At 38.8% G+C, this 140553-nt stretch overlaps 1 long non-coding RNA gene across 1 annotated transcript; it reads left to right on the top strand.

Moving 5' to 3' along the window:
• Positions 1–32629: 32629 nt before the first annotated feature.
• On the top strand, positions 32630–98056 carry LOC120729773. Its single transcript, XR_005694994.1, has 4 exons — positions 32630–32909; positions 34018–34098; positions 52451–52544; positions 97635–98056. It is a non-coding gene; the product is annotated as an uncharacterized LOC120729773 (long non-coding RNA).
• The last annotated feature ends 42497 nt before the right edge of the window (positions 98057–140553 follow it).

Raw genomic sequence — 140553 nt, forward strand, 5'->3', positions numbered from 1 at the left:
TTCCAAATGCTCACAAACTGATTAGCGCTGCACATCGGTTCAAGACAGCAAAGCAGATACTCTGACACTACTGATGCCTTCACTGTCAGACATTGCAAAGAAGAGTATACTTTGAAGCATTCCTTTTGGGCAAATGCCACTACTAAAATGCCGTTTCTGTCCTATCCACTAGTCAGAATAAATCAAGAACTCAGCACTCAGAACTCCACAAACCAGCTTCAGCAGTTAAACATTCATCTTGGTGAAAACAAAGACTGATATTATTGATAATAAATAAGTACATATGGAATGAGAACGTTCGAGGCATTTGAAACTACAACAATTACTGCATCAAGAAATTTTAGAAGGAATTATTTTTAGTCCATGTCTATTGAGTGACCTTGTGGGCAGGACTGAAAACACAGCTGTTCCTTTCTTTGGACAAAAATGTTATCTGAACTAATAAACTTTGGGCAGCAGTTTACTTTAAGAGAAACATTAAGGGACCAAAAAACTCACAATTGAATTTTCCCACAAAGTCTTGCAGACGTTTTTTGTTTCAATATTGCTGCAAGCTGTGATTCCCACGTGAAAGGCAACAACACGCTGCCTCTTCCTGTCACTCACTGCTTAAGAGAGGGAGCCTGGTACGTTTATGTCATGACCCTATGCTCCAGGCAAGTGTATCCACCCACATCCAACTCCATAGTGTCTGTTATACTGTCTGGACTTGTTCACTCCAACACTTCTACTTTGGGCCACTCAGCAAAGTAAACATAGCTAGCTACGCAATCTGAGGAACTAAGTCAACAGTTCTTCAAATATTTCTTCCAAATAACTTTGGCTTTTCATTACAAATATTCAAATGAGCGGCGTTGTGTGTGTGCGTGTTTTTCTGGCTTTTTTTTATATTAACAGACAAGAAAAACAAGATTTCTTATTTTTAAGTTTAAGGTTTGGCCGCTTTTCCAGATGTGATGAGTTTTGGATGACTTCAGTGTCTGCGGAGGTCAACATTCCCAACAGTTAACACAGCAGCAGATGGCAACTGCATAAGATTTAGTAACACATGTCAACCGAGGCTCCCTTAAGGGAGTTACCCGGCCCATTTATAGCATCAACTTCAATCTCATCTGCAACAACAGAGAGGTGACTACAGCTTGCGCGCCTCATGCAAATACAACATTTCTTTTCTTCCCCTCAACTCTAATGCAGTGTTATTTATAGACTTTTCAGATTTTCAGCTATTTGTTTAGTGTTTGTTGTCTTGGGTTTCTAACCATAGAATATATACATGGAAACATGCTCTAAATCACCATGGTATCATTATAGTAATACATATACATTCGATTCTTTGTCCTTTATAAAAGAGGTTACATCAGTATAGAAAAATAGCATGATATTACTTTTTGGAAAGTGTTCGTGTGATGTGTAACTTTTACATGGTTGGACATTGTTGAAGCTTTACAGTGAATGTACAAAGAAGACAGGTAAGGTGAATAATATAGGTGGCTACCGATCAATTAGATACATTACAGTGCTCTGCTGGGAAGTCTTGGGTCCTGAGGTTAATTTAAAAAAAAAGATTTTCACTTTTTACTTTATTTGTTGTATTTATCACTGGTAAAACTACACATTCTACCAAAAAAACAACAACAAAAAAAAAAAAAAGCTTAAAAAAAAAAACACTTACATAATTTCTACAAAGATGACATGATTTAATCACTCATTTATAATTCTTTCACAACTCTACAAACTATAATAACATGATGTTTTTACATCATAAACACTGCAAAATGGGATTACAAAGTGGTTGCTATGGCACCTAATAATTAGTTCTGTTTATGGCACATGAGCCAAATCCACATACTTCCACAGGTAGTGTTGTGTCACATGGGACTGTTTATTGACGGGCCTTTAAATGTTCAAGTTGTTTCAATTGATCAGCCCTGTAGCTTGCGAGCTGTGACTCAGAGGGTGCAGAAGAGCTGCAGGGCAGGGGAACTTAAGAGCCATTAGGCACAAGTGAGTGCACAATCGTTGATGTGAACTGATTATTGTGGCTGGTCAAGCCTTAAAAAACACTGATCGCGGTGATTATCTTTTCACTGGGAGCACTCAGAGTGCACTGACACTGGCAAAACATTTAAGAAATGTTCAGGATGAAGTGCAGCTGGAGAGTGTTCCTCTCACCAGCTTGGATCAATGTGCCATGGTCTACTAGGGTAAGTGCCTTGCTGTTGACATGAGGTCATCCTCATTTTCCTAAACATATTAACCCATGAGTTGTGATGCCTACTATGGGCTGAGCTCTAAATTTTAAAGTAATCAGTCCTTTTGCAGAGACTATAGTAGTTCAGTCCCTACAGCACATAAAATGTACAATTCCCCACCACCTTCCTGTGTGGCGTTGTTAAGATGTTGAACTCCTATCGCCTAACTTATTGCGAGGCAGGAGATAAAAATATTGAATCAGGAAGGATTTCCACAACTGTCATCCTCACAGTAAGATCCCTTTTAAAGCCTATTTCACCCCAGTCAGAGGCACAATATTGCAAGATGGATCTAAAATGCTATATGTTAAAGCATATAGAGTGTTACTTTTACTACACTTTATCACACTTATCAGTTTATAGGTCTAATGGAAGCCACTGTGAGTTATTTCTGTAATAAAAAAGCCGGTTTTTGTTTGCTGTGCTGTCAGACTTTTTGTTTATCAATACACATAGCAAAATCTGTTTGAGTGACAGTGCATTGCAAAATGCCAAAGTTGGAGAGAGCTTTCAAGTGGAGGGAAATTGAGTATGCAAGACTGACACTGACTGATTTAGCAAATGTCAAGCAGTTATCTTGAGCAACAAGAGCCACAATCATAATCGGAGAGGCTCACTTTCAAGTAGCTGTTGAAAGAGAAGATATTTAAAAAAAAAAAAAAAAAAAAAAAGAAGATGTTTCATCTACTTTCCTGTTCTGCTCGAGTCCATAATTCTGAAGATTTCTGCACTTCTGTTTTCATAATGATAGATATAACCTTGATATTCCAGATTCCTTGAATCACATGACTGAGAAAAATATCTGCACAAACTTTGGATGCCACCTAGAAAAATGTGCACAACAACATTCAGTATATTTGAGCTGTCACCGAGTTGTCAGCGTACAGTGATGCTGACAATTGATTCATGTGCAAATGTCTCTGCTCCCCCGATGGCAGTCAGAGTATATAAAACTCACTTTCCTCTCTGTGAGAATGACAGGATGCAGTGAGTCAAGACAACAAAGCTGTCACAAACAGCTGTCTGCACTGACAATTATCAGATTTATTTATTGACAATGATCGGGCAGAACCACTTCATAAAAAGCATCGTCTGAAGACAGGGACATCCTCTCCTGTTAGACAGGATGGACAACTATGATAATACACCACACACTTACACTGATAGGATGTTGTCAATCACCTCCGCTTTGAAAGGCTATAGACTGATGGCTGAAAAATTCTTTGAGGCACTCGTTCATTACCTTTCACCATCCTCTAAGAGGAAAGAGCTCCCAGTCAAGTCAGTGTGAAGCAGCAGATATTGAACTGGGTCACGGAAAAATAATGTTCAGCTAAGTGAATTCAGCGAAAAATAGGCTCAATAATGAAGATCTACTGTGTTAAGCCCATAATGATCAAAAGGCTAACACATTACCGACCCACACTCACCTCAGTGTCATACCTGCTCTCTGAGGACAACTATACATGCATCTCAAAAAGCACAGAGTGTAGGCCACCACCCTTGAGTGGCTTATGTACTTCTGGTCACAAATGCAGTGCCCTGCGGTTAATTTAATGATCTCTCTATCCAAAACCCCCTCTGAAAGGTGAGAGTAATAACACTTGTAACCCTGCTTGTTTGGTGGAGAGCAGCGAATGCATGTGACTTGGCTGTGGGGGACATGTGTTAATCCGAACAGCCCGACAGCACTCACCTCTATTCAGAGGCAATGGCCCTTCATGTCTCATCATTTCTTTGCTGTGCCCCACTGCTACCCATTACATAAAGAGGCTGCAGTGTTTGTTCACTGCCGTAAGTGTTGGACCTATCTGAGAAAGTTCATTTGTATTAGTGGATGCACACAGCATGCTCTGGCACTCACTCCTTATGGGATGGATGTATACTGAGGGCCACCAGCTGATTTGGGTAACAAGGTTTTTCAAAGAGCAAATATTTGGCTTGAGGTAGCTTCCAAGTGATGCTGAATAAGAAGTATGTGATGAGTTATCCGGTATTAGATTTTGGCTTTGTGTCATCACAGATCCTACAGTACTTGTGCAGATAATGTTAAACACAGCAATATTTCTAGCAATGCCCACAACATTTGAATACGCATTTCATTTCCAGACATTTATAAACCATTTCAAAATGTCTGGGAAATATTACTATACTATACTATACAAACTATGCCATATAATATTTTGTCATTCAAGGTACAACTCCCTGGAAATTTACTCTCATTTGCCATCTGTTCCTTTGAAATGCAGTACAAATACTCCTAAAATTAGAGGTTAAATCATTCAAATTATTACCACTGCTTTCTGTCCATACTAATTCTATTCAAATAATATGGAACAAAGGCAGAGATGTGAGATTTAATTTCATTATTCAAATCAGAAAGCTGCGGTACAGTTGACAAAGCTGTTCTTTCCCATCTTGTGTCACAAGGAGTGATCACTATTAAGAATACCAGGGACACATGCATGCGTAGTATAAATACACAGCCGTCGCTCTTTAAAAGTGAATGCTCATTCAGACAGTCCATCGTGTGTTGCCCAGCTCTATTTGCAGTGAGAAGACTGAGTTTCTTGAGCAAATGTCAGGAGTGCACTGTTCAATAATCAAAAGCATCAGCCACAGATGTAACGCCAGTGCCACGGAAGTCAATTAGCCCTCAGGTGCATCTACAGTATCTACAGTACTCTGTTTTCACTTGTGTCTTAAGGGGAGCGCCAGCTATCAACACAGAGCTGATAAAGAATGCCACAAAAGTTTTGAATGTAGCTGCGTCTCCTACTCAGCAGGAGTGCACGGGCGAGGTCTACACAGCCTGTGAGTATACGGTAATGCTTTGAAGCCCACGTATGAGCAGAAATTATGCCTGTGGTCTGTATATGGGCCATTTTGTGCGTGAATAATCTCGGGTGCTTGGAATGCAAATTTCGCAGTGTTGAAAGTCTAACTGACATTTTTAATGCGTATTCCTAGATCACAAGCAGTTGATCCATCCTTACTGTCAACCGCATATTCATCGTGACACTACTGTTTTAAATTTTTCTGTTCCAGCATTCACAGCCCGAGAGGAAGAGAGCTTTTCTTAAAACTGTTAGCTACCATCTCACAAATGCATTCTGTCAAGGCGGAATTTGTAATTATCATAATCATAACATACGCTATTTTTCTCTGAAAGCCACAACTTTAAAAGAGTCACTGTCAACTAACATACTCACTTCATGGATCGTTTGAGAGTAAGCCTCACAGCAGTGAGTGGGCCCTTTAAATCCCATCAAACTTTATTTAAACTTTTGGGATTCTTGTCTGACATCTGCACTGAAGAGTAAAGAATTGAAGAGTAAACGAGGCAATCCTGTCCATCTAATGCGCTACAGCATGCTACATCTAGTATTAATGGTTTTAACGGTTTTCACTGAAGCTCTAATAATACATAAATACACTGTACATCCATAGAAAACATTTGTTGCCTCAGGCTTTAGTGTATTTCATTTGTCATCTTAACTAATAGTGACACTAAAAAGGATGAATGTGAACACATTTATAGGCTTGCATCACAGGGGTATGTGATAGTGAACTATTGTGCACATAACCAGGACCCTGAAACTGAAGCAGTTAGATGAAATTAGGTCACCATATAGCCTAATTATCATGGACACCTGGGCTCTTCGTCCTATTGTAATGTGCTCAAATGTCTTCTGCAAAAAAGTTCTGCACTTCCTCTTATGCAGCATTCTTTCCCTTTTGACATCATAGAACTTTTTTTTTGCAAAAACATTGCATTTTCAGGGTAGCTTAGTCAGGATGAAGAGTAGCACCAGCAAGTCTGAGGCTATGATTGTCTCCCATAGGCTTTTACTAATAGGCTCTGAAAGTGGAATGCAACAAATAACTGCATATACTGTACATGCATATACATGTAAGACAATATTCGGGCATCTTTTTTTTTTAGCTGATTTTACCTTTATTAAGAGTGTCACAACAGTCCATCCACTGCTTAAGAAAGTTTGTAGTGGCAGAGAAAGAACTTAGTACATCTAACACACTGCACTTCAGTGACTTTCTTCTACAGCTATATGGATTGGTAAACAAATCATTCTCAAATTATGCCGGGATGGCTCATTTTCTTATTGAGTCCCAGGTGCCGTTATTTTAATCATTACCTAATTGTCTGGCTGCTCTATCGACAGCATAGAGGCCTCCCACTCTGATTCTGCTGACACTGGCAGGGCCTCCAAGATCTGGGTTAACCTTTCGATGTCCATTGACGCTACACAGGCTGATGATGATTGATCGAGGTGGCCCTTGCTGTTAGATAATACCTAATCAGCGTTCAGAGTAATTTGTGTAAATGAGACCTCATTATTGATGGTAGGCAACTTTAGGAGCTTTCATGCACGCTGAATCTAAACAGGGATTGGATCAGCAATAAAACTTTGCTCTGTGCCTTCTGCATCTCCTGCTTGAGATTGAGGGCAGGCGGGCTGGTTGAACTGTTGAATGGCAAATAAGTGGGAGAAGATGAGTTGACAGAGTGCACACAGAGAATGACAATAAACTGCATACAGTACTGAAGGCTTACTACAGTGCTTTGATGTATTGAATGGGCTGACTATTCGCACTGTTGCAAACAATAATAGCAATATGGTTATTAGACAAATAATGCCTGTGCTGCCTGCAGTTTTTCTTCACCATTTACATATTCCTCCGACTTAGATTTGTTCCTTCTTATCTTAATTGAGCTATCTGTGGTGAACCAGGGGAAAACTATTTTCCTTTCCATAAGATGACTTACTCTCAGAAACCATTCTGTCAGCACCTTGGCAGAATAAGTCCATGCAGGGTATTAAAATGATAATGGAGCGTGTGGGTGCTTGACAAGCCAGCTATCAGAGCGATTATGAAAAGTAACTATTATATTCAGTTCTTCACAAATTTCATATCTGGTGGAAATGACCGCCAAAAGACAGACAAAAGTCAGCATCTGGCCAGCAGTCTCCATGGATAACGAGCGTACACCAATATAATCGTATACTGTACCAGCAATTAACTCCTGATAAAAACATCTGTCTTATCATCTGGTTGATGTAGCTCTGATTTTATTATTCAGCGATGGTCACGGCAGTATTTGAAAATCAAAGTTAATACTTCTGGTGCTGCTGCTTCTGAGATGTTGATGTTGGAGGATGGATGGTTGCCCCAAGGACATGGCCCCGTCCTGGCCGCTGTAGAGTACGCTGCACCGCGGCAAGGCCCAAGCTCTGACATGACGACACTGGGCCTTGATGATGATTGATCGTGTTGTTTTCTTCATTACTTTAAATCCAATCAGTGCTTGCTGTAATTTGAGTAATGATAGCTCATTATTGGCAATTGCAGAGTTTAAGGGCTTCTTTATTTTGCCCCACCCAGCGGACCCTTTGGGATGGCATTAAAGGATCGATGATTTTCCTCTTTTTGCATACGTCCTGTTTCAACTGTGAAGTTCAAATGAACAGCCTGCGCGACGTACAATGAATGCTCCTTCAACACATTTCAAAAGGAAAAAAAATAAAGGAGCCGATGTTAGTTAAGTAGAGGCTGAAAATATGTGTGACATAAAACTAAATTGTTTGCTGCTAGGAAATGAGAGACACGTGGGGCATCACACTTTAATTTGGTCAATACATTTTTATGAGAGGGAATAGTTTGAACCTATCAGTAGATAACGATGCATATTTTAAATCTCATTTCGGTGTAATTAAGGTAAAAGGAAGCTAACTAAATATGAAAATACAAAATTCCAAAGACTTTATTTCACAAACTCTAATAAGCAACTCATTAAGCATACAACAATTCAATTACGCTGATTACTACAGCAGATGTACTTATTTTTAATAATTTCATTAATTATAAACTTGAAAATCCTGTAAAGGAGTGGTTTAGACTTCTATTCCATCATTGTGCTCAAACCCAAAGCCACTGGCTTACCTTTTTTTCCTGCATTTGAACACGACTGTTTCATTTTTACATTTTAAAATCTTGTTCTTGTTAACTACTGCCAAACAAATGCTGTGATTTAGATAGATATCTGATCAAAAACAACAGTCTGAAAGTCTGACCGTAGAGAAGAGAACATAAATTGCTCACAGAGCTTCATGTTTTGAAGTCCAGCTTAATGCTTATAAGCTTTGACACACATTTTATATTGCTGATGATCTGCTGCTGAGTCTAACCACAGCGATACAAATTTGACTATAAAAGACAAATAATCAGATAATGGCATTGTTGAAAAGGATATGCAAAATACAAAATATGACAGATTAGATTAGATTAGATTAATTAGAATTAGTGTACTGAATTACAAAGTGATGTGACATTAAGCTATGATAGAGACAGACATCTGAATACCAGCCTTCACTGAAACAAAAAGATCCATTTTTAAAGCTGAGTGCTGAAAGTTTTGACATAGTCAATAAAACATATGATAGTAGGTGGTGACAAATTAACATAGATCTCTTGGAACAACTATGTATTTTACTTTTATTTATTTTCATGTATTTCATTTTATTTCATATGATCTTTTTTTGTTTTATTTACTTGGCAGTGATCCTTACATTTAAGGGGAAAAGTGCATCCAAACCATGGCAGCAAAATGCCCCCAGAAAATAACAGAGCTACCAGATCCCCCCCTGTAGGGGGTCAAAGGCTCATGTTTTCCTTTAATTTGTCGCTTGCCTGTATGTCTAAATAAAACTGTTTCTGTGGTAGATTGGTCTTATATATTCTTGGATGAGGAAACCAAGGTGATGTGACCTTTATAATAAGTGCTGTGCGGGTGTTTAACAAAACAATCACAGCACAGAACATTTCCAATTTCACTGTATACCAACAATCAATCATAGGTCCAAAGATGGGACATAGCAATAAAGGCACCTGCGAAACCCTTAATGAGCCTTTTTAGTGCTGCGAGACACAGATGCTGAGAGAGACCCAAGCAAGGGAATTGTAAAGAAAGGTCATGCCACAACTTTACACAGTCCGATCAGAATCAATACAAAATTTGGAGATAGAATATCAGCAATCCTCCAGGAATCAGTGGCAGATAGGGTCATAAATCATGCTAACCCTTTATTATTACTCATGTTCCTCTTAAGGCCGCAGCATGTGCGCATGACAATTTCTCAGCATGTCGCAAAACACATATTAGAATATCAGTATAAAGTGTGTGTACTAAACTATTGCTGGATCCTTTTTTCCTGTGTTGTTCTTTGCTTTGATGCCACCACAATGACCCTACTATCACACACTGTTATGAAATTTGCTGCATAAAAGAATGCTGTGAGACACATAAAAGAAACTACAGCAGTGAAGTCTGTAACAATTCTTGTTTGTAGCTTTGACAATGTTGATCCTGTGAGGCACTAATGCCCTGAATTAGAGCAGATGAATGGGCCACTCTGCTGGTCTTGACAGGGTTTCACTAGCCATCTAGTCTTTCCCTTTTCATCTTACTCCCTTTGGTGGATCTCTGGTCCAAATGTTGTCCCCTTTCTTCTAGTCTCAATTTCTGTTCATCAAAAGAAAGGTGAACATATGTCCAAATCTTGTGGCCTTAGCCACAACATACTGTGTCATTAGAGCTAAAATGGGAGGGTTTTGCTACCAGACACACACACTCACTCACACACACACACAGATACTCACATGTGCACACACGTGTACACACAGACTCAAGTGTGCCATAATTGTGGATAAAAACACAGAAATGTACAGCACATATAGAGTTACAAGCGTTCTCACACACCTGCACGGACAAGAACACATGTCTGGCAGACGCCACACAAACACACGCACGCACACACACACACGTACACACACACACATACAGAGTTATTTGATGTTCCCCCTGTTTGAAGCCAAATTCTTGTTATCAGTGCTAGCTATATACTGTGCTCCATTTCCAAGGTTTCTGAGGAGAGTCCAGGGCTTTCATCTGAGAGTCATCCTCTATACAGAAGCCAACAGTCTTAGAACCAGTGACACACTGACTGATGGTTAACATTTCAAAACCCTCGCCTTATATTAATACATGACAGATACAACTGAAATACCAGGTGAGCCTTTACCACACACAGGCACTCGGACGCAGACAAAGACATAAGAATGTACATGCTCACTCTCACAGAAACAAGAAGACTAATGCAAATCGGACTCCCCCTGCCCTTGATCTTTAGCTATATTTAGCTTTTAGATGTCATTTATCAACGCTTTATTAAGTGTTTCTGCCCCCTACAGCGCACCTCAACTAATAGCACCCCTCTTTTCCCTGCGTTAACACCCACTCCTTGTAGCTGTGTGGAGAACCACTTACAGACAGAGTAGGTAGACATTAGCCATTAAGCTTGGTTGCTGCCATTTCCTGTCTCCTATCAGCAGAAGCTTGGACTTTGAGCACCAAAAGACTTGGTGATAAAACATCTGGGGTGTGGAAGCGAGTATGATTTTTCTTGTAGTTAGGATGACTTTTCAGTTTCCTTCATTTATATAAAGTATAGAAGGACTAACATACTGGCCAACATTATGCGCTACATAGTTTTTGTTTTCTAATAAAAAGACAATTAAGAAATAACAAATACTCCAAATATCTCTTAAATGACTGAAGTAATAAAATATTTTTATATAAACTCACCAGCCACTTCATCACTTTCGCATTGAAGCAACTCAGTGCATTCATGTAAACAGTTTTCAGTTTTTTTGCTGCCCTACTGGGATTTTCCTACATAAGTGTCTCCGGGGTTTACAGTCAGCTGTAATTCTCTGTTTAAAAATGTCATATTGACATCAGGTCAATAGGAGGCAACAGTAATCCAAATAACCACTCATTAAAATTTATTTTTAAAGTTATACAGAAGTGCAGCTTTTAGTACACATGCCAAACCTTGAAGCAGATCGGGTACAGCTGAAGAAGAACACAAAACTGAGGCCGCAGTTCACACGGGTAATAAAATTGGACATTGCCTGAGCTGATGGGTCTTGATTGTTGTTGGTAGAATATTTTAGCACAACAGCAATGCGTCAATGCTGTCCTGTCAGTATTGCAATTCTCAAGGTAAAAAGTGGATCCAACCAGGTACTAGCAAGGTGTACATAACAAAGTAGTCAATGAGTGTATATCCAACTGCATAACATATATTAAATTATCCAACATATTTTCCTGTGATTACTTCTGAATTTATAGGACACGTAGAACAACATAATTCTTTTTTTAATTAAAAAGCAATTTATCCTTCATTACATTTAAATATGCCAAATATACTGGATTCAAGTAAATTCCAGTAAATTAAATCTTTGTGATTTTATAGAGAATGTGAAAGAAAAATAATCTGTATGTATGTAGAACAATAATCTGTTCAGTTAAACTCAGTGGTTGGTAATTTGTTGCTAACCTTAAATCCAGATGAGTTAAGTCAAAAGAGGTATTCTGCATCAGCAACTCAAAACCACACAACATTTCTTTTATGATGGAGATTCCTAGACAGAGGCTCAAATAGGATTGAATATTTAATGCAATAGTTTCATGTCAGAAAACTGTGAAACTATTCAGTCATGCAGAAGTCAAAACTGAACTTGATTTCACTTCAGTTTTGCATAAAGTGTATTTCCATCTCATTAATAGCTTTCATAAAGTGTTGTGACCAGACTGCAGCCTTAAATTCACACCACTATCTCTAAGTTATCATAACTTCAGCTTATAGATATCGTCTGACAGTTTTTTGGATCGTGAAGACGCCGGGGCCTTTGAGTCAGATGTACTAAATTAAAAGTATATTAGTGTTATGAAATGTGGGCCACATCTCTACTGCCTCTGAAATAATTAAGTTTATATCATTCAGCTGACAGAAGGATTAGGATCATATTTTACCCCCCCACCCCCCCAGCAAGGAAGAATTTGAGTCAGGTTAAAGAAATGGCAAACAAGCCATTTCAAACCTTGTGCCTGACCTCTGAACTTATGTGTAGGAATGCATAAATCAAAGGCTGTAGTAGCACCAACCTCAACTCTTTTGCCTCCTCTCTGCATTGGGCTGCGCTCGGCAACAACAGTTATTATTATTATCTAGACTTCAACACAAATTCTTTCAATATGTGCATGAAAATGGTGAGTGAAAGACAGAGAGATAAAGAGGAAGAGAGGGAGGACAGAAGTGGGGGTTGAGGGTGTACTTAACTCTACTGTTCTAAAAATGTTCACTTCCTTTTTGAACACATATTTGATTTACTATTTGGCATGATTTCAATGCACTTTTACCCTCCATTTTCAACAGAGGAGGAGTTAGCTGACACTCTCAATTCAGAACTCCACCAAAAGCCGAGGGGATCCCTGGAGAATCACTCATTCATTCAGCATTCCCATCAGCCCATTAGACTGGCCATCAGCCAACATAACTGCTTCCTGTTTCTCTAAGACACCTTTTTTCATCCCTACTTTAATTCAGTTGTTTTTGAAAGTTCCAACAGGAAGACGTAATAGATTACTTTAGCCCGAGGATTCGTACATTTAACAAACTGAAACTGAACAAAATACCAGAAGAGTGGTGCATTCATTCCCGCATCTCATTGCCTACTCAAAAGCACGGAGATTGGATTGCGATTTGAATCTATGGCACGAACTACACTGGAGTTCTTGCCGAAGTGCCTCAATACGCAGTGTAAGTGAAAAAGCCAAGGGTCAGGATTTGTAATTGCATTTCACAGATAAAACTATTCCTCTGGCTCTCTCTTTGAAAACCAGATCAGTGACTGAAAGTAAGTACCCTGTTGTATCCTACACAGAATTCTTATTTGAATATTAGTAAAATGCTGCACAATTGACAGAAAACAGGCTTAATCACAATCATTTACTCAGATTTGTAACCTCACTGTGAATGAGTTTCACATTAATTTTAGTTTACTGTACTGCTCTCCTTTACAATATTACTCCTGTATTTCCTATATGTGGAAATCAATGGAAGATTGCCATTCCACATGTACATGTAAAAGTGAAGTGTAGAAGGTAAAAATGTAGACACAGGATAGTGTTTTTATACATGTAGGGCATAAATTATGTCCGATCGTGCAAGCTTGATGCCACCGTTGAACAGCTAGTCAATGGAGAGGGCAGGGAGAAGCAATGGAGCGATGTAATGTGTAATCTTACTACTCAATGGGCTGTGCCCAGCAATGGGCCTCTGAATGCTGGAAGTGTCAGAGAGATAAATAGCAGAGTGTCCCCCTCGAAAAACATGATTAATACCCCGCCTGGTGACGCTGCTGAAGATGAAGTGGGAGCAGCTGGCTCAGGCAGCGTAGGCACGCAGGGAAAGGTGGGAGGGGGGACGGGAGCGAACGCAGCGGAGCAGAGAGGGCAAAGAGTAGGACACACTGGCAACCAGGGGAAAGGAAGGCAAGGCAAGGGCAATCTGGGCCACCATAGGCACTGGGACCTCTTCCTCTCCTTATTTCAAAATGTACACAGCTTTAGTCTTCTTTTTTCACGACGTTTTATCGCTTAACATAAAACAAAACAAAAAACTTTCTGTTCTTGCTCGTTCATCGTTTCCATGTTTAAATATAAAAATCTTACAGGAAATCTGGGATATTAGGAAATTAATCTCAGTTCAGTTATAAAGCCCAACACTTCATGACATATATAACAAAGTATCCCACTAACACATGACACTCAACTATTTCCATGAATGTTATTAGGAGTGTGCGCAGGGGTGAGGGCTGAATGTGATTATACTACAGCTCACACTGTACAACTTTAATGCAAATTTCAACCTCCCTCCCCTAAAAAAAGGGGGGGGAAAAGCACATTTAGTATTGTTTAGCATCACACATGAGTTCTAAAACAACTCCTGTGCCAGCATACACCTCCTGATTGCTCCTAAACAAAGTTTTTTGTCAGGAAGTGAAGAGTCCAGTTACTGTTGAGTACAGTGTCCCCTGCTGAGTGGGACCTGCTTTAGTGGTAACAGTGGAAACTCTCAAAACACGGTACAGAACACATGGAGTTGTTAGGTCCGTTCTGTTGTGTAAGTAAACATGTCGAGGGGTGGGCTACTTTTTCATGGTTCAGGGGCCCCAACCCTCCCCTCACACAATTAACATTTCCAGTGTAATGAGATGATTGATATGCTGGAAGTGTGTGCTTTAAGGAGATATTAATCATTCCCTCTGGTAATTTTAATCATGCGTTCCATCATCCCCAGCTGCTGAGGATCACCTTCCTAGCAAACAAAGGGCGGCCACGCCACTTGCATAGTCATTCTGTTCTAGTTTAACTTTATTTTATGCTGGTTCCTCCCATCTGTTCGCACAAGCCTCCACAGCCCACGTTGCACGTTGACAAGCTGGGGAAGCAGTGTGTGGGTGGGTGATTGTATGAGTGTGTGTGTGTGTGTGTGTGTGTGTGTGTGTGTGTGTGTGTGTGTGTGTGTGTGTGTGTGTGTACATGTATGTGTGTAAACTTTAGAAACACAGGCATCTTTGAAATGGTAAATCTAATCCTCCAGGTCCGTGACTAGTTGGTACACCGCCACCAGCCACCTCCACTAACACATACAGTAATGCATACAAACAGCGGGCACACATACACACAGACTCTTACAGACACAATCCGTGTGACACACATACACACAGAAACATATACACAATCACATATACCACATGGTGTGGGCAATATGTCAGAGCAAAGCATAATTTGGCATTTGAACTAGTCACTATTATTGGAAGTCTGAAGAAATGCTGCAGGGAAGATTTATTTAGATGACAAACAACTTGGAAACTCTTTTTTTTTTTTCCCTCGACTGCATGAAAGTCAAAGAGACTTATATATTCCCTAAACACTGATTAGTTCATGTTGAGTGCCTCCATTGTGCTGTACTGTACATCTGAATTGTTGTTCCGTGTTTTTACCGAAGGCTATACAAAATTTGGAAGGGTATTCTACAATCAAAGGCATTTCTCTGATGGTTTTTATTCAGGTGCTGTGCTGCCACAGTCAAGGCCACAGGAGAGCAAGTGGTCACCCTGCAATGCTTTATAAGACATACAGAACAAATGTAGTTATACAAAAGCAAAAAAAAGAAAGAAAGAAAATGTAAAAAATTACAGTCTTAGTGGGAAAATACAGAGCCGACGTATTTCTGTGAGGTGAAACATAAACTGTGAAGAGAGTGGGTAATAGTTAAAACTGTGATACTTAATTATAGCAAATCTTAAGGAATAAGAGAATTGCCACTGAAAATTTAATGCAGATTCACTCAGAGATATTTTAATATTTTTGACTTCATAATTACACTAACCAGTCTCTGTTTTGCTATCTGAAATGATAAAAACAGAGCTCTGGCTCTAAGAGACTGTAGGAAAAAAAATATGTGCGCTCAAACCTGCCACAGCTCAAAACAACCGCTTGACAAGTGTCCTAAATACACGCTTAATCATGTACAAAATTAATGACATCCAGCTGACAGATATTCCATCATTAATGCAGAAGTTTTTGAAAGTTATTGAAGGGAGCTGTGCACAGATTAGCATTGCTTGCATGCAGTCAGGGGCCAATGCAAAGTAGATAGGTTAATCCCCAGGACGAGTTGATAGGACACATCTCTAAACGCACTGAGCCTCGCTGCGTCTAAAGCCCATTAATTGCACCCAATACGAAACAAGTAATTTAATTTTACATCAAGTCCAGCCTCATCTGTTATCTGTGGCACACTTCTGTAGAGTACATAAAGGTAATAGGGGTTTTCAGGGGCTATTCCCCACTTATTATCTAATAATGATGAATGAATACGCCGGGAAGTGACAGCTGTTTGGATGTTTTGTTGGTGGAAAGGCATCTATTTGTAACTTTCCCGAAAATCTTTTCTGGTTCACTTTGAGGACAAGAAGCAACTTCAGCGCTCTGTCTTTTTTAAATGAAAACAGGTAAAAATTTGGGCGTTTAATGTAAGGCTAAAGAGCCAAATATGAAAAGAATGCTAAACAAAGGGATCCGTCTTTTATGACTCTGTCAGGTCTGGTATTGTGAAAATAATGTGACCGTTCTCGCAAAAGTTTTACCAAAGTCTTTCTTAAAAATATCTTTATCTACACTATTTAAATGCTGAAAGAAGTTTGAGCTTAGCACAGACTGTCTGTGTAACTTTTTTTTGGCAAAAAATGAAAATAAAAAAAATAATGAAATGTGTTTATTTTTTTTTCTGGTAAAATCTATAAACAAGCTAAGAGAGAGTGAGTATGTCAAAGATCAATACTTGAGATTTCTAGGGCCAAAATGAATACGAAGCAGATTGTGTAAGAAACCTTTAACCTGGCAGGTGTGTTTTCATAGGCTACACAGCACCAGTATTATTACCAGGGCAATGCTTTATTTAAAACAAGTTTTTCAGCACAGAGCATAAGTAGAATAACTTCCATTCAAAAGCATTCCGTATTTTATTATGACTTCATGCTTATCACCAGTCTAAATGGTGTTGATAGAGTGAAGTACCTGAGAGGAACTGTTATGTGAAAGGTGCTTGTAAAGAAAACATGACGACTGCTGGCTGGCCCTCTTTATTTCCACCTTGCTTTTACCCTGGCATTCCTGCTCCACTGCATGACTAAGAGACAATTAATCCTAATAATCAGGGCCTTAGCCATCATTCCTCATTCTGGCAGGCCTCTTTTTCCATAGGGGCACAGAGGGAGTGCCTGAGCCACGGCTCTCTGCTGCACAGATGAACCTCGTGCAGATGTTGAATGAGCAGCGTGGTTAATAGCTTAGCCTTCTTATGGCCTTCACACATGTACAAAAATGGAAAACTGAAGGTGGCATTTTATCATGTCATGTCTACAACTCAATGAGCGACTGACTGGACTTGACGTATATTTTTGCTTTAGTATTCTAAGCAGTGTCATACTTGCTACAAAAGAAAAAACAACAACTTAGAAACAGGCAGACATGAATGTGGGCATCTGATAAAGCTTGTTGTAAACATGGCTTCACTGGCAATTTTAGCCCCAGTATTCAAAGGTTTAGTTATTCGTGGGAAAAATCTGCAAAAATGCATAAACAATAAGTTATTCTTCATATACACATATTAATTGGTTTTATTCTATATTTTATCAACATCAACTTAAGTTTTATTGTGATTTGATATTTCCTTCTGCGGGTCATGGATGTTAAGATTTGCACTGTCCCAATGTTGACTTCCAGGTTCAGTTTGCATCCAGATTTTGTTAAGTGTTTAGTAGAATCTGTTCTTCCCTTTGTGGTTTTTCTGAGCCACTGAATACTTTGAATACTTTGTGAGTCTAGCCCAAGGGTTCAATTGAAATGTTCAATCTATCCACAGCCCATGTTTCCAAAACCACATTTTTCCAAATATTGCTGACTTGAGTCTGGCTGAAAATGAGGTTGAAGGTAATTTTTTCTTCTAATAACTCTTTAAGGCAAACCCTATTTGTGCACCATTGCTACACAGTGCTACAGTGTAATAGAGGAGATTGTTTTTTTCTGTCTGTTATGTGGATTTGCAGTTTTATGTAAAAGTTTTCTTCTCTTTCAGAACATGTCTTTACTTCCCCCTAGATACCCTTATTGGTAATGGAAACTACGAGTAGAAGAATCGGCTTTGTAAGAGTCATTCAGGTTAATTTACAGCTCCTCTGTCAGACGATTACAAGAGCCTGTGGTTGTGAAAGTTTGAAGTTTAATTTTTTATATTGTAATAATAATTTTTATCAGTACTGTATAAACTACTTTTCAATAAAAGAAAAAATATTAATCTATATGCAACGTAAGCCAAGTGGTACACCAGCTTATATAGTACATACCTTTCCACTGAGGAAACTGTATGTGCACATGCCCAGGTGTTCGCGTGCTTTTGTCAACAGTGGCAGAGCACAGCAAGAACTTTTGTGCTCCACAACAGAGAGGCAGTGATGCAATGTTTGACTTAACTGTACGGGGACCTAATCTTCTCAAATTACAGCCAAATTGACTGGTGAGTGCCAAAGTCCCAGTGTGCGGAAGCGAAGGGAGTGCCATGACCGCGGCAGACAGGAGGCCCAGGCAAACAGGCAGGTGCTAAGGGGCTGCTTCAGATGCAGAAGAAGAAGATCCCCTTCACAACACAGCAATTACGCTCGCCTCAAATTCACTAAGCTGGAGCACAGTGTGTTCTAACAGCATCTCAGCAGCACGCACAGCATCCCACACAACAAGCTCATTAGGCCAGCACATCCTCCCTCTGATTCAAGGTGGAGGAATTAATGCAAGAGCACCTGGACTCTGAGAGCCATCCATCCAGCTACATACAGCTGGCCACACTCAGGTTATGCATTATCTTCTTTAAAAATGTGCAATGTGGCCTCCACTTTTATTTTTAAGCTACACCTCTCTTTTTCCAGAGTGCTATGTGAGAGGAAGGCATATTAATCACACTCAAAGCCACTAATGCTAACAATCAGTCAACACAGTTGGCCAGGCTCTCCATCTCTTGTGACAGGATGGTTTGTCCTGAGACCTGCTGATTTGTCCTGCTATGTCTGCCTCTAGGACAAAATCCACAAAACCTTTTCCTCCAGCAATACCCCTAGATCATATAATACTCTAAACCGGTTAAAAGCTGAAAATATTATAATATATTTAATGTACAAAGGAATTCTAACTGAAATAAAACACATCTAAGTAATAGAAATACCCTTTTAGTGGTTAAAATATTCATTAAAGTCCAAAAAAACAGCTTATTACAAGAGTAGATGCAATTTGGGGGAACTAATTTGTGTGTGGAGTGATTTTTGACAACATGGATACAACATATGTCAAATAGCCAAGTTTTGAGAAACAAACAGCTGTCTAGTTCAACTGAGAGGAAACTTCCTACTGAGCAAGATGATCTCTCCCTGAGTGTCATCCACCAGCAGCATGAGGCAGAACCAGCATGTTTGGATTCCTACTGTACAACAAGAATATGGCTCTCTTGTCAACTTCAAGCTGACAAGTGTAACACTGACACAAATTAATACAAAAACGAACTACACAAATAGCTCCAATTTACAGAAAAGAACAATTAAGTTAAGCAGGAGTTCCACTGAATGTGTTGAGCGTGCGTACCTGACGTGCACATGCGGTTGAATGTGTGTGTGTGTGTGCGTGCATAGTTGTTTATATAAATCTTGGAGTGTATGTTCTGTTTGTTTTGGGCTTTTTTTTCCTCAAAAAGCAATGCTAATTATTGGGCTTCAGGTAGCGTAAAATGTACAGCTGTGGTGACTGTCAGTGCTCGGTGGACTATTGAGCTGCTGTACGACATGACAGTGGGTGGTGTCTCTCGCTTTCATCCGAATTGCCCGGTGCTGTTGTTGTCTTTTGCCAATGTCAATCAGCAAGTTTCTCTTGAAGCACGAGGCGAAGAAGACTTTATCTGCACATACGCTTTATCTCTGTGATTATCTGGAAAACTTGTTGACCCCATTCTACCAATGTGTGTCCCAAAAATCAGAATATGCCTTTAATGTGTCAAATATGGTTTTGTAGTTTGCTGAGGTATGACTGAACCTTAATGTTTGCATTTTATATAACCTCATATTCACGGGTAATAGCCAGATGGTAGCAACAGTCCGTGCATAACACTTTTAAGTGGGGTCTGCCAGCAACAGCTGCATACTATGTTCCACTGCTCTAGATAACTACATATCATAATTTCTTAATAAAAATCTTTCATTACTCTCATACCAATGTTGAGCCAGATTGCTGGCACTTGCAAACAAACTTTAAGGACCAGCTTGATGTCAACTTTGATTACTTCTTTTCTGATGAAATACAGATGTTTGAGTCTCCACTCAAGCAGATTAAAATGTAACATTTGGAGTCATGTTCTGTCAAGGTAGAGTTAACATACACTGAGAGCTTTCATTAGAAAGATATTTCTAGATCTATTTTGTATTATTAAATTGCTGCCTTAAAAATAAGCAAACACAAGTTTATCCAGAGCACAACAATTCTGACTCCCAGGGATGTAAATTATAACTTACTATACAAAACTTTTACAATATAGTTCATCATAACCGCAACATACAGTAGAATGTGGTGAGTATTGTTACTGAACGAATGTTAATTGCATTTGTACTCATTATTTCCATTCAGTACATATCTTTAAATAGTCCCACCACCAGTTGGGATAGATCTATTCAGCAAGTTGGATGAGTTGTACTGTCACGGACTGTAATGGCCAGCTTGATTTGATTTATGTTTATGTAACATAATCAGACCCACTAGTTGGTCTAGATAAGCTACAAAATAGTGGACCAGTATTTAGATTTGAGAGGTAGGTGCCAAAATGTGTGTGATTACCAGGAAATAGCTGGAGGGTTTGACAGTGATTGTAACACTCACTATATTTTGCAATACCGGAGCACAATAAATAACTTAAAACATGGCATTAACTGCATGCTGAAATAAAACATTGCCATCAGTGGCATATGGTGTAAACCTTAAACCGCAGTAGAAATTAATGGTGACTCCAAACAACAAATAAAAACAAAAAATGCTACTACAGAGTGGGTATCAGTAGGATTTATGCAAAAAATAATAATGTGATAGCGTAAAGTATTTAGTCAAACCTTAGAGCAGTTGTTTCTTTGTGGCTGCACCCAATGGTATTAGTCAACAACAGTTTGTGATCTATGTTAGTCCTACCACAGCGGATAACTTCTCCAACAGAAGAGAAGGAATAGGTGGATTCCTTCTCAGGTAGATGGAAGGTCGGGTTCACCACCTCCTAGGCAAAGGAGGAAATCCGGGGCCCAACTCCAGGGAGATTCAAAAGGTATCCAAAGACAAAAATCCAGCCTGCATAACAATAACACCCTTATTGTATACAGTCATGGCATTACAATCTGTGACCATATTTCAATGAGAGCCACATTTTTGTTTGCCTCTAAATTTCCTTCACAAATTTCTTATATGGCTGTAAGTACACATAACTTCTCATACACACCGAAAAAAATGTATTTAACTGTAACATCGGCTGTCATGCCAACACTATAGTTAGCTACATTAGCTTAGCTAAACTCTAACTCGATAATCACTTACCAAGAAGTTCAACTTTATCAAGCGTGTTGGCTGTCGCCTCGGCCACTTCTGCTTTTATTTTTAAACACTTTCAGAGATACAACAGCTTTGTTTTCACTTTGTGAACTTGCTTCTCAGTTCTCTGGTGTTCCATGTCGTGCGTCCTCATGCTAGGAGAGGGCAGGTCAAGTTTCCTTCCCTCCAATCAGACCCCGGTAGGCCGTGTAAACCAAGAAATTGAAAACTTTTAAAATTGAACTTAAAGAATAAATAAATTTACCAAATAACTTATAATTTATATCCAAATGTGTAATACACGCATTAATGAAAACAAAACACATAAAATATGGTACTCTGTTTCTACAGGGCTACATTTAGGGGGAGGGGCCCATATGGATTATCACATGACTCTCCAAGCTGTATCCAAAATAGATTAACAGATCATCTCATTGTTTATTGCTTTAACTTTATGCTGTAAATGCCATGAAATATGGATGTAGCCTCAATGACATCACCCATCAGTTTACGGAACAAACCAACCTTAAATATTTTTGCAACACTCAACTCAATCAAATAACAATGTACACCCATAGAGTATTGACTAAGTCCCTTCTTTATTGCCTGTTTTACAGGATGTAAATGGACAGAGCTTTTGTATTCTGTCTGAGCACTCAACCTCTTTATACAACATCAGAGAACAATGTGGGGTTAGTGTCTCACCCAAGGATATTTGTCATGCAGATTTAATCAGCTAGGAATTGAACTACAGTTTACGACCAGTCTTCCGATTAGTAGGGGACCTGCTCTACTGCCTGAGCTACAGCTACCTGAGCTAGCAGTCCAGGTTAACTTACAAAATTATTGAATAAGGCTAAAAATTGCCAGGACACAACTTCAATAAGAGTAGGGTAATTTTCCAAGGTATCTTCTGTATGCATTCTGTGGTTTAGCCATGGTGGAAGTCAAAGATATTTGTCTCTCTAACCAATTTCTGTTATTTGGACAAATGCCCATGGGAATAAAGATCTCCTGAGTCCTCCACTGTCTCCGTAAAGAATGAGGTCAACTGAGACATGCCTTCCCCCGGTGCTCTTTTTCATCCCTAGATGTTTTAAAATGCTCTACATGTGGGAAATCTTTGGCTGAATTACTGAGGTCTAAAGAGCCCTGTAACCAACTTAGCTGCACTGAGGGACAGTTACATAAAGGGAATTGCATGCCTGGTTTATAGGAATTATGAATAGACAAAAAGGCACTAGTCAGGTGTCAAAATAGACAAAATCTGCATTATAAATACTTTTGTTTCTAACTAATAGTTGGCAAATTTTAAAGCGTGACCACAATTGTAAACATTTAGTTGTTATTCAAACCATGATAATGAAGTCCCTCTAACTTTAACAAATTAAACCCAAATCACAACCTGGATTTTGTCCATCCATCTATTCCCTTCTCCTTATCCAATTCAGGGTTGCAGGGAGCTGTCCTAGGTGGGGTACACCCAGGACAGGTCGCTAGTCTGTTGCAGGGCTAACACACTGAGACAGACAACCATTTGCACTCACATTCACACCTATGGGCATCTCAATTAACCTCACCCCACTAACTGTATGTCTTTGGACTATAGGAGGAAGCCAGAGTACCTGGAGAGAACCCATGCAAACACAGGGAGAACATGCAAACTCCACACAGAAATACTGGTGATGGAATTGAACTCAGGACCTTCTTGCTATTTGTGACTACTTTGAAAAGCTCAGACAGATCATGTGTCCTGCCAACAAGTCTGTGAAAATACTTCCTGTGTGGTGTCCAGGAGGGCAATTTCTGTGTATTTCGTCATTTAATTTGGATGCTTTGCATGAGATATTAGCAGCAAGGACGAGGTGTGATGGGGCTTTGGCGTCCAAAACACTATTTGTTACTGTTTTAAATGAGCCAGCCCTCAGTCAGGCGTTTTGCGGAGAGTAACCTTTGTAACTTTCTAACTCAGCAATCACAGCCCTCTAATGAGCCACCACTCCACCCATTGCTGAATACATAGTGGATAAAAAGTCGAACAGGGTTGAAAAGGTTCATCTGACAGTGAGAGCCTGACAATTTTAATATGGTGTGATGCAAAGATGAGTAAGTCTATAGAGCCCCATTAGTGGTTTCAGCCAATTAGCGGTTTCAGCCAATAATCATAAAACTATAGTTAATAATGGATCAATGGATGCTGGTTGATGTTATTTTGGAGCACTGCAACACACTCATCCATTACATAATGTCTGTGAGCACGGAGCTATACTGTACAGTGAAGGTTTTCTTTCTTTGGTGTTGGGGTTTAAAGATCATTTAAGGATTTTTTTTCTACTGTAAGTCAGGTCTCATTAATTAATGGATGATGCAAGTATGTCCAACACAATTATTATTTTCTGCAAAATCCACAGTTCATTCTAAGTCACACTCACAGAGTCAAAGTGCATAACGGGGCGAAATTAATAAAAAATAAGCTTAAAAAGAGAGTAGATGTAAAACATAGCATATGTAGCCAAGCAGGGCTGAAACTCACTTGGATGACTTTGTTGCCCCAGGGAGAGCAAACACTAAAATGCTCTTTGACCATGAAATAGCCCTGCCCGGTAATGGTGGTTAATGGCTGTACGGTGCAGATACGCTGGGTCTAGGCAGGAGGGAGACCTAACGGGGGCATCCTGACTGCTCCAGTAGGCCCTGGTAAAGGAAAAGGGTTTTGCTTAAAATTACAAAAATTCACTGTGATGGATTCTGGTCTCTATATGCAGCTGGTAATTTAGCTGGGGTTGCATTATTATTTTATTTTTTCAAAAAGGAGAAGAAGAAGCCATAAATTTGGTCCAAATGTGAGAAACACTTCTTGATACATAATGCAGTTTTTCATATCAAGCCTGTATTACTCAATATTTTTCAGATATTAAATAATTACAAAGTAAAACACAACATTATTTTCTAAACAACATTTAAGGAGTAAAATTTAAGGTTTTAAAGACTTTAAACAACTAAATACTGCCTCATATTGCTTATTTCAACTTCCCTGGAGTTGAAGTAAAAATGACAGTTGTACATATGGACTTTCTGTGTATCAGATTAAGCTTGATTGACTTGACCTTTTCAGATTATACCCTGTTTTTTACCTTTTGTCCTTTGACTCTATGACTGTTGAACTGCAGTTAATGTAAGTCATTCCTTGTGTTCAGCAACGCAATGACTTAAAATGCTTCTGACTGATATATTGCCCTCATCACCTCAAGGTTTCACCAATGTGCCCTCCAGCTGAAATTCTGAAAGAGCACACTCCAAGGCAAGACTTCTGAAAAGCAGTGGCCAGATGAAGTTACTCTTATAAAACCATATGGCTTTATGGCATTTGACAGTAAAAAAGGTAACACGCGTATTGTAGCCTAAAAGTGTGTCACTCTATAGGTCATTACAAAACAAAAGACATTATACCACCAGCTTTAAGTTTGGTAGTTTCAAATACAGATGTTTTAAAATACATCAGTTTGAAACACTTAGTATGTGCTCTTTCAGTACTGAAATGGACCCTGATATATCACAAGTGTTATTGATTTGGTAAGCTTGTTTTATTAACAGCTTCTGTTTGCAACATTACTTTTCATTTTCTAGCTGTTTGTCTAACCACAAATTAGACTGTCCTTTTTATTTTGTGCCTGGAGTCCACTATCCTGTGGAAAATATGTATTTAGCAATTATTAGGTGGTAAAAGGCTTCAGTATGTTCAACATCTGAAGGGTGTACTAGATAGCTGGGTTTTCTGTGTCTTAGCTGTTTTGACAAAACCTAAAACCCAGAAATTTAAAGTCAGAGATATTGGGCATCAAAACAGTGATTATCAACTTTCTACTGTTAACCTATGGCTTCTTCCTCAAACTCTGTGTATACTCCTATTAAACCATTCATTTGACTCATCTTCCACACAACATGGACTGAATGGGTGCTGCTTTCTTCAGTCAAACTCAGTGAAATGCTTAAACTTGTGAACTTTAAACTCGTGACGTTTAAATGTGATATTCAAGAAGAACATTCGAACCTGATATGGTCCTGTAATGAAAAAGTTGTGGAAATCACACCGACTTTTATCTAAATCAAAGTAAAATGAACTCTACTTATTAAATAATCTCTATCAAATATGCTACAACAGGCTACTTAGTTTTTTATGTTATACAGTGCCAGTAGTGTACATTCTCTACCGCTTCATCTACCAATTGGAAGGTTGGTGGTTAAATCCCTGGCTGTTCCAACCTGTATGCAAAAGTATCCTTGGGCAAGATACTGAACCTGGATGTGTTTATCAGAGTTTGAAAATTAGATAGAAAACTTAGAAGCAGCCAAAAAAAGTGCTTGTATGAATGAGACATGTTGTATGGAGCGCTTTGAGCCCTCAAGTAGAGTAGAATACCAGACCATTTACCATAAACAGATTTGACAGTAAAGTATTTTATCAAGATTTGTGGATGTTCTGTAGATTCTGTACATTCATCACCAGATGAATGTATGCAAACTTGTACCAACAAATGGTATGTCTGGTGTCTTCACCAGACATACCATTTGTTGGTAACTTAACTGCTAGTGTATCAGTGTACACAGGTTTGCAATTAAAAAACATACTCCCTCAGTTAAGATTATATTTTGCCATTCGATCAAACTGTCAGTATAAAAGAATTTGTGAAAATATTCCATTTGCTACGTTCTCTTAACACAACCTGCTCCAGAGCAAAGGCATTTACTTTGAAGTGATTGATGGTTTAGTAAGGTATGATTAGCTTAAAACCAGAACTGTTTAGTGTCTCAGTATAACAAAGTGGCTTTCTTTAAACCTTGATCACTACAATTATAAGAAAAGATAAGACAAGACTTTATTGATCCCACGGCGGGGAAATTTGTGCGATAGACAAGAGCAATACACATTCTCAGGGAATACAGTTTATATATACAACCTGCTGAGCTGTACATTTGTAATAACACGTAATGAAGCGATGCGGGATAGTTATAGTAGCACCGACTATGCCAGAGATTAGAAAATTCATTAGCTTATTGCATTTAGCAGTCAGATTGATAATATTGTACACTAATTGTGCGGTGATATGTTCATGTCAAGTTGAAAGCACACCCCTTTGTTTATGAGTTAGGCTACCATATTGTTTCAGGCATATAAAAGGAAACAGTGGCTCAACAACACCCCACTAGCCTATTGCGTCTTTATAGCTCAACCCTCATGACACAAAACGAACTTAGCTGCCCTACAAAGAGAGTCTGGCACTCTGTGCTGAGTCGTGCTGTACCAAATAATGCAAAGGCTCCTATACACTGAGTACACATTATTCTGTCCAAATGGATTGGCTGTTAAACCAAAACAATGACTGTTAAGTACTGGGGAAAAGTAGCACTGGATGATAACATAGTCCTGGTTTAGAACTGTGAATGGCCTAAACAAATGGTGTAACATTGTTGATAATTTACTGGTTAGACATGCTGTGAGGACCCAATAAAACTATGAATTTATAAATGTCATGATTAACCAAACAGTTAAACAATCTTATACTTGGGTAATCTTATGGAAAGTAATGATACTTATTGCCATCAAGTAAAGAATAGATTCACAATTCTTCAAAATTACTCATAATCCTCTTTGCTATTATGTAATAAAAAAGATATTTAAACAACAGACAAAGGTTTGGTTAGATTAATGAACCTTTTACCAGCTCTAATTGCTTGTCTTGATTTTCAGTATTTGCTTCATTACTGTGTTAAAAACTGCGGGATTATATTGTCTATAATATCGGATTTGTGAAATCAGTGCCTTTGTTTTCAACACACAGACGTACACTTACATACGTCTTAAATCCCTGAGTTTTGCAGCACTGTAAAGGAAATCCAGTTTTAATCAGATTTGACAGTGAGTCACGATAAGTAACAGAGTCATCAGCTGAGGCGAGTGAGGGAAAACGAAGACAACTGAGGGTTAAGCTGCAAGCCTCTTCATACAAACCTTGTCCGAGAAATCTTTAGTGGACACAGTGACAAGTGAAATATGGGGTCAACTATCAGTCATTCATCAATGAACCCATCCTGTCATGATTTGAATTTTGAGTACTAGCCAGTATTAACCTTCATAACCCCAAGTCGCATTGGACAGCTTGGCAATGCCTCTGACTGACAGGCACAGTATCAAAGTAACTGTTTGGTGTCAGTATAATAAATGCTTTCAGTCACATAAAGCTATGGATGAAATGGTACCAGCATGATGATATTAGCTCGAAGAGCACTTCATAAAAGTCTTTTCCTTATTACTGGGGCTTTGGCTACTGTAGCTTTACAACACCAACATAAAAAAATAACTTTTATTAAGGATATTCAATCCATACATGCATACAATTTCCTTAGCGTTAGGTATATAGGGGTGTGGTGGACCCTGGACAGGTTGCCAGGAAGGATATTCTGAAAAAGTAAAAAAATGTTACAAAGTTTTGCCTCATAGGCTGTATTTCCTTTGTGTTCTCACAGATAAGTCAAGCTGCTGAAAGCTATGCTGAAGCTCAAGACTATTTAATGTAATCCATTTGGACAGAATCATGTGTACTCAGTGTATTGGGGTTTCCTCTGTGACCTCTGCTGACCTTTGAGTTCACTGACCTTAAGTAAGTCTGAGATAAAGTTACATCTAGTGGGAGCTGGGTATCCTCTTACTGCCATCGCCTTGTGGGAAATGACTGTGGTTGACACAAGGAACCATGACATCTAACACTATATACTGCAAGATACATGATCATCAGGCTCCAAATGTAAATGATAGTTTTATCGTGTTTTTCATCTTTGTACAATAATAACTTCAGATAAGTTTTTCCCTGCTGAAGTTGAAAATGGCTGATCTCCTTTCCTGCATTTAGCTGGACATTATTCTCTGTTGGTAAATTACTCCCTTTGGAGAGCGAAATTAACCTAGATTTCCATATCAAAGAATTATGAATTATGCCATTTTCCCTGCCCTCCCATTTTGCTGAAAAGAGAAAGTGGAGGGAGTATGCAGAAGTGGCCTGCAGTGATATGCGGGCCATACAGAGTTCCTTTCTTACAGGAGCAACACTGTAACAGAGAGAATCAGCAGCTTTCAACTGAAGCGAAGAATGAGATCACTGGGCTTTTTGTGCAAGGTCAACTTCGAAGCAAGACACATCGTGTTTAAAATTCAGTCGTATCCTCACCAAGCACTTGAAACACACTGTGCCAGCCAGGGAACCTGCTTGCCATTATGCAAAGAGGCGGCAGGCTTAAAGTAAATACGTAATCTTAATGAATGCTGAGATCTGTGGAGGTGGGAGTGAGGGGAGCCCAAGTCAAGTAGAGAAGGGTCAGAAACACAGGGTGAATAATCCTGTGTCAACAAGACACAACTAGCTCTCTCCATCCCAATGTGTAGCCATGTTTACAGTGAGCAGAATTCAAACGTTTTCTGACATCTGACATTGTTGTTCAACAATAAACCAAAGTGAGTGACTGCAGGACAAAATCTCAGAATTTACTTTTTCATCCCAAAAAGATGTTGCTGAACACCAGGCATTATTTGGAGTGTAAAAAGGGGAAAAACATAATTTGAATTACTGATTGAGATAAGACATGTCTATGAAAAATCAACAGATGCTAATGGATACTAATAAGGGGAAGTAATAATTTTTCTATCTGTTAACAATGTGGTATTTTACTGTTAATATTTGACTATAAAATGTTAACAATATGTTTATTTGGGTCATTAAAGAGCCTTCTTACATTTGCTTATTTGTCTTGTACATCGTGACCTTTGTCACTGGCCCCAACTTATCTCAGATGCATGGATTTAAAAGAGGAAGACAGCCATTAGATGACATGTCACACAATATAGGGGTCTTCTTCTGGCCCCGTGCCTGCTGGCTGTGTCCTTTGCTTTGCCCACTTTGCTCTGCGAGACTGCCAGGACATTGAGCCTGACACATCAGAACTGCTGCTCTCTTGGTGCCCTCTTTCATTCGCACTATCACAGAGTCAAAGCCTGCAGAGACGAAGCTGTCCAGAGACTGAGCCCTGCTGGGTTTGACTGGGCCAAGATCCGATCAAGCCTCGAGGAGAGGGTCATCCTCTTCCCTGACTTCTACTTGCTATGATCTCTGAACCAATTCTAAAAAGGCCTCTGACTTGATTTGAGCAGACAGTCCCCCTTGAAAGCTGCCTTTGGTTTGGCTTCTGTAGCCTGGAACGGGAAGAGCAGGGTCAGGCTACACACAGGCAGGAGAAGGCTCAAGCAAAAGCAGTGTGAGGGGGAAAAAAAAGAGCTGATAGCCATGCTCCAGGTGCAGATGGCACACTGTTTTATGTGTGGCCCCAGCGGATTATGTCAGCGAAGCTACTGGAGGCATATAACATGCAGAGATCACACAAAAACATTGTCAACCAAAATTCAAAGATTCATTAACAAAGGTCATTTCCATGACAGCAAATACCTAATAGACAGCCAAGACTTTTGAAGCCACAATGAGGATATTATAAACAGGCTGAATGAAAAAAACCTTGAAGCGAGGATCGAAATTATAATTTTGCAGTCCTACTGGTTTGAAAAAATCATTATACCGCTGTTCAGAAATTTGTTAACAGCAGTTGCAATGGTAACATAACATCCTTTATAACATCACACCAACATATTGAATTTATGATACATTTAAACAAAAAGAAATAATTAAAATGGCAGTGAGACTATTTTACATAAAGTACAAATTATTAGCTAGTAGTGGTACTATTTCTACATATTGGGTTGATATGATAGAGGCCGACACTGCCCCTAAGGAGCTGGGGTTGCAGCAACCCTTAAAACCAATAACGGTCAGAGGTCAGGATAGGGGAAGCAAAGATCCAAGTCCCATCCTATTGTGTGACATGTTTCCTTCGCCTGCTCGCCCCAAAGGCGTAGTGTCAGGGTTAACACTTCAAACACTCAATATCTTCCCAAAACACAAAGGACACAACTGCTTGCCATTCACATCATTTCTTCCAGGAACAGAGATATGGATCCTTCCCAAAGGTCACTGGCAGCTGAAGTTTTAATGATTAAGCAAAGCTTTGTTGTCTGACTTTTTTCCTGTAGCAAATCTACTTTTAGGTGCAAATTGAGTAGTTTGTTCACTATTATGGTATAAAATTGAAGCATATTTTATATGTCAACTTTAAATTTGAATAGATGTCATTTGTGGCCGACCACAATTTTATAATTTGAAGGTAGATGATAAAATCAAATGTCAAAGGGGAATATATGTGTATGTATGTATATATATATTTATATATGTTACCAGATAAAAGAACACATCTCCACAGAAACAGCTTTTTTTTTGTTACCATAATGCCCTAATGCATATCTATATACATAGTATTATTGGTGCTTGCCAAGTAGAATAATCCAGGAATGACTCAAACAGTAATAATGTATAAATGTGCAGAGGGCAAATTGAGTGGGTGACTATAACACACCTACATATGTTCTTGAGTTCTTTTTTACTAGTAAGTGTTACAGCTTTCTCGGGAACTTTCCTCATTCTGCCACTCCTAACTCATGAATATTCTGCCGGCAAACATTTCAGAGCGCTATGCCGCTATCTAACTCTCGTGAATCAGTCAAAGAGAGAGACAACTGTCCACAGAAGAGTCTGTTACACATTCATGAAATCATGCACCAGAACACAGATTAATCTCACAAGAGCGAGATAGGATTTAAAGAAGGCAGAGGTGATTCAGGTATCAATCTGGTTAGCTTTTATTTATTTATTTATTTTTTTTAGCCTGCTGCTGTTTACTCTGGATGTAACTCAAAGGAAGCTCCTCTTTCCCTAGAATGTGTTTCTGCTCCTGAGGTGGTGATAAAACACCTTATTCTAAGGGTTGGTGAATACTCACTGTCCCTGGTGAAGGTGCTGATACCGATAGCTGCAAGCCCAAAACTAAAGGAAACTCCATATATACAGTTTACTTGCATCCCCCCCTCCTAATTTTCGGTACAACCAAGTGGATAGGAAAAATAAAGAAATTTAAAAAAAATCTCACAAGTGTGGTGGATAAATATATAATTGTTTGTTCAAGTGTGTTTTGCACAGTATGAGACCTTCCGATTGCTGCACCAAGTAGAATGCACTGCAGGCAGTCTCTTGAGGGAAGGTCTCATTTTCTGCCTCCTGCCGTGAAATATTCAGTCCGGCCTGAAATAATATGGGACTCGTTTCAAGGCTTAGCACTTTTCAAATATGCTGGCAATAATGGACAGGGCATCAAATGAAGCACAGCCTCTCACAGAAAGGGGAAAGAAGGTTTTGAATCCACAGCCAGGGTTTCACATAACACCATAGACAGCTGAAGTGCTCTCTACATATACAGTGTAGTGATTAATTTTTTTTGGGAGGGGGGGGGGGTGAGCCTATAATTTCTAGTCAAACAGGAAATTTGGTCATTTTGTAGCAGTATTATTTGGTTTTCGAATATAAACACTGTAAATGTATATTGCAGTTTTATTTTTAAATGCCAGCCCAGCTTCAAATTATATTTCCATATTTCTCTTCTGCTTTTTGCATATCATCAAGGAATCTGAATTTCATTCGGCCTTAAAAAGAAAAGGGAGCAAAATCAAGGGTGCGCCATAAATGCACAGAAATGGAGCGCGGAAGAATGTTATAGGAGGGGGCTCTTTAGTGAAAGGATTCAAGAATTTAACAATCCCACATCCTCTCAGCTTGTCCTTCATCTCTAATAATCAAGCTTGGCCACAGAATATCCCTCTGGATGGGAAAAAAACATGTTCCCTGTCCGCCTCTCACTCATCTTTAGACTGCCAGTCTTGGGTCTTTTCTCTTGAAGTCTTCTGTCACATTTATGACTTCAAACACTAAGCACAGCCTTTTTTTAAACTCACTGCCATGTCTTTAAAGCTGGATATCTTTTTTGCACTACATTAGCATGAGATGAAGGGGACTGTGTCTGATGCAAAGGGAGCCCTGAGAAGGCTAGACCACAGACACTGTGAACTGTTATTTGTTACCATACATCACACACCAAAGGCCACCTAAACAAGCTATACCTAGTTTCAGCTCAGGTGAAGGCTAAAGTGTAGGTCCATAGTATTCCCAATACTCTTGTGCAATGTAAGACAGAAAGCAACGCTTGCATTTGTTATGCATAGCTTATGTGGCTGTATGTAGGTCCAGCTATTACTTATCATTACTTGTCTTCAATAGAAGTATTAAAGAAGGTTTTGCTATCTATCTATCTATGTATGGTTTAAAAACTCGAGAAACACTTTGTATCGTTCACGCACAGCAGACTGCAGTGACTGAGACCCCACGGTGAAGCAGGAGCTCTTGAAACCGGAGCGTCCACTGAGTGGCGCCGCAGCCCGCAACTTGCACAGCACAGGCAGGCAGCCTGCTCTTCCCCCCCGCTACACGCTGCGGGCTAATCCGCTCACTCACTCCGTGTTGGGTTACAGTGACAAGGGCCCTGTCTGAACCACGACTTTTAGAAAGATAATATTACAGGTAGGTGCAAGCCACGGACCGTGTCACTATCGATAGACAAATTAAGCATTGAAAAACAAGACCATGACCCAGAAATTCTCGCTTTAATCGGGTCACCGTGCTCGTTTTCATCACTGAGTGATAATGGCACCTCTCACTGTCCTTACCATTTGAAGTCCCCTAACCGCAACCTGTAGCTTTTGGGGCAGAGAAAATTGTCCAGCTGGACGCCTTGTATTGGTGCCTTTGTGTGTGTTTTGAGCCATTCCTGCCTGCTGATAGCTTTATTTTTTTTATTATTTTTTTCTCATCAAGTTGAAGGTCGGTCCCTCCTATCTAATAAGCTACAGTAAGGAGAACAGCTATAATTAAGGATGTAGCCTCTAATGTAACTTGAATGAAAATAGATGCGTTTAAAGAAATTCGAATAAACTCGTTGTCGGCTAATGTAACCAGCTTGTTTGCAGGCAATTTCACTATATAAACCCATAGTTACTGCTGTTGAGGTGCAGGGATATTCGACTTATTTGAGTCAAATTTAAAGTTGCGCTGAAACAAATGGTTAAATTTTTCCGCTTTCGTCTTCATGTTTTTTTTTTTGTTGTTGTTTTTTTTTTACATTGGAAAGCACTTGGAAAAAGTCAGGTGCTGAAATCCTGGGATGCAAGCTGAAATCTTCCTCTGAAATAGGCCGAACAGAAAGTCTAGCTCCTACAGGGTTTTGTTCAGGGTTTCACGGAGAAAGCCCAATGCAAAGTGGGCCTACAGCCAACTGGGATGAATTCTAGGGTGGAACCTAAACAGATGGGAAATGGTATAAAGGTGAATACCAGGTCAATCTGAGCTTCACTGATAATGCTGTGGGCACTGCTCGTAGCAGTGTTTTAAAAGTTGACTTAAGAAAACAGATTGTATGGTCAGAATAAACTCTTAAGACCATATTGGAGCATTTTTTTCCAGGCTTCTTTTGTCTAGATTGCCACAGGCGGAAGCAGCAGACACCAAATGGTCAAAAAATTGTTATCATTATGTTTGTCTGGAAAATCAGCAGAATGGGGGTGTTGATTTCCAGCGGGTGGGTTTTCCTTTGTCCCTTTTTTGTTCTAACCCAGATTTTCATATTTAACAGGCACACAGCTGATCCATCCTTCAGCACAAAACAGAGACAGTGAAGGTTAAAGCACTCTGCATGCATGGGACCATACTGCAGGTAATTAATATGTCAGCTCATTGAGGAGCTTCGTCAATACATCTATCACTATATGAACTTCTGACTGGAGTAGCTCATATGGCATGCCGCATAGAGCACAGACTGGGAGTACATTTGTCCATTAGTAAACACTTCATAGAGTGTGTTGTGACTGGGGAGGCAGCGCGGCTCCTCTCTGTCCAGTTGCAGTCATTTTCGCCTGTCACCTCCTCATCGCTGTAAAAACACTTGCTGTGGCTTGGTAGATTAACAGAGAGCCCCCTAATGGAGTAATTACACTGAGCCAAACATCTATTTTTCACCTGTGCTCTGCCATTATTCTCTGTCCCCTATCCACTCCATTGGAAGTCACTTACTCTCCTTACAATGAGTTATCATTGACTGCCATTTAGACGTTCTGGAGCAATTTGTCTTACTGAGGCCACGCGCTAGCCTCATTGCAAAGAACAATCATTCTCCCTCCAATATATAAAACATTCATGGGAAAAAAGGAAGAGAAAATGCCCCACAAACAGATAGTAGAGAGTGGCTAATAGATACTATAAAGGTGACAGACAAGGAAAATAATGTAGGCGATTACTGGAGCAGCACCACCAGTACAAAAGCTTCAGGGACTCTACCACTGGAAAAAAAATCCTTTACGAGACAAATGTGTTAAATCGGTAGTATGCCAGATATTGGTGGTGGTAATTGTTCTGGTGCGAACAAAGTATAAGTCCTAAACTAAATTCAATGTCTGAACATTTACCATTATAATGTTATTTTTCACTTACTGCCATATTTAGTTTGTGTTCTGCAATGGGGTTATGAATGTAATATTTACAGTAACATTATGAAATTTCCTTTTTTGTTTGTGTATCTTTGACTGACTGGCTGTTATTAACTTTAAGGAAGTAGATGTTGTCCCATTAGCTTTTCTTTTTTCTTATGCAGTATTATAAAAACAAACCTTTTTTCCTCTGTAGGTCACTGTCTCCTACACAATAAGAGTGTGATTACAGTCCAAAAATAGTGAATAATGTAGAAAATGTTAAGCTCAGTATGGAAGCCAGAGTAACTATAGTTGCTATAGCATAAACTGCTCATGGATAATGCACCTCTGAGTCAGATTGACACAGCTCTTACAAAGACAAGCATTTATTTTAGACACTGGGCTTCACTGTTGGGCACAATCCAACTCACATCCCACTCAGCTTCACTAGAAAGGGTTAATGGTGTTCTTAACTCGGTGTTTTGTTAGATTAGTCTCTCCCACTGCTTAACACAATGACAAATAACCATTATTCTTTTTCTTGCACTGATAATCAGGACAACTTAAACATTTCTTACTAGCAGAAGTGAAACCATTAATCCTCGGTGATACTGCTGATAAGTGGTGACTTTGGAGTAATGGCCCTGTCACCTTAAAAAAAGAGAGAAAATTTGAACAATTAAAACAAGATGCCTATTACATTTTGTGCATCCCATCTATTTGTGTCATCAGGAGGCATCAGCCAGTGCTAATAGATTAAATAATAAAATGAAATTTTGTTCATTATTATAAAGGAAGATATCTTTCATGCTGAAAAATAATGTTTTAATGCAGTAATTGGCTTTTTCAGGGTGGAATAAATAGAAAATATAGCAGTAAGTTTGTCTTTTTCTATTGGCTATATTGGCTATATTGTTTGTGTCAGCTTAAAAAATAAAGCAATGAAGATTCCTGTTGAGAAAGTGTTAACCTTTCCTGACTTAAATCCGGGATGTAAAGTTATATGATATTCATCATAATCTTCAAAACTATTTACCTTTGTTTGAGTTTCATGCATATTATTAATAAATAAAATGTGTGTTTTCTTTATATCATGGCCATTATTAGTCAATTAATCACTAAATGTTATTTTCAAGTTATAATGCCCAAAACTGATTAGTTTAGCTTCACTATTATGATAGTTATACTGTTTTTTTTTGTCTTATACTAAATTAAACCTCTGGTTTGCATTGTGTGCTAGGAAAAAACAAAATTTGTTGCTTAATTTTGTGCTCTACAACGTTTTAGACCCAAGCATTTGATGAAATCGTTTGATAGCGACATAATCAAAGAAGCAAATTATTTAAGGTAAGTTGGAAAATTAATGAAAACCCAATTTATAGCATTGTTATATGACGTTACATACCAAACAGTGATTTGATCCACAGCTAGGGTAGACAACAATGAGGGAAAGATTCATTTGTAGACTCTAATCTTTTTTTTAATCTTTGCCTGCAGTACTCTGGGTGTAACAAGCCATAACTGCCCCTTTCTCAGATGTGCAACATATGTTGTGGTTTATATTGCAGTTGTATGTTCCTAAGTTGGAGTAGTATAAGGTCTATCTGAAAGTACTAGACACTACATCATTCACTATGGACCTTTTGAAAACATTCGTAATGGACTGTGAAACACAGTGATAACTGTTTAAATATGAGCTAACCACCAGTGCCATAAGGAAATATTCAAAGACCTACATAGGCTAATTGAAATTCTCACAATGCAATTATCTTCTCCATCATATATTCCATTTGCCAATATGGTTTTCTCCCAGACTAATCTGTTGTTGTTGTTGATACCCAGAGGTGTTGTACTGAAGGATGCTAATAATCACATAAAATTAAGTTTTCTTTTTTTATTAAGTGCAGTTTGACATTATACGCATTTCTTTTTTCATTTAACAACTTTAGATATCTTACATATAATAAATATTCCCTTCATGACATTCTTTTCCTTAAATTAAGAAAAAAGACATCAATTTCACTGTACATTTGTTCATACTATATTGTTAGCCTCATTGACAGTTTCGTGATAACCGACACAGTCACATTCTCTTGGGTGTAATTGATTTAATATTAGAATAATATGAAAACATGCCTGCTTAATTGCTCAGGGCTGTTCAAGATGGGAAAATCTGTTCAAGTTTGAGTTTCAGTCATTTTTATTCTTGTTTATTTCATTAAGTACACTGGCATTCACTGAGAGTCAAAGTAGAACTAATTAGCCAGTTGAATATTTGTGAGTTAGCCCATACCACCCTTAAAACAGATGGGGAAGAAAAATCTGCTTACCACCTGATTAATCTTTATGTGTAATTAGTTTTATATATAAATTTGAAAGAAATCTTGTCTAAAATCATATCTAAAAGTGATGATTGATAATAAAAGTGAAATATAAAACATCTAAACAAATATACTAGGTTCAACAGCATCCCTTGCATCTATCCTGTTTGAAAATATAGCAGCTTTGGAAGCCATTATATAACATAATTTGAGAATCTACCTACCGTTACATACAAAAATTGTATTTTCATAGTTCTTAAAGTCTTTTTATTATATAATAATATTCGTGACATATCCAGCATACTTTGTACCTTCTTATTCAACAAGCCAAACTCATGATTCTTTGCTACCAGCACAGTTCCATGCACTCGATACTTAGTATTTCTATAGCGGTAGCTATGTTTTGATCAAAGGGGTTCAGGGGCCTGAGTTTGAAATCCCCCAAAGCCCATTTTGGCTACTCTTTGTTTAGCCCATTGGCACTCTGACCCCATGCTTCTCAGACTTTGAACTCAAAGCTTGGAAAAGCCGTATCGCTTCTTTAAACACATTATCAGTGGGCTAGGTTTTAAGAATATCACTAATCATCTTAAGGTTTTAGTGCAGTGTAGCAGTATAGTTAAGAGACGGGATCCATTTACTGGCATGGGCACTGTAAGGAATTTTCAATGAAATCTATGATAACGTAATGGCAGCAAGTGGTTTGTAAGTTTATGTATTCAGATTAAAGTAGCAGTGTGGGTGCAATTTTGTGGAAAATACAGCATATGAATATCATGGGGCATGACTGTATCTGCTTAGCATCTTCCAAGTAGCATCTTAACACATGGTGCCCAGCATTTTTTTCTTCTTAATTTCACTTACTTTCCTCTGAAATGGATCCAGTAGCCTTCAAAGTACAACACTAGAACTTTGCCCTTATCCAAATCACATAAAATGTTTTTTCGTGCATATTTCCCATTTCATCTTCCGTCTCCAAAACTAAAAAATTCAGTGCACTGAAACCAGATTCACTAATGCAAAAACAGTCATTAAGACAAAATGTAACATTTAGCATACTTTGTGTATCAGGTTAATACCTCTTCCTACACATTAGAGAATCTGGCTTGGATTTTAATGCCAGGCCAAGTTTAAAGTTTAATATTTTTTGTATAACTGTCAAGAATTTGACATGGACCTTTTGAAAGGGTATCCTTCACATATTTAGATAATATACTTCAAGCTAATTGACTTATTTTTTTAATCTAATATGTGAATTTAGAGTTTTCTTTTTGCCTCTGGATGTAGAGTATAACATTTTCCTCTCAGTAGTCTAATTTTTTTTGGACTAAAAATGTATTTTTCTACTTCTATTAACTGTTCAATAACTTTTAAAAAAATGACAATGGGGAGATTTGATTTGCTTTTTAAAACAATTTACAAATCAACTTTAATTTTGCATTTCTCTGGTCATTTTTCCAGTGTGTCATCTACTCATAATAACAGTTTCTAGTTTCTATATTCAAATTTTTTTTAATTTCCTTTTGACCTAAAGTGGGACCATACTGTGCTTTTTCAAAAGTGCTAGTGACATGTTTCAATTCTAGTTAGCAACCGAGTGTTTCTTCTATTACCAGTTGTCCTAGGTTAATGCAAAGCCATGTTTTGACCCTATCCTGTTTGCCATGTTAATTATTTCTTTCTGCAGTTGTGGGTATTCTGTGAGTCTTGATTGAAAAGTCAGCAGCTTGACTATCTCGGCATGGATTTAACAATTAGGAGAGCATCATTCTGAAGACAACTGTGTATGCTAACACAGGCTTGTCACTAAACAGTATATATGGAAAGTGTGTAAAGTGCAAATAGCCCCCTAAGATGGTGTCTTCAAACTGGATGTTATTGTCATAGCCAGCAGGCATGAGTTGCTGCATAAAGTCAAACAACCATACTTTGTTCGTGTTAAGAAGTCAGTGAAGTCGTAATAAGAAGTCACAAGAAAACAGTGAGAAAATGAAAATAAACATCACTTCATTCGTTACCTCAGTAAACAGTTTTCGGAGGTGTTTTCAATATATGTGAATATTTGAATTATGCTTCCATTCCCACTCGTCATACCTGGCCAAAGGACCAACCAAAATGACCTGAAGTTTTAGGGGTTTTTTTTGCAATTTGTATCATCAGACAAGCAACCCACTGCACTCATGGTGTCACAGCGTCACTAATCTAACACAAATGTAAATAATGAACAGCACACAAAACTGAACTGTACAGATGGTGGAAAAAACATGAAGAATTTAGCATGACAGACTAGACATAACAGTGTAAAACCCAGCTCAATCCCGAAATGTCCCTGACAAGCCCACATGGGAAACAACAATATAAACTCTACACTTCCTGCAACCCTTCCTAGTAATTAAAAGCCTATTTGAGTTAAAATGTTTTGTCTTAATTCACAGTTATAATGAAGCAAAGTAAAAACAGAATTATTGTTTGCTGTGTAGTTGTATCTAACACGACTGGTTAGGGGTATGTGACTATATCATGTTAAAGAAATGTCATGTGGTTTGAAAAAAAGGCAGATTAAAACAAAACTAGATATACTAATTTTGAGATACTCTCTTAAGCTTTTAAATTTCATATCACAGGCTTGATTATCCTACATTTATATCCACTCACATTATTTTTTCACTGAAACAGATGATGGTCTTTGTGACCTTAAAAAAATGTGTACATGAACGTACGATTACATGCAAGTCTCTCTTGGCCCTTTCACTCGACTCACACCTCTTGAGTCTCAACAGTCCCTATGATTAAGATTTGGCACCTTGAATTACATTGTCTTCATCTAGAAATATTTCAACTGCATTTCTGCCGCTCTAAAGGGAGCTGAAGATAAAGGAGAAGAAGGTAAAAACACATCCTGTTGTGTGAATCCTAGAGAAGGCCTTGAACCCTGCCATTCATCCCTTTCACTTCATCAGCTGAGTCTAATTGCCAGAGAGGACAGGATACCCAGGACCCAATTGTTCTTTATCCTCTTTGGAGCCTCTGAGGCATGAAAAGCGAAAGGCCTGCTTTTGATCTTTTTTTTTGTTAGTTTTTTTCTGTCATCCCCTACTATCCTTTCCCTTAGAATGAGACACTCCTTTCACACTGTGCCCCCTTCTTCATCCACGCAAAATAATTATCAAGCTCTGCTTCATCAAATAATGGTGGATATTGGAGGTCATGATTGGGAGGGCCAGAGGTCTGCAGGGTGGCCCTAGGATGTGGTGAAGCGTCCATCTAATCTTAGAGGCAGGATCCTTAACTGTGGCTACCTTTATATACCTTGACCCTCGGTTTTCGTTTGTCTGTCCTAATGAGACCCTCTCATGCAGCCAGTGCTATAGAGGTCTTGCAATGGCAGGGTTGGGAGGCCAAAGTACAATGAGACGTAGGGCTAGGCTGAGACAAGGGCACATCTGTGCTATCTTATTAAGCCTTGGAAAAGAGCTCATGCGTTTCAACGGCCCATGCGCTCTGAGAGCAGATCTATTGACACCTACTTGTCCTTTGCGGTTAACACGTTTCTGTGACGAAGGAGGCACACCCAAGTTTTTGTTAGAAGCAGTTGCTGGCGTAGCATTTAGTATGGCAAATTATTTAAAATGCTTTGGACGACCATATGTAGAGATGAAAGATGAAAAAAGCAATTTAGCAATAATAAGACAACCCCTCGATCTAGAGAAATGACAAGGATGTAAGAGCCAAATTTTGCAAAAAGAAATAGTTTTCATAGCTGAAAATTGTGGATGCCAAAATATGTCTGAATACACAATTTTGCTTGTTTGTTTGTTAAATCAGAAGCATATTTGAAATATTTGTATTTGTTACTTAAGGACTAGTTGCTATCCATGTCTTAAGCATTTGTTGAAATTTTGCAGAAATTTGACAGAATAAAATGCTTACTAAAAGTCTAGCTGAAAAAAAAAATCATATCTTGACGTACTTTGTGAAAAAAACAATAACAAAAAATAAATAAATAACGGGACATAGGATAACAACCCTAACGATCTGTCTACATTGCAAAAGGGACAGCAGGATATACTATAAGTAGACAAATGACAAACAAAAACACAAGTAGGCAAACAAAAACCTTTAAGCAATCATGTTAAGCATGCCTAACATCTGAGCACTGTGTGAGAACAAAGCAGGGCTCCTGTCAGTGCATCGATCCACTCCTGAAGGCACACATCCATAGCTCTCTGATTGCTCCCTGCCTCTTGCGTCTATCTCTCTCCCCCGCGCCTCTAACTCTCTGCTCTGGCTCCTTTCTGAGAGTGGGCTTATTGATCTAGCCTACTTCGTTGGAGTTAACTCACTGATAAAGCCTGACCAAGGGCTTCCAATGGCCTAAAAGAGTTTGGAGAGCTGGCGAGAAAGGTCATCGGAAAGAAAAGTCTTTATATTAACAAAAATATTTTGTCCTCATGTTCATTCAAGTTGGTTTATTAACTGTACAGACTCAGGTTTTTCCAGTTGTACTGAATTATTGTCTTCCTATGTTGACGGGGCTTTTAATTGTTGGCAGCTGAAAGAGTATAGTTATTCATCCTAAGCCATTAACCCTTATCAGATTTGATGAACCTTTCGTATTATAGCCCTTATGGAAGAGTTAGGGTTACTAATTTGAAAAGTGTTATAATGCCAAGTAGACTGGTTAGAATCTTAAAATTTTGCATGATTTTGGGATGTTAAACTTGATAAATTCATTTATTTTTAAAACATGTTTTAGTTGAGTAGGTAGTAGGAAATCAAATCAATATACAGTATGTATAGAAACCATAATTATTTGGTTCACCTGCTTACTATTTACATTTTATCCATGACTGTACTGATGAGATTGCATTATGTATGCATCTAATCAAGTGGTTAAATCTACCTTCTGAATGCACTGTACTGACTCTTGCAATGGTTTTGGCATCGTTGTGCAAGGCATTTGTCATTCTCTCGTTCCTGATAACTCACACACATCATACAACAGGACTTTTGCAGTGAATATATTGAGCAGAATTCACACTGTAGTAAATCAGTAGCTTCAGTGATTCATTCATTCATTTGTAAGTGCAGCTGAAGTAGTCTGGCACAATGCACTGAGTTACACTCCTTATTTAAAAAAAGAACTTGGATCTGTAAAGGACTGTGTTTGCTATAATAAAGTAGAGGAATGCTATTGTAATTCAGCTTTGGTCAGTGAACTGACCAGGCTGGTAAAAATAGCATTTGCAGATGAGTTATTGAGGCTTTTCATTTTAATCAGTGGTTTATTCTACTATAAGCCACCTAGGGTATGATTCACTAGACATGAGGAAATAATTCATGATAAAATAAAGATTTAGAAATATTCTTACAACTATTTTTAAGTGTATTGCAGTCCTCAAAATAATAAAAAATGTCTACAATTTTCTCCAGAAAGCTTACACAATGATCTCAAAAATCAGTGTTTCTTAAAAAATGTGACTCATGTTTTGTGTGTCAGTATGTGTAATCGTGTCTCCAGAGTGTGATTACATTGTATGTCAGTTTGTGTATATTTTTGCAAGTGTGTTGTGCTGTCATGTTTGTGGCATTCCATGTGGGAGGGTCTGTTGATAAGTAAGCCATCTGTAGTGTTCTGCCGAACGACATGTTGTAAAGCGCGATTTGAGAGTGTGGAGAGACTTGACTTGACAAATCTTGGCACATAATGAGACAGAAGGGAGTAAAGGCAGAAGTCTGTCCAGAGATAAACAATTAGATTTGTCCCTGAGGTAAAGGCCATGCAATGCAAGGACTCTCAGACTAACAAAATCAATATGGCTTCCAGTAAGAACACTCAGGGGGTAGAGTGATGAAGAGGTTATCATTCATTTCTCAGATTAGGACACACATACAGAATGAAGAACAGTCTCGCTTTAAAAATCAATATGATCACTGGCATGAAAGCTGCTTGTCAGTGATGGATAGATTTGAAAGTATGCATCTGCTATTCAACTGTCTGTCAGATATAGTCGGTGTAATGAGACGTGATAACATAGATCAACAGGGATACTGAACTGAGCTAGTCAAGCCAGTTTTCGTCAGCAGCCAATTGTGAGAGGCTCTTAAAGGAGACAGCACTGGGGAATGATATTTTCACACCCCCATATAAAACCACAATGGAGCATGAGCCATAGACGGAATGGGCAGTCCCTTCACATTGCATTCCCTCTTAGGCCCTGCCCAGACTTGCAGGTCTAATCTAACATCTCACCACTGTTCCCAGCAGGGCTCACAAGGGTAGCACTGCCAGGGCAAGAAGGGTTGGACTGTTAGAGGAAGGGTGTCCCATGTTGCGCATGGACTGGCTTTAAAAACGACAACAAAAAGAGACAATGAATGGTTTTGGGGTGGGAGTGGGGGCAACCGCAACTTGTGTGCAACTGCTGTTAGACAGCGAAGTCTCCTCAGAGACGCTGAGTCGCTGACCATAAAGGTGTGAGTCTGCGCCGCGGCCAGCCTGTCACCTCATCTCCATGGAAACAGTGACGTGGTACCCCAGTGGGCTTGTTTCTGCTGTGGCCTGGAGGAGCAAGATCACTTGGGGATGTAGTCTGGCCATCACCTGGGCTTCGGGGGGGCGGGAGGCATAGCTTTGATGACCTTCAACAACCTGCCAGTCTGTCATCGCGGTCTGGGGAATAACATGAAAAAAAAAATCAGCTAGGGATTTGTGTAAAGACATTGTTCACTGGGCCATTTTAGCTTTGGATGAGGTTCTTTGTTCCAATGGGAATCAAAGCTAGTGAAGTATACTTTTCACACCATTTCTTTCCCCTGTATTACCTTTACCTTAAGATTTTATATAAGATTTTTATATGTGAAAATTTAATAAACTTAAATTTGGCGATTTATGATTAAACATTTTGATTGAAAATTCAATTTGTTATTTTTAAACTGCAATATTAAACAAATTCCAATAGAATGCACGTCTGGACACAGTACAACCCAACAGTTTAGTCTGGAACATTTTTATTATACGGAATCTACACCATATCATCATCAAAATACTAGGGCACTCTCAAAATGTAATAAATAAATCAGTTTTTCTTAGTGGAGATGGAGCTTTAACTTCATTATTGATTAAACATGCCGATCTTATTATTGATGAATTAACTCTTTAAAAAGTGAATTCTAGAATCTGTTGAAATTGTTGATTATTGGTTTTCTTAGACCAGAAAACTCAATAATATACTAATTTCAATGAAAATTTATAACAAGAGAAACCCCACACACATTGTCCACATTCACAATTGAAAAGCTGGATTTTGTAACTTTAGGCATTATTTATTTAAAAATGAATGATATGATAAACCAGTTTTTATATGTGTTGCACAATTTATATATAATTGTCTTTTAAATTGATCATTGCTTTTTAACTTTTGCCACTCTATTTAAGAAAGATATTTTGGTTCCTTTTTGTGGTTTATAGAATAAAACATCACAAAAGAGGAATGCATAATAGAGAAACTTGCTATCTTCTTCTGTTTCAGGGATGTGCACACTAGAGTAGTAAAAAATTCAGCATGATTAGATACATAATCAGGAACATCAGAGTAATTTCAGTGTAGTGTTATAGACTATTGTTGGTATCACTGTGATAAATTATTGCCAAATGGAATCTCAAATCTTCTTCATTTGAGTGTAAAGCAGCGCCATCCAAACCATTCCCTGGAGACACTTGTGTTGTATTATCTGACAAACCAGTACAGGAGATTCTGTGGAAAAATCTGTGCTTTCTTCCTTTCAGCCAAAAAGAAAGAGGGTTTTGAATGGAGTGGTGATTCTTTATGCAGAGCTGAGACGCGACACCTACCAGACGGTGAGAGATGGCAAGCCCTAATAATACAGAGCTGTACAATGGTTCTGACAGGCGAGCAATAAAGCAATCAGGGTCCCAGGCATTCCAAATCTCTTTACCGCCCACCCTCTAACAGACTGAGAGATGGGCGGCTGACCTGTGAGCTGTCAATCATGGGGGATACCTGCTGGAGCCTGATCAGGGAGAACTGAGGGCACCAGTCCATCAGATCTGTTTTCACACTCCAGACACTAACATTGCAAGCATAACCACAGACACAAAAAAGCTGCACCGCCTCGCTCTTAATTAGGAGATGTGTGTGTGCGTGTGTTGTTTGGGGGTGGACTTGTTTGGTTTAAATGGGTATGGGAGTGTCTTAGATATAGGGGGGATAGTAAGTGGAATCCCAGTGAGACAGAAAATAACCTTTTCCCTTGATTTAGGAATCAGGCATTGATCTGTCATGCTGTTTTGTACAAGTAAGAGCTCTCTCAGCATTGCTTCTCTGTGTGTATATGCAGTGTGTGTATGCGTGTGTGTGATCGGGGGGTGGGGGGGCTTGTTCATTAGCTATCTGTAGCCCATTCCAGCAAATAGATCACCATAATTCTGTGGTTAGTTAATGGCTTTCTGGTGTTTCCTCTAGAGTCTTCCTGTCTGAGGGCTGACTGCTAAAACTCCTCCACTGTTTTTTTTCTCTTTTTTTCCAAGTGGGGAGTCTTGTGTTCTGCTGCCTAACTCAGAAAATTGGCTTCAGCCAGTGGCCAAGTCTGCGAGCAGTCTGGCCACATGGATTCACATTAGAGAAGTAAAAGCAACATCACAAAAAACATGCTGATCTGACATACTGTCTCACTGACTGGAATCATATTGGATCTCCACATTGAAAACCTGTCAGTAAAAGGATATTTTCTCACAATAAGTAGCTATATTTCATTGTTCTCTTTCTCCCTGGAAGACTTTGAATTTTAAATTTAACAAATTTAACAAGTTCAACATTAAATACATAAAAGTGAGACGTTATATGAATTTTGTTTTTATTTATAGTTTTTGTTTATTGTCTTTCCTTGGATGGAACTAAGTGCAATACTTTTTTCAGATTCACTGAAACTCCATCAGGCATTAGTATAAAATGGTCTGTAAGTACTTTTTCAAACTATTTGGAACAATGTTTAATCATAAAATGGGTCGATGACAGCATTAACATGAAATGTTATTTATTTGGAGGAGAAACCAGAGCTCCCAAAGAAAACCCACAAAAACTTTCCAAATCCACACATCTCAGCATCTGGGCTGTCATCAAGTATTAATAAATCTGTAAATTCTTTGACAGGTCACAATTGCATCTTGATTGATTTGTTTTTTTGTAAACTTTTTCCCTAGAAGAGCATTTTTGGACTTTTGTGTCCTGCACTTGTGTAGTGTGGGTTTGACTTTGAAGAGCAATGCCAAATTCTATATTTCAAGCAATGGCTTGCCTTTTTCTTTTGATGTTTGCCAAAAAATCTTAAATCAAATGAAATTGATTTAATTTGAATGTAAGTCACAGAAAATCATCATCTAATTTAATGGCTCACTTCGTTATTAGTTTGTTTTGGGTAGGTTTGTTATAGCTGCCCATATAGACTGATAGCATATTGATCCCATTGTCTTCATTGATTTTGGTTATAGGTCCAATTCTTTATTGATTCTCTTATTTATTCTTGGTCAGTTTTCTGTTTGAAAAATACAAACCTACACATGTTTTCATTGTCAGCATGACTATTGTATTACCTGAAGTCTGATTACTGAGAAGAAACAGAAAAACAAAACAAAACATATAATTCATTTAGATTTCCAAACGTTTCAGTGCTGTTTGAAGAACCTGCTGGTATTTATTAAGAAATGTATACATAATTTGTTACTGCTTTTTAGCTAAAACTGGATCTTGAGTCCCATCTATTCTTATCCCCACCCAAGGACTGGTGATTGCTAAGAAAGGCATTATGTTTTTGGGCTCTGTCCATCCCGTTTGTGTGACTGCAATATCCCAGGAATGCTTGGGATAATAAAATGAGGAAATCTCTTTAAATTTGGCCACAAGTGTCCAAGGGCTCAAGGATGAACTGATTAGAATTTAATCATAAATTGTCTACTAGAAAAAAAAGAGTGATGAATGGAAATAATGAGACATTCTATCCAAAAGACCAGAGGCCATCCAAAAAAGAGACCACTCACAGTAAGTCTGTAACATCTTTCACATTTGGGTGGTTATTTAATTTATAACAATAGTACTAGGTGTCTACCTTGAAGCTTTATTGATTGTGGATATCTTGTAAATTATAAAACATATGTATGTATTTTATGGCAGCACGGTGGCACGGTGGTTAGCACTGTTGCCGCACAGCAAGAAGATCCTGAGTTCAATTCCACCATCAGGCCGGGGTCTTTCTGTGTGGAGTTTGCGTGGGTTCTCTCCGGGTACTCTGGCTTCCTCCCCACCGTCCAAAGACATGCAGCTTGTGGGGATAGGTTAATTGGATAATTCAAATTGCCACTAGGTGTGAATGTGCGAGTGAATGTGAGTGTGAATGGTTGTCTGTCCCTATGTGTTAGCCCTGCGACAGACTGGCGACCTGTCCAGGTTGTACCCTGCCTTTCGCCCTATGACAGCTGGGATAGGCTCCAGCGCCCCCCGCGACCCTGAAAAGGATAAGCGGAAGCGAATGGATGGATGGATGTTGTATTTTAGAATTTTGTGTTTCTTTATAAAGAACAACAACTTCATGTGCAGCTTTGTTGGCCAGGCAAACACATAAATGGAAGGTTTTTTGTTTTACTTAACAAATAGACACACTGCTATATACAGACACACATATACATTACATATGCATATGCATATGCAGTATGTATACAGAAACACAATATAGAAGCATACAACTCCAAGCAAATAATTGTTTGCTCTGCACATACTTAATTGTTTCCTCTTTTGACTTTCCTTTACTTCATATGAACTATACTCGGCTGTTTCTGCCAGCAAGTCTACATAAAGCAACTGTGCATTACACGTTCAAAGAAAAATATCATAAATCACATTTTTAATTGTCCATGTTAAAGTAAATGGGCCTAGGTCTAGTATTTAGAAGGCTATAATAAAATACTGCATAGAGTAAGTGTTGTGTTATACGTTGCCAAAATAAGGAGTGCAATGTCAGTCTTGTTTTAATTCTACAAACTCAATAATTACTACTGATTTAATTTCACATCAAATCATTTTCTGACTGAAGATTTCAAGGTTGCTGATGTCAGCATCACCACATCCAGCATCACCACAGCTGGCTGTGACAGCTGTGATGCCACTGAGATACCCTATATTATACGTTTACATCACTGCCACACAAAATCCACTGAGGTCAGAAAAGCCAAATTTGTATAAGTAAGGAGTTGCTGGTTAAGTTCATCAGACGTTCTGCTGTTGAGCACCAAGATGGCTGTAATAGCAATTGTCGTCTGATTTTTGCTTGTTGACAGATTGCCTTTTGATTGGTCTTTAGCTAACTTTGGGTATGAAGTTGCTTTGAGATACAAAGCTGATTTCCTAGTTATGAGTGCAATATATGTGGTTAAGCTGAGATCCTGTGGGACTTTCAGATACAGTAGGACGAAATGGTAGTGGCTAACCAACTGGACATAGTGGTGGTAGACAAATAGAAGAAGATGGCCGTAGTGATAGATGTAGCAATTCTGTATGACAGCAACATCAGGAAGAAGGAAGACGAGATGCTTGAGAAGTACCAAGGGCTCAAAGAAGCGCTCAAAAATATGTGGAGGGTGAAGGTAACAGTGGTCCAAGTGATAATCAGAGTGGATCCCAGGAACAACATTGGAGATCTCTGTCCAGAAGAGTGCAGTCCTAGGAACAGCTAAAATACTTTGCAGAACCCTGAAGCTCCCAGGCCTCTGGTAGAGGACCTGAGCTTGGAGGATAGACCGCCTGCAGGGGCGAGAGTGTGTATATATATATATATATATATATATATATATATATATATATGTAAATATACATATTTACTGGTGTCTCTATATTTCTGTTACAATACATGCAGGCAGTTTGTGCTATGGTAACTGTACTTCAAGACTTGCTTTCAGTGTTATTCATATGTCCAGTAGGTTGTGTAAGCTGTTGTGTAACCCTTGGTACCTTGAGAGCCTGGACCTTCCTTGGAGCATGTCATTGGGAAAAAAATGAGTGAAAAAATGTTGATTCTAGTCACTTACTGTACCTTTGTCCAGAGCAAAGGTACAGCAGTGTGCAAAAGACTCAAGACACCTCTCATTTCTTTAAGTGGTCTTAAACAATTTGTCTCCCGGCTTTCTGGGGCTTTCTTTCAAAGTTTTCCTTTGTACATTGGCTGCTTTTTCTCTATTTTTTAGGCTAGGCATGTAGTGTAACAATTTTCGGGATGAATGTTTTTCAGTCACTTAACACTGGCCTATGACTCATCGAACCATGAAAAAGCACCTCACTCAAAGGATGAATATGTTTGGTCTCTGCACACAACAGGCAACTTAGCAAAGAGCCAGTTTCAAACTACTAGTAGTGTATCTTTAGTTACTTTGATTACTTAAAAAGATTTGTTCAATCTATGAAAAATGCCAATGGTAACACATTTTGACAGGCATAAAATATTTTTGCCCAACAAGTGGTTCCTCCAAAATTGGCAGATACTCCACTGTGTTCAGTGTGTAAATAGAAAACTGGCAAAAACTAGAAACTCTGGACAAAAGAAGAGGTGGCAGGACTAAAGACTGCCTATAGCAGGTGAACAGTACCTGAAAGTGATATATGGAAAAAGTACAATCACCTTTTCTTCCCAACTTTGTCATACAGTTACAACTTTTATATGTATAAATAAGAAAAAAAAAACCCTGACACACGACCTGAGAGATACGTCTTGGCCATTACCTAATCCATGTACAGTTTGCCGAAGCCTTGTCAGACAGGGTCTTAGTGAAACGATGACTGTCAAGAAGATATTTTTAAGTAAGTAAAACAGGGAGAAGTGTGCCAAATAACACAAGACATAGACAGAAAATGGGTAGCAAGAGGTCTTGGAGAGTGATGAAACTAAATTTCTCTTGGCCTCCTTTGTAAAACTTTTTTATGAAAACACAGTTGAGGCACTGTCATGGTTTGGGGCTGCATTTCAGCCAATGGTGTTGGGGATCTTGTCAAAACCGATTGATTAATGAACACATAAAAGTATCGTGTGATTTTGATCCCCCATGTAACACCATCTGGAAAGGGTTGATTTGCAGCAACTTTATTTTTCAGCTTAACAATGATCTCAAACATTCTGCCAGTGCAGTAAAAACATATCTGGATAGGAAAAAGAAACACAAAGAAACAATATCAGTTATGGATTGGCCGCCTTTAAGACTACTGAAAGGAATGACAAGAAAGCTTACCTAAAGAGGCAACACTGAAAACTCTGTCAGGCTCTACTTACCTTCTTAACTCATTAATCTTGCTTACACGCTTCTGTTCCTCTGCAGAGAGCTGTTGTTTAATACAAACAGTGCAGTAGCTGAAGTTAGCAAAACGCTAACGTCAGCTACTGCACTGAAAAGATGATAGATATCCATTTTTGGGAAACTGAGGGTAACAAACATATGCTGAAGCAATGAAAGCATTGAGGAAGACAAATGCATTACATGTTTATCACTTTTGTGCATGTCACATTGTTGCTATGAAATGCATTGGTGCATATAAATACCAGATCATATTAACATTATATCCTATGTGAACAGTTGACCTAAAAACTTCTGCCTGCATTGTATCTCAGTTGTTTTTGACAGTGGATGATTAGTTGCAGAAGTCTGTACTTAAAATGTCCCAAAGGTTTGCTTTCAGTTCTCCTTCACCTCCTTCTGTCTGGGAAACTACATGACTTCTAAAGTCTGATGTCCAAGTTTACCATGCAAAGAAAGGCTGGTCTTTTTCCTTCCAGTTTTCTGATGTCATCCTGTTCTGAGAACCTGTATTTGATCTTCTGCAGCTGGCAGACCAGCTGATATGCATTTTATATGCCAGTGAAAAGAGACTTTACTGGACCATTTACCATCTGACATCACTCTGAAGTCTGGTTGAGGTACATCTGTCCATTGAAAGCAATGTTTAAAAGCACAGCAAGTTTTTCACATTTTTAAGTCATGCTATATAACTAAACATATATATCTGCATATAATGATTTTACCTGATCTCCAGACTTTCTTTAGTTTACTGCCAATTTATATGGTTATTTTTAAAAACACAGTGATTACTACTTTATTGCTAAGTGATTCTGCATATTTTTCTAGGGTTTCACAAAATGTTCTTTGTTAAATTTTGGAATGCATTCCAATATGCAGAGGGGTTTAACAATTAATGATAACTTTGTAATGAATTATAATTGTACCCAAGTCAACTACTCTGATTAAAGGCTCTAGTGAGCCAACATGGACAAAACAGAGAAAAAAAGAAACAAAACCAAACCAGTAAATATCTGGGAATGAGTAAAAGAAAGTAGTTTATGAACTGGTCCTGGCCGTTCTCTTGATATAGGCTGTTGTCATCATTTTTCCATTTCTCAAGTTCAGCGTGAACACACAGCAAAACAAAAAAACTTGAATGCCTTTCCCAACAACATCTTCTCTTTATTGGCAGCTGATACATGAACAAGAGGTTGTCTTGGCTGGAAAAAAAAAAGGAAGTGCTGAGGCGTTGCTGGACCTCCAGACCTTTTTGACCAGTGGTGTGTCATCCCTCACTTTGTCATGTTTAAGTAAAACCAATGCCCATTTAAAGCAGCATCCATCAGTGTTAGTTGAGAACAATGACAGATTGCCTTTCTGCTACAATCAAAGCATCTGGATCTTTTCTCTACTCCCCCTCTTTTATTTATGGTAAACAGCCTGAATAACAGCTGGGCAATGGGATTTTACAAGTTAATCAATTGTTTGTTTGGAGCCACTGCGATGCCCCATATCCAACCATCTGCGAGTTAATGTTAATTTACCATGCTAATTTTTCCAGAGGCAACTGCATATCTATTGATTACTTCTTAAAAGATTTGTCTACACTTAGCATTATGAAATAGTTAATTTAGAAAATTGCACTTTTTAAGTATCTATATTGCAAGTGTGAGTATGTTTAATTTTGTTTCTAAGATATCGATTTTTAAGCCATAAGCGCAACTAAAAACACAGGAAAAAGAATCCATCTGGTGCTGATAAACTTATACAAATGGTCCAGAACAACCACAGAAGTACAAAAGCATCCCATCCACATTTTAAACAGTGCTGGGATGTCCTGAGGGTCATGTTAAGTTTCACTCACTGGTGGTGCATGCAGGTATGCACTGTTTATCCTGGACACTGTGAATCCTGTTGAAGTGAAGCTGTCTTTGTCTCTCCTCCCAGGTATTTATGCCTTTGGCAGGGTCTTGGTCTTTTGTTTCGCCCTGCTCCTCCTCAGCTCCACAAGGCGGCCCATGTGAACACAGGCCCCTCAAAGGTCAGTCATGAGTATCCCCTAACATGTAGCTAGCAATTCACATAATTGGTCTTGTACAAAGTAGGCATATTAACACAATTAATAAAAAATAAGTTTATATGCTTTATAATAATTTATTTAAGTTTTTCAATATTGTATTTTTAAAAATATTTTGAAATACAAAAAAGAAAAAGCACAGATAGCGTGAACATGTTTAGGAACCTGTTTATTTAGTGTAAAGCATTTGGTGCTACAGAAATAAAATTTGCTTACTTATTTAGCTTTTTACTCAGCAGAACAACATCAGCGCAACAGAAGAAGAATGTAGAAACACAAGCATCCAGTTCCTTCCATGTGCAACCATTGCTAAGAAATATTATTTAGGATAGCAGACAATAATGATCGCAAACACAGTCATACTGTAGAAAACTCATACATAAACAATTGAAAAGCAAAACCTTAACTTAAATTTAACAGTATTATTTTATTTGACCATGTTGTCTTGGCAGCCTTGAGCCAATGTTCGGATAGGGCACCATTTACAACTGTGCTGTGAGCACTTGTATTCACCTTTCCTGTTTTCCGGCTGCAGCACAGAATCCACACGCTACTTTATTTATAATCCAGCCAACCTCAATGTGTAACTCTTGCCCCATACTCTTGCTCGCATCACACAGTGAGGTCACTTCCCTCTGCACCTCCAACACTGCTCTTGCATTCCAACATGGCTCTAGGACAGCAGCCCAGCAAAGCTCTATACTCCTCAAATCACAAAGAGGCCCAGATCAGAGCAATGCTGGATGTGAGCCAGAATCCAGGCCCTCACAGCCCAGGCAGCTGGGGGCAGCCTATAATAAGTGGGAGACAATGAGAACTAGCACACCTCCCACGCTTTGCATGTGCATGTCGACTTGGAATTGAAATTAAATGGTTTCATAGGTTTTCCATAGGCCACCCTAATTCCGAAAAGATATAAAAACCCCTAGTGGGTTTAGCAGATGTATAGTTTAACACTATTATTATAAGCATTATTTATAGCACAATTTAAGAAAATATGCGCTATTCATTTCTCTATACTGAGTTTTAAAAGGGCAAAATTAAGGGCATTGATTAAAAACAATACACATAAAGACAAAAAAAGTTTATTTTAACTCTGATTTTTTCAAATTCCAAGGGCATTTTAGTATTTTACAAACCCTTTCTAAAAAAACTCCATTCAAATGCATCAGACTTGCTTTACTGTAAAACCTGGCAGCTGAATATTTTCTATTCTCCAGCATTTATATGTGTGTGTGTGTTTTTTTCCACATGGGAAACTAGACATATTAAAGGTATTCTGTTTTAATGAATAATAATGAACAGTTCACTGTGATGTAGATGCTGGTGGTGCTTTAATGGTCCCTTGTAGCCTCTTAAGCCTTTGGTGATAAATCTTACGCAGGCTCACTCGTATAACTAAAACCCAAACCTCATTCAACTTCACATCCATCAGTGTTTGGCTCAAAGCGATGACAAAGCACTTTCAATTACACCAGTAACTGACTCTGGAAACAGTTCATAGCAGGGTCCAACCTCGAAGACTAGGGGGAAAACACAAGGGGGAGGGCAGAATGGCTGGTAGGGCATCCGTTTGACTCGCTCCCAAATAATAAAAAGGGTTGTGTGACTTGGGGACACAAGGGATGCCGCCAGCATTGGGAACCCAAGGACAATTCACCTATTTTGTGTGCTGTCACCCCTGTAGTCTGATTTATGGTTGGGACATCCTTCCTATGACCCATTCTTCCATCAGCTTGGTGCTATAAGGATACTCTGGTGATTAAAGGCTGAAGTATCAAAGCGTCCTCAGTCAGGGCCCTTGTCTAGTACCAGAGGGGCCTTGCGCTGCTGAATGGGGAGCGTGGCGATTGGGAGGGAGAGCGTTGCAGCAGCAGAGGAGTGCCATTCTTAACCCAGAGCACCAGAGGATAGAAGAGCCTTTTGAGAATCCATCAACTGTAAATGCTTCATTCCATAATGTTGGTGTTTTCTTTTCCATTTTTCCATCCCAATTTGTAATTATATTATGTCGAGTGTGTGCTCTCTAAAAGTTAACATGGCACTGTTTAATTGGAGTGATTTTACTCATAATTGCATGATCCTCTCTACCACTTTTGGCTTCCACTTTGTTTGAATAAGCAGGCTAATTTCAGAATCCATCCTCAAAATTAATCAGTATAGCATACTTAATATTGAAGTTCACAAATGAAATAATTGAGAAAATGTAAATCTGCTTTGAATAATGGGAGCCTTAATCATCAACAAAAACAGTATCCTAAACAATGACAGCACCACCCCGGGATAAGGCATCAACAGATAAGTGATGCTAATTTCTCTCTTTCTCTCTTTAAAATGCCTTTATTACATAAATAAAAACAGAGTCTGATTCTCCAGAGTGCCTGATCTTTTTAAAGCACCTCTGACTCCAACCCCCCTGATGAAAGGCCCACACTAACATCAGGAGTCCAGAGCCTTTACTCTCTAACTTCAGGCAATTATGACACAGAGGAGATCTTTGCCTTCTGCACTCCAAAAGAAGAAGAAAAAAGGCATCCCTTTTTTCTAAGCTTAGTTGTAAAAATAAGCTTGCTCTCCTCAATTGCAGTCACCCCGTGCCCTTTGCAATAGCAGCAAGGATGTATCGGAACAAGCCATGGGGCAAAACAAATCACTTGTGATTTACAGAATTATAAAGATTTTAATAGCTGCAATGTTTCTCTCTCAGATTGGTCTTTATTTCCAGGAGTCAAAGTTTCCTGGGTGCCGCAGGCTTTTGAAAAGCAGTAATTGGCCAACAGAGAGACTTAGGATCTCCCTGAGTGATTGAGGGTATTTGTTGCTATGAACTTGAGGCTATCACTCTAAAGATCACAAGTTCAGGTTCTTAGAGACTGCAGCTTGTCAAGCGCAATTCATTTTGCAGCTGTGGAAGTCAGGATACTTTTCCACGCAGTTTTGTTTAAAGTTTTAACCTTTCTCTGGAACTTGATAGTGGTTCTTTTGCTGATTAGTAATGTTTGCAAATAATTCAGAATAAAAATATGGTCCTCGGGTTTGTGACCTAAAGACTTTTTTTGAATTAAAGCAGAGTAGCTATTATAAGGAGAAAAATGAGTATAATCCTGTTGTGTACGAAAAGAGCATCCTGAAGGAACAAAAGACAGATTTTTGAAGTATAATTAAAAATCATTTTTAATTTTATTTTTTATTACGCTGTAAATGAAGCAGCCCACCAGTTTTACCATAATTACACACTACATACAGTTGAATTTAAAAGCCATGCATATCTACATACATAACTAAACAAGTAAACTAATGCTGTCACATAAAATAAATACAGAATCAGGCAAAATTGACAACTATTAAAAATTCAACAATTTAGAAAATATATCATAATATATTTAAAAAATACTGTTTTCATCATATAGAGATTACGTAGAAATTTACACACTTTTTAAATCAGTTAATCTAATTCATTGGAGAAATGTATTTGTTACTCTTTTTAGATAAACCGATAAATGATACCTCGCACATCTGCAGAACAATCCCTTAATGTTGTGCTGTTAGGAAAACAAGTCTGGCAGTAGCTTAGCTATATTAAGGAAAACCACCAGGGAGGCATAATCGAGTTTGACTCTCTACCGGTGGTCTCCTTGTTAGTGTTGCGAGTGTCAGAACTGACAGTGCAGGTAGCTCAAATGCCACTTAAGGTTTTAGCTTCAGTGGCTTTTGGAAAGAAATGACCGTGACCTGTGTAGCTTGAGCCCACATCCCACACCCTTTCTGCCTGACAGCCGCTCAATGGCAAGTGTCTGCCAGCATGCCGAGGGGAACGCTGCCAAGCAGCCGGAGATAGAGATGATTACCACATCCCTCTCTCCCTCTCAGCCTGTTCACTGAAAACTGATACCTACTAACAAACTGCTGTCAACATGTTAGCGAGGCAGAGAGAGTGAGAGCAGTAGTATGTGAAGACAGAGAAAAAAAAAGGGGAGAAAAAGAGATGTGTGGGAGAGTCAATGTGAGGAGTCCAAACAAGTTAGGATTAATGACATTGAAACAAGTTTTTTTTTCACTCTTTCAGAGCTAACACTGTTGTGGCAGACTTGAAGAATGCAATCAACACCATAAAGAAAAGTTGGGTTCGGTAGGCATTTACCTACAGGGTGATGATCAAATGATGAATGTCAGACAGTGTAGTTGTAAGGTCACAATTTGTCAGGCTGCTGTGCTCGTCATACAAATGCAGTTATAAATTCAAAGTTAGGAGAAATTATTTCTCATGTAAAACTTTTACCCTTTTTTTTGCTACTCTAACAATTATAATTTCTACACAATGAATACTACATTGTCATCGAGTTTCTGTGGTGTTGTGCAGATATGCAAAACGCTTCAGACCTTTAGTCCAGTCACTTAAAACTTCGTCTTTCCCGCTGAGTGGAGAATAAATGCAGTTCTTCCAAGGAGGAGTTGAAAATGTCATTGTTTTTGAATAAATCCCCCACTGCGCCACTTTGGAGTCTCACATTTAAGTGAAATAAAGGAAAAATCACAGCTGACATATATTTTTCTAATTGTTGCAGAAGGGTTGGGGGGCAGAAGCAGCATGGAGTAGCTTGAATCATTGGTAATTATAATATTGCTTGCTAATTACAAAAGATTTTGATTGTCTGATTTTGAGCAGAAGGCCTATTTTAGCCACTGTCTTAATACACATTTGTTTTTGAAGATTGGAAATGACAATTATGATAATGTGCGTCGCAGCATGAAATACTTTTGTCAAAGACTGGAAAGCAGGACATGTTAAGTCCACATATTTCTTACAGAGATTCTGTGAAAATGCTATATAAAGACATTTCAGCAGTCTATTCTTTTGATATCATTTAAAAATCAAGGTATTTTATTCTAGGCATGTTTTTAGGACACTATAGATTTGTTGGAGACTAGTGTGACAGGTTCCTTAAAAAAACAAAAGGCACTTTTTGATATGGCATCCAAAGTGTTTCAAGTTTTCTGCTCTTAAAAAACATGTAGATTGCATCGGAAAGCCATGATCGTGCAGTTCAACTTTATTTTCCAGCTTGGCCCTGCAGAAATGTCTGATATTCGTATTTTTTAAATTCAGCTATTATGTTTGATGAGAAAAATAGAGGACAAGAAAGAAAAAAAAACTGTCTGCATTAATTCACTCTGGAACTTTGTTGAGCAACAAGATAAGTATTTCTCTAAAAATCAATTTTCGAGAAGAGACGATGGAAACAAACCTAAGTGCTAGTTTGAACCAACCCCATAAGGCTTCCAGGGAAACCACCAAGCCTAAGAAGCACTTTATTAGCCAGCGGGGGGTGGGGTTGGGGGGGTCAGGAGGACCAGCCCTATCATTGATTGAGGTTGGAGGATGCATCCACAGCTGCACTTTCTCTAAATTTCTAAGAGTAAATATGCACCTTTTGAAGTGGGGGGTGCCTAGGAGCACTCCTCTGCACAGATTGTGTGGGTTTCTGTGGGGAGCTGTAGTTACGGGAAAGATCAATGGACAGGGCATTAGGGGGAAGAGTACACTACACTGTCCAACCCTCAAGCCTGCAGAACAACTCAGCAGCGCCTACATGGTCAGAATTATTGAGCTCAAGGCAGTTTAATTCTGTACAGTGTTTTGTGAGGCTGAACGTTTTCATATTGTTTGTATTGTTTTGCTTCCACTTTTTTTTGTGTGTGGTTGCAATGTTGAGAAAATCCTTCGAGTCTGGAGAATGAAATGGTCTTTGAATACTTTCACAGTGGCCCTGCATGCTCATGCTTGTAAGGTCGTTTGGATTCATGCTGTATGCGTAGTTGTACATTTTTTTTCAGTGTTAGTTTTACAGACATTGTAATTTCTTCGTTTTGTGTAAGTAGAGATACTCCTCATCAATCCTACAACTTTTACAGCAAAAATTGCGCAATATTTTTGACTGGAATAGTATTGTGTGTGTATAATTACTAACTGGAAAATGCCTTGGCCCATTTTGTGAAAGCATGGAAAAACCCATATCCTGCGCATTGTGTGGGTGAATATGTGTACTTGTGGCAGGCTTTAAGTGCATTAGACTTGTGCTGATTACACAGCTTCCATATTGTGGTTTGTAAAGACTTTGGAAAAGCCTTTTGGGGTAACCACACTTCCAGATGAGGCTAATCTGTTTGTGGTTGGTACAGAGTGATAAGTGAGCAAAGTTTGTTTTTAAGCCTTTTTCTCCCCCACTTATAACTCAGAATAAGCCTCAAACTCAAAATTAAAATATTAAAGCCGAACTAAGTAAACATTCACATTTAAGTCCGTGCAATTAAAACGTCTTTTCAATTGTTATTTCATTCTCATTTAATTTTAATGCTCTTCCCTAGGTGAGAATGAGAGTACCAACATATAATTTCCTCATAGTGTCAAAAGTGTTTGCGCTCCCAGATGTCGCCAAGATTTGGCTCAACCAGGCTCGGAGATGTAGCCAGAGAGAGTTCGCTTTTACAACCCCTGTCACAGTCCACAAAACACTGTGTCACTCAAGCACAGCCTGTGTGGCAACTCTGGCATTAATGGAGACGTTGACATCTTCCGACAGAGTGTTTATCTAATACTAATGCTAAGCAACCAGAGCCAGTCACCCCCACACGGAGCCATCCAACCCTACTGCAGTTCTCAGCGTCTGGCAATCACACTAGTTTTCCCATTCATCCCTCAAGACTCTTTGAATTCATAACAATGATGTTGCTGCTCCTCTGTGTCATGTTTTCTTTTTCTTTTTTTTCTTTTTTATCTTTAGCCAGATATCTTACCATCACCCACTAGGCAGCCTGACTGCATCACGGGTGCTTAAAGCAAATATCTGATATTACAGAAAACATTACCTGTGAATGCTGGCTTGAATCTCCAGCTCAGGGCCTCCAACTAAAGTTGTTTACATATTTCTGCTGCGGTGTTATTCTCGGCCGTTTTTCTCTTCACCAACCCCCTCACACATGCAGACTCTCACAAAGGCAGATTCAAAGTCGTGTTAGCAATAAACATAAAATCTGCAAATTGTATCGACACTTCACGAAGGCGTATTTAAGGAATATATTTTTACTTGGAATTCATTCATACACTTCATTATATACTGTAGTGCATGCTGCATATCGTAAGTTCTGTTAAAAACAAGGAAAACTAAAGTTCTTAAGAAAATGTGAGCTGAAATAGTACATAACAGCAAGCAGTAGGTGTTTCGAGACACACGTACTGTGCAGTATACACTGCACAAAAGGCCACACAAATTCCTATATGTTACTATATGTATCTGAGTCTGATGATGGGTTCATGAAGTGTATGGAGCTATCTTTAGAGGATTGATTTCCCATACTGCCACGCAGTTGGCTGCATTTATATTCCATGCCTGTGGCTCCGTGACCCCTGGTTCTCCTTTGATGTGGCAGGGAGAAGCATAAACCAGGATGAGGCAGAGAGAAAGAAGGCTGAGGGATAGCAATAGGTGAAGCAGTGTACAATAGGAGGGAGGGATAGAGATTTTTCTTGAGGTGCAGGTTTCTTGGAGGGCTGGGAGGAAGGAAGGAGGGAGTGTAAAAAGACCGGTATGAGTTTGCAGAGAGCCATGCGAACCAATGAAGCCATCATCTGACAGATCTGTGAGAGTTTGCACTAAGGGCAGGTTGGTGGTGGGTGGGCAGAAAGGAAGCTGGGCTGAGGGAATGGGATCGGTGAATGGTAGGGGGTTGGGAGAGGGCATGACAGTGGCGTGAGCTGATAGAGACGTCAGCGCTGCTTCAGTAATCTCAAGACGGCTGGCCGCAGCGAGGGGCCATCGAGGGGCCCACGAGAGCAGAGTCATGATAGAGTAGACCACCCCGACAACACTAGCAGGGGGCCCGGCAGTATGGACAAATCAAAGCAGGAAGAAGTAATTTTTGAGAAATTACAGAAATCTCCATGGAAATTAGCATGAAACACTTTCTAATCTCTTGCTTTTCACCATGGACGATAGGGGTCAGTGCCTCAAGTTCTCCAGCCCTTGCTTTCTCTTTTTCCCTCGCCCCATCCCTAATTTCATTATTCCCTCTTGATTTTTTTTTCTCTCTCTCCTGCTTTTTATGTATACTCATTTTACAGCCTGACACTCAGAAATAGCCCCTCCCTCCGCTCATATTCTTCAACCATTCATTTGCTTGAACCCTTTTCATTGACCACAATTAAACGTTTAGATTTCAAAAGCAAATCAAGGGAGAGCCAAGCCATGCCCTCAGAGTGACACAGGATCAAGCTGTTGGGCGCTTTGGAGTCTCAGATGGGGTGAATCCCCCAAGATGTGTCCTCTGCACCCTTCCTTTCGTTCTTGTGGTGTCTGTCAGAGCTCAGAACACTGTTCAAATGAATGGGCGGAGTGAGGCACCCTTGGTTGTGACCATGTGGTTATTGGTAATCAACAGCATTTACAGCAATACAATGAGTCCCTAAGCCATAATTCTTCTCATCACAATTGCGCTCGATTTCAGTAATACAAGACAAAACGCACGTTAAGAAAATGGCTGCGGAGCCGTATTGTAGACGTGCATACCCGATTTTCAAATTGTTCTGCAGTTTGTTTGGGTCTTTTCATACTTTTGCTGGCGTTAAATTAGTTTTGGTTTGATTTGCATTGAGCCTTTGCATTACAAATTGGTGCGTGTGAGTTTTCACAAGAGCATAGCAACACCTTATTTTCATGTTTGAATACAATGCAAAGAAGACCGCAGTGTAACTGACTTAGGAGAATATATTAATTATTATATTGTAATTATTATTGTTTAGGAACATGTATTATTATGCTTATTTCTATTTTCTTGTTAAATATTGGAGCACAGAGTGTCATGACTATGGTCACGTCCATGATTTATTCTTTGTTGTTGTGCTTTGTAAATTGTTCTGTGTTCATTTCAAGGACAGAATATAACATTTACTTAGGGAACATAAAATGGGAAAATCCTATTTTGATAGGACAAAAAAATATTAAGAAGGCGATATAGCCACATCTATGTCATTTGAAAGGTGAAAGAGTTTTTCGATTAATTGCTGGATGATAAATTTGAAAGATTTTGCTTTTGGCAAAAATAATTAGTTTGTTTAAGAGCAATTCAAGGCATATCTAAAAGAGATAAAAGAGACTAGTGCAGAGAAGGGAAAAAGTGCCATCTTCCTTTACTGTTATATGAAAATATAGAAGCAATTATGCAAATAATTGCATTCACTTACCATAATTACTATTTTTTAATTCAATTAAGTAATTTTATGCACTTTTCTTGGGAATTCTTGTTTTTATGAAAAATAAATTCTTTTGGTTCATAGTCATGTTTAATAATTCCATCTTGTCACTGTCATCCTGACATGTTGGTAAACGATTTCCCCAATCTCACAATATGAAATTACTTCCACACATCTCCCCTTTATTAAATAAAGATGTGGGGCAAATTGACAAATAAGTACATCAGGCAAAATAGAAATAATGAGCATTAGGGCTCAAAGTAAAATAAAGGCATTTGATTTGCATTACACTGTACGCTGATTCATGAGGAGTAGCTGCAGTGTAACTTTGGTGAAGACTTAATTAGAGTGCTTGCTGAGTTGGACATTGCAATGACAAGTGGTAGAAATGTGTGTAAGATATAGAAACCTTTCTAACCTCTAGTTAAACCTTCGCTACTGCTCTAACAGTTTGCCCTCTAATTAAGTTCCAAGTTGGACTGCCTAGTTATTTCTTTAGAACTAGTCACAATTTTGCTAATTGCAATTGTAGAAAATGACAGTATTCTCCAAAATCATAATGTATGCTATTGTCCAACATATGTCACAAAGTAGCTGCAAAAATGATCCGCTATGGAAAAAGAGAAAAAAACCTTTTCTAAAAGTTTCTAAAATTAGTTTTAATAACAGACTCAGCTGTAGATAAAATATCGATCAGTTCTGAATCATATTTGTTTGCACAATCAGATGTTAAAATGTTTTGAGCCTTATATGTAATAGTATAAACTTATTTAATAATTAAATGTTGTAGTTGAAATTTTATGTGAAATTACTGCTATTTTTTTCCTGAGATCTTATAAAAAGAAAAAGAAGATATAAAGCATTTAACCCGGAAAGTACAAACATTTGGCAGGGCCTGAGACACCTGCTCTTAGTTGCGGTTCTAGCGTTAATAGATAGATGGCACTGCATGCAAGGTAGAGCAAAGGGCCAGAGACTTCTCTCAACCACCTTTCAGGGTCTCATTATCCGTCCGAAAATTAACCTGTCAATTTATCAATCAACGCCATCTTGAGTTTTCTGCCTCCTGTTTGGCGACTAGCATTACAACGACGCTGACACACTGATAACCAGGAGCTATGCGTTTGTTAGTGTAGTGAATGAGTGCATTATCACTTAAATGACTGCTATGAATCACAATTGCTGCCTGGCTGTTGATAAGAGGTAAATACACAAGCAATTTGATTTTAAACTATATATCTGTTTATGTATTCTTTTATGTGTCAAGAAAATAATGTCAGGGCCAGATGGACAGTATGTCTGCTTTGTTGCACACTGCTATCTCTAAAAGTCTCACACAATCAATCTAAGGCGAGGTTGTACTGTTGACACTGAATTTTCCAGTTTACAACCGTTGCCACCATGCTGAAAAGGCAGATGTTTACACTAAATGACAAGCTTAAATTTAATTTGCAGGAATTGCAGAAAGGAATACCAAATTAAATTTAAATTTAGAGAATCCTAATTGATCTGTGATATCAATATAATAATAATAATATTAATAATAATAATAACAGTTAAAAAAAATTCAATAATCCTAAAAGATCTTAGAATTTATTAGTCATCTTGGACACTTCTGTTTTATTTAATATTAGGAGTAAAACACTGTTAGATATTGTATTTGTATTTACATATATTTTACAGTACCGCAAGCTATTATTTACATCGTTATTATGCATCAAAATTGTAATTTAACAATATTTCAAGGGCATTGTACACATAGCCTAATTCTTCTCTATTGACTTTGGAGTGAATGTTACATCTGCTCTTAGAAATATCTAAAAGGAAAGCGGATTGAAATATGTGTTTGCACGCTCAGCATGCTACACAGTTATAATAAGAACTGGGACATGTCTTTATCTCTGAATGGGTTTTAATGTGATAAGCTAAACTAGACCCTCAAAAATCCCTACCAAGTGCAACTGCGGGTGGGGGACCTCAGTTGCTTCGCTTCATTCTTCTTCTTCGCTGCTCTCAGGTCATTAGCCGCTACATGACTGGATCGCCCGAAAATGGAAGGACATGAACAGAACCAGACAGGGGTTGTGAATAGCGGGAGGGACGTTTCTTTTTCCAATTGTTGTTATTTGCAAATGGCCTTATTGTGCAGAGGTGTTAGAGAGGTGGGGGCGCTAGTGAGGAAAAACAGAGGAGAGTATTTTAAAATGCTGACAAAAAGACGACAGAAAAAAGAACACAACATCTGGTAATTTGTTTCAGCAAGCTTAGCCTAATGATGTAAGCAGATTACTTTCCAAGAGAGTGGAAAAAGGGGCATAGAGGGTTTTTTTTCCCCCTTTTTTTCTCGTGCCCCTTAATAGGTCTGCCCCATTAAAGGCTGAGGCAGAAGCCACCCCTATACCATCCAGTTTGTTCACATTGGTGACTCTATATATGCTATTTGCTGCCATTTGATAAATCACATACGCAAGAAGTGGATTTTGACCAGATCAGAAAATTGCTTGGCACCCAGTAGGAGCTCGGGTTTGTTTTGAAGTCTTTTTTTTATTGCCTTGAAAGGGGAAACTCCCTGACTATTGGAGGTGGGATGTAAGCCACGCGATGCTGTGGGTGCTCTGGGCCTGATTTGCTCCTTCTCCACAGAGAGCAGAGATCAGTGGTATGCCCAGATTGAAAGGGAGGGCAGGAACCTGGCGTGATGAAGGACACTGGCTTCCAGTCAATGTGTGGAGGAGACTGGAGGATGAAACACACCATTAAGACCAATTTAGAGTGTTGCTCTAAATTTCAGCAGGACTGATCGATCCTGACAGGAGGGCATCGTACTGCCTGCCAGATCACTTAAACCACTGCCCCTTGTCTCACGTTGCTTAATGTCATGTCATTGGCTATCATTCCCAGTCGAACACTGAGCTTCTGGATTTCGTTTCAATTACTACTTGTAGGATTACCTTTTATTTTTACACATCAGTAATCAATGAGGATTTTGATAATGTCATAATGCAATTTCAGCATTGCATTCTGCTCTCTTTTTTTCCTCTATTCTTAATCCGAAGTGAATTCCTCTGAGACTAGCTGTCCTGTTGGTTTATTGATTTTCCTACCTTGCTCTGTGAGCATTGGACAGATACTCGAGAGCCGTGTAAGAAAAGAGACTATACCTTACTTAAGGGTTTAGCCATCACGCAACGCAGGCAGTTTGCATGATAATAACAATAGCCGAAAATGAAGCAGAGTACTTTTTTCAATGCAGATCAGAGTGCTTCACAGAATCAAATAAGACATATAACCTAAAATGACACACACACAGAGAAATTCTACATTTTAGTAGCAAGAGAAGAATAAAACCTTGAAATGTTAACTACAAATGACATGACGTAAATATAATGAAATATAAATTAAGAACGAAAAAGCAGCACAATAAATAAATGGCATTTATTAAGCCTTCATTAATAACACTAGTGCTTTTTGCAGTGTATAAAGAAATATTTTCTCCTCTATAGGAGCTCTGTATTGTTGTTATTATTGCAGTGCAACTATCTGTCAGTGCTGTGCTGACATTTTATATGCCATCTATTTATTAGTCGGGCTGTTCATTGAGGCAGCTCAGGTTAAGTATCTTGCTCAGTGTCTGACTGGAGATATTGAACCTGTAGCCCTCTTGTCCCAAGTTCAGTTCCCTAACCACAACCAGTTTGCCCCTTTGAAGGATGAGGTCTCAGGAAGAGTGGTGCTATGTATACCACACAGACAGTGATCTATTCTGTGTCTGATATCATGTTGCTCCATGTCACTGACTGATGTTACCTCCATCCCCCCACCCCACCCCACCCTTGATGATTAGATCCATGACTGTGCCTACTGTCCTCTTATAAAATCAGCCTGTTTCTTTTAACCCACAAGATGCCAAATCCTTTGTCAGAGGGAAAAGGGTGAGCAAGTGAATGAGCGAGGAGAAAGGGGGAAACGTGAAGTTATTTTAAAGGATGTTATTGCTTCAGTCTTTCCGTCCTTGACAAATGTTCTTCATCTGAGCTGGTGACATGTCCCACTGTATAAGTGGGTTATGAGCTAGAATGTAAGTTATGTAAGTCACAATGCTTTGAGACATCTGCTAAGCACATTCATATGTAATGAAACATAATGTAATAAAAATAATGGCAGGAGCATAGAAGATTTATTTCCCATTATAGGCATCCTTGCTATGCTTTATTGCAAGCTTCCAAGAGACAACACAGGGATTTCTTTTATGGAAAGCTGGTCTGCACACACTCACTGTAAAACTTCAAAAAAAAAAACACCATCATGTCTTTTTTTGACATGGCCTAAAGTTTGCATCTGCACATGCAATACAGTGATAATGTCCACATGGCAACATAGACAACACAACATTCACAACATACTTCATACCGTGTACATTATAACATACCATAATAGACCCATTTCTGTAATATACTCACATATCTATATTATTGCTAATATATATTGTAATATATCTATATCACTAAAGCACTTCTGGATGGATGCAAACTGCATTTCGTTGCCCTGTACCTGTGCATGTGCAATGACAATAAAGTTGAATTCTATTCTAATTCTATTCTATTCTAGAGCATCACAAATGTTGGATATTGAACCTTATAACAGCTATAAGAAGTAAGTAACACAAGTCAAATATCATTTTAACAAAACTGCACAAATATTCAGATACTGAGCCTGAATTTCAGTTTGGTCCATGATGAGGGAGGTGAACTAGTAGCTCAGTGTACCTTTAATGATTTGCCTGGTGCGGATCTTCGGGGGCTGTCTATGCCACCAGCTGAGGCGTTAATACAAATATAGCAGATAATTTGTGAGCTAACCTGTTTTTAAGTGGCTTTCTCCAAAAGTGTGACTGGCAGGTGGGGAAACATGGAAGAAGTAATTAGATATTTGCTGGTGCTGAACCATCCTGAGAATTCAGAATTTTCAGATGATACAACTTTCATGTCAAAAGATTTTGACAGTGGAGTAGTTTTATTGTCGTTCATTCATTTATTGAGCATCTTTTCATCGATCGGTCTGTTACAGTTGTTATTTTTTAAATAAAATACAAGTCATTCTACACAAAGAAGATCTTGTTAAATAATCTCATTAACTTTAGCTGTTTTCTTCTAAAAAAGAAATAGTAGGGCAATTGATAAAGTCTTAGCTCCACCTTCGCCGCCTCTCCATTTTGTAATCACAGGCAGTTTGGCAGCACAACGTAATTAGTTTGCACGCCAGATTTCCCATGAGCCCGAACCCAGCTAAAAGCCAATCCCTTCCTCATCAGCAGCCCAGAGACTAAACACCTACTTTATCTGGTTCCCCCAAGGCTGTCCATCCATGGGGAGTCAGGGTGCCCTCAAAAACATTTCCACTGAGGGCTCCAATGCCTCAGGCTGATATGGGTGAAACTTCAGATGGCAGATGGCACAGGGAAGGAAGAAGACTATATTTTTAAGTTAGAACTGCCAAACAAAAGTGGAACATCATATATCCTAGAGCTTTGTGTCCCAGGGCTGGGATTAAAGCATGAAATATATGTTTAGAGAAGCCACAAATGTCTTCGTTTCAACTGGAACTTTAAATGATCAAAGTGCCTGATGTGTAGAGGCATGCTGCAGGGTGTTTTATTTATTTATTTATTTTACATTTTCACCAGTTGACAGTAAGAGAACGTTTCACAGTTGGGTCAAATGTCATTATTGATTAACAGGTGAGCTAAAGTTGGAGCTATTGGTTGTATGTGCAGTGCTTTATATTATATGTACGTCAGTATCACAGCATAATGTCTGCATAGTCTAACAGTCTTTGTAACTGAGTTTGGAAGGACGGACTCATGAAGGCCAGTCTTTTTTCTTCTTCTTCTAGTTTACTCTTTTCATTGTAAGTATTTGTAGATATGCATACATCTGAATTACCTCTGCCAGTCAACAAGAAGTGATCGGGTAGTTTTTAATACCACTAGGCCCATCTGGGAGAAGGACCCTTTTCATTCGACATACTTGGCTGCCTGTCGCCTCACCATAATGGGCACACTGAACGAGCTCTGAAGCAATAGCCAATTAAATGCCTTGAAGGGGATGCCTCGAGGCCCTGCATGAAAGGCTTCAGGTGTGAAATGCTTGTTTTTCAAGAGTGCTGCAAATGTTGGCTGCTTTCAAGTTTGCTATTGCCCTGCTGGCTTCCCCTTCCAGCCCACCCCAGCAGCCCTTCTCATGTGGAGGAGGGTAGAGGGTAGAGGTGATGGGCAAGAGAAGACCACTTAAGTACAATTTTCTATTCAGCGTTCCAAACCTGTGCACTCTCATGTTTTTCACCGCTGCCTCGTAACAGCGAACAGAGTTTCAGGTGATGCAGACAATAGCTTTTTAGCGCACAATGGAGAGAAGAGGAGAAGCTGAAGGGCAGACGGGGGGGGAGATATGGATGAGACAGAAAGTCTGCGCATGAATCCAAACTAAAGGCGACAGTGGTTGGGTGATGGCGGGGTTGGATGGGAGGGGGCTTAAAAGGAGATGGATTGTTTGCTAATTGTGGTCATTTCTGACCAGAACACGATGGTTCAATGACTACTTTAATGCGTTATTGAATACAACAGAAACTTGAAATGTAATTGCGAGAGAAGCTTCTGTTTTAGAAATTTGTTTTCAGCTCTTCCACTGGAGGGAAGAATGTTCATTCACAGCTCAAGTGTAAGAATAGACTGCCTTGTCTCCGTGCAATAAACTGTTGTTAGCGCCATCATTTACATCTGAAGTGTTACAATCAGCATGAATTGAAGTATTTACCCAAACAGTTATATTTCTAGTGTCAGTTCTCCCAACACAGAAAAAAAAACCCCATCTTAGATCATTTAGGAGGCACATTAAAGGATGCCCAAAGGCACTAAGAGGGAATAAATCCAGGGGATATTAATCTTATTAGGATCATACATCACCATGGTGTCAGGTGAGGAGACAAATGAATGGGCGCCTGTTTATCTAAGCTAAGCTATGTGGTTTACCTAGCCATTGCTCAGGACACATATTGCCACTAATAAATTGGTTGAGTCTGAACAGAATGATTGTAAGGAAGTTAAGGGACTGGCTTGTCTGAGCTCTTGCCACTATAGGCAGCCATTCTCACATCCCCCTTTTTATCTGTCCAGATTGGGAGTGCCCTTTCGATAAGATGAAGAGAGGAGAAATCAAAATAAATGGAGTCCATTAAAAACCTAATGCATCAACTGCTTGATGAAGTGATTAATACACAGGCTGGGATCGTGATTGATTAAAGCATTTAATCAAACAGTTAAAAAAGCGCAATTGGCAGTAGTGCATAAATGTTTTGGATTGCTTGAATGTATAAAGCGCTGCATAACATTTTTTTTTTCCTCTCGAAAATTGCAAAGATCTGTAACATTTAAATGAGTTATTTTGGAGGGTAAAAAGAAGCATTTCTACATAAATCACAAATCCGAGCACAAGCATGCTCGGATTTGTGGGAAATGTGGCCTGCTCAAATTGTGACACAATTCTCCCCCATTAAAAAAAGAGCAGTGATTGACTTAAGTGGTAACATGAACTCATTAAAGATCTTTTAAATATCCCCGAGTACACTTGCGGGAGGCTTCCACTTAGTAATCGATGACTAAAATCACTTGCAAATTCTAAGCTGGTGGATGAGTGGGCAGTGACAGGCTGGTAGCAACATTTGTGAGACTTAAATGTCATTCAAATTCACTAATGCAAAGGGAAATACATAGAGCAGATTGACACATCAAGCTCTGTAAAGTTCAAGCTTGATGTATAGCACATCGAGACAGGAAATTACAGATGTTGTAATTATCAGCAATGAGTGACCTCATGTGCTAAATGGTGTTGGGTTAAAGTACTTCTTCTGTGCTTTTAAGATGTGTACCACAAGGAAAGATTGGCATGTATCTGCAAATGGCATGCTTTTATTAAAATTAAATGGCGAAAATTGTGAGAAAGTAATGTTAAGAATAATTTCCAGTCAGAATAAATGTAGCTTTTCATTCACCTTTATGAGAAAGAGAGTTGAGAAGAGGGCACGTTTATTCTGCTAATTGTTTTCTTGCTTGGAAATAATCAGTCACGTTTATTGTGTATAAAAATGCACTGTTGCTGACCAAAGGTAGCACTGTGCTCCAAATTCAAACAGAGATAAATGCAACTGTTGTATAACACTTTGCTTATTTATAGACCTCAAACCTGCATGTACTAAGCTTCATATGGCTTGCTGATGTTCATGGAGCTTTTTCTGTAATGGCCTACAGCAATGTGAAAGAGGTAAACCACCAGAATTGACTATAAGATGTATGGCGAGGCTATATTATAGAGATATCCTTGAATCAAATAGCGCTTCTAAATTATGCAGCCAGTTTTCTGGATTTGAACCTAACTGAAAGTGTTTTATAAAAACATAGGAATAAAAAAATGACTCATGGAAAGGTACTGAAAGGAACTAAATACTGTACTTTTTTACTACACTAGATTTATGTTATAACTGTAGGTCCAGGGTACTTTCTGGATTTTCTAAATCCAAAATGCCAGATCCATACTGTGCTGTATAAAGTAGTTAACCCTTTCATGCATGAATTATGACAACTTCAATCCAGATTTTTTTCTAAAGTATTTTTATTCATCTTTAGGCATGAAAAAAAAATTGAACTTAATTTTTTAAACTTTACTCTACTTTTCAAAGAGTTTTTTACATGTCCCTGCCGGCAGGGTATGGAGTGACACTTCAGTGCCCAATGTAGTGGTTTATGCGCAAGTATACCATCAACACTGACACAAATACATGAAAACAGCCTTTGAATAGCTATCCACTGTAGTGACCACTACGTGTGAAAGGGTTAAAATACCTTCATGTCAACCATCCCATCAGAAATATTAAGCAGATATGATCTTTCATTAAACAAAACCCCAAAACAAAGGAACAAACAATGTTTCTATAGTGTGCACCTTTTCCTAACTGTCAAGTACCCATTTGAGTGCAATATCTTTTAGTTTTGTCATATTGCTGTTAACAAAGTGGACCTGAATATTTCAAGGTTTCTTAGCTCTGTTCTGTTTAACCAGACATTTCTGTGTGTGACAGTGCCCCTTCTGCCAGTGGGCATTTTGAAATCCGTCGGCTTCTAAAGGACCACCATCTTTGATCCTGCGTTCCCTTGTCCCTATAAAGACATTTCCAAAGACACACATCCCAGAAACAGAAATGCAAATAACAAACATACATTACAATGTTCTGTGCTGTTTTTTCTACGTCTGTCTTTATCGTTTATCCTGAAGTGGATGGACACATCATCGATAGAGTTGTTTAACTAATAAAGACTAATTTGTATTTCTAGAGTAATAATCGTGTGACACTCAGTCGAAATTACCAGATTCAGTGCATGCTATTTAATCTGAAGTCTCCTAGAAATGAATAGAAGTCATATGAATGACACATGAATGACTTGTTAATTATGCAAATAGAGTGCTGCAGGAACCTGGTAAGTTGCAGGAACTCTGTCATCTAAAAGGGTATGGTGAGCGTGATAATGTAGCGGCTTGGCACGGCTCTCTTGATGTAATGACAGGTCAATTTGACTGGCTTTATGCTTTGCTCCCTGCCTCTTTTCTGTAGACGTGGTTAGGTTTCCCTGCCGCTTCCCCCACCCCCTTTTCTCGTGTCCCTTGGACTTTGATTTCTCCTTTGTTCCGCTGGCTCCTCTACTGACACTTCCCAAGAATAAGAGATGCCACACAACCATGACCCTTTCACACCGCACCGATGACCTCTGTCTCTTCCATGCATGACCCCTCACCTAGAAGCTGACAACTTGATTAATTGAAGAATGTTATGATTTATGAGTATCTTCACAGCATGATTAACAAGACAACAGGTGGCAAAACTAAACAGCTAGCAAGAACATTTCTTAAAGGCGAGAAAACAATGGAGGATTATATTTAGAAACTATGTTTTGTCCAACAGTGACTGTCAATTTGGTGAAGCCATATATCATTTTGACTTTTTTGTCTACCACTGCAGTTAGGATATTTTCACAGAAAGGTTTCTTTTGTGTCCGTCTTGTCAGCCCAGTCAGACGCGTGAAGATATGTCATATCCTCACAATGTGGTAAATTAAAGTGCTTATTCAGTGCTCTGACTATCAGCCCAGCACATGTTTGATCCAAAGGAAAGTCAAAAACAGAAACCTGAAAATTCACAATCGAATACATACTAGGTTGTTTTGTTGTCTTTAAAACAATGACCTCATGGACATACATAGATATCAGTATTGCATCTCTTAATGGCTCCTACACCACAAGATTACAGATGACATTGTGCTAATGCTTGACTCTGCACAGCAAAAAGTGTCATTTACAGAGCAGCATGTAAGCGAGAACAGTGTCATTCGTGACACAGGGCCAAGTCCAATTGTCTACCCAAAGCTTTGCGAGTTAACTCAGCTGACAGCTTCCTAGATAAATCTGTCTTGTAGTCGAGACACTTAACTGCGTAATGGAAGTTGGTGGTCCAACTCAGGTGACAAAAGGGATAGGGGTGTTGAAGAGGTCATATGAGACCTTCTCATTGACTAAGTCAGTCACAGAGAAGGACTATAGAGTAGGATAGCAGTCTCTTGACATAGTGTCACCAGCAGACTGTCCAGCTGAGCAAAAGCTCATGGTAAGATATGGCCTTTTGTGTTGACATGGATTTCTTCTGACCTTAGCTTCAGGCTGTGACAACTGATGGATGATTGATGGTACTGTTTCAGCTGTGTTGGGAGAAAAGCAAGGAACCTCTTAGAAAGCATTACTTTGACCCAGTATGACCTGGCTTTAACTTAACTTGGACAACAAAAGACAGTCAGCGGCATCTTTTACACTTTTGTCCCCAACGAAATTTCTGCTCCTGATAATTGTTAAGAAACTTCTTTGTTCCCATTAGGATCAAAGACAACTGTGAAAAAAAGTGTGGCTTTTACACTTCTATGTGCGGTTTTCTCATTTTAGTCTTCTAATATATTCTGTCAAAACCATCACAAGCTGTGAAAGCATATAGTAAGGCTCGGATAAATTTTCGCACTATAATGGCAGAACGACTGAGCAACAGCCTGCGCAACTCTGTGTAAAAAAATGTTGGGGTGTTGTGTTTACAGAGAGTTGCCATCACTGAAAAATTAATTATCTGAGAGTCATCAAAGGTTAATTTTGGTCAGACACCTTTCGATCCAGAGGAGCTGATCCCAGCAGTGCTGGTCATTGCACTCGTGCCTAGCTGAGGTGACACATGCACTGACCTGTGACATGGGCAGTGACAGCAGAGTAAACTGGGCTGCGCTCCCCTGCCTCACTGTACTTGGAGAGCTTAGAGGGCTCCCAGCTGAGAGGAGCAGGTTAAAGCACAGTGCTACCCTCGTGTCATCAGCCCAGCCCGTGATCAGTAGTTTCGTCCTCGACTCTCCGGTCCTGCCACCCACCTCTGTTGTCTCCTAGAGATAGTACTGCCCACCGCTGGTTGCCCCATATGTTTGGGCTGCACACAAGGTGGTTTCTCGGATACTGTGGTTGCTAATTATAAATTTAATTTGCATTTTAATTAGAATGGTGGAAAATTAAAGCCTGCCAGCTGGAGAATTACAAAATGCTTTTCCCTCCCTCCTTTTTTTTTCTCTCCCAGTTTAGACTGAGCATGACTCTGTCCTGTACTCATTTGTATGAGCACATTAGTGGCACCAGTACCTTCCTAGTGTGGGACATGCAAGTGATTTTGTATACTAACTTTCTATATGTGTGGTGAAAACAGGCATATTGTTTAAAAAATAATTCATGTCTTCTTTGACACCTCACATAATAAAGTTAGGCATAATAAAATCACAGATTCATTTATTAATTCTAAGAACTTATTGAATATCTTCGTCTCTGGCAGTTTGATTGATAAAAGAAATGCTTCTCATGGTGCTCAGTTGATACACTTTCCACTTGTTGGAGAAGTAAGTGATCTGCATGTGTGGGCTGGTAATATCATTCAGTTTCGGTCATTATTTTCCAATCTCCATAATTCGTCCCTTTCCCCGTGTTGTTCCCCCATGGTCATACTCATTCCCTCTCCCTCCTCCCACGGGCGTCCTTGCGCAATAATTGTCATTAATTGATTGACAGCTCTGATAGACCCAACTAACCCCAGTTCTGCTCTCATGTCTATGTTTTAAATGAGAGCTTGTACATCCAGTGACCTTGTCTGCCCATCAGCTCTCAGCAAATGTGAAGCCAATCCAGAGGGTGTCTCACCTTAGCAAACTAGACCATCCTGAATGATTGTAATTGGTTTCTCAATCCATCTTTGATTCTTCTGCATTGTGCATTGGTAAAAGTTTTATTGAAACTCTCATCATATTGCCAGCTATACTGCCCCCTCCTTTAATTTATGACAGATTTGCCCATTTTGTAAATTCTCTTGTGGAAAGGCTTTTTACATATTTCCGTTTGTTATTTATTGTGATATTTAGCTTTGCAAAACAAAGGCTAGCATTTTCGATGAACATTAACAGTTTTCCTAGAGAGAGCTCCACCTTTTTTATGACAGCTGAGCCTCTGTTAATATAGGCTTTATAATTTCGTTCTCTACAATAATCCATGCATGTACTATATCCTAGGCACATGTAATGTCTGACATTCTTCCAGGTTGTTTTGGTTTGGGAGGCTGCCAGCTCCAGTTTTGCACCTCTTTGCAGGCCCAGTTTGATGTGGTGTGAATAACATTCAGACATACACACACGCCCTCATTAGCATTCATTCGGGGAAGCAATGCAGGACACCCTCTCTGCTCTGAGGGTGGCATTTGGCAAGGGCCAAATACACCTGGCAAAAAGTCTCCATCTTTTCCTAGCCCATCATGCTCATTACATTTATTTTTTCCATCACGCACACAAAAACAGTCTTTGTTTTACCCAAAACACATTATACAAAAACTGCACACTTGTAATAATCACAAATTATTTTTTGTACCAAAATAAGAAATCACTGCAAGTCAGTACTGTCAAATTACATTTAAATGCAGTAGACAATACGTTCTAAAATATATTTATAATGTGAAATAATGCAGATCTTTTTTTGTTGTTGTAAAGCTGCCTTAGACTAATGATTACAATTTTAAAAACAAAGCAGTCCAGTTCACATCCATGCCCTAGAGGGAGCTTCAGTAGCTATGTGAAAAAGGCCTGGCAAGACGATCCACCACATCCTCCAGATCTAAACGTGTGTTACTCTGTTTAACAATCCCACCATCTCTTTATGTAAGACACATCCAGTGTGCTGCTTGATCTTTAATATTATTGTTCTAGATGCCATTGATGGCAAAGCTCAATCCAAGCTTTAATCTTGGCATCACTGTATAAGGTGATAGAAACTATTTCTTTGTTTTGCCCTGGTTAGCCCACAGAAATAAAGTTTGTGGAAAGTCGGTCAACATTTGAAAGACTGCATGACAATCTTTTTTTTTTTCCTATTCCCAACTCATCTGTTCAATAATATTCCTTTAGCTGAAAAATATCTTGGCAACTGGCTTTTGAAGACTCCTTTTAGCTTTATCTTTGTGAATTGTCAAATATTTGAGTGTATGAAGTGGTGTGATGAGGTGCAGAGACAGATATTTGAAGGGATTTTAACTCATTTGAGCAATTACATGCTTAACTGGCCCAAGATAATCTGTCATCCAAAGCTTCTGTCTCGGGCTCTCCCTCTCTTTTCCGATCCTCCACTCTCTCATACCCTCCTACGTGGCACAAGAGAAGCTCAGAATAGTAGGATTTAGAGCACAAAAGCTTACCCTGAATGGAATGAAGGCCTTGGAGAAATTAATTGCTTCTAACAAACAGCATGACTGCTAGCATGTTTTGTGTCCCATTCTTATCAGCCTCAGAGGTAGAGGGGTGGGCGATAGGTCTGGAAAGGATGAACCTAAAAATGAGGGAGGAAGCTTACAGGAGTATGCGCTTAGTGTTTGCTTACTTTACTTACTTTTATTTAATGCTGTCCATGAGCTAAGGGAACAAGCATCGGTGTGGTTTATTTAGACTTTATAATGGTCTCAACTGCTGCATCTGAATATAGCCCTTAATTTTTTAATGAAGGAAAAAATAGAAATTTTGACATTTGAAACTTTAGGAAAGCATCTTAATAAATCTACAGCAAATTCAGCTGTCAGTATAGGGACATGAAATGGAAAGAAAAAAAATGCTAAGGTGGTGTTTATATGTTCATGCTTTTATGAAACTCGATATTTTGGCCAGAGAGAGCAATTTTCCCAAAGGGTTTCAATTCATTATACAAGAGACAAATGTTTGGCTTAATGATGTGTGCATAATCCCATAAGGACGTTTATTTCACTTTAAATCTTAAACTAAAGTTTATATCAATATTACTGTATTTCAAAAAACACACATAACCTGCCTGTAAACCGTGTTTTCCCCTCCATTAATAGAAAAATAGCTGAAACAGTTAATTAACTGTATGAACCTGGAGAACATTCAAGGAAGCATTAGAAAGGGCGGGTATGGGGATTTACTCATGTGAGGGTGTGTGGCATATTTGCCCCAGTTCTGTTCTGTGCTTGCTCCCACTCCCACATGTCACCATTCTGTCTACCACCACCAGTGTGGCATCCATCATCCACCACAGACGCCGCAGCACCCCACAAAAGGAAGCTGTAGCATGCACAAAGACATTAGCATTTTTGCATCTCATTACGGTTATAATTGCATGCCAGTGTAAGCAGCTCGCTCTCCATTATCTTGCGTAATTTTATCAGTGACGTTTGAAATGTGTGTTTAAATGTCAATTATTGACTACAAAAAAGGAGTGACCTTTGTGGAGTCATTGCTTTTTCTCTCTCCTCTATCGCCTGTTAAGCCTTCTCTCTCTCTCTCTCTCTCTCTTGCTCCCCCTGCTCTCCGTGGTGTCACCTATTTCTTACATCTTACTCCTGTCCTTGTTTTGCAGGTGACATGTTAACTTAGCCAACAGTAGGTTGTCACATTGGGCAACAACAGTTGGTTGACATGCGTGATGTTAATATACTCCCTGTCAGGAACTTTTCTGATGATCTCATTAAAACCGCTGTATAATAAAGAAGGCATTTACAACACTGACAAAACACATAATGAGAAAACAGTTATGAACTCATAACACCAATTTTACTTAGCATACTGTATATATGATGGTATCTCAGTAACACAGTGGATCCACACACAATGACATTCTATTATCCAGTCACTGATAATTAAAGTAACCAGCTAAAATAATGGATCTTTAATAACAATTATATAGTTGTCTAATAGTTTGGCATTATGTTTATTATCAATAAAATGTACTTACTTTTTCTCTGTTACAATATCAGAATACAGAATATAATATTGAATCTAAAAGCAGCTAACCCACAAGAGATGCTATAGGATATATTAAACAGATATACATATAATATTATTTTAAAATGTAGTGCTACTCTTGAAAAGAAAAAATTAATAGCACTTGAAAGAAGAGATAATGTGTAAAAAACCTTTTAGTGTTTAAAAACCTGTTAAATTATGGTCATATAGAGAATCCCTTCCCCGTAAAAGCTCGTGAAACTAATACCTTTATTATTTATTGGATGGCCTGTCCTGTCATATGTAGCCTTCAGCCTTCAGTTTATTTTCTCAAATTATTATACTTTATAAAATACTTGCTAAAAATCGCCACACTTGATGTTTTGATGACATACTATCAACTTAGGTTCCACTTTTCAGTTCCTCTGTCTCTTAATTTCTTGTCCAACAACATCATCAAGAAAATAATTATTTATATATTTCTGAATAATAAAGGCCATGATTGTTTAAAGTATTGTTTTCTTTGCATAGCTAATGATGCAAAAATACAGTGGTTCTCTTTCATCTGAAATGTCTTGTATTTCTCCAAAAGCCTTTAAGTGTCACTGGTGTTTAGTTTCCTCCTGTTTAGAACCCTCTTTAATCTCTTCATTATATGAAAGGTCAGGCCTTGTTTTTCACCTTAAAACTGAATAATAAATGAATAGAAGATCCAGCACTCTTCATTATCTAAGACTTCTTATTTGAATTATTTCTGATAAATTAGGATTGATTTTCTTTTGCCGTACAATAACTGCGCCGCACAGTATTGTTATTGCATTGTAGTATAACATATGGAAAAGAAATATGAACTGCATAGTGTTTCAGCAGAATGAGCAGGCATGTAATTAGCTGACAACCAGAGGAACCACAATCTTTAAGAGTTTATCAAACTACTTGCACTTCTAATTAAAGAAAGCACAACCCACCAGGATACAGTTTCATTTGATCTGATCTGGAGCAGAAAATCTTCCTATTAGCATCCTCCTCCCCATGAATATGACAGTAATTGCAGTCTCACTCTGTTCCTGTTGTCCTTCTCTAGTTGAACACATTTAGCAAATTTACCTCGTACTGTAGGTTATTATTGTGCCATACAGTCTGGGGAATCAAATAAATCACTTAGGTTATCTTATTAATTAAGTCAAAATAAATGTGCTAGAGCTAATTTATTCCATCCAAATACCATGGGATCTCCCACTGCAACTAATGGCATAGTCTGACATTTCATAGTCTTAACAAATAACCTGGAGTAATTCATTTAGATTTTTCCAATTAGAGATTATTTCGTTGTGGTTGTAAGACAGTATACATACGTATAAATTTGCATTGTAAGTTATGCACTTAGTTTTGTTGCATTTTCTTTTGAAGTCCTGCTAGTGCTGTATTAATTAGGAACTGTCTTACCTTAAACTTACTATAAAATAGTTTTTCCTGAAAATTGCATCAAAACATCAGGCACAAGCGTAGTCTAACAGTCTAACAGTTATCTCATAACCTTATATCGCTCATTTGCATTGCTCACGCAGAGACCTGTCATTTTCTCCAGTTAGTAATTTATCAAGCACTTCCCAAAAATAATACAAAGCAAGCAAAGAGACAGTGTAACTGTATGAACCTTGCACATTTCTCCTGCCCTCACCCGCCTCTCCGGCCCTCAGTGGAATAACACTTGATCCATAGCTCTTGAGTCTTTGTCCACGCCTCCCTTTTATGGCCTGTGGGCTTGTGAAGACCCCAAGTCAGCCATGCTTATCTGACCCTAACCTTGGCGTATGGTGACCTTGACCTGCACCTCACCCCTTCCTCGTCCTCAGGGCTACATCTGTTCCTTTCCCTAGGACACCCAAGTAGTTAGTGATATTGAAACATCACCTTGGGGCTCCATTTGTTTTCTCTGGAGAGGTCAGTGAAAGGTTGTCATTAGGACTGAACTTGATCCTCTGCTTCCCCTTAAATTGGTCCATCCATGCGAGAAGTGAGCACACTGTAAATAATGAGCATATAACGCAGAACATGAAATGGAATCGCAAAACTGACACCCTATACTTTTCCTTTTTATATTAAAGAGATCCACTTGGGCACAGTGATATGTGCCATAGTCACAAAGCACTTCTATAAACCCAGAGACACATCTAGCACAAACATCTAGCATGTAAGGCAGACAGTGTTTCATAGTGGAACAAGTGATCTCACCCAACATTTTTTTTATACCCATAGCTAAAAGAATGCACGGCAGTTATTCTTCTTGTCTCTTTTTCTCAGCAACCACTTGCAGGAGCCTCAACTGTCAGCCTTACGTTTGTCTTGGCTGTAATCATTTCAACTCACTGGCTTGTCCCAGAATGATATGTTGATTGCGATGCCCTTTATTATTTTGCTTAGTGTTTCAGCATTTCTGTGAATTGGCTGACCTTTGTGGGAATCTTCCTGTTATTCTCTCCAGACGAAACAGTCATCCCTGCCACGCTATACCATGGGATACAAAGTTCATATTAATATTAATGAAGACACACCTGACAGTGTCAGGTTCTAATGGATACTTTACTTTAAAGGCGCCAAACATCACTCAATGCATGATTTTATTTTTTCGAGGAATCATTTTTGATAAATCACAAGAGAGACTGAAAGGGTTTATTCTTTCCTGTTATCCAGACCAAATTCACGCAAGACAAGATAAAGGGAAGATGTGTTTGGGAAATTAGGGGGGGGGAAAGAAGCCCTCACAATGGTATCATGTTCGCTAAGTACGTGAAAATGTATTTTCTACCTCTATCAGTCTCATGGTATCATATCACACAGAAGTCAAGGGGGAGGCTAAAGGTTACCTCTCTGAAACATGGCATTGATCCTAACACCTGACAGCATCTCTCTTTGTTTCTCGTTCTGTTTTGTTCTTTGTAATTATAACAGTGCCATTTACTGCTTTCAGTGCTCTTATTTTCAGTGTGATACAAAGAAAAATCACAAGAAAAACAAGAGGCAAGAAATGCTACATTATTGTTAGATGTACTGTATACCCAACGTGTTATCAAAGACAGTAGTTTAGGACAAATTATTCAATTTTCTTATTCTCTCTATTACATCGACCCAGACGTAAGGCTGAAACCAAAGGTGTTGTAGAGCTCTGCATATCATAAATCAGACCTAACTGACATTTTTTTTAAAGAGAATGAATATCCACCCACTCTCTGTGGAAGGGCCATGGTATTTGTATGGCCAATGTGACCTTTCTCTATACCCTCTCAGATTAGGTGTACGACAGAAAATTGCGCTCTTGCTGCAGTCCATAAATCATACCAGGCTATTTTTTTCTTTAAAGAGGTATGTAAATACCAGTGTACTAGCTAGGTAAACAACACTAACCCTGATACAAATGGCTTGAAAATTGAAGAAAAGCACCTTATTTTTCAGCTGAAATTGCTTTTGAAACCCAGTTCTGGCACATGGGATGAAGGAGCCATGAAATGATTTGTGCTGGGGGAATAGAAATGGGCTGATGATAACCACACTCGACACAGTTCCTGTGTTGGGGAGTTCTAGCAATGATCAAAGATATCATTGTTGCACATTATTTCCCCCCATGCAGACCCCAAATGCATCTGTATCTGAAGTGACATCCACCCACATGCACTCAGAGTGTATTTAGTTTTAGGGGACAAAGGCCCTCCGCTACAGTACAGCAAGGGTCGAGCTTAACCAGTCGGTCCTGCTGCTGGTCTGACGAGCCTCAAGAGAACTTTTATTAAAAAGTGGTGAGTGTGGTAATATTAATGTCGTGCATTTGTAGCATTTAAACAGTGAGACATGAAATTCTGTTACAAATTCACTCACTAATCAAAAGAGTTTATTTCAGTCCACAATCACAATAGCGAAAGCATAAGGTGTACAACAGAAGCATTATGTCCTGGGGTTTATTTACAACCTCTTTGTCAGATAGCAATGTAAGTGGGAACTAATTTAGTGTTTATGCACAGCAAATCTAGCTTTGCAGCATTTGCAGCAGCTATGGATACTCATTATAACACCTTTGAGTTTGTTTCAATGAGTAGCAGGACTTAGCATCAAATGTAGACAAAACAATTTTTATTTTGTCACTTAGCATAAATCTGTGTCTTTGCCTTAAAAGCCCAAAAAAACATGGTCACTACAGGATGCTGGCAGACTTGTCTCACTATAGTTACCCTTTCTTTTAAACCTAAGTATCTTTTCATGCCTCTTTTGGCAGCTCATCAACACCCGGAGTCCTGTGAGTCTCAAGGAGAGCTGCAGGGCACAACCCATAACAGCAACGGTGACAGCCAATTCCCAACATCTGGTACAAGGTGGTGTTATCCATAGCATCGCCGTGATCGTGGTTTCGCTGTGGTGAACGCTGCTTGGCAGCTTGTGGCATCAGACTGCTGAAGAATTACCCCCATCGTGTTCTAAGCAGGAACGGGCGAACGGGCACACTGTTTCATTTCAGCACAGTGGACCATTGATGCCTGCAGTAGATCCCCTGTTATCTAATCAAACAGCACTGGTCAGTTATGATGCCAACTCCTAAATCCACAGCCGTCTGTAAAGCCGTGGGGGAAGATTAACCGCTACAGCGCCAATGTCCTACATTCAAAGACTTCCTCTTAAGATCTTTTTTTCCTAGAAAGTACAGTTACCCATACAAGAAAACACAGACAGAGACACACAGATATACAGCCTAAAGTAAGAGTCCTTCATGGTGTAATGGGGCTATCACAAAGACCACACAGCTTGCGTTTTGGAAGAAGACTTGATGCTTTCAAATGCTCTTTGTGACCACTGAAATATCTCAAAGAGGCTTGAGCCTGTAACATTTTAGAGGATTGCAGGATGTGTTATTTTACCATGTAGGTGTTTCATTGTTCGAGTAAAAGGTAAAGAAAAACAAAGACATACAGTCTAAGACATTATACTCTCTGTCTTGTGGTCTACAGAAGCCCTAATAAGAACATGCGTTCTACGGTTACCCTGCTGCGTGGCTGCACGTCATTATAACCCAAAAAGCAGAAGCGCTCGCATAGCAAGCAAAGAGCTCTGGGCACTTTTTTAATATTTATATCACAGTCTGGTGTGGCAGTAATGATATTAGGGAGCTGACGGAATTCTCCACCCAGCTGGACATGTTAATTGAGAAGCCAGGATTTAAAGGCAAAGTTCACATTTGTGCAGATGGTGGGACAATGCAAGATGGCAGACCCAGGTCAGAGTCATTTCCAAGCTATACCTTAATGGCAGCATTTTTTTCTTTCTTTTTTCCCCTCATATTTGACACATTCTAGTCCCACAGGTCCATAGCAGTCTTTGGGGCTGGTCCCTGTACTACGGTGCCCTTGACGGAGAACTATATTTTATAGTTGATTTATTCACAAAATATTCTGTCAGCGTTAGTGTGTGCGCATGTGTAGTATGAATATCTAATTGTGTTAGTTTGCTGAGCATAAAAAATATAGATTTGTAATGAAATTGAATGTTAATACTGTTAATGAAAATCTTTAGAAAATATTTAATGTTTTTATACTTGTTTATGTACAAATTATACATATAGCTTCCCTTGATAAAGTATATTATAAAAGAAAATAAGTGTTTAAAATGAAACAAAAATAGGGAGAAAAGTGCCTGAAAGTTGTAAATCTGTATATATCACATGAACATGATGTCATTTACTGGTGCTGCTCCAAGTTTATGTCCTTATAAATTATATGCAATATCGTTTGGTGATAATCTGGCCTTAAATCAATAGTGTTTTCATGAGTTTGAACAATAATGCTACATTTAAAACAGATTATCAAGGCTAATTAATATTTTAAGTGATATTAACCAGTATAAACAGTAAACTGATTACACTGCGTACAGACATCGGTGGAAGCTACACTGCAGGGAAGGCTAACAGATGGGATTATCTTTAGTGAGATTTATACTGTCGCAACACGCATCTACATCAAATTAGAGTGCCCAGAATGAGTTCTTCCCCCACTCTGACCATACACCGGAAAGCAGGTGTCTGCTTAATAATTTGGTCAAAGATCAGTGAGTTAAAGGTTGAGGCCAGGGGCAGAGAGGACCAGGGTCATCCTGGTGGTAGGGTGGTGGTGAGACATGATCTCCTCAAGTCTGGAACAGCCAAACCCCAAGGTCATCCATTAGTGCTCTAGCCCATTGGTACTGGTAGACCCACAATAAATTTACTGTGCACCCTTAACCCTTTTAATACTCACCGCGACCCAGATGAGGAGATCAGCTCCCTTAGGGAGGGGCGCATTACATTATTAGCACTGTGTATCCATCGACAGCTATTATATTCTAACAGTGTATTATGGGTGACTTCATACTGTAAATACTTCAACACAAAAATACCAGGCAATAATGTGCACCAGCGTCATTCCTTTAACAATTTTGTTTAGTTGTACTTCAGTGTATTTCAATCAGTTAGTTTGCCTGAAGTCTCCTTATGAGTTGCATTAATATTAGGGTGGGTGAGATTGCATCTTTAATTTAAATTACTGCAAGTTATTTTAATATCTAAAATCCCTCCGCTGGCCATCTGTGATCATTTCTAACATGCAGATGATAGTGCCGGTGTCTGGCCAAATTTTCAAAGAACATCTGAGTTATGACTGATCATTATCTGAGCTTTCAAACAATGAACAACTTATCTACCTTTCACGCGATGCGTTTTTCTATTCTTACACAAAAAAGGTGAGGCTGCAAGGAAGAACAAGAATGAAATGTCAACAGTGTCAACCACTCCCTTTAAATAGGAGTCTCCTATGATCCCTTACTACCATGCTCGGTCAAACCTTTCCAGGTGTCAAGACTGGGCGTCAGAAAAAGAAATTAAAGTGACACAGTGTTGACAGGAAGAAAAGACATTCCAGTTTTCGCCCCTCTCAGGACAATGAGGGAGCCATCACCTCAACTCAGACACAGGCACTAATGAATCAAGCAACACCTTAACTTCTCCAGTGTAGGAGACTTTTGGCTGGGGGCAACCATATAGTGTCATTGATAATGGGATCCTGTATTGGACTGCTGTTGATTTGATGTCTACAGCAACCTCTTCCATGGCCTGCCATTTTGACATGGTTTAATTTTGCCCCTTGCTCATAAAGACATCCTGTTGGAAGGTGTTGCACAAGTGTTAGGTCTTTATCTTTCATGGTTATGTCTCTTCTCCCCGAGCATTAAGACCTAGCAGGGTTTTATTTAAGCCAAGACAGCTAAACCAAATTTATTTTACCCACGTGGAATGTTTTAATGTAGGAATGGGGGTAGTGGGAGAACTTCTTTGATTACTCCAAACAGCATGACTGTAACAGTATGCAAAATCACATATTATATATAAATTATTCAGGACATTGGAGAAAACAAAAGATACAGTTTTTCCAGTACACAGTCATTTAAACTGAGCTGCTGTTCATTCCTGCTAATATTGTTTTAAATTTACTGGAAAGTTTGAATGCCTTTAAAGAGGAATTTTAATTATATCAGAGACTTTTGTGCTCTGGCTTCATCCTAGGTACATACTGTAAACTGCAATTAATATATTATTATTGTCCTGCTGCAGTTTTAATATGTGCAAAATGCAGTTTGCCGTCTTACTGCTAAGATAAACGAGGTCTTATCTGAAAAAAGACTTAAATGTCACATATGTTCCTCAAACAATATGTCTAAATATCATTTAGCAATAATGTTGCCTTTACATATATCTTTTTACTTTACCTTAGACCATCTAAAATGATCTTGGGCCCACAGAAGACAACACTGGTTATTGATTACATTCTTTAATGTCTTTTTTTCTTCTTCTTACCTTGTGGATGCAAAGACTGGCAGTGACTTTTGGAAATGTTTCCACACAGAGCTTTCCAGTAATAAATCGTATGTGTTTTTAATGCAATACCAACCGAGGCCCTCAGGATCACTGCCATTTAATATTGACTTTCAGTCTTGTCCCTTGTGTGCAGAGATTTCTCTGCATTTTGTGCATTGAGTGTCTTGTACATGGTGCAACTATGCCCACACACCTTTTCACAAAATGGTAAACCTCTTTCCCACGTTTACTTCTGAAAGACCCAGTCTTCTCTTGTATTCTCCTTTTAGATACAAATCTGGTACTGACCTGTTGCCACTTAACCTAATTAGCTATAAGATATTCTACCAGGTGTGTTATTTTAATTTCTATTTACTTTTCTTTTGTCTTTTGATGCCGCTGTACCATTTTCATTTAAATGTGCTGTTGGCATCAAATTTAAGCGTATATTTTTCCAACCAGTAATTTTCTCTGCTTCACCGTTTCACAGTAAACTTTGCCTTTCTTCTTTTTCAGTTAAATATCAGCTTGATGGTTTATAAATCATAGCACTTAACTTTCCTTTAGAAACAGGTATTTTATGATGTTACATAAAGAAATATTTTGTGCACTTCAGGCACAATCTCCCAGGTAGATTTATCATGCCTGAGCAACATTACAGTATGATGGAAGTGTCTTTGATAAACTACTCAAATAAATTAAAAAGAAATCTTAATGAGTTTCTCACTCTGAGTAGATTTTCTGTACGCCCTCCCCCTCTTATATGTCTTTACTTTTCTGTCGTAAGCTGTCTTCCATTTTCCTCCCCCAGCAGTCGCACACCATACACCCCCAGCTATCCCCCACGTACAAGGTTGGTGGCTGCTTTGTGTGACCTCTGCTCACACTGTTCCATCTCCACATCACGCAGCCAGCCTTTCACAGCGACAATTCAGCAGCAACAATCGCACACTCATCCCTCAAAAAAAAAAGACCTCTTGCTCCCTTTGCCAACCAATTAAGAGCCATCTGGGCTCGAATGCTGCAAGAAAGCTATTACAATATCATAACTGTTTTTATTTGCCAAGTTATGTTTTTGATGTGGAGATTCCACAATATTTAAAAACAAAGTCACTCCTTTTGACAATAGCTTTGTCTTCTTGAAAATGAAGAATTGTTAAACAAAGAAAATGCACTTATCAGTATTTTTGTTTCGTGAATTTGCACAGAGCCAGTGGAGGGCACAACACAGTTTAAAAAACATGACAGAGCCAGCAGTGCTTTTGATGCTGCCACGCAAGTGTGTGATTCCTGATGAACTTGAGGTCAGAGATTCCCAGTGGCTGCGTAAGGCAGGGAATGGAGAGCAGCAGGGTTCAAGCCTTGGGTCACTGGAGCTTCAGAAGTGGCCAGCTAGCTTTGTCCCAGGAGAGATGATGGTGACGGATTCAGTGGTGTTTTCTCAAGGTCCACTGAACCCTATAGCAAGGACTCTAACTTAGAGCCTGCAGGAAGAGGGAGCACTCCTCTCATCTCCAGTTCACAGAACTCCAAAAGAGGGCCAGTCTGGATGGGCTCCAGGTTGCCTCGAGATACACAAAATCCAGCCATAACCTCACGGTGGCACTGCCAAACCTCATTTCATTCTTTTCCTAATAATAAGGCAGAGTACACATAAGGCCCCTGACATGCACCGCAATGGTTCATTTCACCATTTTAGGGAAGTGTTGAACCACTGTGTTGTCAACTAGGCTTTATAAGGAAAGGGGATATGAATAGAGACTCCACCCTGTCTTTTTTCTTTTTTTTCCTTTCAATCTAACCACGTTAAAAGGCTTACTTACCCCTAATCAAAATGGCAGGCCCACGGGCATGGTATGTCCCAGCTGTGGCCCTGGCGCAGTATTTCTCTTCTCCCCGTACAATGTTTTGGGCAGCACATCCAAGCACTCTTGCTGTGCTTGTACTTAACTGAGGTCAAAGTTGCCATTATCTGAGTCTTGTTGTCACTAAGGCCTCCACTGATGATAGGACTCAATTTCAAACCTGCAGCTTTTAGCACACCCGAAGAGTTAACCTCTGTGAAGACCAGGCAATCGACCACCTACAAATCTAGCCCAGGGCTGGGACTGCTTAAAGGAGCATGCTTTATGACATTCTGCCACATGTGCGCTGTTTGTCCCAACCTGGCCCTCTGACTTTTGCCTTTTTTTTTTTTCCTTTGGGAGGTGATTATTAAAGTCTGCACGTACATACCTTGTTGCCTCATTCAAACTCAGTAGTGAGAACACTTTGCACACTATGTTTGTGTTTTTGTTTTTGTCTGTAGTATTTTCCGTCATATCACGATAGCTTGCACAACGTTCAGCCATATTGGAAAATTGACACCGACAGAGGTTTTTCTTTTCTTTTTCCACAGATTGAGGAAAAAACACAACAGGGGATGAGTGTTTGTGGAGGTTTAGGTTTTATTTCTAAAGCTAAGCCTCGTCATCTCCATTTTAGCGACACTTCCTCATTCATGTCAGCCCCATGGTGTTGCTCAGTCAGGAATTATTTTTCAGGATATACTAAATTTTGAAAAGCCATCTCTTCCCCCTGTGCCTCTCCTGTTCGCTCATTCTTTTGCGCTCCCTCTCTGTTTTTCTCTGTGTCTTGAAAACACAGACAGACACACTCACACAGAGGCACACACATTGCAACATGCATACAACCAGACATGCACAACCACTCTTAAAACTGGTTCTCCCCCCATAGCAATTTTGTCAGAAGTTGACAATGTCTTGATTTAGTTGTCTGGCTGTTCCGGCCAGTTTTCCCTGCTGCGCTAATGTGAACAGGACATCCCGCTGGGCACCAAAGAATACCACTTCACGGCAGCCGCATAGCTGGCAGCTTTTATTTATGGCGCTACCGAAATGAATGGGTATTAGTGTCCAAACATTTCACCATGCTCCTGCAGCCACACACAAAAGCCACTGATTTCCAGCAAATCTGCACTTATTTTATTCAAGAAAACCAAAGCTAGGGAGAGGGAGAGAGGGAGACAGACAGATAGAAATGGAGGGAGAGAGAAAACATTTATAATGACTCAAAAGACCTCAAAAGAAGAATGGGAATTGCGTTTGAAAAGGATTTACGAGACAGAAATCGAAAAGAAAAAAAATGGCCACCCTATTTCGCTGCATTTTTGTCAAGAGTCGAAAATGGAAAATATCTATATCCATAAAATGGCTCAACTTTAAGTGCTTATATTCACAAAAAAAACCCTGCGCTTCCTCCACAATCACTCACTTTTCAGTTGCTGTGTTTTGCCTGGTATTACAAAGCATTGTGTTTTATAGGACTGCACTAAGAATGAAAAAGTAATTTTATCATTGCTAAAATTGTCAATTTAAAGTGTTTCCACAAATCGCTCCTGCTGCCATTTTTGCAATCCAGGGTGCCTACTGTCTTGTTAACCTGTGAATTTTAAGTGGATGGTTCCCATTAGATACCAGTAGCACTGCTGACTCCTCTTGGCTTTTCTGTAGGGAGCAGGCTGAGGCAGAATGCTCTGTTGGCCTGGTGATGCACTTTGCCTGGTCTCTGTGTCCAGGACCTCATCAGCACAGAGTCTGCCTGTCCTTGTGTCCCTGCCACTCACCTCCCTGCTCTTCATCTGTCATTCCTGCCCTTCTGCAAACACACTGCACTGACATTTTGAAAAACTCTGGCATTCACCCTCAATATGGATTCTTGTTGATTATAGCTTTCTGCCTGTGAAGATTGCACGTATTATTGACTTTGCAATCCCCATGACTATTTGCACAGCTTTTTCTTCCCCTCTGCATCTCAGAGAAGTCCGGCAATAATATTCCCTCCATTTTTCATAACCTCTTTTCATTATCCTTTCTTTTTACTTTATTTTTTTTCCAGTTTTTCCATATATTTCACTAATCCCCTCTGGCCATGACCCTTTCTTTATGCCACCAGAGATCAGAGTTTCTGCAAAGCTTCGGTCACTGATGTCATTAAGATTGGGATCTGATACACTAGATGTCCATTGGTTAAATGCCCCTGGCCTGAACTCCCCATTGTCCCTTAATTCCAAGCGGCAGCTCTATTTCACTTGCCACATAATAGCCCATAGGTTAAAGTTCTACTGCTTTTGCTTTGAATTTACATCTTTCACAGGCTCCACTCTCCTGTTCCGAGCTGGCATTTTCTTTTCCTTCTTTCATTTCTAGTGAGCCGCACTGCCTGCAGGCAGCATGGCTGTTTGTACTGTAGCTTTACTGACAATCTCCCACATCCAGGCATCTTTTGGTAGGTCAGAGGAGAACAACTTGACTTAACAGGTCAACGTAAGTGGGCTCCACCCTTCTTCAGAGGGGAAGCCATGGAGCCCTCCATTAGGAGCTGACCTCCACGTTGCACTGGTCTGGCCCCAGCCAGGGTATCACATGGCTCCGCCTGAGACAGGCTGCTCATTAAAGCCTGCTGCCCAGAGTAGGATTAGGCCTTTTCATGGTTTATCCTCTTCTCTGACAACTGACAATAGGCAAGGCTAGCTGCTTCAAATGGATTGCGCATATGAATCATGGAATTATAATTGCTCTTTCATGATGAGAATATTGGGAAAATCTAGCCACATGCACGTTGCAAAGAATTAATTGGGGACTGTTTTCAAGGGCACATAGCTACACTATATGAGCCTAAGAAAATGGGAAGGGTAGTAATGAGGCATTTTCAATACAGCACAGCATCTTTTGCTATGCCTCTGCACGCAGACTGCTGTTTGCACAAACATATCTTCTGCCTGTAACCTTTACCCATCATGATTCTTTTAGTCAAACTTTCACTGCACTTAATACACAATGGAGTGCCCTGTTTACTTGTGTTGTGATGTTTTCAAAGAGCAACCCTATTAACAGTGGTGGCCCGTTCCTCATGACCTAGTGTTAGCTTCCTAGCGGTGTGCAGGTTATGAAGGGCTGCAGTTTGGACACTGAGAAGGAAACTAAGATGACTCTACCTCTTGAGCTGTGTGGGAGGGAAAAGGATGCTGATAGCAAAGGCACAGAGCTGCTATTTGCAACACAGTTATTCTTCCTATTAACAACACAACTCTGTTTTCATTATTCATATTTCATGCGGTATCATGGCATGAAAGAGAGTTATTTCCTTCATGGTGCACTGCAGGTTATGGCTTGCTCTCAGGTTGGATGGCTCATAACAAGTTGGGTCAGGGATGGTTTTTCTGGATTTATACATCAAAACAGCCAGCAATGATAGAAAAGCAATATTTCCCCTGAGATATAATGCCCGGTCCCCAGGAGTTGTCCAGAACATGTAGGTTAACATCAAACCGAGTGCTAAAAACCTCAATATGAAAAATATAAAGGTAAAAATGTCAGTTTTTAAACATTACCTTTAGTTGTGTAATGGTAAAAACAAATTTCCTAATTAAAAGTGTGAACAACAGCAATGTCATTTACATATGTAGTGAAGCTTTTTCACACTCGTGTGTAATAAACACAATGTGATAAGGACCAGGTATATTTAAAAGGTGTTAATGAACTGCTGCTTTAATACTCTCTTTTCTGTTTGATATTATTACCCAATCAATAACCACCTGTCATCTTAAAATAAATAATAAGCAGTGCAGTGCATCTTTAAATTTGTGTTGCTTTAAGATGAATTGGCATTTGAGTCACTTTTTATTCAATTTCGATTTTACCTTTGAGGAGATGTAAAATATATATTGTTTACGAATTATGATTTTTTAAAAAGTTGGAATAAATTTAATAATAATGAGTGTTTTTTCTATTTTTTAGAATCTGCTTTTAGACGATTATAGTCTTTTAAATGATCATTTGAGTAGTTTTTTAAATTTAATTTTATCTATCTATTTATTTAATTTGTTTGTTTTTTTTGTTGTCAACAGCTACAAATGTTATTAATTTTGTTTTGTGAGCAACACAGAAATTCTTTTGGGGAGCTGTCCAAAACAAAAAGAGGGCAGAGAAAGGAAGAACTGAAACTCTGTGAGCAACACAATTAAACTCTGGTAATGAGGTCAGACATCAGATCCAGTGCAAGTGATATCATTACACAGGCTGAACGGATGGGCTGTTACAGCTGCCATGCTCTTGCTGTGGGATTAGACTCACTGTCCTGAGGGCGGCACTTTTACTGGGCTGACCCCTGCCTGCCACTGGGGCACCAGCCACCCCTTGGGTTCCTGGGGGGCCTTAGCCCCCAGACCTGGTGCCAGTAGGACCAACAGTACTGCAGAGAAGTGAACTGTGCTGCCACATGGGATGACAGGACTTGTACTCTAATAGCAAGCACAGAGACAAGTAGGCACCACCACACAATCCATTCCAAGTTGCCAACTACAAATTACAGAGTTCCTCTATTTCTGTCAGCTCATTTGTAAAAAAGCAGCTAACAATGACAAGGTGACAAAAGGACATTGTATCAGTGGCCAGGGTGCTGCATTGGAACCTGTTGATAGTTAAGATATGGCCCACAAATAAGGCACGACTGAGTGTAGTGTGCCTGGGAAAAAGAAATCCATTCTGGTGAATTTAAATCATGGTTCATAGTTGCAAACAAGATTGAAATAATGAAACATACAGATTGGTAGCAGTCTAATTTTCTTTCTCCATTGTCTAAGGCCTCGTTTGCAAAGTCCCTAGCAGGAGTCGGCTTAATTTGTCTTTTCATATTTGGTCTGCTTGTGTTTTTTGTGCTGTTCTCTTTTTGTCTCACATGATTACTTTGAGGATATCGTTATGACATTCACCAGCAACAATAATTCTTCTGTTCTAATTCATATCAATTAGTAGGGAATGGTAATTCAAACTGACGGCACAGTATATCTTGAAAGGCATGCGAGGATGTTGTGGCGGCAGCATCACTGTGCAGCCAAAAGCCACCCTCCTTTCCCCTTTTTTCCCCTTTCTGTCTTTCAGTCCACAACAAGGGGCTCCAAGCAAAGAGGACAATACGAGTCGGAGCCAGTACTTTGATAATTAGTTATTGATTGAGAACAATGGCACGGCGTACACTGCCGTATTAGCTAGACGCCAGTAGGTCGCGACACCAAGAGCAGCCATCAAGAAACGAGGGCCAAAACATGCCTGACTTCCCTAATAAGATATTCCCTCATGTTTTTCTCTTTCATTTCCTTCCTCTTTTTCCTTCCTCAGGCATGTTAGTGTTCAGGCTACATGGGGTCAAAAGTATTAATGCTTGTGCACAAACGAGCGCCTGATGAAGGAGAATTTAATTAGAGAATACCCACTCAAGCTTTTCATACCACATTGCTCTGTGTGTGTTTTTTTTGTTTACTTATTATTTATTTGTGTGGGGGAATATTTTATTGAATGGAAGGAACAAATATTTTAAAATATCGTGAGTTCTTTTGGCTCTAACATGGTTTTCTTTACTTACAAAAATAGTGGTTGCCAAATGAAACATGCCTACCAACGTTGTGAAGCAGTGTTACATATCAAAGACCACCTATTCGTGAGGCATATGTTTGCGTGAATTACACCTCTTGGCAGTTTTCTATAGGCCCGATCTATGCCAGGGGATAAATCTGAAAAGATGAAATAATAATATTAAACAGTATCTGATATTATTTTATGCATGTGATTGACCCGAGCTCTCTGTATCACACTCTGTTTAACAATGCTGTAGTGTAGAGTGACAACAGATGCGCTTCACCACACATATTGACGGCAGTATTGTCACAGTGGGCGACACATATAAGAGATTGTGTCTTTTCGTGAAAGTTTGGCGTTTAACCAAACTACGCTAACAAGTAAAAACGAATGTCCTCAAATAACTGGTGGGTCGCCATGCTAAAGAGGGATGTGTCAGGCTTGGCGTCAGAGTGAAAGAAGCTCCCCAACTCACTTCACCTGATCTGTGGCCTGTAAAGATGCACCTGGCATTAAACAGACAGGGCAGCGGCGTCAACTGAACAATGGAGGGCTGTCAGGACCGACAGCGGGGCACGGCTCTACCATCACTGCTCTGACAGGGAGGGCCTCAGAGGGTAAACTGCTTTGCTGGAACTAATTAAACAGATGAAGTTATGACATGAATATGCAGATGTTGTTTACATATTACCATATGGTATTATTTCAGGTAATAATGCACAGGAGAGACTTCCCACTCATTAATGTGAAGGGATGGAGTGAAAACACTGTCTATCAAGAGACACTCGGAGCGTGTTCGAGAAATGTGATCAGACTGACACTCGGATGTTGAAATCTATTTCAAGCCACTCAATTAACATTCATGTTGATAGCTATTAGAGTTTGATTAAAATTGTTAACGTACTTGATATCGGACAGGCGATTCCTCGTTGAAAGTGGAAATGATCAGTTTTATTCAAATTCATATGAATGCTGTTCTCGTTTAAAATGCAAAATAAATATCACAACACCGCCAGTGTTTTTTTTTTTTTTTTATCTACATACGCTAACGACACAATATCATATTGGCGCTTGATTTCAGTCCAGTCACTCATGCAGTTAAATTATTCTTCAGAGCTGCAGTGTGTAGATTCAGACACTCAGATGTCAGTTTCCGCACACTTGCCGTAAACCGCGTTTAATTCTCAATGCACAACCTCCAGTTAACTCAACTTCTCCACGCTTTTTTTTTTTTTTGTTAAAAGTAGTAGAACTGTCTTGAGTTTTTCCCAGTTCTGTGTGCAGCCTTACCATTCCCCTGGAGCGGGTGCTGAGAGGTTAAGAGGGAAAGGGCCAATGGAGTCGCGTTTAGTAAGAAGTGTGGGATCACGGGGGCCAGCTGGTGGGGTGATGGGGAACGTAATTGTGCCCGCTGTGTGGCTAGGGTGGGGGGTGAAAGGATGGGGTGAGAAACCCTGGAAAAAAAGGGAGGGGAGGGGACACCTCAATTACCTGTGCTCCTTCTGACCCCTCTCTCCCTCTGTCTCTCTACGGACAGACCCACTGTCTGAGAGGCGGTGCGCATTTCCACAGGCAGATGCACATCCCCCTCCTTTGTTCAACATAGCAATTGCTCCTTTTCGTGAAATGCAGAAACTTAATTGCAACATTTTTTTCCCTCTAATGCATTTCTCCCGTTTTATGTCACTGTCAAAAAAAATCCCTTTTAAAAGAAAATCAAAGCTTTTTTTTCCCTGTTGTGTGTGTTTATGTTTGATCACAGAACTTGGCCAGGAGATATCAGATTAAAGATGTACAACAAAATAAAGCGCAATTTTCCCTGAACTGAGCAGTTCTCGCAAACATATTCAGCAGGTTACATGCAGCTGTCGTAGTTTATTTTGGAGCTCCTGCATTGTCTAATACAGTAAGTGACAGAGACCGGTGTAAAATCAATACTTCACAGGAGTGTGATGTCTTAATAAACTCTCTGTGTTGTTCAGACAGGAAAGCTAGACATGTACGAGAAGGACTACAGCGCAGGCCATTGTGGAGCTGTCAAGTCTAACCCTCAAAAGCAGATGAAGCTGTCAGATTATTAATATATTTATACTGACAGGCCCCAAGTCCACCCCTAAAACCCTCCCCTCTTTCAGTGTCTCTCAAAAAATATGCTCAGCTTCAAAGACACAGGCCACAGGGTTGGATGCAAGGTCAAAGGCCAAATACATTTTGAAAGCAAATTCTCTTCCTTTTGCAACCTGTTTTTATTGCTGTCGCTCCCCTTCTCTGTAGCGACCATTCAGCTGAAACTTAGGCTGAATTGGCAGCAGCTTTCAAAGCGCTTGGCAGCCTGGTGATCCTCAGGAGCTCTCAGCTGACATCTCTCTGGGCTAGTCTATGCTCTGGGGTCAGTGTGAGCCCTGACTCCCAGGACCCACTCACTCAGGCGCTACCATGAGTCAGTCCCGCAGACTGAAATTAAAATGTGAAAAGCTGTGCGACTGAAGGCATTCCTCACCCCCCATGGCATTTTCCTTTCTCTGTGACAGCTCCTCTGAGACTGCTTTTTCTTTCATGTTTCTTTTTTCCCTTTAGATTATTTAACAACATGCGAACAGAGCTGTCAACGAAAGACATGCTTGATCGACAGAGCAAGGGAGCGTCTTAGTCAACATGGGGTTAAATTCGATTTTCTGCATGTTCAGTACGCCAGACTCAAGCCAGTTATTGCTTTGGCTTGATGTTTTTTGATGGATCAATTATCCGTTATAACATGTTGCGATGCCAAACACAACGGCAACTATGACACCTGTCACAATCTTCTATTAGAGTAAGGAAATTGAAATAATTTAATGACAGCTAATTTAGTCTTTGTTTTGAATCTCATTATGGCCGCAGTAATTGTGTTCTAAAAAAAAAAAATGAATGTGAAATATCGCCACATGCTGAAAGCACCTAGACTGCAGCTATTAATTTGATATCTCTCAGTGAAAACTGAAGTGAATAAATTGTGCTTTATCTGATTGAGACAAACATAAGCTTGAGAAGAATAGGAGATCCTGGAGATTTTTATTTCTTCTTTAATATTAGATTCAAATATAGGAAGAAAGCAAGAAAAACATTTTCAATGATTCCTAAATAGAGTATAATTATTTGTAATTTGTATATATATTTATACATATATATGTGTGTCTGTGCATGAACAAAAAACACCTAAAAACTACTATTGTATGCCAAAAATATTTTCCTTTGCAGTCTGAATTCTTGAAATCCTAATGATATTTTACAACATTTTATATTTTAGCTGCACGCTGCCAAATAAATCCAAGACACTGCTTCACTTTGGGACAAAGCACCAAACAGCAGAGTAGAATTGACGAATGCTTTTCAATACCACGTGTGTGAGAAAGCTGTGTGGGAGCGTCTTATCGGTACATGTGTGCATATACTTGAATTTGCAAGTAAAGAGCCTTATTGGGATTACCCACGGTACATTCTATTTGGTATCATAAAGAGAAAGAGGGAGTAGATGTGTGTCTCCTTTTTTTCAGGGATTCGGTAAGCTCTCTGTCAATGGTTTGGAGTTGAATTGCCTTGGATAGCTCCCCTCATTCCATGGAATGATCTCAGACCTAATTTACAGGGCAGCTCAGGATCCAAAGTATACAAGGCTCTCTTCTGCATAGAATGTGTGAAATAGATAGAGCAGCCATCCCTCAGATGTGCTGAAGTAATCTTCAGCCAGAGCTAGTCCAGCAGGCCTCACCCCTAAAGGGATTGATGCAGTGTCAAAACCTTTGGCTCTGGGGTCATCCTCTCTTCTTGCCTCCTCCATCTGACAAAAGCTGAATTTCTATCCCTCACTATTCGTTTCTCTTTTTTCTCCTATTGAATTCATCAGCAAGGGAGGCATGAGATGTGAGATGTGAATGAAACATTTTCATTAGAAGGGAGGAGAATCCTCGGTCAGAGACAAGGCCGGAGCTGATCTAAGCCAATGACATCCCTACCAATTCTTTTTTTTTTTTTTTGTCCTTCTTACTTTCCCTAGCTGTCACTCTCTGCGGTATGTGGCAAGCTGATTGAAATCAGCACTGTGTCAGGGCCGTCATATCGCAGAAAGACATAAAACATGCAGAAACATCAATAAGCAACAGGCCGCTGACAGCTCTCAGGCACCGGTGCCGGCGAGGAGAGATGAGGGGAAGGTTAAGACTCTGGGGGGATGCTGCGCAGTTGAAGTGTCTTCTTCAGGCTTCAGTGAAATCCAGGAAAGACAAGATAAAGTCTATCAGGTTATCGCCTAGTTCAAGTTGCTTCTCGGACAGCAAGGCCACTGGGACACTGGATGTCAGAAGATCTGTGTGTGTGCGTGTGTGCGTCTTCTTTGTGTGTACTGTAAGCATGTGTTTCTGTGGGTCCGTGTATGTGCTCACGCAGGTGTACAGAGCTGGAGGAAAGACGCTGCACTTGTTAGTAGCTTGACTTGAATTTCCACGATCAAAGCTGAGAGAAAGCAATTTTCCACTGCAAGGAAAAGCATTGTGCCATAAATTCAGTGTGAATTATGTGATGTGTTCAAGCTGTCAAATGACTACTTTGAATTATGTTTCCTGCATTTATTACATCTGAAAAATACTTTCCTTTTTAATTTATCAAATAAGAATAAACAAGAAGAAAAAAAATAGGTTGGATAATGTGCTAGTTATAGGCACTAGTGATGGGCAAGAGTTACTTTGGGATTTTCATTGTGTATTTAATTGACTAATACGAGGTAAAGGTGATAGTATTTTAGATTGCAGCCTGACACGGTCTCTTACCACTTCTAATTAGGCAAGTTTTTTAGCCCAGCAAAACTGCTGAATCTCATTTCTCTCCCCCGTTATTGGCCATCATGCTGCCCTAACCCTACATGGCCAGAATTATTATATGGGACCAATAATCACCCTATCAGGATTCTGACTTTGAAGGGGTAAATTTGCCGGTAATTACTATGACACCCAACCTATGGAGGGAGCAGAGTTTTGGATGAAGTTGAAGTTTCCCCCAAAGTTGAAGCTTGTTATTTTCCCATTGATGGGTTAATGTTGTGGACAGGCGCCCATCTGCATATCAAATGTGACTCCTATTATTTTATGTTCCTCTCTGCTAACAGCGCCTCCCAGCACTCCTCCATGTTCTCCTCCATCTGCCTCCTGTCCATTGATCAGCCTTCCAGGGCATCAGTCTGCTTAACATCTGCTACAAGTTCCAGCAGCTCAGGTAACTATCTAGCTGCTCTCCACCGCCTATTGATCTTCACGTCCACCTGCAGGAACATCTGTTTCGGCATGTCGCTTGTCAACACAAGCGGCTACTTTGTTTCACTTCACATCTTGTCCACTTTCACTCACTCTCACGAAGCAGTACTACTCCTAAATGCTTGCTAAATTGCTGTTTACATTGTTGTAATAATAACAGCAACTGAGACACTCTTCATAGCTTGGCAGATAAACAAGTGTCTATATTTAATTCCAAATTAGTTTGCAATTTTATTTTGCTTTAATGACAAATTTACACTAAAGCATTCTTGATTTTTCCTCTATTTTGAAACCTTCTTTTGGAAGAGCTAATAATTTTGGCAGATGTTTTAATCAAACAGACATTCAGTAATAAACCAAAAAAAAAAAACCCACAATATTTTATTTTAATTACATCCTAATTCTTTACACTCAAGAAAATTATCTATAAAATGTTTTAGGAATTGTACTTTCAAAATGTGCCAGTGTTCGCAACTTAAAAAAAAAACAAACAAGAGGAAAACACGTTTCTTTTGTTGCTGTTGTTTTCAATACGATGCTGGACGCGAGACACAAGACAAAGTCAAGGGCCGAGAAGAGCTTGGATCTTTGAATTTGTCCCCTTCACAGGCTTCTAGTGCTCGGAGGAACCACCGTGGCACAGTTTAATTTGCTCTTTTGTAATGATGGGGCGTAGGTTAGTTCATTTCAATTTTTGATTTCGAAAGCTATCAAATACAGCTCAGATGAGAAATCAATTTTCCCAGCTGCCTTGGCTTTGTGGTAAATAGAACCGCCGCTATTGGTGAACACCCAGTCACATGACTGAGTCAGGGATTAGTTCAGTAGGCCTGTGTTGCCACCACCTCAATTACGGGCTGCCTTTTGTCATTTACCTCTATAACATCTCATTCTCAGGCACAACTCATATTTAATTCATGAAAGCCTTCACAAGAGCAGTTGTACTCGGGTAGTTTGTTGCAGAAAATTTGACCACAACTTTGCATGATAGCAGGAGTGATTGTAACGTGGGATAAACAATGACAGTAAACAGTAAAAGCCTCATTCAGGCCTACAAAAAAAAACGTACTATCAAAAGTATAGATTTAAAAAATACATGCAACTTCATCAAACAGCATTATGAGTGTGCTTTAAAAAACGATTTATTGTGAGAAAAGGCAATGATAATTTTAACTGGAAAGATAGCGACCTATTTCATATCATAGACAATGACAATAATCAGTGCCATTATTAGTCATGTCATGTTAGCAACTGTATGAAAAGTGACTCTGGGCGGTTCCACTGACAGTAAGTACTTGCCTGAATAAATCCTGTTCAGTTTTGCTTGAGTGTGGACTGTCTGTAATCCTGATTGATCTACAATAAATACAAGTCTCATACACACACACAACCACACACACACACACACACACACACACACACACACACACACACACACACATATATATATATATATATATATATACATATATATATATATAGTCTGTCTGTTACAGATGTTAAGTGAAGGCCTGTTTGTTCAAGGCTCTCAATTCACAATTTAAACCGATTTACATTCTGACTAAAAATAAATGTCAGGAATTATTATTTTTTTATACATCTGACTAATTACTGACACTAGGAAAGCCTCAAAGCTTTTCCGACTCTGTGTGAGTATATTTTACATCTTTATGACGCGTCAGTTTGGAAATTGAACCCAATCCAGCATTTTCTTTTTCTCAAATGAGCCCTCTTTTCATTTTTGCGCAACACAAATTGACAATTTGTTCAGTAATCAAAGAATCTCCTTTTCATATGGAGTGATTCATGAACACAAAGTAGAGAGGAGGCAATTTCTGGACATATCATGAGATTATATCCATTTGACAGTTATTCTATGTAGTTTCCATGACAACTGTTTGGGTGAGGCCCCCAATAAAACCAACCTCAGCTGTCATCTCTTCACCTAAAAGCTTTGTAATTGCTCTCATTTGCATACTACAATTAAGTGTGTTAGCTCACAGCAAGAACAATCAACCTCCACTAAGGACTGGGGATAGTATAATTATTATATCAGTGGATTTGTATAAAACATTACTGACGAGCCTTTGTTTGACGTCTACATCGTACTGTCAGGCTAGTTTCACCGCTTATTTTCATAAATATACATATTCCACAGATGGTGATGGCTAATGCATACAACTTTAAATGTAATCACTAGTGTCTGTATTTCCTTTTGATCAGATATAACCAATCAAATGGTATTGTATATCTGAGTATAGTGATGATAACAATTATTCCGATGCAACCATATGAGTTATGTATCAGAATTGTGTTGTAGCTTCCTGCGTGTCGGGCAATACAATACAAAGATATTTTTATCCAGTTTTGATGGGAGGCTTTTTGACTCAGTGCTACACTTGACTCGGTAGAAACAGAATGATTTGCAGTTGCGGGACACAGTTTGAACTGCTGATTGAATGGAAAGGTTATGTGCAGTGGGCTCTGAGCATTGTTTCTCTTTCTCTCAGATGCGCAGAGACTGTAATGAAGAGCTCTTGAACTCACAGTCAGAGAAGCTGTGACAGGAGTTCAGGAGGATGCCACTTTGCTTTTGCTGGACATATTACACACATACACACCTGTACGCACACACGTGCTCATCCGCGCGTGCACCCAGGGCAAACAGCTAACACGGAATTAAAAATGAAGCCATCACTCATTTATTTTTATTTTCATGTTTTAAGCATTAACATGAACAATGTCTGGTCTCTCTGTTTATATTGGGAAAATAAAAATCCACCATTAGTATGTCTTTACCTTCTTTTACGCTTTTTATTTATTTTAGAAATTAGATACTTTATCTGTTTTACAACTCTTTGTAAAACTCAAGTTCGTGAGATGTAAACGCTGCCGTATTTCCAGCCTTCAGAGTTTTATTATCGCGTCTGTGATGCTGCAGCACATCTTTCGGGCAGGTACATTTTATTTTTTGCCTTCAGGCCCTGAATTGAAATGGAAGACCAAATGGCACAAATGGCAAGTGCACCATTCCTAGCTCTCTGCAGCCTCCCAACACAAACTGGTCAAGCAGAAATGAGACCTGCATCAATTTTAATTTGTATTTATCCTGCTGATGACCCGCTCCTTTCAGTCTGCCGTCAGAGGCACAAATTACACCCATCATAACTCTGATTTTTACCGGCCCACGGTGTGCTATCAGAAAATTAACATGGTTATATACCACTGGCGGGTTCAAGGTGTCACAACACAATTATACAATCATCCAACCTGACGAGCTCTGACTGGTCGCCGGTGTATGACAACTAAGCTGGAGGGCTACACTGTCTGTCACATCCAGGCGTGCAAGATAAGTTCACTGAAGAGTAGACTGTGCCTCAGTGTTTGCGCTTCTCTATCTAAATCAGTTAAATATCTCAAGGCTGCTGCAGCACAATTTCTTTCTCTTCTTTTTTTCTTTTTTTTTTGGAGGGAGGGAGAGACTCACATCTGAACTGATCTTTGACTTGGCAGGCTTTTATTTGGCCTGGCAAGTTGAGCCTGTGGAATTTGTTGAAACATAAATGAAAGTGAAATGAAGTGGGATGCCTGTGTATTCTTAAAGAATGCAAATTATCAATGAGGCAAATTTCATGAAAAGCCTTGCAACAGTGCAGTCCTATGCAAGCAGCTCACTCTGACTTTCAATCAACCCTAATCCTTGTCTCTCATAAAACTTGGACCAAAAAAATGAGGGGAAGCTCCCCTGCCTGGATCCCCAGTGTGCTCCGTGTCAAGCCATTAGGCTGTGTGAAATGAGGTGCCACTCATGAGTTATAATGCTGCATATCTATAGATGCAATGGTTGAAATATAGCCCTTCAATGCTCAGCTCTCTGTAGGACTTGGGGGAATAATTCTGCTCTGATAGTGGTCGATCCAGCAATATCCCAATTCAAAGTCACAAAGATACGAAGAGGGATGTTGGATGAATTCAAAATAATCCACTTCAGAATAGCTGGGAGATTAATGGAAAAATGTGTGTGTTTCTCATGTGCGTGTCTGCGTGAGAGCAATGAGTGATGAATAAAATATATATTAAAAAAGGGCAGCAAAAAAAAAATTACTTTCATATAGTGTACAATGATGTTACTAATAAGATTATCAGCCTTGGCGGTGGAATGAAATGACATGCACAGGAATAATGAAAGTGACATCAATGTTTTCTCTCCCGTAAGAAAAGAAATGCCCAAACTATTCCTTAAGATCCAACAGAAGTGGATGTGTACTTTCAGAAAATCTATTTGTAGTCTAACGTCCATTGTTCATTGTGTCCATTGTGGAAACATCAATAGAAGACACACATTTCTACAACCAGCTGTTAAAGATCTGCTCCATGAAAGTTAGTGGCTACTGCTATACTTAGAGGCACACAGCAGCACGTAACAAAAGCAAGCTAGCACCAGTCTGCTCTTCAGAAATATTTACCCAGAGGTACTGTAGATGTAACAATGATAAGGAAATAAAGCTAATAAGTGTCACTTTGATGTGACAACAAATTATACATGGCTCTATCAGATCTCATTTCCATTCCACAACACAGAAACAGAGAATACCCTGAAGCATGGCTGTTAATGGGAGGCTGTATCAGCCATCATGGAAAGCTTGCCTCATTACTCACTCCAGCACAACTGTGCCCAGGGTGGTCGATTTCCCCAACGGACACCGGTTCACAGACCAGAGAGGCACTGTGAGGCGTACGACTTGTTTTTCAATGCACAGGGCACAGATGCCGTCATGCTGCAAGTGTGTGAAATTGTAGTATCAGGGAAATTCATTTAAGCTAAACGTAAAACAGAGAATCAAAAAGAAAAGGAATTCAGAATGCGACTTAAAGCTTTAAGTTGTATCTCAAGACTCGTAATTATTTTTGATCAACTTCTAATTGATTCTCTTCAAGGCTTTGGGAAATTACTCTGTGTCGCCATAACCAGCAACCGCTCGTCTTCATTTTCATTATGCGTCTGATTCTGTACGACCTGATTGTTATTCAGAGAGAATTTTCCATTTGGGAGGGCGCCAAATACTCACATAACCTTCTATCCCTTCCAACCTATGCAATGAATATTTTAAAACCTTAATGTATATTGGCAGTCTTAGTCTTTCCTTTGTCCATACATGATATCTTAAGGGCCCTTTTCCTGCTAAGGGAACACTGGCACTCCATTATTTTTTTCCCTCTTCACAGTCGCTACTGCTCACTGGTTTTACTCTCTCTACCCCCGTTTCTATCCTTCCTGACAAAGTCAATAGGGGGCATCCCTCATCTGTCAAAAACAAACATCAGAATATGTCTCCTGCTTCCCCCCCCCCCCCCCCTTTTCTCATTTCCTCTTTTTGTGTAGTGTGGCTGCCTGTTAGACTTACTGTGGATTCTCACTTTGTCAGTCTTTGCAGATTATAATGTCATTAGTGAGGCTGCTTGGTGACTCTAATCAACATATGCACGTAAGAGCAGTCAAAACATATAAGGGAGAAAGTCCTGGAGAAGTAGCTGACCCTCTGGTGACTCTCTCACCCAGAGGGGTGGCAGCAGCACTTGCTGTGTGTGTTTCAGTGCAATCTGTGGAGCAGATGGCTGGAGTCCTGGGCAGAGAGCAGCAGGTCTCAGTCTGCATGTCACCAGGATGACGGGAGCTGGCTCCCTCTGAGCTTTAGTTAATACCTTCCTGTATGACAGACTTGTTAAAGGTTTGGGTGAAACTCAACTGACTCTTTACAAAAGAACAATACTCTCTCTCTTTGTGTCGCTCTCTCTCGCTCTCTCTCTGTGTCACTGTGTTTTGCGCTCTCTCCCCGTGTTGCCTGTTCTGGGTGGTAGTAAATATTTACTGGTAAGTACTGCCCTCAGCCTCTCTCCCTCTCTCCCTCTCTTTGGCAGTGGGAGTGTATTATATTTAGTATATAGTTTATTAATCTTGCTGTGTATTTAGAAAACATTTCTTTTTTAGATAAATCATTAAATAACTTATAGACGCAGACATTTTTTATCACATTACAAATAAATATTTATATAAAACATATCTCCCTATATATACATCGGATTATATATACCATTTGATTATTTCCCACAGACTTACTGTGAGATGTTTCTGCAGAGGCTTTTCGTGCTGAAATCATTAAAGCAAAATAGGCAGTGGGGTAAATAAACATTTGCTTATTTTTGTTCATTTCATTACTCTCTCTCTCTCTCTCGGGCACTTAGACTTTAATCTTGGTTGCTGGCAGGTAGAGCAGGCTAGGCCATGGCTTTTGAGGTGCAAGTGTTGTTGCCTCTCCTCCTCTCTTTCCTTCTCTCCCTCCTCATATTATATAAAGAGTGGCAGCAGGCAGAGTGACAGACTGCCCCAAGAGATGACACCTGTCACTGAGGGGAGTGCTGCTAATCTACAAGCCTCATTTTGTTTGAACTCTTTGTCACCTTGCCGTCAAATCCTCATCTTCTCAGTCACTGCCAGCTTCCCTCCCCTCTGTTTTTCTACTTGCTCTGCTTTGCCCAGTTTCTCCACAATATATAGTGCCTTCGCCATCACACAATACAAATCAATCTTCTCTGGTGAACCATCTCCCCGCTAACGTTTATTTACTAAATGAGTGTTATATATGTTTGCATTTCCGTATGTCATTTCTGCGTGTCGTTATTTCTATGTAAAGACAAAGCGAGTACTTTTTGAGAAAGTTGAACTTAGTGGGGGTTTCTTTACGGAGTGTTTAAAATTGCTTACATCCCGCCAGTGTATGAGAAGATGAGGCGTCCTTGTTCAAATGTTTTTATTTCCTGAACAAAGCCTCATTCATTGATATTGAGATTTGTCTAAGTTAAAGTGATCTGAATAGAAATGCAGTCTGGAGTGGCTCAGTCTCTGTGGAGCAGCACACTCCACCCCCTAGCCAAATATCTATATTGTCCACTTCTACAGACTGTGCTTTGTAATTATAATATAATTCATTATGTCTATGCAGCATGTGTCACAAAGGAGGAGTCCTCCCCAAAATCGTCCTGCGCTGTTCAAGCTGACCGAACACATTCTTGTTCCCATTTTAAAGCCTGCAGCATGGAAATATCCGCTCACACCCCCCTAAACAATAGACTTTCCTTTTTTTTTTTTTTTTGTCTTAATTGAGATATCACCAGGAAATCTGACAGTTAACACCAGCCCCTGTCGCAGAGTGGGAAAAATCTATATATTGACAGAGGATGGTAAATAAAGGACCCATAAAGATAAATAAGTGACAAAGAATGTACTAATCCGTATCATATTTAATGAAATAATAATAAAAATAGTTAATAATAACAAGGCAGAAATTGTGGTAAACATTTATGTTAATGTTGAGTTTTTGCCCTTAATATAATTTATGATGGCACAAAGAAAAGAAAAACACACACACACACACACACACACACACACACACACACACACACACACACACACACACACACACACACACACACACACACAATGTAATCCAAGTTTCAGCAGATGCATCAGCCAACTTCTTTAAATGCTTCCATTAAGTGGAATTATCTTTTCCAGACACATTTTGTATGAATGCATCCAAAAATCCCTATTTCATTTGGATTGCATGGGTTTTAATTTAATCCTTTTCCTTATTAAAAAAATAAGATGCAGCATCTTGAACAATAGTAAGGCCTGTCTGCATCGAACACAATGGCTAAGGTTAAATTGAGGGTTGTGTATACCCTTTGCTGTATTAGAACCATTCATATTCAAATAAAAGCAGACTGAAGTCACTGATTCATACAGCATCGCAATGTGAAATCTCACAGTTGCACTCATAAACCAAAAATGCAATGCAGTTACAATTTCTGATGTTAAAAAAAACATTGCTAGCACATGTTTAATTTTGCAACTGCTTAACTGTTTAAGCATGAACTGCAGCTTGTTTCTTTTTTTGTTTGTATATTTCTTAATCTTACTACTAAAGTATATAATACTACACAGCTATCATAAATTAATTTTTTGCTTACAAAACTGTCATTTTTCTATGTATTTTGATTTTTGTGGGTTTTGGGGAAGTTGTAATGGAAAAAGTCGAGCCTCTTTTTAATTCAGTGTTTCATCATAAATATATGTTTATTTCTGCAACCACTGTGAAATCCCCCTTCCGGGCTACAGATATCTTAAAAATTAATAAGACTTTGTTTACCCATTGCAGACATGCTATAGTTAACAGAACCAGGTAATTTAAGCTCTTGAATTCCATTTTGCCAGTACTTATTTTAGTAATTTTTCATTTGTAATTCCATAGAAATTTAGGAACATTAATCATGATTAACAAATATACAATCCACAACTATTTACTGTGATAACTCGGACGTGTGCTCTGTGTTTAATTAAACCACTGTTCAGTAGCTCAGTAGCTCACACCTGACAGAATAGGTTGCATTATACTACAAAGGACTTTTCAACATGTGGTGGTCACATGCAGTTTATGACCCTATTGGACATCATATATTCACTAGCTGTAATGTCACAGACAACTTTGGGAGGCAAATTGGGAAGTTTATGAAATACTGTTATATCAGAAAATCTGAGAGAATCTAATGGTACGTGGTCTGAAGGATAAACCGATTGCCGAGTTGTGATATTAAATTGCTTTTGTAGTTCGGCGCAGCTTCCTGCTGTGTTCACCTAGAATATAGGATTTGATAAATGATGACAAGTTTCTTATTTCTTTACTTTAAATCAAGGCCAATAGACTAATCATTATAAAACAACATCAACCAGAGTGATTACAAACAGAAAGCGCCTTGATTAGACCAAAGGAATTTTTTTCCAGTATACATTCCTATCGATTACAAAGAGGTTTAGCACATATATGAAGAAAGTGACAGTGATGTGAACCATTTTCTTTTAAAGATTTCTCTCAAGACGTTCATGAGCTATACAAGAAAATAAAAGAAAAAGAAAAACATAGCACAAATGTTTTGCTGAACCAATATTAGCTTAAGAAAAGAGCTAATTTCAATAAGTCTGCTAATTCGTTTAGGCTTAAACAATTTTTTATTTATTTGTCACTACATTGTCAAATATAATACAGCCACCAACTTGCCATTAACAAGTGGCAAAATAGCCAGTCTTTTGTCTTCTACATAAATGATTGCAAAACAGCCTGTGGATACAATAATACTTTCAAATTGAATAAAGTTCTAGTTATGGACACCACAAATGCATTTATTGACCAACTAATCACAAATTAGTGCCTCAGAAACATTTCTGTTTCCTTGCAGTATTGTGTTTGGCAGACAAATCTCACTTCCTGAGTACTTTTATAATTTACTTCTTATTTTTTGTACAGAAATAATTGCACTCGCACACTCTTACCAAATAATATCAGTGCTCAGGTTCTACTGGGTGATGCATTGTCTTTCCCATCCCCCTGTCTTTGTCTGAGCAAAGTCACATGACAGTCATGAAACAAATAATTTCATTGGCTATATTCAGAGCATGCCTACGAAGAGAACAACAGCTTGTCTTGGGAGTCAAGAACTAGGTACAATGTCTTCTGCGATGGGATGGCCAACACAAATGGGCTGGCGCACCTATCCAATTAACACTCTGCCTGCCAATCCCTGTCAGGTCACACGCTGACTCCCATGGCATGCTCTACCTGTCTCTGCTGCTCTCAACACATGCCCAGCTCCAATATAGAATTAACGCCACTTTTCACCTGGTCACGCTGACATGCCATAGATTAGACTGGTGCAGCATGGAGATATGCTAGGCGCTCCAAATGAGGGCACCTGGGGTTAAGATTTCAAATGCAGTGGGGCTATTGTTTTGCCACTTCTTTAATATTAATTAAACTCTGAGGTGAAAATGTTCTTTACCAAAGTACTGCTTAATTCCTCCACAAGTGAGCAACTGATAAGAGATTTTATTTAATGATCACCTGGATGTTACAACTAAGACCTTAACAAAACCAATAAGCAACTGGGACTAAATCCTTCTTTATTAATGGAACAAAATTCTGAAGCAATTATCTAATATTTAAGGCAAAGACTAATTTATTTTATATATTTATTTTGCTACTGCCATAATATCTAAAAACAAAAACTACTTTTACATGTACAGAATGTATAATCATTACATTGCAGTATATCTGCAGAGATATTTACAGCAAATCATAGCAAATGTCTTCGCACGTTTCCACATGTGTATTTATTTATATACTAAATGATATAAATTAAAAAATCAGTTCAGGAGAGTAGGTTTCTTGGACTTGTGCCGTAGTGCACTTTCACATTTCCAGATGAAATTGCATGACAACATTTTCACCATTTGAAGAAAATAGAAATTAAATATAGTTAGAAGCTAAATGATTCAGCCACATCTAATATTTCTAAGGGCAAAACAAAAGTACACAAAGAAGAGTGGACTTCACATAATAGTAAGGGCACTTACAGTCTACTTACTGTTTGTGTCCTGCCAGCTAGTTTTTAAGCTTCTTATCCTTATCTAAGTAGTAACTACACCACAAGATCTTATCATCGCTCTCCCAAAGTAGCCTCTCTTCAAGCAGCATTGCTGTCTACACCCTCTTGCTTTGTCTTGTTCATGTTACTCAGAGTGTCTCCTTATGTTGAGTTGTTCAGAGAGGTTCCTAAATATAGCAGGAAAAGGACTTAGCGGAAAAGATGAAGACTATCTTGTTGAAGAGGAAGTGGTGACATGCGCTCGTTTGAGTCACCCCATCGTTTTAAAGAAATCAGTCCAACTTTTTTTGTTAGGCTTTTATTTTAGTTAACTGTCTAACAAACCTCTTGCAATTTTGAATTTCTCCAAGTGTGCCCTGAGCCAGGCAACCTTAATCTGTTGCCTATTTGGTGGCCAGAGATCCCAGAAAAAACCTGTGCAAGCACAAGGAGCGGGACCCTCTTGCTGTGACTGACCCTCCATTTTGCCATATAATAACAGTTTTTCCACTAGGGAGCAAAATAATTCCAAAACAAGCTGACAGACACACTGACATGGTTGATATTGTGACATACAGCTACCTGAAAAATGTGGAAATACCTGGATCTTGGATTGCAGGATGTTTGACTTTCTTCACCAAAACGCTGCTAACTTTGTGATGTGGGTTCAGTTTTTGTTATTTTTAAAAACTACCATTTCCTTCTAAATAGCAGTTAAGAAGCGCTGTGTTTGACACGTCCAAGCTGTGAAACACGAGTAATAAACTTAACTTACTTCCTTATGTACTTATTTAGACTTCAGTCTAAATCAAATGGCATTGCCTAATGCAGGTTTAAATAGATTATAATAGAAGTATTATGCATCCCAAAACTGTTAGAAACATCGCTGCAGTATTCTCACAGTTAAAAATAAAATGGAATATTTTTTATATAATATTACTACAAAGATTTGAGTCCATATGTACCCTATCTTCTGCTTAATAGGTGAACCAATCTGAATGAAACTTTGCACAAACATCATCACACATACAGCAATTATTAATATCTCTATATTAAAAAACATTAATTATCATTCACGGTTCCTTTGATTTTTAAATATATTATGTTCTTTTCATCATCAAACCTGTTCCAGTAATGTTACATTCTCTATTGCTTTTGTTTTGGGAGTCATGTCAACATACACCATCCATACGTAACTCAATGGTCACCAAAAGCCTGGGAAAAACCACCCAGGCAGGTTTCTTTGTGCTTTCTTTGTGGGTACACAACATTTTTTTTTTTGACACGTTTACTTCTAAATCAAAAACAGAAATAGTTATATGACAAAGATGTGGTTTGCTTTATGCAAGTGATAAGATTTTCTTATTTTAAATTAGACATTAAATAAGTAATGTTAAAAACACTTAATTAAAACTTTGTTTAGATGTTACTTTTTGCTTTGTGAAATGAATAAAAAAACGCAAATCTTAACTTTATTTTGATGTCAGTTACATAATGCATTCAAAAAAGATTATTTAGCCACTAACCCAACCGAAGTAGTAAACCTGTGCTTTAACCTCCTAGGACCTGGCGTCCACATATGTGGACATCACATTTTGGGTTGTCTAGACCAAAATACAAAATTTTGCTCTACAAGTGCATGATATCCATTTATGAGGACATTATACTGCCACTGTTCTATTGACATTTTAAACAAATATCCTCATGTGTGGATATTATTTTTCTCAAGAACAAAAATTAGGTAAAAAAACAACAACAAAAAACTGGTAATTCTTTGTTTTTACATTCATCAGGTGCCAATCAGCCCTAATGTCAAAGATAAATTAAAAATGCATGCCATGGAAGAGTTCGTGTCTTAGGAGGTTAATATAGCATCCCCAGCACTTCTGCCAATATATTGACATTGCTCTGTCAAAAAGGACAACTCTTCAACTTAAATTTCATTCTAGGGAAGAGGGAAGAAGTTGCAGGGGGCAGCTTGGGGTTATAAACCCAGGTACATATTAAATGCTGAGATTTTTTTGCACTGTATTGCTGCATATTATTATTTTTTCATAAAATGACACACTAGATGCTTGCAATGTCTGCATATGGTACATAAAATGTTCTGGATGTACGAACCCATGATATTCTTTTGCAGGGACTTCAGCAGGTATTTAAGGTGAGTGGGAAGTCACTTCCACTGGAGGTCATGTTCTCTAACACACACCTCGGGGGATGTTAAAGTAGACCTTGACAGACCAGGGGAAATATTTACAGTACAAAACCCAAATGAATGATAGCAAATGGGCTTTCTCCTTGCTGTCCTCCTGACCTGACATAACTCCTCAGTGTTGTAGACTGCTAGCACATCCACTGCAAAGGCTGGTGTTTAGGTTAGTAGCTGCCAATAAAGCAAATGCCTTGTTAGTCATCAGTCAGTGAAGAAATGGAAACTACATACACTATATTCTCTTCAAAATCAAGAGCAGAAAGTCCCTTAGCAGGCTTTACAAGATGTGAGATATACAAAAGTAGTGAATTACAGTAGCTTAGTGTAAGTTTGGATATGGAATAGTTTGAAATACAAACTTGTGAATAAATGTGCCAACATTTTATAATATCTGTTTCCTTCAGGAGTTCTATTTACTTACTGAAAACCATTAAAGTATGTCATTTAACACCTCAAATATTTGTCAGTAACAGATCCTTTCAGAGACACAGCTGATTTTGGTGTTGTGAGTTGCCAGATGCTCTGTTTTTGATGTTGTCACCTTTCAGGGATAACTGAACTTTTGTCTGTTTTGTCTTTTCATTAATTATCTTCCAATATGTGTTGAGTGGATGTGGATTGCTTTCGCAAGTTAAAAGCATTTTAATATGTTCATAACTACAGTATGAGTAATTTCCACCAGTGACAAGTTAATTTGTCACCTCATGTTATGTTTGCTTCTTTAAAAATGGTACACGAAGCTTTCAACAGTGTACTGTATCATCAAGCATATTTGTGCTGTTTGTTGAATAAAATACTGTAGGACAACATTTATTCGCATAACCCTATAAACTCCGGCTAAATAATAACTAATTATATATGTAAATCATGCAATGGTCAATCATCATTGACCATTGCATGTTTGTCTTTGTGTTTTCTAAAGTCTTTTTGGTGAGCAGGCAAAAATGGCTGCAGATGATCACTGATGACTGTAGATATTTAATTAGCAAACCTTTGCTAGTCCACTGGCTCCATCTTTCTTTGGCGGTAAAGAAAAGAAAAATGTAAGCACACTCTTTCTGTCAAAGGCTAATAAAACAGGTCAAATGCAGCTTTATGGACACATGAGAGTCAGCCAAGTGGTGGGTTGGTCAGCCCAAAACTTGTATCTATGCGCAGTTATCTTAACAGTTGGTCGATATTTTGAAGCACATTCACGTTCTACTGGAGATTGATTATAATCACCTTCATCATGCTCATACTTTTCATCTAGTTTTCTTGTTTAAAGGAATAAATACATTGGTCAGAAGAATTAAGGGAGCACTTAAATCACACATCAGACCTTGCTAAAGGACCTTGTTAAATAGTGAAGTTCAAAACCTTACTGTCACATATTGTGTAATCTGTCACATGTACTAAGTGTGAACACTACTGACGTCATTTTGTAGGGCTGGAGTGATGCCCTTCTTCAGCGCCGTCCAGCTACCCCAACTGATTTCTTCTCCATACTCCATATACTGTGATGGTCACGTGCTCTGATAATGTTCTTGAGGAGTATAAGAAGTATAAACCAATGTGTTGCTTTATTGGTTCCTGTATTTAGTGCAGTATTAGCACAGCTGTGCCCAAGTTTAGCTCTAGAGCACATTTAGTCTTGTGTGATGGTAAGAGCCTGATTAACACAGTAAATAAATGTTATTTTTACTGACCTCAGTGGTCTCACATCTCACCATATATCAATGACACAGTTTACACTGGATGTGTTATGATACCGTGTTATAGACATTATATTATATGTATTTAATATATATATATGATCCTAATACAAAACTGTTCGTTTAAAGGTAGACTTGCCGCTGTCTAAAAACTATTTGCAACACTATTAAAGCAATATTTCTATATTACAATGGTTACCATAGTTAACATCCATCCATCCATTCTCTTCCCCTTACCAGGGTCGTGTTTGGCCTGGAGCCTATTCCAGCTACCATAATACGAGATGCACGCCCAGGACAGGTCACTAACCATAGTAACAGTGACCATTTTTTCAGTGTCCAGAGACTGGGTTCCTTAAGGAGGAGTTCATTGTGCATACGCAGACATGCATTCGTGTTAACAGTGCTTTGCTAGTGTAGTGTTGTTAGTCAAGTAATGTTTTGTTTTTGGGTTTTTTTGCCTTGGACTGAAGTAATTTGATAAATGTATCTGATACATATGAATAAATCCCAGCTTGTGCATTATTAGTGCATTAGTCCATAAAGTCACATTAACTATAGCAAATAATTACCATGCAATTCTTAGGACTGGCTTCAGCTGGGCCACCAGTTTCCTGCATTTCTGTTTTGAGTGTCTGGCTAGCAGTTGATTACAGTTAGTCTCTCAGGATTTGCATCCACAGTTCTATACATGCATTACATCGCAACAATTCCTCTGGTGGTCCATCCATCCATCCAGCCACAGTTTTCCTCTTTATTGAAAGTTTTGTTACAGTGTCAGCAGGCTAAGCAGGATATTCCAAATATTCAGGTATATATCCAGATATTCTCCTAATAAATACTTTCCACTTCCTTGTGGGGGATCCTGAGACTTTCCCAGGCTAGATGAGATACATAATCTCTCTAATGGGTTTTGGGTATAGCCCAGGATCTCCTCCCAGTTTGGCATGCCCAGAAAACCTCCATGGGTAGGCATCCAGGAGCGATGCTTACCAGATGCCCTAACCACCTCAGCTGCCACTCCTTTTGAAATGGCTTTGAGATTTCTCTGGATGTCTGAGTTCGTCACCCTGTGTGTTGCTGAGCCCAGCCACCCTTCAGAAAAAACTCATTTCGGCGACTTGTATTCAGGGCCTTGATCTCAGGATCACAGGGTTCGAACGCAGATGGCTCAGTGCCTTTCTTCACTACAACAGTTTGAAACCATTCCTTCATTACTACTGATGCCTCACCAGTCTGCCAATTGAACTCACGCTCCACTTTCTCATTACTTGTGCATAAGATCCCAAGATGCTATGACTCCTTCAGTTAGGGCGACTTCTCTCTCAAACAGAGAACCATGGCTTCAGACTTGGACGTGCGATTTCCATCCTAGCTGTTTAACACTTGGCTGCAAACCACTTCATTGCATGCTGAAGTTCATAGCGTCATGAAGATAAGAGAACCACATCATCTGCAAAAAGAAAGGGTTCTATCCTGAGCTTCCCAAAATGGAAATCCTCCTCACCCTCATCACAATGGATTAGAAATAAGGGGCTACTCTAAAGTCCAACATTCATTACAACCTAATGGACTGTGATAATCGACCTGGAATTCCATACTACTAGAGCACACCTCACAGTTCAGACTACTTCAAACTAGTTCAAACTCAGTTTTACCTTCATCCTACTGACTGCAAACTCCAGAGGTACAAATGATTTTGTCCTGCTCTTTGCAGATGACGTGCTTCTTTTGGCTCCATGAGGCAGTGGCTCCTAGATTACACTGAGGTGGTTTGTAGCTGGGTGGAGAATAAGCACATCCAAATCTGAGGCCATGGTTCTCAGCTAGAAAAGGGTGGAGTACTGATGCCTGGTCATGGATAAATACGTTCCTGCCCAAAGTGGTCTTGTTCACAAGTGAGGGTAGAGTGCAACAAGAAATTGACAGGCACATTGGTTTGGATGGTGTAACAGTTTGTTGTGGTGAAGAAAGAGGTGGGCGTAAATTTAAAAGCTGTCAAGTTACAGTTTAATCTATGTGCCTACACTCACCTTTGGTGTGAATACTGACTGAAAGAAGCAACAGAAATGAGTTTTCTCCAAAGGGTCTCTGAGCTCAGCCTTAGAGATAGTGTGGATCTTGGTCCCACAGGATGTGCTAAGACCACAGCCAGTACTGTTCTTCATCGAAAGGTGCCAGCTGAGGTGGTATGGATATCTGAACAGGACGCTTCTTCATTGCCTCCTAAGAGAGGGGTTTTAGTTTTTGATTAAAAAAAAGATCTTTTGATGATTTTACATAACTAATAAATGTATTATTGCTAATAATGCTATTACAACTATAAATGCTACTATTATCTTGCTCTTATAGATGCTTCTTTTAAAGTTTTCATACACTACAAGCATGAAAGCCATTCTGTATAATGTTTGCTTTCTAAATTGGTATTTCTTTCCAAATAAAGAAAATACTCTTTTCTTGATTCAATGAATATATCATTCTAAAGAAGCTGTGATAGAAGATTAAAAAAAGTTTGTCCAAGAAACTGACATTAAACACTATATTTTCCAATTTCTACTTTTTATGACAGGTGCCAAAATGCACTTTGAAACTCATTGAAGAAAAACTATAAATCTGTAGCCAGAAGAGGATCAAAAGTGGTTAAATGCAATGCCAAACTAATACTACAAAAAGAAACACAGCGATTTCAGCAAAAGCATACATACAGGCTTACTGAGTATGTGAGTAGATTCTGTGATCATTACATTCGAAGCTGGATAAATGGGTTAAATTAGATTTTGCAACCACAGACAGCATTCAGTTGAATGGATATTAGTAACTGAATCAGGACACCCTGCAAATGATTCTTGTGCCAGATCCTACTGCCAGGACATTTACTGTGGGGAAACTCACAACATGTTGGTTGCAAAGATCATTTTTACACAACCCACTCACCAGACAGGCCGCTGATATTGGATGATTTCTCGGAAACCCAGATTACGCTCGTGACAACATTTTTGAGCATTTGCTGCCAACATTTTCCACTTGATTATTCCTACAACATCTGCTTATGACAAGTACAGTATGGTTAAGGTTTGGTTAGGTTTAGACAACCGAAGCTACTTGGTTTAGGTTATGGAGAGGAAGTGCTCAAAAAATAACTACATGGATAAGGTTAGTCAGCTGAAACATGCGGTAGTGGTTAACAAATAAAATCTTCAAACAACCCACTAAAATGTCTGCATATTTGATGGAACTAAATCAAATTTGCACTTGGCTATATCTGAAACACAATGTACCATTTTTGAGTAGATTATCCTCATATTACCAGTTGTCATCTTCCTCTTTAAATACTTACAGGTTACTGGTAGTATGCTTTGAGTAGCAGTTTGTCACAACATTGTATCTATTCAACAGCTGTTCCTTCTTTAAAAAAAAAAGTCGCTATAGTAATAAGAAACAATGTTACTAATCACACTATGTTTAATGGCTGTACCAACCAGTTTTTCACAATTATTTAATATCACAAAGTTACAATTAACATATCATAAATGAAATAATGGTCGTTAACACATAAATTAGCAAAGGAATATTATCTCATATATGGCTTTGGCAAATGTTCAAGCTTTATGTTTCTCTTTACTTGTCAACCAGTGTAAATGTTAACCAAGAAATAGGTATGGTGGGTTTTCTTGACCCCCAACACTCCACCCCCGAGCAGTAAGAAAACCCTCAGGTGTACTTTTGTGCAGTTAAGAGTCGAAACAATGTGATACATGACTCCCTGTATGCAGGTGTGAAAATTCAATAGTACTTTAACCATGGATTTTCTCTCTGTCAACTTGAGCAAGGGAAATATCATTAGGCCAGGTTTTCCAGAGATAAATTTAGCTATCATGGGATGTTATAAACCATTAACATCAAGCAAAGACGTATCACTTTCCAGGACTGAGTATTGTATGTGAAAGGCTACACTAACCCCAGTGGATCCCAGTGGATATTAAACTAACAGTTCTGGACTCCGGTGGGCATCTTAGCAAAGAGATCCTCTTTATTATACTGTAAGTCAGTGGCACAAATATGAGCTGGGTGATGTGAAGCTTTTTAGGGAACTCAACCCAGCAGCGTTGTAGGAAGGGGTACAGCTTGTCTACACTGCATGTAATTTGCAGATTCTTTACACTGTATTGTGTATGCTGACAGGTTTGTGATTTGTTTGCACTTCATGGGTGTCTAATTGATTAAGATTAAAAGAGAATGGTTTGTCTGGCTGTCGAAGAAAATTCCTGGCTGATTTGTATTTGCTGTGCCCCTCCTTTTTAAGTGCGAGTAAACCCTCCAACTACACACCTAACATGAGCCAACACAGGCCACATGCTGGTCTGCATGCTGGTTCACATGCACTGCATGACACAGCAGCTGAATAAAGCCATCACTTACTTACTAAACAACTGAGCTAGTGGCATTGCTCTCAGTTCCAGGGAGCTTCGCCAGTCATGCATATATTCACGAACTCGCACTTGCACATATTCTGCTCTTGTTGTTGTTAAGAAAATGCAATTTAATATTAAAAAAGACAGTCTTTACATATATGTTACATTCATCATCCCTGTTTTCAAAAGGGAAATTAAGTGATAATCAGACTTAAATTATTCTTCAAATATGACATAAAATTCAAAAATGACATACTGCAGAGTTCAATAAAAATCAAAGTTATTGTATGTCTTGATATTTTTTTTCATATTTGCAGTGAGGGTTCTGTGATGAAATTATAATTGGAATGGACAAAATCCCTTAAAGTGTCTCTTGTTTTAATTAAATCATAAATTTAAAAGGTAGAATTAAAGTAGGTTCAATAACAAAGAGAAAATATTATGTCAAAGTCAGAGAAGTGGATTTATTTTCACTGCGAACTAGAGCTATACTACAAAGTACAAGAACTGAATCCTGTTCTACTCCACTTTCTTTGATAGTGGACCACCATGTTATAAATAATGTATTAAAGGATTTACAATGCAGAGAAAGAGAGCTGCTTTCAGAAGAATGAAAGTTCCTTTACTATAGCGCCTGAAAAAAGCGTGTTAACTCTTTGCAGCCCAGACCCAATCTGAGTTATAAAAGACTTCATATATTTTCTTTTGTATTGTCCAGGTTAAGAGAGTGTTTGGTTTCCTTTTTACAGTTTGTGGTAGCTTATTTTTTCTGCCAAAAGGTGTTTGAGGCCTACTGGGACCACTTAAAAGTTTATGCAGAGCACTAGCCAAGCTGGACAAAAAAGCCTTGAAGTATGCACACACTGGCCCCTTTCTCAGAACCTCTCAGCTCTGGCTTGGGGGAGTGTTGTTGGTTTATGAGAGGGAAAATAGCCCCAGCCTTCTGCAAAAGTGAAATGGGATTAAGGCCTTTGTCCGGCCCACAATGGTGAGGGGAATTAGCAATAGTTGTAGGCACTTAGAAGAGCTCTCACACAGAAGCTTATCCCAGATTTTGCACAATAATCATTTGAATATCAACAGTGTTTTGCAACTACAGCGCTAATGTATAAACCTCTCTCTTTTAGATATCGAAATCCCCAAAAGGATTTTTACCACTGGCTACATCACAAATATTCACGCTTTTTATTGAGAATCATATTTTTGAGTGCCACTGCGTTTTACGTCGTATTAAACCACAAATTGAAAGTGGTGCGAAAAGCCTAAAGTTTGTGGTATTTATTTATATTATCTTTATATTTGTTGACTTGTAAACAAGTGATGAAACAGCTGAAAAACTATGTCTAATATCAAACAGTGTGATGATAAATGCACGTCTATGTGGGCAGCCAAGCCACTTCTATTTGTAAAAAAAAAGTTCACTCAATGCTGTATTTTGTATAATGATGTTATACAAAGAACAGCATTATAAATAAAATGTTACGGTGAGGATTTTGTATTTAGATGTTTTGCTGAAATTCTGTCAAATTCTATATAAAAGAAAAAAGAAAATATTAGCTTTAAAATGAGAAACTTTCAGGAGAGAAGCAAATTGTTTAAATTTGAATCTTTATGTTCAATCAGAAGTTATACGTAAATTGTGTGTTTTGGGGTTGTTGTTTTTTTACCACATTAGTATGGAAACCGAGAATCCCATGCTCTATCTGACCACAGCGTTAGACAGAGATAACTCTCACAGAGGAGGAAGAATTGAGACCTTCTGCCTCAGTTGAGTCTCACAAGACTGGCTTCAAGAAGTGTGATGGCCTCAGCATTTTTGCCCACACAGTGAAAAACGTATTGTCCAAATCACAAAACATTGAGTGAGATCAGCAGACTTGTCAAGAGGCCCTGGCTTGAATATGAATGATGAGAGAAAAGCAGGGTGGTCCTGGTGCTGTTTTGGTGTTAGGCAGGTGAACATAAGCTCAACTGTCCCTGCCAGCTGTCTGTCCAGAGTTTACCAATTTAAAAAAAGAGAGAAAAAAATAGCTGTTTAGCACTTTCATGTAAATTAGCACCAGTAACGGAGAGAAATCATCTGCAGACACTGGTGTAATTTCCAGAATTTATTTAAATTTCTTGGCATGATTGCATATTTTAAGTGCTAAAATGTCATCTTAACACGTCTTCCTAAAAATCTGATACCTCAGGTATGCTCCAAGCACTCACACTGAAATGAAACGGCTGAAGGTGGCTTTTCAAAGTGAACCCACGCATGAATTTTCTGTCAAAATGAAGAAATTAAGACATAACACCTCCCCTTCTTTCCTGTCCTTAACACATGCACGCTTGCTAGTTCAATTCACTCAAGTGTCTGCATAGTATCTGCATTCAACTGGATACAATGATGCACAAGATGAATAAAGTTATCTCTGCAGCTGAATGGGATGTTGCTTGTGGGAGGGAATGGGGAGGTTCCCTATATGCCTGAGCTGAAAAGAGCTCGGCTTTGAGGGCCAGTGCTGCAGAGGTCAGGGCCCAGCTGCTTTTAGGGGTGAAAGGGACACCGGCAGGCTGGACTGGCGCAAGAGACCTAACAAAACCAGTCGTGTCAAATAAAGACATCTCAGATTGGCCGTTGACAGATCCCTTCCCAAAGTTGCTGAACATGCTTCATTCAAACTTTGCTCTGGTTTGTATCACATTTCACAGTCAGACTCCCATTTCACTTGTTAAGAACCTAACATATACAGTAAAAACCTTTATTTTCGTTTCCTTTGGTTTTGATTTGATTTGGAAATCAACATTTCTACACAGGTAGGATACTTTTAATCATTTCATAGTTCCAGAATTTTATGTTAAAGTAACATTTGCGCCTTACCTTAAACCTATATAAAACATTTAATTCGCTTGAATATTTTATCTCAGATGTAGAGGTGCATTCTTTTCAGATATCAGATGGATATGATGGATTTTTGTATGCTGGAAAACGTGTTGAAGTGTGTTAGTAAAACCACCAAGCACTTTTCTAAAAGTGTTTAGTTGATGAGGTTATTTTAGTTTGAAATTGCAGTGTTGATGGTGCTTCAATTTTAATGTTTTTTTCTCCAAAAAAAAAGAGCGAGAAGACATAAGTTCTTCTCTTTCTCTGAGTTTGCAGATTTTATAGGGTGCAGACATTTGCAGTTTAAATTTGTGGGGGGGTAAGTAGGATAATAATCAGGCCACATTATAAAGAATTGATGGTTCATTTTCTCTGTCAGCAGTACCAGAGCTTTGCCCAAAGATGTGCCGACCTGTGCAGATGGGGTTCAAAGCCAATTTCCATGTTAAAAACTCTGCACGCTCCAGAAATCCCTCACACTGACTCTCATTGATCAGAGCATATGACAAGCCTGTCTCTTAAAACAAGTCTGCTCATGTGAGTAAATGGCAGTTTACAACTGCACAACAAACAGTCTAGCCAGGTTTGAGTGTAGTAATAGTCTTGTTTTCATGCATACCCAGAGGCAGTGACATAAAGACAAAAGATGGCTGTAGAGTGTGCTGTCAAAATGGAAAATATGCCCCATTATATGTCACACAGTAATTACACAAACTGTAAAAAGTAGTCCTATCATTTTTAATTTTTTTTAGTCTTACTCTTCCTTTTATCCAGTCTGTGTCAAGTGTCGTTACAAAGCTTTAATTCTTGCCAGAAAATCAGTTCATCCATTCATCATCAGCTCACATTTAAATTCATTTTCCTTCAGGCTGCTTTTTTTTTTTTTGTTATCCTCCTGTGTGCCGAGTTTACTAAGAGACAGAAAATCTGTGAGAAGAATAAAGAGATCACCGGGATGGTGGAAATTTGTTTGATGAGTTATGAGATGAACAAATTTTAAAAAGGAGAAAAATACATCTGCCAAGTATCATCCTCAGTATCCTGAGGACAGCATTTACCTCACTCTTTATCTTGTTGTCGACTGCAACCCGAATTCTGTGTGTTTGCACACATGCACAGACACAAACTCCATTGTGCAGAAAGGGAGAATTATACTTGTAAGTTGTGCGTGTAATTAGCCCATCCCAGAATTTGCCTTTTTTTTTTTTTTTTGGGGTAAAGCTATCTATCTTAATTGCAATCACATATTCTTCAAGAAGAGAAGCAACTGGAGAACAGTCTCATTTTTTAGACTTTGTTCTTTGTTCACTGTTATCACACGACTCTGTGTAATGGTGTCTGTGCTATAAGCTGCTAGCTTTCTCCTCCGCACTGGATGTATTATATCCATTGAAATGCCCGCTAGCTGCAGAGTATTAAGTATGGTGAAAACACAATCTTGGTGGGGTCTGCGCGACTAACAATAGATAGCGGCATGATGACTTATTAAACACAGCCAAACTGCAGCATGGCTTTTCTCATTACCTTTTCAATTCCCAGCCTATAAAGCCTATGAGTCTGGTGACAAAACTCTTGCCATGTAATTCTCTCCCAGGCTTCTTTCATCAGCCGATTTCGCAGAGAAATATGAAGCTGATTTTATCGCACTCTATAAATTCACAAAAGGCCTTCAAGTTGCCCCCATGGAAGACATACCTCATCTCAGTGATGTGCCACCACTATTGCTGATCCCGAGCATTCGATAACAGTGCCTCTCCTTTTTAATGATTTGACAGACATCAGACATGAGCCCTATAGACACGACATTTTTAATACACTTTTCTTTGCTTGTTTTCACCAGGCTCCTCAGATGAAAAAAAACATATCTATCACATCTCCCCTCTCTCTCTCAATAAGTGATATATATATATGTTAAAATATTAAAACCTCCAGCAGCTTTCAGTACTTTTGTTTTTGTAGATAGATTTTTCCAACCTTGATGCTTGTTTCTTTTCATAAACATATTTATAATTCTTACCTATAATTCTCCAAATGTCTTTGTTCTGGTAAAAATAGTTTCTTTAAAACACAGCACAGATAAATAATAACAATTCACAGCTGTCAAGTCACCTAAAAAATAGCAGAATGACATCTTACGCAAACTACAAATTAGTTGGTGGGGAACCAGACAAAAATAAGCAATAATAAGACACTTACTGTCATATATTGTTAAATTCAGTGTGTTTGAATTTGCCTATGTGTTACCCAGTTGTGTTCACTTTCCTCTCATCTAATTCTCCCATGTGGTTTCTGGCATATTTGCAGTATGCTGGCATACAGCAGGGATTGTTTTCTTTGAAATGTTTTGACTATGGTGTCATTTATTAAAACTTTCATCATGCATGGCTACCTAATCAATTGAAATGCAGCTGCTTTAGCCCCAAGCCTAGGTGTAGCTTAGACCAGCTTTCATCAGCTCAGCCTTTTAAAAATAGAAATCCTGCTATGATGAAAATTTCAGTTTGAAATGGATATTCAGATTCCCCACTGGGCTGTAATCGTATTTAAAGTGAGACTGTTTTACAAGCATTTCCACAAATGTATATAATTAGCACTATGTGTGATTGTCAGAATGTTTAAAAATTAGCAATGTTTGCTGCTTATTATATCTCTATATATAAACATTTGTGAGTCAGTCAGCACTTTTCCGAGTCTGGTTTTCAACAGCAACATCCCTCCTTAGTGCTAATTAGATTTCCTCCATTATAATGTTTGATAATGCCTCAAGGTTTGGTTCCTTCTATCAGAACATTTCTGCAAACATTCCCTCCTGTTAACTCTTTATGGACCTGCATGACTTTTTTTTTCATATTTGCTATCTTCACCTCCATAGGGAAAATATTATCTGCAATAATCATTGTCATCATCATAATTCTCTTCGTGGTCTGTTGGCTCCAAATAAGTAATTTAGTTGTAAAGCAGCTTCATTTATTTTGCCTATTCATTTTTCTTCCTATCATATATCTAAATACAAATCTTCATTTTATAACTGACAGCTTATTACCTCTGAGCACATGCTGATAAATTTAATTCCAATGAGTTAGCTTCCATTTTCGGATCCTATTATCCACTAATATGGCAGCAGCGCGTGGGAGGAGAAAACTTACAGGACAAGAACTCAAAAATAAAATATATGTTCTTATATATAAATAAAAAAATAAATTACTATTTTAATTATTGTTATTATTATTATTATTATTATTGCAGTTGTTTGTAGTACTTGTAGAATTATTAGTGCCAGTGTTGCTGCATAATTACACTGAACATTTATTTGTTCTTTGTCTATTTTTTTGTCGTAACCATAATGCATTTGTTTTGGGGGTTTTTTTTATACAAAAAGTAAAAACAAATAAAAAAATAATTAAAACAAACTATTGAAAACTTTTAAGGCAGTGACAGGTTTCAAATGCAAAAGCTGTAAATTTTAAATTAACTTTTTTGTGTGTTCGTTTTTCTTTTTTTCAGTCAAACTGAAGCAGCTTTGTTATATAAAACGTCCACAAAAGGCTCAGCATTCTGTGTGTGTGTGTCTCTCTGTGTGTGTGAAGTGTGAAGGGAGACTGTTAATGATGAGTGTCCCATTTTTTCCCCCAGTTTATTCATAAATATATGTCCCTTTATGAACATATAGCTTCCAAGAGAGCAGCATTATGCTACAGTTGGGTCCATTTTAGTGAAGTAAGTAAGTAAGTAAACAATTATTATTAGCTTTGATGTTGGCCTGAATAGCACTCAATTAACAATGTGGCTAATGAGCCCATTAAGGATGAAAGTGTTCTCAACAGGTATGAGAGGATACTGCTGTTTTTGGAGTCTCAGTTCTCAGCACTGAATGCAGCATGAATAACGGTGCTCTTTCTCAATCGCTTCAAAGGCCAAACCTCTACTGCCCAGAGAGCAGAGTTAAATAAAGGTTTGCCTGCAATTGAAAAAAAAAACCCCAACATATTAATATTTTAAACATATTCCAGAACAACAAAAATCTATGGATAAATATCAGAACAGCAAGTTAAGCCATGATAATTCTGTGAATAAATAAATTCCCCTCGCATATGTTTAGATTTGGAAAAATAAATGTTCTTTTTCTCCTTACTGCCCGAGAAAGCCCTAAATCAGTTTGTGTATTTTTAAAATTTCAACAAATTTTTGCTGTAATTACATCTTAGTTAAAGTAAACATGAGCTTGCCTATGTCTAATAGTAATTATCCCGCAGTACAAATAAGCCTTGTCTGCTGCAAAGAAAGAAAAGTGAAAGAAAGAGAGAATGTGAGGATTTCTGCAGCCCCAGTGTTTCCTCTGAAGGACTTCCCACTGAAACGCACCGAAAGCCTGATGCGTGGATTATTTCCACATTATTTGCTGCTGGATTCCAAAAAGTTCTTGTTAACTAGCAACAGCAATTCTTTTATACTGACCGCCTTGTTTGACTGTTTGTTTCTCTACAAGAAACAATTTTGCTCTTCTCTCACTTTACCCAACAAAATAAAGATCAACTTAAAAAATTTTTTTTAATAAACTGTTATTATTATCAAAAGTAAAAAAACAAGATGACCTTACAAAAAGTTATTTCCTTGTTCTGTTAACTTTGTAAATTGTTTTATTTGTGTGATCAAGCAATAAATAAATATTTAAAAGAGCTTTTATTTATATGCAGGTGGAAGGAAAAGAATGATTCCTAAAAATAAAAAAATAAAAACACTAAAGAAATAAAGGGCAAAATGGTATTTAAAAACAGTTATTGTCCACCAAAAAATAACAATAAGTAAATATACGATATAGCAGCGTGCTGAATGAATTTATCTATTTGTAAAACCTGCTTGTCTGCAGAACTTTCAGAATGTTATCAGTAGTTTCAGCTCAAGAATACCTTGAGGTGTTTTGAGTGTAAATCCGTCTAAAGCTGCCAGCACTGACATACACAGCATATGCTAAATACAGATAAGAGTATTTTTAATAGATCGGCAAAAAGTCTCCCCACATAGCTCAATGGATGTGCTTTGAATGTAGTTGATAAGTTGGCTTAAGCTGAATGCTGTATCCCAATGCAACATTGTGCTACTGGGTGAGCCCATCACAAACTAGCCTTCCAGTAAAGACCACTTCCAGGGGAGGGATTATAGAAAAGCCTCGAGATCAGCTTCATGTCTTACTAGAGTTTCTGATTATTAATAGTGCGATGTAACAGAAAAAAAAAATAGGCGTTGGCAAGGATCATATGGAGAAAATATCTTTAAGCTGTTTATTTACCTACAATGTCAAAAAGAAGGAATGGTATGTGGGGCATACTTTTTAAAATTTCATTTAAAACTAATTATATATGCTTTAATCTCGCCATCCATTTAAATAATTTAAATATTTTACAATGTGTGTTTATTCTTTATTTTAATTTTGATAAAACAAAAGTAATACCCGTAATAAGCAATTTTAATAGTAAACATGTGGGAAGGTGTAAATTAAATTCATATATATGAATATATATAAGTGAATTGATTTCACTTATTATAACCGCACAGTTGTGTTTTCAGACTGGTGAATTTGTGTATGTCTTCATTTCAGGATGGGTGAACTTAGGTCATGAGCTTTGCCTTCTTGTTATTTAAATGTGACGTTGCTTTATTTTTGGACAATTTGTCTGTTTGAAATGAAATACAAAAAGAAATTGAAGAAACTGAAACTTTTTGACATTTTGAAAATAATAGATAGATAGATAGATAGATAGATAGATAGATAGATAGATAGATAGATAGATAGATAGATAGATAGATAGATAGATAGATAGATAGATAGATAGATAGAGTTTTGACTGGCTTTGTTTCTCTTTAGATCTCCTCAGGTCATCTGATTGTGTGGCAGAAGAAATGAGAGGGGCAGATAAGCCTCTTTTATGTTTCCAAGCCACTTAAAGAGCTGAAGCACCAGCTTCTGTTGCTACTCTGCGAGGGACGAAAACAAGTCATTTGTGTACAACAAAATGGCTTCTTTCTAAAATGTGTTCCCTCAGATCCAGAATATGCTATAAGAGTTACCACTGCTCAGATAGCTTGTCTAAGCTTTAAAATATAAAACTTACATTTCACAGGACACTCACAGCACTTTCGTGAAACATTAACATTTAAAAATGATCAATTTTGGGTGTAACGTTACTATACTTGGTGCCTTTTTGAGTTTTTATCCCATACTTGATTTCAGTTTTATTTTGCGGTATCAGACTGTTTGTATTTTAGTGAAATAATCCTCGGTTAATATTTGTATTTTTTTCTAAATTGTGAAAAGCAGAGGGTTTTTTTTCTTGTCTTGTAATATGGAAATGTCCTCAGTTCCTGCTATATGTCACAAGGGCATCTCTTCTCTGCCTCCTTAATAAGGTAGTTCTGCAGGCCTCTACTGTAATATATTTCACCAATAAAGCAATTCCAAAGCCAGGCTGGCCTTTTGACCACCACTGAGAATGTGGAAAGCAGCAGGCTGCCTTTGCTAACTAGGCTTACTCTCTAATATTAGATACCTGTCCCTTGGCTTTTCAGAGGGGGGCTTAGCAGTTGATATTTTCATTTGGTCCTGCCAAGATGCGACACCCCCGCTTTAATCTTGTGTTTGACGCTAAGCGCTCTGTTCATGAAAAGTCTCAGTGAACTTCAACCTTAGGGTGGTGCTGTCATACAAAAATGATGTGGTGGGGGAGTGAAGCTGGTTGGTCTATCCTTGACCTCTCCCATTGGCCTGCCAAAGTCTTTCCCCTGCCCTTCTTAATCAGGTGGGACCCTTCTCTTTTAGAGTAGAACATAGTATATTCTCTGCATCCAGCTGTGACTTTTATACTAACTGGCACCGATAAAGACATAGAGTATTATTTTTTATTTTTTTTAAAAGGCAAAAGTTTTGTTTGTTAGTAGAAAAAAGCAAATTATCTGAGGTCCAAAAAGAAATCTGTGGATTAGTGAATATACTAAAAATGAATCATAAAATTCAATATTAAAAATATCTCTTTAGTAGTTTATTTTATCATCAGTAATAGACTTGAAACATAGCTTATTAACAAGGATTACTAAATCCGGTGTTGTAGGCTTTAAAAAAAAATCACTGATATGCATGATTAATGGTCTGAAATGTAAACTAAGATCACTCCTTTGTTACTGGTAGCCACTTTTTAGCATTTTATCTAAGCTGGGGAACATCAGTGCACATTTTAAGGTATTAAACATTGCTTGACAATATCAGAAGAAGGACCTGGGAAAAGTAGGGGTTGACTAATGAATTTCTTGTGATGAGTAACTGCCCCTGCTTTCAGCTGCAGATATTGTGCACCACTTCGTGTTAGCATTTATCGCGATGTTGAGGACAAACAAGCCACTTCTCTGCAATCGTTAAGGCGAGTTTCCCTACTGATTGATGTGTGGAATCAATTGCTCCCCATAGCATCCATGTCAGTCTATTACCACACTGCCTGGTAATGATAGGCTGTTCTCTACAAGATTATAGAGCACTGTCACAAAGCAACAAAGACTTGCTTCCCTGTGTCTGACCTGATGTGCTATAATTGAGAATAGCTTTATTTTTACGCTGCAGGTAAACAGAAAAAGTACGTTTACGGAAGGATGTCTTTATTATATTTAAAATACAGGTGCTTTATGTTGTAATGCAATGAATTATTAATATGGACCGAATGACTGAATATAAAGTCTGTTTTTAATGGTGTGAGTCTGAAAAAATGATGTATGCGTTCACATTTTTACCATCAAAATTGTGTTTGAAATGTGTTAAACTCTTCAAGAATAAAGTTTTTGTTTTCTTTTTTGCTGAGAGATTGTTGTTCAAGTTGTGAAAAAGAAATAACTTTAAAAGAAAAGGCGGGGGTGTGGGGGATTACATTAAAAACACATATCTGATCAGAATGCTAACGTATTCAAAGTCACCAAAACAACAGGTGTTTTCCCCCCAAAATGCCCCTCTGTGTAACTGTGCTTTTTTATCATGTGAATACACTGCAGCTCTGTGACTGCCAAGCTGACTGCCATCCAAAGCAGTAAGTGCCAGCAGCATTGCAACTCATTTAGTTTGTGGCCCAGGGATGCATCACACAGCCCTGATCCTGATTACACATGATCAAAGATGAGTTCTTCAACAATTTGATTATGTTTTTGAGCTTGACTAAAATCGACATCCAGTGTTCCTCAGAAATGACTAATTGAAAAGACTTTCGAGTGTTATATTGGTTTAATACAACAATTGCCATTTCCTTCAGGCTGACCTCAATCATTGCAGGAGGACTACAGTATGTGCTGCATTTAATTACCTACAGTGAATTTGATTATCAGAAAATATGGTGCATATCAAGTGATTTCTTCGGCTAAGTAATATTATTCTGTATAGTTAGAGCTGGAAAAAGATGACATGAGAACTTCAGTCAAAACAAAAGGCAGAAGCTAATGAGACTGGTTAGTGATTCAAATTTATGGAGATTTTATTAATTACAGACACCTATCTTTTATCTGTACCATTTGGTGGTGAAGTAATTAAAACCAACAATGACAGTCCCAGCAGTGGAGAAAGCAAACAAGATCAAAGAAAGTGGAGCAGTCAGGAGAAAGTCCCGTCTACCCTGGACTGGGCCTGGCCATGGGCAACGTGGCCTCATTAAAGTCAGACTATGTTGATCATCAATTAACCTGCTTTGTTGGGCTTCTGATTTGAAACTTGCATAACACCACTTTTCCTCGGGCTCTTCAGTGATTAAGGTTTGTGCATAATGTTGGCTGGAGGTGACCAAGATACATCACAAGAGCTGCCCCGTGTCATGGAGGGACAACTTTTGATTTGTTGATTGAAAAGGAAGACTGAATATTAATTGTCTTTGATGCATAATAATTAACACAACATTTAAATAGCCTTCATCTTCATCGCCATTATCTGCTGTTCCTATTATTGCCCAAGTAAATGAAAGTAAACGGGAATTGGAAGAAAATCTAGAAGACTAGAGTGATTTCTTTTCTGCTGGAACATTTTTGCTACTCCAGTAAATTGATGTTTGATGACATTTAGGACATTATTACAAATTGCGATTCTCATCGCCTATGTGAAATGTTTTGAAAGAATTTAAACCTGCAAAAGTTACATTTATGAGAGTTGATTAAATTTGCTTTTTGAGTTTGAACTCTCTTGGACTCTTTCAGACCTCTAATGCTGTATGTTTAGCAAACCCTTAATTTGTTTGGTGTGTTTTAATTAAAAAAAAAAAAAAGTATGCAAAAGTTAACCCATGATCATTTTCATAAGCATTTCCACATGCCAAGCTTTTATTTAAAGCTTTTTTAAAGCTTCTCTTAAATGAGTTTTAGTATGTCAAAAAAAAAGAATGTTGAAAACATCAAATCTTATCTGAAAGCTGTTATACGCCATTTACATATAATTAATTCAGAGCAGCTACTAATCAAGATGTTTTAAGTTGGTTTAATTGACTCAAACTCTAAAGCGAAGATTAACTCAAACTCCTGGAATAGATCACAAAATCTCACCACTGACAAAAAAGCCAGGGGACCGTGCTGTATGGACAACAAATGCATGGCCAGTCTTAACTTTTATTATGTGCGGCGGAGGTCATATTTCAAATGAGAGATTAGCTGCTCATCACAATATTGGTGGATTATAAACTACCTGCAATGAAAGCAACCCCTGGCTGCGGGTCGATAAGAGTTTGACTGCATTTCGAATTAATTTTCTTGAGCTTAGAGAACCGGGCTCCTATCTTGTTATTGATCACAGCGTTAATCCATAACCAAGCTCATCCTTTCCCCATGGAATGAGCAGGAAAATATAAAAAGATCACTGTGGGGGGGAACTCTTGACTCCTTTTAAAAACTGGAGCAGCCTTAAGAGTTATTTAAGAATACGTTCACTGATTATTATTTCACCCGTCAGTTCATCTTGTATTGATCTGCATGTGTTTATTGTTCTTTTTACGACGTTAAACACTTTTTGTACCAACATTTAGGCAGGTCTGTAGTCCTTTGGTGTTCCTTTTTGTGTTTATACATGACGATTGATTGATTTCCCCGACACCAGGAACACTTCACACCTCAGCTGTTTTCTCTGTTTGTCTTTTCCAACAGAGGGACCTCCACTGTGGATGAAATTTAGCCCCAACCTCTGACCTTTGGGGTTCAGCGTTTGTCTCCAGTCCAGTGACCACAAACAACTCCTGGATTGCTGTAAATGTCAGTGCAGCGGTGTCCCCGCCCTCTCCCCTGTGAACCACAGAGCTGCACTCAACCTGCACTAACAGGACACTTTCATGAGAGCTCCATTATCAGTTATGCTGCATTTGATAGCTCAGATTTCATGATGACCATTTCATAAATTAAACAGCAGTCATGAAACAAAGAGCTAATAATCATTTTTGTTTTGTTTTTCAGATTCGGCTCTGCCAGTCTGGAATTTCATAGCTTAAGCAACTTGATGTATTGAAAATATGAATGACTTTCATCATTTAAACTTCGGTAAATGTAAGATTTTAGAGCAGTAAAATTAATGTGACCCATTTAGCACACAAAATAGCCTCTATCATCCATCATAAACCTCAGTTTTAATAGATTGTAATTCATGTTCCGAAGACGTCGCTTGTAATGCATCCCATTTTGAAGCACTTTGGCTTTCCCTTCCCCCACCCATAAACACACACTCTCCCTTTTTCTCCTCCCTGGGCCTCCTGAGGTTGGTGTCTCTGCGTTAGGACTCTATTGTTGCCTACTGCTGGATAATGCCCTTATTAATTGTACCTCTTTGTAAGGTGTCAGCTGTAGCCTCAGATTGAGATGGATGGATCTCTGGAGCCTGCTCCCTGGCCCTCCACAGACTCTCTATCTCTGCACAGCACACAGATGCAACAGTGAGTGCTGCCACACTATGACTAAAACCTGAGATAAAGCAGTCATTTTAATTATTGCACCAGATGAAAAAAGAAAGGGAGTGAATAGAAAAGAAATAAAAGAAACATTTCCAAACTGAAAAGCCTTGTTTGTGACGAGGTGAGGTAGCATTTCATGTGTTTCAGGTATCTGTATCCATGGTAGTGATGAAATTTCTTTTTCTGTTTTTTTTTCATTATTGATTATTTTAGTGTGTTACAGAAATACTGGTTAATTAGGTGGATTCAAGCCTCTGTGAGATCAACAGCATTAACATCAAATCCGTTCCCTCTCATTAAAGGAAACAGAGTCAATTTAATTAATGCATATTAATCCCCTGTGATGCTCATTTTAGCTTTAAAAAAGTGTGGCAGTCTATGTTAGATTTGTCTATTTCTAAGGCTTGATCGTTTTCCGAATCAAAATGAGACCTCAGTTTGAAAGAAACTGAGGTCTCACTTTTTTCTGAATTTGTAGATTTGTTTATGAAATAGTTATTGATGGGATAATCTACCTTACAGGATTACCAATATTTTTGTTTTTGTTGCTTTTTTTTGCTTGTTACTTGGTTTCAATAGATGGTAAAAAGGACAACAAATAATTTTTCATACATCTAAACCCTTGACCCCTACGCTAAGGAGATCTGGTGGCTCTGATATGCTGCTCGGAGCATTTTGCTGGCATGATTTTGGTCCACTTGCCCCCGTAGAGAGGACGGTCACTGGAAATCAATACAAAGTTGTTCCGAATGATCACCTTTATGCTGTGATGAAACATTTCTATCATGATGGGAGGGGTCTCTTCTAATGTAACAATGCACCCATCCATAGGGCATTAGGGGTCACTGAATGGTTTGATGAGTATGAAAATGATGTGACTCGTATGGCCTTCATAGTGACCACATCTCAACTTAACTGAACACCTATGGGAGCAGCGAGTTAGAAATGTGCCTGCACCACCATCATCAAAAACAGCAAATGAAGGAATGTCCTTCGAATGAATAGTGCTCATTCCTGGCTCAACATTTTACAGAGACAGGTTCTTTCAGTATGCTTTAAAAATGATCAGCAACAACATAGATTTAGTCCACATCCCCATACTTGGTCAACAACAAAGAGTCCTGCACAAGTTTTTTTCTTCTCCTGTATAACCTCGCAAGGGTTTAATTACTTTAGCTTCAATGTTATGCTTATGTTTACATTTCAAACACTCTTATTAAACTAGGCAGCTTCCTTTTCCTGCCACTGCTGGTACCTGTGATTTCCTGAGCAGGGCACACCACCCTCACACGTCATGTCAATAGTGCTTTTTGTTATCTCGTCATTTTTTTTTCAGTGTTCAAACTTTACCAGAGGAATTTATTTTTTTATCTGGAGTTGGAAAATGCTCTTTTTGTTGTTGTTTTGCTTTTTTTTTTTTTTGCTTTTTATTATCAATGCTTTTTTCCAGATATTTGAAGCATTAAAAGAATATTTTTGTAAAAAAAAAAAGAAAAAAGAAAAGAAAAGAAAAAGAATGTATGTATCTTTTCGTGTCCTTCTTGATTACCAGTTTCCTTGACTCACTGCAATTCATTTAAAGCTGTTTGCTCACAGTTCTGCTCAGAAACAATGCTGTAGTGGTGCAGGCAGGAGACTGAAGTAGGAGAGAGGAAAAGAAAAAAAAAAACAGACCAGAAAATGGAGATCCATTCCCTTCAGATCCCATTTAGAGAGGCCCTGCACATTTTTAAAGTGTCAATTGTTTTTGTCTCTTGAAGTGTAGATGGAATGTTTGAATTCCAGTATTAACTGTAGTGCCTGCTGAGTTAAATTATGGTCCCTGGGCTGTGGGTTGGGAGTAATCAATAAGAATACACGAGGCAGTGTGTAATGTGTCTGCTCCTAGCAGCAGGGACACTGTCCCCCTTACCCTGTCCCCCAGCAGGTTAGATAAATATGATACTGAAACAGGGCACACTGGATTATATGATATCAATGTAGAATCAGGGAAGTGCTATTACACTCCCCTAGCCCACTGTGAGTACTATTGACAAGGTTGGCTTTGAACACAGTAGTGTATTGGACTCTCTCTCTCTCCGTTTCCTCTCTTTTTTCCTCTCTCTCTCTCCCTCCCACTCTCTTTCTGTCTGTATCTCTGCATAATGTGAAGAACCCCAGGAGGAGAGGGATCTATATTTCACTTAGCTTTGATTAAAATGGCTATTTTATGCTTGCGCCTTGAAGTTGTGTTCATTGCTCCCGCAAGTTAATCTGTGAAGAGCTGGCTGTGATCATAATTTCTAAATTTCCAAAAGTGTTTATTCCGTGCGTAAAGACCAAACATTAAAACGTACAATCAATGCACAATGGTTTTGATTTGAAGCGCTCCATGACAGAACCCCCCAAAACATTTCCCTATTGATAAGTGAATCTGTATTTCTTTCTCATGTTGACCCCATTAAATGTCCAGCCAATTAAGCCATGTGCAGATGCTGTCGTCTGCTTACTAGTTGCTCATACAGTAACCTCATATCACTGCTCACTCCGATTATTGATTTACGCTCTCTTCTGAGTGGTGAAAGATCAAACCTGGCATGTCTAAAAGGCCATTATCAGTGTCCACTTCAAATAAAATGCTCCAACCTGATACAGCCCCTTTTCGCAGGTCGCAACCTATTTGCCCTGTCCGACCACCTCCACCCGCCTCCCCGCCCTCAGCATCATTATCATTCTTGTGTTAAATGACTTACAGGTCAAGAAAACTGTGCAGTATTGATGTGTCATGTGTGAATAATCCATGTCGCTTCTAGACGCCACCTGCAAAATCTCCTGGTTCATCAGGTAGCTTTAGGAAGAAAGGTAAATAACAAATGTTTACAGGACAGTTTAAAGCCAGTTAAATTTAATATGCAGTAGATGTAGCTGAAATTTCATGCACTGGGCAATTTTGGAAAACATGTCAGCTCTTGAATATCCCTTCCCAGAGCATTATTTCTAAAGGGGAAGAAAGCCTTTGATTCTACACAGAGCAATTCAAGTAAAGGTTCATAGCAGCCCTCATCCTTCTTTTGTACTCTTCATTTAGACCCCATTAAAACCCCAACAAGTGCGCCTGGGTCTTTATTTATTGCACTGCTCCACTTTCCAAAGTGCATTTTGCATTCTAAGAGGAGTCTAGATATTAAAGCATTTTTAGGCCAGGTAGCTGTGACACCGCGGTTGCTTTCACACAAAAGATTTGGCAGAAGCTAATTTGCATATAAGGTCAGAGTCAAGCTCCTGATGGAAGTTGTGCAGCATCCCTGTCTCTTAGCAACACTCTTTCTCTCTTCGTGTCTGTGTTGAATTGACTGCTCCCTGGCACTCATCTTTCACCAAGGAAATTCATAATGAAATGCCACCCGACAACCTGCATCCATCTCTAACACCGACACTCTTCACTTCTCTCTTGGGTTGCAATACTTTTACACTGAAATTAATAAATCGCCACATTGTTTAATGACAAGGCGGGGGAGAATGTCAGTGCTATTGTCAGTGTGTGCTCAGATTTTCAGGAACTTTTGTTTTATAGGGGGGGGATAAACATGTTTATTAAGAATCGTGCCAAGATTAGTGGCAAATTAGCAGGTAATTGGAGACACCTGCAAAACAAAGGGGAGGATGGAGAGGTGGTAGCGTGGAGAGTGTTAAAGGAAGAGCTTCTGGGCTGGCCTCCACCAATTTATTGGTGGGGGAGGCATTTAAAAAGAGGGGATTTGGTATGTTGAGAAAATGACTTTTGTCTTCTTCCATGGTGACAGAATCCAGATTCTGCCAAGAGATGTTAATAGAGGGTCAAATTTTGGACAATAGTATCCGTCATTGCTTTCACAACTGCCTCCATCCTCCAAGCTGAACGCTTTCTCCGCTTAAAAGAAGAGGTGTGCTCCAATTACTGTTTTTGGCAAAGGCAGCCAGCCATAAACTATACTATAATTACCGCTCTGATGATGATTTCTATCATCTTGGCCACCTTGGTCACACGTGGTCTTGGCCCAGCACATTTAAACTTTCTGTGAAAGGTCGGATCCATACACATTTATCTCTCACTCCTTCACATCTTCCCGCGTCCTTTTTTTGTCACTCAGATCTTCTTCTTGTTCCACCTCCTGCTCGTCAACAACATCCAAGTCATGACAGGTGCTGGGCGGACATTAAACCTGCTGTTTTCTGCTTCCAAATACGCCGCGTTTCAAAACTCGTTTCCAGACAGAATCTGGCTCCGTTTAAGAACCGCGTGAGGATTTAAAAAATATATAAAGAAATAAATGATCTCCGTGCGCTGGGAATTGTTTCATTATTATTTATTCTTTTCTTTTATTTCAAATGAAAAATCAAAACAAAATATTAAAACGTAGGGCAATTATTATGTATCATTGTTATTATTATTATTATTATTGTTGTTAGTAGTAGTAGTAGTAGTAGTATTTAATTCGATCCAGGCTGTACATTTCTAAACGCGAAGAGGGGATAAATGAGAGATTATTCATTAACATTGCGGTGATGCACCTGCGTAAAATGTTTATGTGCACACAGCTTTAAATGGTGACGCATCCAAAAATTAAATGACCAGGGAGGTAACTACTGAGAGCCTGATGAGGGATTGTTTAAACGATAGAAATTAATGCTGCTTTGTCTACAAGTATCTAGTCTTTCAGTGTGTTTTTATATATTTAGATTATTGTCATCACACAATGAAAAATCAACAGAATGCGCTTTTGAAAGTTGTTTTTTTTTCTCCCACTATTTTAACTGATTTTTTTTTTTTTCATTTGGTGTGCCGGTCCCAAAACTCACGGGACACGGTTCTTTTACCAGCCCTGTGTAACATCATAGACTCGGCGCTTTGACGCTCTCTGTAGCCGACAACATCAGCATCCCAAGTGAACAAGCGGGGCTCTCCTCTCTGTCGCCCCTTCATTCCCCACTCTGCTGTTTTCCGCTGCCAGAGGTCGTGCTGCTCTGTCGTGCGGCTTTAGTGACTTCAGCATAACCAAACGACTAATTGTCACCCTTTAATTGCGATTCACTTTGCCCCCTCTGGCTTTTGCAATGCCGTGTAAAATTGTACCAGCATAAAGTGATGTAAATAACAAACCTTTTTCTGAAGCTTATCGACTGACGCGCGTGTAAGTGTGTGTGTGTGTGTGCGTGCGTGTGTGTGTGTGTTTGAAAGAGAGAGACAGGGGGGAAAACACCTGCTCTATCTGTCCATCTCGGGATCATGAACACACCAAGTAGGTCTAATTTCTGGGACATTCAGCTGGGATATGTCTCAATTGGGACTGAGATCAGAGGCTGTGATTGTCCATTGGTTTAGATTGGGTTGCTCAGTGCAATTCTGGGAACTTTTATTGCAATCTACAGATTGCAATGATGGAGAGCCCTCGTTGTGGCAGCACTGATTACATCAGCCAGTCTCTGTGTCTACCTTTCATCTCAGGTATTTATTCGTTCTGTACGATCCCTAAATAGCTGCAGCTTCTATATGTATTTGTCATTGTCCACACAGGGACGCCTTCTCCATAACTACCGTTAAGATTAACACCATGCCAGCTTCATTTCATCCATTTATTCTTTCATTTGCTGATCTCAGTGCTTGATTAGGACTCAGATGAAATTGGCGTTAACATACAGATGAGTTTATTAGATGTGCCTTAAAAACACAGTTATTCTTTGAGCTGTGCTGTAATGAGCCATGTACTTTTTTTGTTATTGTTGTTTTTCAGAGTGGAGTTAAGCAAATGCGTCTGTGAAAAGTTACTTCAGCTGTGAAAGAAGCCTATTCACTGGAAACAAGTACAAATACTGAACTGTAAAAATAAATAAATAATTGAATAAAAGTCTGATAAAAAATGTTATCACTGTATACACTGTCATTATAATATTGTTGCAGATTCAATGTTTTATTATATTATGCATGGATAATATTCAAATCTATAAAATCTATAAATATCATCTAAATCTATAAATCAACAAAGATAAAATAAGTGTAATATTAATAATAACATAGTATAAGTAGCAATAATAAGTTTAAGGTATCATGCAATAAAAGCATTAATATCTAAATGTTCATGAAGTAAAAGTACTCCTCCTGAAGGTGTTACTGTTACCAAACAATATATTTACATTGGAATACGTTGATACTAAAGTTGCCTTTTGGCAAACTGGTATTCAAAATAGCCATTATATGTAAATAAATAAATAATTTCAGATCCATGTTAATTCTTTAATAATAACGATAATAATGTGATTATGTTTCTTTTAAATTTTAAGTCATTTAGAGTGAAATTTGAAAATACAGGCTGCATGTGCTGACTAGTCGAACCTGTAAAAATGCAGCATTGCTATATCAAATCCTAATCTTTAGCTATTAATTGCCAATTAAAAATAAGCTGCACAGTAACGTCCAAATACAGTACTCAAATGCAGCAACTGAGTAAATGCACTGTATTACTTTACACCTCTACAGCTGACAATAAAACCTCACTCATCTCTCTGCAGGCTGTGATCATTATCAGCATGCGATTTCCAGCATGTTCTTATGAGCACCAGTTCTGTGACATATGGAGATGCTTCCTCCCACAGCCACACCTGACTGTCTGCACAGATGATATCACACAGCTAACTGCCACAAGATTCCCAAAAGGCCCTCCTTTACAGTGAAACATGTCATCTGACCATGTCACCCGGCTAAACCCAAATATTGTGCATTGTTGGTAAAGAGAGGTCAGGCAACTTGCAAGTCGGGTATTTCAGGCTGTGTGCTCTAATTAAGTATTCATGAAACAGCAGTGGGAGGAAAGTATAGGTTTACACGACAGTGGTGGTTGTCGACTACACCACCACCACCACCCCCCGGCAGATAGGCCATCATTCCTAGTGTACTTCCAGCAATGATATCAAAAAGGTTTTTTTTTTTTTTTTTTGGTCAAGCCAAAGAGAGGTCACTCTAATAATACCCAAGGTCAGTGGTGGGAGCCAGCGAGTCTCCCAGTCATTATTCATTTGTTCACAGAGTTAATGACAGTTGCAGGGGGAATTTAGAGCCAGTAGCCATGTGATGTCACCAACACATGCCAAGGGATTAGGAGGGCAGGCAGGGGACAAGAAGTGAGGATTATACAGAAAAGACAACAACCTTTACTGCTACAGCACCCAACTCTACATGTTTACTGCTGGAGTTATGACAAGTGATATCACAAAATGAGATAACACTAGCATATAAAAAAAGAGCAAAGAAGAAGAAGAGAGAAACGGTGCCTTTAACGTGCACCTTTTGACGTTTTCGTTTTTCTTCATGGAAATATTTGATATGTCTAGTGACCTCAGTTTGATAAAGGAACATGTTTTTAAACCAAACTCCATCATTCATTTACAGCCTTTCGGTAAATGACAAAATATTGTGAACATTTCCGTGGTGGGAGGTGATGTCAGTTTCTCTCATTTATGTCCCCTTTAAAAAAAAAAATTACAGTATTTTAAAGTCACCAGATTATTTGCTGTGTGATAGTTAAGCGCAGTAACAACACTGGTGTAAAACTGGAGCCTGTGGCTATCGCACAGAGAGAATGAACAATGAACACACCTTATTCAGTCATTGGGCAGGCAGCACACAGTGAACAATGAACCCCTCCCTTCTGTCTAGCACCATGTCTGATAATGACCACATCCAGCAACACTGATAGCGCTCTTCTATTATGACCTACATGAGCATAAATATAGCTCAGATAAAAACATTTCGGGAGGAATATTGAGAATATTATCAGCTGTGAATGTGCAGCAACAGACACTGTGTTTTTCATGTTTTTTTGTTTCCATTGTGTTAAGTGAAAGGTGAAAAAATATGGACTATGGATTGCTCATGCACCTGCTGTTCTCCTAATACATGAAGTACAAAGATGTAGTTTTGCTCTTTAGCCTAAAAGGCACAGTTGTTTCTTTTCGCAGGAGTGAGGAAATCATATGAATTTTGACTTTTCTTTCCTTTGTTTCTTTATTTTTTTTGCCATTTTGGCCTTTTTCTTAGCATCCAACATGCAGATACAGTAGATTCCCTGTTTGAGCATAAGGTCAGAGAATAAATATGAACTGCGGTTTGCATTACTTTCAGATGAGTGAAGCTGTCAGACCAATAATATGAGCTTTCAGCCCTACTTTCTGCCACTTATCCCCCATTCTAGGACCAAGGGGTCATGTGAAAATTGAAAGTGACAGTCAAACCAGCATGTTGAACAGGCTGATTGGACTAAGCTGTCATGGCCCAGATCAGAGCTCTTTAACACCAGGCCAATCAGAGGTCTTTCAGTCAAAACTGCCGGATCCCGATTCAGGACAGCCTTTAAAGAAAGAGAAAAAGAAGTACCAGTATGCCAACTGTTCAAGGGAAAAATCCCATTGAAGAATTGGTAAGTGTTTGTTTAGTTAAAAAAAAATAGAAAGTAAGAAAACTATCTCTGGGGAAAAATCAAACTCCAGAGTTCACTGAAGAGCTTTTCTGTCAGGCGCCAGGACTCTGCTCTCGTTTCCACTTTCAGCCCACTTTCAGAGGGCTTTTCCTATGGTCGCCTGAATGAAAATGTTTGTTTGCAAATGATTTAATGAGCACACTACGCTGTCACATGAAAGACTTTTTTTTCCACTTCATCGTAAGCATCCCCCCGTCAATTTATATTTTGTTCCATATGCAGCATTGCATGAAGCTCCGTCGAAACCAATCAGCTCACCGTCATCCATTCAGATGATAATAAATCACATCATTATCACATTTACTTGGGTCCATCTTTGAAACGGAGGGGAAAAGAAATATTTTTGTCAGGTGGAAGAATAACTTATGATCCTTTTATGTCCTGCTGAGAACCCTTGAAAATAATAATACACCACAGCAGAAGCACATACAACTGAAAGGCGCAGAGTGTTATAAATCTGATGGGATTTGCATATTTTGCCTTCCTCAAGTTGCAGGCAAAAGAAATCACATGGCATATTTTAAAAAAACAAGTGGTTAGAAAACACAGGCAGGAGTTAGGGTTCACGGTAAGACAGACATGTTCCTCCAGAACTCTCTTGTGATTGAAAATGTGAGGACTTCAAGGTGAAAGCTTCTTCAAGAACAGTTTTTAAAACTCTTCTGTCTGAAAGACTCAAAGTCAAGAAGATTATTAATCAAATAATCAGTCATAATGTGCTTACTTGAACTTTGTTCCTTTTCTCTGTCACCATAGCAGTTTCCCTCTGGTTCATTTCTCTTTTGTTTCATCTTTAAACAGATTTACTTTATAGTGTGTCAAAAAAGGGGGGGGAGAAAAAAGCTTTACCAGCCTCAAAATACACTTAAAACTTGGCTGTCAAATAATGTTAGTCCTTGCTTAGGGAGCAGTGTCATACAATGTAAGAATCAAAGTGCTAAATCTCGTCTTCTCCGCTATGTGACGAGTTTAAACATCAGGCTGGTGAGTTTGTCACATGTTTAAAGAACAAGTTGGCATATTTGTCAGATTTCTGATGCTAGTATTAAGCAGGGTATTAGTGTTGTATCATAGAAACATAGCAGAAACTTTAAAAAGATATAAATCCAAATATAGTAGTTTAGAGATCTTTTAAAATCTTGTCACTAAACAAAACTCTAAAAGGTCAACAGCTTTCAACGGGGCTTTATGTCAAAAGTTATGTTGTAAATAAAAACTATGCCCTTATTTAAGAACATTGCTCTGTGCAGGAGTCTGAGGCGAAAGGAAAATTCACACTGTTGGATTTTGCAGTGAGAGTAGTGATTGGCTGAAATAGCTTGACTCAACACTTTGGCAAAATTTACTACAACTGCCTACTGGGGTTTGCTTTGGAGCACACTCTGCTCTGATGCAGAGCACGCTCGCTTTGTGTGCATATGTGTGTTTGTGTTTGTCTAAGAGACGCAGAGAGAGATAAATGCTGCTTAAAAGTAGGTTAAAAGTCATAATCAATAACCTTCATGACATATTTTCTTTTAAATTTTATTTGCAACCCGGACCTCAAAGTCCTGAAATTAAATTGTGTGTATTCAGTTACATTTTCTTGGCTTCACAGTTGTTGAGACACTGCTCCACCTCCACTCTATTAGGAAACACATGGGGAATAACGATTCTCTGGTTTTTTTTAATGACTTCTTAATATC

This window comes from Simochromis diagramma, unplaced genomic scaffold, assembly GCF_900408965.1.
Source record: "Simochromis diagramma unplaced genomic scaffold, fSimDia1.1 OVJJ01000293.1, whole genome shotgun sequence".
Lineage (NCBI taxonomy): Eukaryota > Metazoa > Chordata > Actinopteri > Cichliformes > Cichlidae > Simochromis > Simochromis diagramma.